General features: G+C 38.1%; 1 long non-coding RNA gene across 3 annotated transcripts; it reads right to left on the bottom strand.

Moving 5' to 3' along the window:
• Positions 1 to 86381: 86381 nt before the first annotated feature.
• Positions 86382 to 143975, bottom strand: LOC101904366 (uncharacterized). 3 transcript variants are annotated; one of them, XR_001495623.3, is made up of 3 exons: positions 112536 to 143975; positions 106819 to 106957; positions 86382 to 88124 (listed from the first exon to the last, which is right to left on the bottom strand). It is a non-coding gene; the product is annotated as an uncharacterized lncRNA (long non-coding RNA). The 3 variants fall into 3 exon arrangements; XR_009493578.1 differs by having other exon boundaries at positions 106819 to 112672; positions 113091 to 143975; XR_009493577.1 differs by having other exon boundaries at positions 106819 to 143975.
• Positions 143976 to 144179: the final 204 nt, after the last annotated feature.

The following is a 144179-nucleotide window of genomic DNA, read 5'->3' as shown; positions in this document are numbered from 1 at the left end:
TATTGCTACTCCTGCTTTCTTTTGGTCTCCATTTGCATGAAATATCTTTTTCCAGCCCTTCACTTTCAGTCTGTATGTGTCCCTTGTTTTGAGGTGGGTCTCTTGGAGACAATATATATAGGGGTCTTGTTTTTGTATCCATTCAGCCAGTCTTTGTCTTTTGGTTGGGGCATTCAACCCATTTACGTTTAAGGTAAATACTGATAAATATGATCCCATTGCTATTTACTTTATTGTTTTGGGTTTGAGTTTATGCATCCTTTCTCTGTTTCCGGTCTAGAGAAGATCCTTTAGCATTTTTTGGAGAGCTGATTTGGTGGTGCTGAATTCTCTCAGCTTTTGCTTGTCTGTAAAGCTTTTGATTTCTCCTTCATATGTGAATGAGATCCTTGCTGGGTACAGTAATCTGGGTTGTGGGTTATTTTCTTTCATCACCTTAAATATGTCCTGCCATTCCCTCCTGACCTGAGGAGTTTCTATTGAAAGATCAGCTGTTATCCTTATGGGAATCCCTTTGTGTGTTATTTGTTGTTTTTCTCTTGTTGCTTTTTTTTTTTTTCTCTTGTTGCTTTTAATATTTGTTCTTTGTGCTTGATCTTTGTTAATTTGATTAATATGTGTCTTGGGGTGTTTCATCTTGGGTTTATCCTGTTTGAGACTCTCTGAGTTTCTTGGACGTGGGTGATTATTTCCTTCCCCATTTTAGGGACTTTTTCAACTATTATCTCCTCAAGTATTTTCTCATGGTGTTTCTTTTTGTCTTCTTTTTCTGGGACACCTACAATTCGAATGTTGGGGTGTTTAACATTGTCCCAGAGGTCTGTGAGATTGTCCTCTTTTGTTTAAATTCGTTTTTCTTTTTTCCTCTCTGTTTCATTTATTTCTACATTCTATCTTCTACCTCACTTATCCTATCTTTTGCCTCTGTTATTCTACTACTGGTTCCCTCTAGAGTGTTTTTTATCTCATTTATTTCATTATTCATTATATATTGACTCTTTTTATTTCTTCTAGATCCTTGTTAAACCTTTCTTGCATCTTCTCAATCCTTATCTCTGGGCTATTTACCTGTAACTTCATTTTGTTTTCAAGATTTTGGATCATTTTCACTATCATTATTCAGAATTCTTTATCAGGTAGATTCCTTATCTCTTCCTCTTTCGTTTGGCTTGGTGTGCATTTATTCTGTTCCTTTACCTTCTGGGTATTTCTCTCCCTTTTCATCTTGTTTATATTGCTGTGTTTGGGGTGGCCTTTCCATATTCTGGCAGTGTGTGAAGTTTTCTTTATTGTGGAATTTCCTTGCTGTGGGTTGGTTTGGAAGGGTGGCTTGTCAAAGTTTCCTGGTTAGGGAAGCCTGTGTCTGTGTTTTGGTGGTTGGAGCTGGATTTCTTCTCTCTGGAGAGCAATGAAGTGTCTAGTAATGAGTTATGAGATGTCAGTGGGTTTGGTGTGACTTTGGGAAGCCTGTATATTAAAGCTCAGGGCTATGTTCCTGTGTTGCTGGAGAATTTGCATAGCATGTCTTGCTCTGGAACTTATTGGCCATTGGGTGGTGCTTGGTTTCACTGTAGGTATGGAGGCATTTGATGAGCTCCTATCAATTAATGTTCCTTGGAGTCAGGAGTTCTCTGGTGTTCTCACAATTTGGACTTAAGACTCTTGCCTGTGGTTTTCAGTCTTATTCTTACAGTAGCCTCAAGACTTCTCCATCTATACAGCACTGATGATAAAACATCTAGGTTAAAGATAAAAAGTTTCTCTACATTGAGGGACACCCACAGAGGTTCATAATTACATGGAGAAAAGAAGAGGGAGGAGGGAGATAGAGGCGACCAGGAGGAGAAGAGGTAGCATCAAAAGAGGAGAGAGCAAGCTAGCCAGTAATCACTTCCTTATGTGCTCTTCACAGTCTGAACCACTCAGAGATGTTCACGGATTTATACAGAGAAGAGAAGATGGAGGAAGGAGACAGTGGTGGCCAGGAGGGTAAAGGGCGTAATCAAAAGGAGAGAGACAGATCCAGCCAGTAATCAGTTCCCTAAGTGTTCTCCACAGTCCGGAACACACAAAGAGATTCACAGAGTTGGATAGAGAAGAGAAGGGGGAGGGAGTAGATAGAGGTGACCTGGTGGAGAAAAAGAAGAGTCCAAAAGGGGAGAGGGCAGTCAAGCCAGTAATCTTGCTCCCAAGTTAAAATGGGTACTGAAGATTGGGTTCTTAAAGGTACAAAATTGATAACAATACCAAAAAGCAAAGATTAAACATCTAGAGTAGAGGTTGGATTCTCAAAAATACAATATTAATGAAAAAAACAAAGTCACAAAAATTATAATATGTATATATATATATGAAGTTTGCTTTAAAAAATAGTGTCTTTGTTTTGCAAAGTAATAGTAAGTTATAAAAATGAAAATTAAAGGAGTAATAGAGGACTTAAAATAAAAAAAAATTTAAAAATGATAATAATAAAAATACATCTAGGACTTTCTCTGGTGTTGTTTGGGACAGTATGGGATCAGTTCATTTTCAGATAGTTCCTTTGTCCAGCTTGTATTTCTCAAGGTCTCTAGGCCCCTTCCTATGTAGTCGGTGCTAACTACAGGGTTTTAATCTATTGCACCTGTCACTTCCAAGCAGGGTCCCTCTGTTTGTTTTAGCGTCTTCTCTTTGTTTGTCTCTTCAGTGTCTAATTTCTGCCCTGACAGAAGGGGGCAGTGGTGGTCACTTTTTTAGGCCTACTTGTTCAGTCGTGCTGTGGGGAGGGAGGAACACTGCAAACAAATAACACTGGAGTGTGCTCGCATTGTCTCAGCCACACTGGATTTGCCCCCGGTCACGGCGTGTGTTCTTCCCCAGTCTACACTGCTCAGGCTCTAGGTTGCTCTGCTGGGAACTGTTTGAGGCCGGCCCTGGGTTGTATGCACTTCCCAGGTTTAAGCCACTCAAGTTCAGGTACTTGGATAGTCCACAAAGGCGCAGACTCGGTTGGGCCTGCGTTTTGTGCCCTTCCCAGATCCGAACAGCTCAGGTGACCAGGTGCTTGGTGAGCACGGTAGCCCCCAACTGAAGGCTGCGACTTATTCCCTCCCCTATCCCTGCTGCTGGGTTTTCTGGGTGTACAACTGGCGCACCTTCTCAGGTGTGCCGTGTGTCTCTTCTGGGGAGCTGATCTCTGGCTGCGACCCTCCCGGCAGATGTCGACTGTCCAGAATCCCAAGAAATCTTGGTTAGCAATGAAGTCTGCTTGCAGTTTGGTATTCGATGCCTCTCTGAGGCTGCAATTGTCCCCTTCCGGTTCTGGCTGCCTTCACCTGCCTGTCTCCAGTAGGGGATGGGCTGGTCCGCAGCCAGCTAGCTCTGCTCAGTCCTTTATTCTATGAGCGGGCCTGGTGGTGTCTTAGGTTAGGGCTTTTCATGGGATAGCTATCCCACAGTCTGGTTTGCTGTCTCAAGTTAATTCCCTCAGATTGCCTTGGGGCATTCAGGCCCGGTCCTTCCCCTAAGCAATGCAGCCCACGCCTCCCTGCCCAGCCCCCGCTTGCTAGTGATGGATGCGGGCCTCCGTGCTGCTTCTCAGCTGGGGGTTACCGTTGGGCACATAATCTGTGGGGTTTCATCATTTATTTATTTTTCCTCCTGGTTATGTTGCCCTTTGAGGTTCCAAGGCTCGCCACAGACTCACCAGTGAGAGTGTTTCCTGGTATTTGGAATCTTCTCTCTTTTTTAAGACTCCCTTCCCAGGATGGATCTCCATCCCTACCTCTGTTGTCTCTCTTTTTATCTTTTATATTTTTTCCTACCTCCTTTCTAAGACAATGGGTTGCTTTTCTGGGTGCCTGATATTCTCTGCCAGCATTCAGAAGTTGTTTTGTGGAATTTACTCAGCGTTCAAATGTTCTTTGATGAATTTGTTGGGGAGAAAGTGATCTCCCCATCTTATTCCTCTGCCATCTTAGATCCCCCCCCCTCCCCCAGCTCTAGGATTTTCATCTTTTGCACCTGCCACTTCTGGGGCAGTTCCTCCTTCTTTTCTTTGATTAGGTTGGTCTCTTCTGTTTGAAAGTCTCTCCAGTGTCTGATCTTTGCCCTGACATGAGGGCATGAAAGTGGCTACTTATTTGGGCTCACTTGCTCAGTTGTACTGTGTAGAATGAGGGACACTGCAAACAAATGCCACTGGCATATGTGGGGAGCACTCACAGTGGATTGACCACATAGTGGTTGACACAGCTCAAGGCGGTGTACACCTCCCAGGTCCAAGCTTCTCAGGCTCACTGGTGTGCCATGAGGGCACAGTCCCAGGTGTGTACCATGTGTCTCCTTAGGGGAGCTTGTTTCAGGCTATGACACTCCTGGCAATGAGCCATCCAGGATCCCAGGAATACATGGGTGGTGACTGGAGGACTGCTCATAGCCTGGCAGGTGATGTGGTCTCTGGGTCTAAAATTGCAGTGGTCCCTTTCCTTCCACCTCTGGCTATCACACACTTGCCTGTCTGCCTCTGTGGAGGGCTGCATATAACAGCCGGCTCACCCACCTTTGGTATTTGCTAGGATGTGATCATTTGTTCTGTGAACTCTCCAGGGTTCAGAGTGTGGCATTAGAGCCTTCCCATGGGATGGTCCTTTGTTTTTCTTTGTTTCTCTCGTGATCCCACGATTTAGGTTTTCCCCATTCTTTCTGAGCTATGTCAGTCACATTTGTTCCATCAGAGTGTCCTCAAGGAATTCAACTCAGGTCCCTTCCCTAAGGACTGATGACACAGCCCACACTTCAGCACACATTCCCCAGTCATGGCAGACAGATGTGAGCATGTTAACAACTTCTTGGCTGGTAATTGTGATTTGGCATGATTTCTGTGGTCTCTTTTATTTATTTATTTATTTTTTTCGGTTATGCTTCCCTCTGAGGTTCCTAAGCTCCCCACTGACACCTTCTGTGGGAGTGTTTCCTGTTGTGTGGAAATTTCTCCTCCTTCATGATGCCATCCCCAGGATGGGTCACTGTCCCCAAATACATTGTCTCTCTTTCTGTCTTTATCTTTCATCCTACCTCATTCCAAAGAGATTGCTTTGCCTTTCTGGGTATCTGGTGTCCTCTGCCAGTGTTCAGAAGTTGTTCTGTGGGAGTTGCTCCACATGCAGATGATCTTTTGATGTATTTGTGAAGGAAAAAATGGTCTCCCAGTCCTATTCCTTCACCATCTTGGACCACTCCTCCGGACTTGTTTTATTGTCTGTCTGTTGTAAGTATTTACACCCAGGTTTCTGTTTTTTTTTTTTTTTTTTGCATGGACTACCTCTTTGCTTACCCTCATTTTCAGTCTTTTTTTTTCTTTTTTTTGTCTTTATATCTAAACTGCATCTCTTGTAGGCAACACATATATGGGATTTAAAAGAATTGACTCAGATACTCTATGCTTTTTATTGAAACTTTTAGGTTGTTGCATCTATTAGGTTGTTGCAAAGTAATTGTGATTGCTGCAAAAGTAATTGTGGTTCCTGCAAAAGTAATGACAATTGTGGGATGCAAAAGTATTTAATAACTGAGGTTAAAAAGTCATTGTAGTTAGTGCAAAAGCAACTGAAGGTAAAAAGTAATTGTGTTTGGTGCAAAATTAAGTGTGTTTGGTGCAAAAGTAACAGTAATTGTGGGGTGCAAAAGTAATTCTGGTTGCTGTATAAGTAATTGAATTTTGAAAGAAATTGTGTATGCAAAGGTAATTACACTTGGTCCAAAAGTAATCATGGCTAATGCAAAAGTAATTGCAGTTGGTACAAAAGTAATTGAGGTTCAAAAGTAATAGTGGTAAGCTCTTTAGTTAAAAATAAATACATTTAATTATTAAAAATAAAATAGAGGTAAAATTACTTCTATAATTACTTCTTACTCATTACTTCTATAATGAGTTTAACTTTTAAAAATTTATACAATTTTAAAGGTTACTTTCAACTTACCATTACTACAAATATTGAATGCATTTCCTGTGTTATACAATACGTCCTTGAGCCTAGTACCTCCCGCTTCCTCTCTTTTATGTTGCCCCTCCCACTCCGCTGGTAACCACTAGTTTGTTCTCCATATCTGTGTTTCTGCTTCTTTTTGTTATATTCACTAGTTTTTTGTATTTTTTAGACTCCATATATGTGGTATCATAAAGTATTTGCCTTTCTCTGACTTACTTCACTTAGCATAATGCCCTCCAAGTCCACCCAAGTTCACTGAGTTTTTAACTGAGATTTTATTGAGATAAATATAGATTCACATGTAATTGTAAGAAATACTGCAGAGAGATCCCATGTACCCTTTCCCCAGTTTCCTCCAATGATAATATTTTTTAATACTACAGTTAATATCACAAACTGAATACTGATGTTGATAACATCCTTGGTTCTTATACAAATTTGCCCAGCTTTACTCATACTCATTTGTATGCATATACTTATGGACAGAGGAGCCTGGTAGGCTGCAGTCCATGGGGTCGCTCGAGTCGGACATGACTGAGCGAATTCACTTTCACTTTTCACTTTTATGCATTGGAGAAGGAAATGGCAACCCATTCCAGTGTTCTTGCCTGGAGAATCCCAGGGACGGGAAGCCTGGTGGGCTGCCGTCTATGGGTCGCACACAGTCGGACATGACTGAAGCAACTTAGCATACAATATTATCCCATGTGTAAATTGGTGTATCCACCACCACAGTCAAGATACTGAGCAGTTCTATCACCACAAAGATCCTTCAAGTTGCCCTTTTATAACTACACCTATCCATCCCCTCCATGCACACACAATATAATAAACTTTGGCAAATATATACAGTCATGTAATCATCTCTACCAGTAGTCAAATATAGTTGTGAGAAAAAAAAATAAATAAATACTTTCAAAGAAAAAAGTAACTGTGGTTTGCACAAATGTCAACCACAATTACTTTTGAATCTCAATTACTTTTGTACCAACTGCAATTACTATTACATTTGTATCAACCTAGTATGTTTAAATTAATTATTGATAATTTATCCTTATTTTCATTTTTTAAATTGCTTTGGAATTGCTTTTATAGTTTTATTTTGTTTCTTCTTTGGCTCTCTTCACTTGTGATTGAATGGCTATCTTCAATATTATGTTTGAATTCCTTTTTCTTCCTTTGTGTTTATCTATTACAGATTTTTGGTTTGAGGTTAACATGAGGTTTACATATAACATAAATATATGTGTGCATGTATGTATGTGTATATATACATATGTATAAGCCTGATCCAAGATGGTGAAGTAGAAGGACACACACTCATCTCCTCCTGAAAGAACACCAAAACCACAACTAGCTGCTGAACAACCATCGATAGAAAGATATTAGAACCTACCAAAAAGATACCCTACATCCAAGGACAAAGGAGAAGCTGCACCAAGACAGTAGGAGGGGTGAAATCACGTTAAAATCAAACCTCATACCTGAAAGAGACTCTTTGCGGGCACCAACAAAACCCTGTGCACACCGGGACCCAGGGGAAACAAGCAGTGACCCCACAAGAGACTGAGCCAGAGTTGCCTGTGAGTATTTGGGAGTCTCTGGAAGAGGTGTGGGTTGACAGTGAACTGCTGTGGGGACAGACACCCTGGCAGCAGCAATCCTATGAGGGGTGGCATGGGCCTAACTTCTCTTGGAGAAGGCCATCATTAGCCACACCATAGACACCAGGTGGGCAATCCACAAACTGGTAACAATTATAGCAAAGAAGTTCTAGAACTATTGCAAAGGTTCTAGGCCCCACAACAGACTTCCCAACCTGGGGATCTGGCAAAGGGACTGGGAATCCCAGGGGATTTGACTTTGAAGGTCAGTGGATTTGATTACAGAACTTCCACAGGACTAGGGAAACAGATGCTGGGAAAGGCTGAAGGCAGGAGGAGAAGGGGATTACAGAAGATGAGATGTTTGGATGGCATCACTGACTCAATGGACATGAGTTTGAGCAAACTCCGGGAGATGGTAAAGGGCAGGGAAGTCTGGTGTCCTGCAGTCCATGGGGTTGCAAAGAGTCAGACATGATTAAGCGACTTAACAACAAGGGAAACAGAGGCTCATTGAGGGCACAAACAAAACGTTATGTGCACCAGGATACAGAAATTAGCAGTGACCTCACAAGAGACTGAGCCAGATTTGTTTGTGAGTGTTTGGGAGTTCCTGGCTGAGGTGTGGATAGACAGTGGCCTGCCTCAGGGTCAGGTGCACTGGCAGCAGAAGTCTTAGGAGGACAGGTGTGTTGGCATAAGTACTCTTGGAGGAGGTTGCCATAGCCCTACCATAGAGACATCTCAGTCCAAAGTACAGGGAGGGAGCACAGACCCACCCATGAGCAGAAAATTGGATTAAAGATTTACTGAGCATGGTCCTATACACCAGAGCAAGACCCAGTTTTCCCCACAGCCAGTGCCTTCCATCAAGAAGCTTCCACAAACCACTTATCCTCATCCATCAGAAGGCAGACAGAATGAAAACCACAATCACAAAAAACTAACCAAACTGATCACAAGGATCATAGCCTTGTCTAACTCAATGAAACTATTGGCCCTGCTGTTCAGGGCCACCCAGATGGATGGGTCATGGTGGTGAGTTCTGACAAAATGTGGTCCACTGGAAAAGGGAATGGCAAACCACTTCAGCATTCTTTCCTTGATAACTCCATGAAGAGTATGAAAAGCAAAAAGATATGACACTTGAAGATAAACCCTGAGGTCAGTAGGTGTCCAAAATGCTACTGGGGCAATAGCTCCATAAAGAATAAAGAGGCTAGCCAAAGCAGAAATGACTCCCATTTGTGGATGTGTCTGGTGGTGAAAGTAAAGTCTGATGCTTTAAAGTACAATATTGCATAGGAACCTGGAATGGTAGGTCCATGAATCAAGGTAAGTTGGATGTGGTCACACAGAAGATGGCAAGAGTGAACGTTGACATTCTAGGAATCAGTGAACTAAAATGGATGGGAATGGGTGAATTTAATTCAGGTGACCATTGTATCTACTACTGTGGGCAAAAATTCCTTAAGAGAAACCAAAAAACCCTCATAGTCAACAAGAGTTTTAAATGCCGTACTTGGATGCAATCTCAAAAATGACAGAATGATCTCGGTTCATTTTCAAGGCAAACCATTCAACATCACACTAATCCAGGTCTATGCCCCAACCACTGATGCCAAAGAAGGTGAATATTTTTATGAAGCCCTACAAGACCTTTTAGAACTAACACCAAAAAATGATGTCCTTTCATCATAGGGGACAATAATGCAAAAATAGCAAGTCAAAAGATGCACAGAGTAACAGGCAAGTTTAGCCTTGTGGTACAAAATGAAGCAAGGCAAATGCTAGCACAGTTTTGCTAAGAGAATGAACTGGTTATAACAAAAACCTTCTTCAAACAACACAAGTTCAGTTCAGTTCAGTCACTCAGTCATGTCCGACTCTTTGTGACTCCATGAATTGCAGCACGCCAGGCCTCCCTGTCCATCACCACCTCTTAGAGTCCACCCAAACTCATGTCCATTGAGTCCGTGATACCATCCAACCATCTCAACCTCTGTCGTCCCCTTCTCCTCCTGCCCTCAATCTTTCCCAGCATCAGGGTTTTTTCAAATGCGTCAGCTCTTCGCATCAGGTGGCCAAAGTATTGGAGTTTCAGCTTTAGCATCAATCCTACCACTGAACACCCAGGACTGATCTCCTTTAGGATGAGCTGGTTGGATCTCCTTGCAATCCAAGGGAATCTTAAGAGTATTCTCCAACACCACAGTTCAAAAGAATCAATTCTTTGGCACTCAGCTTTCTTTATAGTCCAACTCTCACCTCCATACATAATCACTGGAAAAACCATAGCCTTGACTAGACAGACCTTTGTTGGCAAAGTAATGTCTCTGCTTTTCAATATGCTATCTAGGTTGGTCATAACTTTCCTTCCAAGGAGTAAGTGTCTTTTAATTTCATGCCTTCAATCACCATCTGAAGTGATTTTGGAGCCCAGAAAAATAAAGTCTGACACTGTTTCTTCTGTTTCCCCATCTATTTCCCATGAAGTGATGGGACCAGATGCCATGATCTTAGTTTTTTGAATGTTGAGCTTTAAACCAACTTTTTCACTCTCTAAACATGGACATCACCAGATGGTCAATACTGAAATCAGATTGATTGTATTCTTTGTAGCTGAAGATGGAGAAGCAGCCTACAGTCAGCAAAAACAATACCAAGAGCTAACTGTGCCTCAGATTGTAAAATACTTATTGAAAAATTCAGAATTAATTGAAAAAAGTAAGGAAAGCCACTAGGCCCTTCAGGTATGACCTAAATCAAGTCCCTTATGATTATACAGTGGAAGTGACAAATAGATTCAAGGGATAATATCTGATAGACAGAGTGACTGAAGAATTATGGATGGAGTTTCATAACAGTATACAGGAGGTGGTGACCAAAATCATCCCCAAGAAAAAGAAATGTATGAAAGCAAAGTGATTTTCTGAGGAGGCCTAACAAATAGCTGAGAAAACAATAGAAGTGAAAGGCAAACTAGAAAGGGAAAGATATATCCATCTGAATGTCCTGTTCCAAATAATAGCAAGGAGAGATAAGAAATCCTCCAGAAGTGAACAATGCAAAGAAATAGAGGAAAACTATAGAATGGGAAAGACTAGAGATTTCTTCAAGAAAATTAGAGATACCAAGGGAAATTGTCATGACAAGATGGGCACAATAAAGGACAGAAATGGTATGGACCTAACAGAAGCAGAAGATATTAAGACAAGGTGGTAAAAATACACAGAAGAGCTGTCCAAAAACGGTCCTAATAATCCAGATAACCATGATAGTGTGATCACTCACCTATAGCCAGACATCCTGGAGTGTGAATAAGTGAACATTAGGAAGCATCACTATGAACAAAGCTAGTGGAGGTGATGGCATTCTAGCTGAACTATTTCAAATCCTAAAAGATGATGCTGTTAAAGTGCTGGACTCAATATGTTAGCAAATTTGAAAAAGTAAGCAGTGGCCACAGGACTAGAAAAGTTCAGTTTTCATTCTAATCCCAAAGAAGAGCAATGCCAAAGACTGTTCAAACTACTGCAGAATTGTGCTAATTTCACATGCTAGCAAGCTAATGCTCAAAATCCTTCAGTCTAGGTTTCAAGAGTATGTGAAACAAGATCTTCCAGTTGTATAAGCTGGATTTAGAAAAGGTGGAGGAAGAAGAAATCAAATTGTTAACATCCAATGGATCATAGAAAAAGCAAGGGAATTCCAGACATCTATTTCTTCATCGACTATGCTAGAGAGTTTGACTGTGTGGATCACAACAAACTGTGGAAAATTCTTAGAGATGGAAGCACCAGACCACCTTACCTGCCTCATGAGAAACCTGTATGCAGGTCAAGAACCAACGGTTAAAATGACATGGAACAGTGGACTGGTTCAAAATTGGGTAAGGGTTATGACAAGGCTGTATATTGCCATCCTGCTTATTTAACTTACATGCAGAGTACATCATGTGAAATGCCAGGCTGGATGACTCACAATATGGATTAGAGATTGGGGGAATAAATATCAATAACCTCATATATGCAGATTATACCACTTCAATGGCAGAAAGCAAAGATGAACTGAAGAGCCTCTTGATGAAAGTTAAAGAGGAGAGTAAAAAAGCTGGCTTAAAACTCAACATACAAAGAACTAATATCATGCCATCCAGTTCTATCACTTCATGGAAAATAGAAGGGGAAAAAATTGAAACAGTGACAGATTTTATTTTCTTCCAAAATCACTGCAGACTATGACTGCAGCCATGAAATTAAAAGATGCTTGCTCCTTGGAAGAAAAGCTATGATAAACCTAGACTGCATGTTAAAAGCATAAACTTCCCTTTGTCAAAAAAGGTCAGTATAGTTAAAACCATGTTTTTTCCAGTAGTCATGTACAGAAGTGAGAGTTGGACCATAAAGAAGTCTGAGTGCCAAAAAATTGATGCTTTTGAACTGTGGTGCTGGAGATGCTTGTGAATCCCTTGGACAGCAAGGAGATGAAACCAGTCAATTGTAAAAGAAATCAACCCTGAATATTTGTTGGACTGATTTTTGCTGAAGCTGAAGCTCCAATCCTTTGGCCACCTGATGTGAAGAGCCAACTCATTGGAAAAGACACTGATGCTGGGAAAGATTGAGGGCAGGAGGAGAAGGAAGTGACAAAGGATGAAATATTTTGATGGTATAATCCAACATGAACATGAGTTTCAGCAAACTCTGGGAGATAGTGAAGGACAGAGAGGCCTGGAGTGGTACAATGAAATATTTTAATGGTATCATCCAACATGAATATGAGTTTCAGCAAAATCTGGGAGACAGTGAAGGACAGAGAGGCCTCGAGTGGTACAGACCTTGGGGTTGCAAAAAGTTAGACACGAGTGAGTGACTGAACAACAATATATATATACATATATTTGTATAGACATGCATAAATGTCTTTATATATATATAAATATATAAATATGTAGAAAGAGAGATAAAGGAAGAGAGATTATAGGTGATTTTAGTAATTTTTTCTCCTATACCTTAACTATATAAGTGGTTGATATTTGCTGTGTATTTGCATTTATCAATATTTCTAGTTATAATCTCTTCTCCGTTTATAGAAGCCCTTTTAAGATTTCTTATAAAGCTGTTTAGTTGTGCTGAACTCTTAAATTTGCTAGTCTGTAAAACTCTTTAACTCAGCTTCAAATCTGAATGATAGCCTTGTCAGATAGAATATTCTTGTTTATAGGCCCTTTCCTTTTATCACTTTAATATTTCATGCTCCTCCCTTCTGGCCTACAAAGTTTCTGCTGAAAAATCAGCTGATAGTCTTGTGGGAGTTTCTTATATGTAACTAGTTGCTTTTTTCTTGCTCCTTTTATAATTCGGTTTACCTTTTCTCACCTGACTTACTGTGTGTCTTACCTGTGATAGATTACATGTAGGGTGAATAGCACCACTGGATTTGTGGTCTCTGAAGGAGAAGATTTAACTCCGGGACCAAAGACAGTTTTTGTAGATTTTTATTTGAAGTGAAAGTGACAGACAAAGCTTCTGACATAGACATCAGAAGCTGGTAGGAGAGTACCCACCCTCACTAGTTTAAGCAGGGCCATATAAACTTTTCTGCTAGCTGCTGAGAATAGATAAAAGGAATACCTCAAGGTTGTAAGAGTTCCACCAGACCCTTTCCCAAGGCATACATCCCGAGATAACTTTGGCACAAGATTAGCCAGGGAGAATGGTTCGGGCAATGTCTCTGGGCAAGACATACTGTTTCTGTGTAATCAGGGATACAAGTCTGGAGAAACAGGCTCCTGGGAAAGATTTGTTACAACTATAACTATTAACATAGAGTCCAAGAAAAGCATTTCCATGAGTAAGACATTGTGCTATGTAGTCATTAGTTCCTGACCTAAAGAAATGCCAGTTCTCAGGCAAGATACAATGTTACCTAAGGCTTAAGGAAAGCATAACTGAGAATGTTCAGTTCAGTTCAGTCACTCAGTCATGTCTGCCTCTTTGCAACCCCATGAATCGCAGCACTCCAGGCCTCCCTGTCCATCACCATCTCAGGGAGTTCACTCAGACTCACATCCATCGAGTCAGTGATGCCATCCAGCCATCTCATCCTCTGTTGTCCCCTTCTCCTCCTGCCCCCAATCCCTCCCAGCATCAGAGTCTTTTCCAATGAGTCAACTCTTCGCATGAGGTGGCCAAAGTACTGGAGTTTCAGTTTAGCATCATTCCTTCCAAATAAATCCCAGGGCTGATCTCCTTCAGAATGGACTGGTTGGATCTCCTTGCAGTCCAAGGGACTCACCCACTCCTCAAAGGGCCTTGGACTGCCTGCCTAAGCTTTAACTCTTTCACCTGGATGTCTCATTCCGAGGTTGAAGAGGTTTTTAAATTTATATTTTCAAATAAGTTCTCTACCTTTTCCTCTTATTTTGGGGGACCTGTATAATATTATAGTATGCTTGTTGTAGAACCAGAGGTCTCTGAAACTATTCACATTATTTTTTTCTGTTTATTTTTTGTGATTTCCACTACTCTTTAAGTTCACTGACACTTTCCTCTGCATCATCTCAACTACTATCATTTTCTTCTATTGCATTTTTAATTTCAGTTGCATTTTTAATTGTAATTCTTAAGGCATTAGCAATATTGAATATCATACAAAAACCAGTAGACTATTCATATGACTGTCAAATGGTATGGATTACAAATATCTAATCAGTATTTTCACTTCCCAGTTGCTCAGCAGTAAAGAATCTGCCCACGATGCAGAAGATGGAGGAGACACTGTAGCTTCCATCCTTGAGTCAGGAAGGTCCCCTAGAGGAGGGTATGCCAATCCACTCCAATAGTCTTGCCTTGGAGAATCCCGTGGACAGAGGAGCCTGGTAGGTTACCGTCCATAGGGTAGCACAGAGTCAGATACGACTAAAGTGACTAAGCACACATGCACACAATCAGTATTTTACCATGAATTAAACAGAAGTAGAAAACTTTTTTGTGGTAAATTGTCTACCTGTGTGTGTGTGTGTGTGTGTGTGTGTTTTAACTTTCTAAGTTGGAGCAAATGGCCAAGTATGTTTATGATCATACTTGTTACAATGTGACTTTAAAAAGAGAGAAAGAAAGTTACTATGCATAGAGAATGGTGTCTATTTGTTAAAATGATATAGCAATTTAAAAGCATAGGCATCACCATCAGATCATTTAAATATATAGAAAAAATACTAATAGAACAGAAGGGAGAAAGAGATAGCAAAACAATAATAGCAAGGTGTTATAATATCCCAACTGCAACAATATGTTTATCATCCTGACAAAAAATCAATAGGAGTTAGCAGACATGAACAATACTATAAATGAAATTGACCTGACAGATATATACAGGACATTTCACGTACAGGAGCAGAATACACAATCTTTTCAAGGGTACACACAGCATTCTCCAGGAGAGATCATATATTAGGCTAAAAAGAAGTCTTAACATTTTAAGAAGACTGAAATTATAGCAAGTATTTTTACCCTCAAGGGTATGGAACTCGAAATCAATAATAGTAGGAAAATTGGAAAATTCAAAAATACATAGAAATTAAACAATGCAGTCCTAAGCAATCAATTGTTCAAAGAAAAAATAAAAAGTTGAAATTAAGCACATCCTGAAACAAATGAGAGCAGAACATACAAAAACTTATGGGATGCAGCAAAAGTAGTTTTAAGAAAGAAGTTTATAGAAATAAATGTTTACAAATTATGTAAAGTTTAAAAATAAAATAAAATTAGAAAAAAAAAATTCCAACATATGAAGGCTGAACAACACGCTGCTGAATAACCAACAAATCACAGAAGGAATCAAAAAAAGAAAACAAAATTTGCATAGAAACGAATGAAAATAAACTTCCAAACTCATTCTATGAGGCCACCATCACCCTAATACCAAAACCTGACAAAGATCCCACAAAAAAAGAAAACTACAGGCCAATATCACTGATGAACATAGATCCAAAAATCCTTAACAAAATTCTAGCAATCAGAATCCAACAACACATTAAAAAGATCATACACCATGACCAAGTGGGCTTTATCCCAGGGATGCAAGGATTCTTCAATATCCACAAATCAATCAATGTAACACACCACATTAAAAATTGAAAGATAAAAGCCGTATGATTATCTCAATAGATGCAGAGAAAGCCTTTGACAAAATTTAACATCCATTTATGATAAAAACTCTCCAGAAAGCAGGAATAGAAGGAACATACTTCAACATAATAAGAGCTATATATGACAAACCCACAGCAAACATTATCCTCAATGGTGAAAAATTGAAAGCATCTCCCCTAAAGTCAGGAACAAGACAAGGGTGTCCACTCTCACCGTTACTGTTCAATATGGTTTTGGAAGTTTGGGCCACAGCAATCAGAGCAGAAAAAAAATAAGAGGAATCCAAACTGGAAAAGAAGAAGTAAAACTCTCACTGTTTGCAGATGACATGATCCTCTACAGAGAAAACCCTGAAGACTCCACCAGAAAATTACTAGAACTAATCAATGAATATAGTAAAGTTGCAGGATACAAAATCAACACACAGAAATCCCTTGCATTCCTATACACTAATAATGAGAAAATAGAAATAAAGGAAGCAATTCCATTCACCATTGCAACAAAAAGAATACAATACTCAGGAATATATCTACCTAAAGAAACTGAAGACCTATATATAGAAAACTATAACACACTGGTGAAAGAAATCAAAGAGGACATTAATAGATGGAGAAATATACCATGTTCATGGATTGGAAGAATCAATATAGTGAAAATGAGGATACTACCCAAAGCAATTTATAGATTCAATGCAATCCCTATCAAGCTACCAACGGTATTCTTCACAGAGCTAGAACAAATAATTTCACAATTTGTATGGAAATACAAAAAACCTCGAATACTCAAAGCAATCGTGAGAAAGAAGAATGGAACTGGAGGAATCAACTTACCTGACTTCAGGCTTTACTACAAAGCCACAGTCATCAATACAGTATGGTACTGGCATAAAGACAGAAATATAGATCCATGAAACAAAATAGAAAGCCCAGAGATAAACCCATGCAACTATGGACACCTTACCTTTAACAAAGGAGGCAAGAATACACAATGGAGAAAAGACAATCTCCTTAGCAAGTGGTGCTGGGAAAACTGGTTAACCACTTGTAAAAGAATGAAACTAGAACACTTTCTAACACCATACACAAAAATAAACTCAAAATGGATTAAATATCTAAACGTAAGACCAGAAACTATAAAACTCCTAGAGGAGAACATAGGAAAAACATTCTCTGACATACATCACAGCAGGATCCTCTATGACCCACCTCCCAGAATATTGGGAAAAAAGCAAAAATAAACAAATGGGACCTAATTAAACTTAAAAGCTTCTGCACAACAAAGGAAACAATAAGCAAGGTGACAAGACAGCCTTCAGAATGGGAGAAAATAATAGCAAATGAAGCAACCAACAAACAGCTAATCTCAAAAATATACAAGCAACTCCTGCAGCTCAATTCCAGAAAAATAAACGACTCAATCAAAAAATGGATCAAAGAACTAAATAGACATTTCTCCAAAGAAGATATACAGATGGCTAACAAACCCATGAAAAGATGCTCAACATCACTCATTATCAGAGAAATGCAAATCAAAACCACAATGAGGTACCATTTCACGCCAGTCAGAATGGCTGCCATCCAAAAGTCTACAAGCATAAATGCTGGAGAGGATGTGGAGAAAAAGGAACCCCTCTTACACTGTTGGTAGCAGATGGCTAACAAACACATAAAAAGATGCTCAACATCACTCATTATCAGAGAAATGCAAATAGAAATCACAATGAGGTACCATCTCACGCCAGTCAGAATGGCTGCTATCCAAAAATCTACAAACAATAAATGCTGGAGACGGTGTGGAGAAAAGGGAACCCTCTTACACTGTTGGTGGGAATGCAAACTAGTACAGCCACTATGGAGAACAGTGTGGAGATTCCTTAAAAAACTGGAAATCAGATCAGATCAGATCAGTGGCTCAGTTGTGTCTGACTCTTTGCGACCCCATGAATCACAGCACGCCAGGCCTCCCTGCCCAACACCAACTCCCGGAGTTCACTGAGACTCACGTCCATCGAGTCAGTGATGCCATCCAGCCATCTCATCCTCTGTCGTCCCCTTCTCCTCCTGCCCCCAAGGCCTCCCAGCATCAGAGTCTTTTCCAATGAGTCAACTCTTCGCACGAGGTGGCCAAAGTACTGGAGTTTCAGCTTTAGCATCATTCCTTCCAAAGAAATCCCAGGGCTGATCTCCTTCAGAATGGACTGCTTGGATCTCCTTGCAGCCCAAGGGACTCTCAAGAGTCTTCTCCAACACCACAGTTCAAAAGCATCAATTCTTCGGCGCTCAGCCTTCTTCACAGTCCAACTCTCACATCCATACATGACCACAGGAAAAACCATAGCCTTGACTAGACGGACCTTTGTTGGCAAAGTAATGTCTCTGTTTTGAATATGCTGTCTAGGTTGGTCATAACTTTCCTTCCAAGGAGTAAGCGTCTTTTAATTTCATGGCTGCAGTCACCATCTGTAGTGATTTTGGAGCCCAGAAAAATAAAGTCTGACACTGTTTTCCCATCTATTTTCCATGAAGTGATGGGACCGGATGCCATGATCTTCGTTTTCTGAATTTTGAGTTTTAAGCCAACTTTTTCACTCTCCACTTTCACTTTCATCAAGAGGCTTTTGAGTTCCTTTTCACTTGCTTCCATATGGGTGGTGTCATCTGCATATCTGAGGTTGATATTTCTCCTGGAAATCTTTATTCCAGCTTGTGCTTCTTCCAGTCCAGCATTTCTCATGATGTACTCTGCATATAAGTTAAATAAACAGGGTGACAATATACAACCTTGATGAACTCCTTTTCCTATTTGGAACCAGTCTGTTGTTCCATTTCCAGTTCTAACTGTTGCTTCCTGACCTGCATCCAAATTTCTCAAGAGGCAGATCAGGTGGTCTGGTATGCCCATCTCTTTCAGAATTTTCCACAGTTTATTGTGATGCACACAGTTAAAGGCTTTGGAATAGTCAATAAAGCAGAAATAGATGCTTTTCTGGAACTCTCTTGCTTTTTCCATGATCCAGTGGATGTTGGCAATTTGATCTCTGGTTCCTCTGCCTTTTCTAAAACCAGCTTGAACATCAGGAAGTTCACGGTTCACATATTGCTAAAGCCTGGCTTGAAGAATTTTTAGAATTACTTTCCTAGCATGTGAGATGAGTGCAATTGTGTGGTAGTTTGAGCATTCTTTGGCATTGCCTTTCTTTGGGATTGGAATGAAAACTGACCTTTTCCAGTCCTGTGGCCACTGCTGAGTTTTCCAAATTTGCTGGCATATTGAGTGCAGCACTTTCACAGCATCAGCTTTCAGGATTTGGAATTGCTCAACTGGAATTCCATCACCTCCACTAGCTTTGTTCGTAGTGATGCTTTCTAAGGCCCACTTGACTTCACATTCCAGGATGTCTGGCTCTAGGTCAGTGATCACACCATCATGATTATCTGGGTCATGAAGATCTTTTTTGTACAGTTCTTCTGTGTATTCTTGCCATCTCTTCTTAATATCTTCTGCTTCTGTTAGGTCCATACCATTTCTGTCCTTTGTCGAGCCCATCTTTGCATGAAATGTTCCTTTGGATAGATAGAGTGTGTAATGAACTATGGAATGAGGTTCGTGACATTGTACAGGAGACAGGGATCAAGACCATCCCCATGGAAAAGAAATGCAAAAAAGCAAAATAGCTGTCTGGGGAGGCCTTACAAATAGCTGTGAAAAGAAGAGAAGCAAAAAGCAAAGGAGAAAAGGAAAGATATAAACATCTGAATGCAGAGTTCCAAAGAATAGCAAGAAGAGATAAGAAAGCCTTCAGCAATCAATGCAAAGAAATAGAGAAAAACAACAGAATGGGAAAGACTACGGATCTCTTCATGAAAATCAGAGATACCAAAGGAACATTTCATGCAAAAGTGGAAATAGAACTGTCTTATGACCCAGCAATCCCACTGCTGGGCATACACACTGAGGAAACCAGAATTGAAAGAGATACGTGTACCCCAATGTTCATCGCAGCACTGTTTATAATAGCCAGGACATGGAAGCAACCTAGATGTCCATCAGTAGATGAATGGATAAGAAAGCTGTGGTACATATACACGATGGAGTATTACTCACCCATTAAAAATAATACATTTGAATCAGTTCTAACGAGGTGGATGAAACTGGAGCCTATTATACAGAGTGAAGTAAGCCAGAAATAAAAACACCAATACAGTATACTAACACATATATATGGAATTTAGAAAGATTAAGGTAACAATAACTCTGTATACGAGACAACAAAAGAGACACTGATGTATAGAACAGTCTTTTGGACTCTGTGGGAGAGGGAGAGGGTGGGATGATTTTGGAGAATGGCATTGAAACATGAATAATATCATATATGAAACGAGTCGCCAGTCCAAGTTCGATGCACGATACTGGATTCTTTTGGCTGGTGCACGGGACGACCCAGAAGGATGGTACAGAGAGGGAGGAGGGAGAAGGGTTCAGGGTGGGAAACACGTGTATACTTGTGGCAGATTCATGTTGATATGTGGCAAAACCAATACAATATTGTAAAGTTAAAAAATAAAATAAAATAGAAACACACAGAAAAAGAAATAAATGTTTACAATCAGACAAAATAAATATTTCAATTGAACAGTCTAATTTATGCCTCAAGGAAACAGAAAAAGAAGAACAATTTAAGACCGATTTAGCATAAAGTAGGACATATAAATATTAGTAATACATAGAGTTCCAAAAGACCATGGAAAATATTAGCAAAATTGAGCTAGTTTTTTTGACAAATTAAAGGAAATTGCCATTAGCTAGACTAATTCAAAGGGCTTCGTAGGTGTCTCAGGGATAAAGAATCTGCCTACCAATGCCAGAGACCCTTGAGATGTGGGTTCAATCCCTGTGTCAGGAAGGTCCCCTGGAGGAGGGCATGGCAATCCACTCCAGTACTCTTGTCTGGAGAATCCCATGGACACAGGAGCCTGGGCTACAGTCCACAGGGTCGCAAAGAGTTAGACATGACTGAATAGACTTGGAACACACAAGCTAATGAAAAATAGAGACAGAAAAGACTCAAATTTAGAAATAAAAGAGGTGACATATACAGAAAAAATTATAAAAAGACTAATAACAATTGTACACCAATAAGTTGAATAACCTAGAAAAATTGATAAATTTCTAAATATAATCTACCCAAACAATTTCATGAGTAGAACATCTGAACCAACAAATAATGTGGTAGGAGATTGAATGAATAACCAAAAACCTCCCAACAAAGCAAAATTTAGGCTCATGGCTTCACTGGTGAGTTTTATGAAACATTTAAAGAAGAATTAGCACCAATCTTAAAAACTCTCCCAAGAAATTGAAGAGTAGGGAAAACTTCTACACTTCTTTTATGAGGCCAGTATTATCCTGATATCAAAGTTGGAGAAAAACATTATAAGAAGAAAATTATAGGCCAATATCCCAGATGAACATAGATAAAAATTTTCAATAAGTTACTAGCAATCTAAATTTAAAGCCACATTAAAAGGATCATACTTCATGATTAAGATTTATGGCAACATGAGAGAGACATAGGTCAGTGTTAGCCCAAGAGAGACTATATGACAATGTACATTTTCCCTTGGTATTCCAGGAAAAGACAATTGCCCGCCTACTTCCATCCTAGACTGCAAACCTGTGTCCTTTTTCCCCACATCTGCGTGGACCTTGAAACCCAGTTCCCAGGTCACCCCTACACCTTGCAACCTTCACTCTAAGAAATGTTGATACTTCCAAGCACAGTGACTCTGAGTTTATGTGGGATTTATATTTTTAAATAAGATTTATTTTTTAAAAAGCTTACAATCTAAGGAATTGAAAAATATCTCTCTCATGAGATATGCCACATTAACAGAATGAATAATCTCTACTGATGCAGAAAATGCACTTGAGAAACCTCAGTATCTTTCCATAATAAACATTTTGTTAAAATTAGGTATAAAAGAAATGTATTTCAACACTGTAAAGATCATTGATCACAAACACACAGCTAGCATCATTCTCAACTGTGGAAAGCTAAAAAGCCTTTCCACTAAGATAAGGAACAAGAAAAGGATGCTCACTTTCACCACTTCTATTCAACATAGTACTGAAAGTCCTATCCAGAGTGAATTTAGTCAAGAAAAGGAAAAAAAAAAAATGCCATGCTAATTTGAAAGGAATAAACTAATTTTTTTTTCTGTTTGCAAATGGTATACACTTATAGGAAAGTCTAAAGACTACATGAAAAATCTGTTAGAACTAATAAGTATAGTAAACTTGCAGGATACAAAAAGACAAGTGAGATTGCCTAAAACTACAAAGGTACTGCACAGCAAAGGAAATAGTCAACAGAGCAAACAGATAACTTATAGAATGGGGGGGGGGGGATGTGCAAAACCTGTATCTGCTAAGGCATTAATATCTAATCTACATAAGTAACTCATACAACTCAATAGGAAGAAAACAGTCTGATTTAAAAATAGGCTAAGGATAGAAAGGAGAAGATAGCGGAGGAGTAGGACGGGGAGAACACTTTCTCCCCCACAAATTCATCAAAAGAGCATTTAAACGTCGAGTAAATTCCACAAAACAACTTCTGAATGCCGGCAGAGGACATCAGGCACCCAGAAAAGCAACCCAACTCTTCGAAAGGAGGTAGGAAAAAATATAAAAGACAAAAAAAGAGACAAAAGAGGGAGGGATGGAGCTCCGTCCCGGGAAGGGAGTCTTAAAAAGAGAGAAGTTTCCAAACACCAGGAAACCTTCTCACTGCCGAATCTGTGCCGAGCTTTGGAAGCACAGAGGGCAACATAACAGGAAGAAAAAATAAATAAACAATTAAAACTCGAAGATTGCGAGTCCTACGGTAACTCCCCCAGCGGAGAAGCAGCGCAGATGCCTGCACGCGCCATTAGCAAGCGGGGGCTGGGCAGGGAGGCGCAGCGCAGGCTGCATCGCTTAGAGTAAGAATCTGGCCTGAATACCCTGAGCACTATCTGAGCGAAATAATTTGGGCTAGCAAACCAGACTGTGGGATATCTACCACGCGAAAAGCCAGCCCTAACCTAAGACTGCCAGGCCCGCGCACAGAACAAAGAATTGAACAGAGATAGCCGGCTGCAGACCTTCCCCCTCCGGTGACAGGCAGCCAGAGCCGGAAGGGGGCAATCGCAGCCCCAGAGACACATTATCTATAAAACTGTAAGCAGGCTTCTTTGCTAACTAAAACTTTTTGGGGGTCTGGACGGTTAACATCTGCCTGAGAAGGTGCGCCAGTTTTAAACCCAGATAACCGAGTGGCGGGGAGGCGATAAGTCACAGCATTGGCGCTCGCCAAACACCTCATCACTTGAGCTGCTCGGACCTGGGAAGAGCACAAAACTCAGGCCCAACTGAGTCTGCACCTCTGAGGACTACCCGAGTGCCTGAACCTGAGCGGCTTGGACCTGGGAGGTACATGCAACCCAGGGCCAGCCTCGGATTGTTCCCGGCGGAACAACCTAGAGCCCGAGCAGTGTGGGCAGGGAGGCTACACGCGCCGTGAGCGGGGGCAGACCCAGTGTGGCTGAGGCACTGCGAGCGCACGCCAGTGTTATTTGTTTGCAGCATCCCTCCCTCCCTCCCCACAGCACGACTGAACAAAGAGAAGAAATACAGCTTCACCCATCAGAACACCGACACAAGCTTCCCTAACCAGGAAACCTTGACAAGCCACCTGTACAAACCCACACACAGCAAGGAAAAGCCACAATAAAGAGAACTCCACAAACTGCCAGAATACAGAAAGGATACCCCAAACTCAGCAATTTAAACAAGATGAAGAGACAGAGGAATAGCTAGCAGATAAAGGAACAGGATAAATGCCCACCAAACCAAACAAAAGAGGAAGAGATAGGGAATCTACCTGATAAAGAATTCCAAATAATGATAGTGAAATTGATCCAAAATCTTGAAATTAAAATGGAATCACAGATAAATAGCTTGGAGACAAGGATTGAGAAGATGCAAGAAAGGTTTAACAAGGACCTAGAAGAAATAAAAAAGAGTCAATATATAATGAATAATGCAATAAATGAAATTAAAAACACTCTGGAGGCAACAAATAGTAGAATAACAGAGGCAGAAGATAGGATTAGTGAATTAGAAGATAGAATGGTAGAAATAAATGAATCAGAGAGAATAAAAGAAAAACGAATTAAAAGAAATGAGGACAATCTCAGAGACCTCCAGGACAATATTAAATGCTACAACATTCGAATCATAGGGGTTCCATAAGAAGAAGACAAAAAGAAAGACCATGAGAAAATACTTGAGGAGATAATAGTTGAAAACTTCGCTAAACTGGGGAAGGAAATAATCACCCAAGTCCAAGAAACCCAGAGAATCCCAAACAGGATAAACCCAAGGCGAAACACCCCAAGACACATATTAATCAAATTAACAAAGATCAAACACAAAGAACAAATATTAAAAGCAGCAAGGGAAAAACAACAAATAACACACAAGGGAATTCCCATAAGGATAACAGCTGATCTTTCAATAGAAACTCTTCAAGCCAGGAGGGAATGGCAAGACATACTTAAAATGATGAAAGAAAATAACCTACAGCCCAGATTATTGTACCCAGCAAGGATTTCATTCAAGTATGAAGGAGAAATCAAAAGCTTCTCAGACAAGCAAAAGCTGAGAGAATTCTGCACCACCAAACCAGCTCTCCAACAAATACTAAAGGATATTCTCTAGACAGGAAACACAAAAATGGTGTATAAATTTGAACCCCAAACAATAAAGTAAATGGCAACGGGATCATACTTATCAGTAATTACCTTAAACGTAAATGGGTTGAATGCCCCAACCAAAAGACAAAGACTGGCTGAATGGATACAAAAACAAGACCCTTACATATGTTGTCTACAGGAGACCCACCTCAAAACAGGGGACACATACAGACTGAAAGTGAAGGGCTGGAAAAAGATTTTCCATGCAAATAGGGACCAAAAGAAAGCAGGAGTAGCAATACTCATATCATATAAAATAGACTTTAAAACAAAGGCTGTGAAAAGAGACAAAGAAGGTCACTACATAATGATCAAAGGATCAATCCAAGAAGAAGATATAACAATTATAAATATATATGCACCCAACACGGGAGCACCGCAGTATGTAAGACAAATGCTAACAAGTATGAAAGGAGAAATTAACAATAACACAATAATAGTGGGAGACTTTAATACTCCACTCACACCTATGGATAGATCAACTAAACAGAAAATTAACAAGGAAACACAAACTTTAAACGATACAATAGAGCAGTTAGACCTAATTGATATCTATAGGACATTTCATCCCAAAACAATGAATTTCACCTTTTTCTCAAGCGCAAATGGAACCTTCTCCAGGATAGATCACATCCTGGGCCATAAAGCTAGCCTTGGTAAATTCAAAAAAATAGAAATCATTCCAAGCATCTTTTCTGACCACAATGCAGTAAGATTAAATCTCAATTACAGGAGAAAAACTATTAAAAATTCCAACATATGAAGGATGAACAGCACCCTGCTGAATAACCAACAAATCACAGAACAAATCAAAAAAGAAATCAAAATTTGCATAGAAACGAATGAAAATGAAAACACAACAACCCAAAACCTGTGGGACACGGTAAAAGCAGTCCTAAGGGGAAAGTTCATAGCAATACAGGCACACCTCAAGAAACAAGAAAAAAGTCAAATAAATAACCTAACTCTACACCTAAAGCAACTAGAAAAGGAAGAAATGAAGAACCCCAGGGTTAGTAGAAGGAAAGAAATCTTAAAAATTAGAGCAGAAATAAATGCAAAAGAAACAAAAGAGACCATAGCAAAAATCAACAAAACCAAAAGCTGGTTCTTTGAAAGGATAAATAAAATTGATAAACCATTAGCCAGACTCATCAAGAAACAAAGGGAGAAAAATCAAATCAATAAAATTAGAAACAAAAATGGAGAGATCACAACAGACAACACAGAAATACAAAGGATCATAAGAGACTATTATCAACAATTATATGCCAATAAAATGGACAACGAGGAAGAAATGGACAACTCCTTAGAAAAGTACAACTTTCCAAAACTCGACCAGGAAGAAATAGAAAACCTTAACAGAACCATCACAAGCACGGAAATTGAAACTGTAATCAAAAATCTTCCAGCAAACAAAAGCCCAGGTCCAGACGGCTTCACAGCTGAATTCTACCAAAAATTTAGAGAAGAGCTAACACCTATCCTGCTCAAACGCTTCGAGAAAATTGCAGAGGAAGGTAAACTTCCAAACTCATTCTATGAGGCCACCATCACCCTAATACCAAAACCTGACAAAGATCCCACAAAAAAAGAAAACTACAGGCCAATATCACTGATGAATATAGATGCAAAAATCCTAAACAAAATTCTAGCAATCAGAATCCAACAACACATTAAAAAGATCGTACACCATGACCAAGTGGGCTTTATCCCAGGGATGCAAGGATTCTTCAATATCCGCAAATCAATCAATGTAATACACCACATTAACAAATTGAAAAACAAAAACCATATGATTATCTCAATAGATGCAGAGAAAGCCTTTGACAAAATTCAACACCCATTTATGATAAAAACTCTCCAGAAAGCAGGAATAGAAGGAACATACCTCAACATAATAAAAGCTGTATATGACAAACCCACAGCAAACATTGTTCTCAATGGTGAAAAATTGAAAGCATTTCCTCTAAAGTCAGGAACAAGACAAGGGTGCCCACTTTCACCATTACTATTCAACATAGTTTTGGAAGTTTTGGCCACAGCAATCAGAGCAGAAAAAGAAATAAAAGGAATCCAAATTGGAAAAGAAGAAGTAAAACTCTCACTATTTGCAGATGACATGATCCTCTACATAGAAAACCCTAAAGACTCCACCAGAAAATTACTAGAACTAATCAATGATTATAGTAAAGTTGCAGGATATAAAATCAACACACAGAAATCCCTTGCATTCCTATACACTAATAATGAGAAAACAGAAAGAGAAATTAAGGAAACAATTCCATTCACCATTGCAACGAAAAGAATAAAATACTTAGGAATATATCTACCTAAAGAAACTAAAGACCTATATATAGAAAACTATAAAACACTGGTGAAAGAAATCAAAGAGGACACTAATAGATGGAGAAATATACCATGTTCATGGATTGGAAGAATCAATATAGTGAAAATGAGTATACTACCCAAAGCAATTTATAGATTCAATGCAATCCCTATCAAGCTACCAACAGTATTCTTCACAGAGCTAGAACAAATAATTTCACAATTTGTATGGAAATACAAAAAACGTCGAATAGCCAAAGCGATCTTGAGAAAGAAAAATGGAACTGCAGGAATAAACCTGCCTGACTTCAGGCTCTACTACAAAGCCACAGTTATCAAGACAGTATGGTACTGGCACAAAGACAGAAATATAGATCAATGGAACAAAATAGAAAGCCCAGAGATAAATCCACGCACATATGGACACCTTATCTTTGACAAAGGAGGCAAGAATATACAATGGATTAAAGACAATCTCTTTAACAAGTGGTGCTGGGAAATCTGGTCAACCACTTGTAAAAGAATGAAACTAGAACACTTTCTAACACCATATACAAAAATAAACTCAAAATGGATTAAAGATCTCAACGTAAGACCAGAAACTATAAAACTCATAGAGGAGAACATAGGCAAAACACTCTCTGACATACATCACAGCAGGATCCTCTATGACCCACCTCCCAGAATATTGGAAATAAAAGCAAAAATAAACAAATGGGACCTAATTAAACTTAAAAGCTTTTGCACATCAAAGGAAACTATTAGCAAGGTGAAAAGACAGCCTTCAGAATGGGAGAAAATAATAGCAAATGAAGCAACCGACAAACAACTAATCTCAAAAATATACAAGCAACTCCTACAGCTCAATTCCAGAAAAATAAATGACCCAATCAATAAATGGGCCAAAGATCTAAATAGACATTTCTCCAAAGAAGACATACAGATGGCTAACAAACACATGAAAAGATGCTCAACATCACTCATTATCAGAGAAATGCAAATCAAAACCACTATGAGATACCATTTCACACCAGTCAGAATGGCTGCGATCCAAAAGTCTACAAATAATAAATGCTGGAGAGGGTGTGGAGAAAAGGGAACCCTCTTACACTGTTGGTGGGAATGCAAACTAGTACAGCCACTATGGAGAACAGTGTGGAGATTCCTTAAAAAAATGGAAATAGAACTGCCTTATGATCCAGCAATCCCACTGCTGGGCATACACACTGAGGAAACCAGAAGGGAAAGAGACACGTGTACCCCAATGTTCATCGCAGCACTGTTTATAATAGCCAGGACATGGAAGCAACCTAGATGTCCATCAGCAGATGAATGGCTAAGAAAGCTGTGGTACATATACACGATGGAGTATTACTCACCCATTAAAAAGAATACATTTGAATCAGTTCTAATGAGGTGGATGAAACTGGAGCCTATTATACAGAGTGAAGTAAGCCAGAAAGAAAAACACCAATACAGTATACTAACACATATATATGGAATTTAGAAAGATGGTAATGATAACCCTGTATACGAGACAGCAAAAGAGACACTGATGTATAGAACAAGCTTATGGACTCTGTGGGAGAGGGAGAGGGTGGGAAGATTTGGGAGAATGGCATTGAAACATGTGAAATGTCATGTATGAAACGAGATGCCAGTCCAGGTTCAATGCACGATGCTGGATGCTTGGGGCTGGTGCACTGGGACGACCCAGAGGGATGGTACAGGGAGGGAGGAGGGAGGAGGGTTCAGGATGGGGAACACATGAGAAATAAAGGAATAAAAAATTAAAAAAAAAAAGTAAAAAGAATTAAGTTATACAAAACATGGAAAATGATGAAATCCCCTAAAAGATGATGCACTGTCTTTAAAAAATATATTATCCTGCAGTTTTCCTATCATAGTGCCCAAAGTACTGCTTTCATTTTCAAGAAGGAATAAAATAAGACTTGAAGGGACTATCTTTATGGTTTGCTTCAAGATTTCATACAAGTTGAGAATTTAGAATTTTTCATTTTCCATTCATAGTGGCAAATAAAAGGAAATTGATAGAGGAAGATGTTTCCAAGTTATTAGATGAATCAGAGGATAAATGGAAAGAGGCAGGTAGCAGCACTCTTAGACTCTGTTAATGATGGCAAAATTGGTCAGGTTATGAGCTTTCAGAGGAATATATTGTAGATGAATCTTCTCAAAACTCAATAATCGATAAATGACCTACATATTCTTAAGGACACAAAAGAAATGTGGTATTTTCATCCAGTTAGTCATTTGACAGGAAAAATGTCACTATGCAATGTTTTGTGACAAGAACTGGGACCATCTTGTTTTGCCAAAATGATGTATGATGATACTCTTTAATATTTTTTATTGTTTGTGTGTCAATGTTTGAGTTGAGGTTTACTATGTTAAAATTCTTGTGAACACTTCAAATAAAGTTTTTTTTCTTATTAAAAAAAATAAAAAAAATAAAAAATGGATTGACTAAAACTCAAAAAAAAAATAAAAATAAATAAAAATAGGCTAAGGAACTGAATAGACATTTTTTCCAATGAAAATTTCCAACAGGTACATAAAGAAATCCTCAATATCACTAATATTCAGAGAAGTGGAAATCAAAACCACAATGAGATTTCACCTCACACCTGTTAGAATAGCTATTATCAAAAACAGAAAAAATAACAAGTCTTCGTGAAGATGTGGAGAAAGGGGGACCCTTGTACAGTTTGTGGTAATGTAAATTTATATAACCCTTATGGAAAACAGTATGGTAGTAGCAGTGTTAGTCACTCAGTTGTGTCTGACTCCTTGCGATCCCATGTACTGTAGCCTGCCAGGCTCCTCTGTCCATGAGATTCTCCAAGCAAGAATACTGGAGTGGACTGCAATTCCCTTCTCCAGAGGATCTTCCTGACCTAGGGATCAAACCCGGGTCTCCTGCATTGCAGGCAGATTCTTAACCTTTTGAGCTACAGGGAAGACTCTAGGAGTTTCTAAAAAAAAGTAAAAAATAGAAATATCAGATGATTCAAGACAGGTACAGATGATAAGCAGGAACATAGAGTCAAATACTTCATGAGATCTCAAACGTGGAAGCCACAATATCCAACTTATAGAATCTCAGAGTAGAATAGTGGTAACCAGGAGGCTGGTAGGTGGGGGAACTGCAGTGATATTGGTCAATGAGTACAAATTTTTAGTCACACAGGATGAATTATTTCTGAAGATATTCTATATTGCATGGTGACTATAGTTAATTGTATTATATAGCCAGTATTTGTTTAAAAAGTAAACCTTGAATGTTAAATGTTCTTACCACAAAAAAAGGTAACTATATGAGTTGGTGAATGTGTTTATTAGCTTGATTGTGGTATACTCATTTCCTAATATACATGTACACTGAAACAAGTTGCAAATCTTAAATTTATACAAATTTTACTTGTCAGTTTTATCTTGATAAAGTTGGGAAATTGAAAAATAAACATAAAACACCAGAACATATACTGATGAAACATGAATGCAAAAAAATGGTTGTTTTTATTAAAGCTAATTCGAGAGTTTGGAATTGTTTTAAAATAACTAATAAAAGGAGGAGGAGTCAAGATGACTGAATAGGACACAGAATCTTCTGTTCTCACAAGTGTATCAAGAATACATTTACAAATAGAACAATTCTCACCGAATATCTGCTAAACATTAGCAGAAAATTTCAGATACCTAAAAGGACAAGAAAATTCCCCTCGCAACTGGGTAGGATGAAAGAAAGAAGAGAAAAGAGGAATCAAAAAAGAGACCAGCAATCCTTGAAGGAATCTAAAGTTAAGAAGAGGTTCCCACACTCAGAAAAATCCCTCACAGGCTAGTCATCTGGGACAGAAAGCAGCCTTTGGGGGATCAAAGGCGATTATAGCAGATGGTCAATGTAAGGCACGGCAAAGTAAGAACTGTGCACATGCTCCATGCTGCTGCCCTACTCACCCAAGCCTGAATCGTGTGTCTCCTGTTGCAAAGAGGATGCTGGGTGCTGGAAAGTGGGGTTTGGAGTGAGACCCAAAGAGGGGACTGTGAAAAGACTGTGAAAAAACAGCCTGAAGGAAAAGGAGTAAGAAGCTCCAAAATTGGGAAGGTTTGCAGAAAAAGCCTGGGACACTATAGAAGCAAGGCATCATTGATGAATGGTGCACAAGCAGCAGACCCATAGTTGTAATCCTCTTCCCCACCCTCTGACTTTGACCTCTGTGTGCACGGGTAAGGGCAATTTGCCCACTCCTGAAGCCAAGGCCTCCTCTGCCCATGTCAGCTCCAGTGTCCTGAGCACTGCCCATCACACATCCTCCTTGGGAATCAGCCCTGGGTATCCCTGTCTGAGACAGGAATCTGCCAGTGTTGGTGGGGACTGAGTGCTAAAGTGTGGGACTAAGAGAGCAGACCCAGCGAGAGGAACGCTGTTGGCTGTGTTGATACAACTTAGGGGATGGGAGTGTGGGCCCCCATGGCCTGGAATGCCACTAGAAGAAGCATGGTCTGCCTAAATAATGAGGTGCTACTGTTGAGTGGTATGTGAGGGGCAGGGCTGCCACTGCCCCCACATGCCAACCCCTGCCTCCTCAGGCACTGGGAAGGACTGCCAACAGGGCAAGTATGCCCCAGTCTATTGCAACTGCCTAACAGTTTCCACCACTGCAAGCACTCATCTCATCCCTGCAGTTGTGGCCACCATACCCCTCCCCATCCTGAATAAGTAAGTGTACCCAACTAGCCAATGTTTTCACTTCCTCTCTCTTTGGCAAGGAATAGATGCCTAAGGGTGACACACATACAGAGGTGGGACGAAAACCAAGCTGAGCCTCACGGGTGGTGCAACTAAGGAAAAGGAATGGAAATCTCCCCAGGCAGCTGTACAAGTTATGGATTAAATTCTTGTGATCAGCTTGGTAATGCCTGCATCTGTTGAACATCTGAATAGACAACAAGTGTTCCCACAACCAAGGTCTAGCTTTAGCAACAGTCAGCTTTGGAGGTAAGTATACATGGGAATTGGGCCATGTCAGAGTTTGAGCTGGCCCCACAGTGCCCACACGAGGTCCAGAGTCCTGTCAAGAGGTATTAGAGTACCTCCTGGGGAGGTGGAGGTTGACCATGGCTCACTGTGGGAGCAAGGACACTGAAAAGAAGGCTCCAGGAAAATATCCTTATCACTACTACACTTTTTTGTTTGTTTCATTTTGTTCAAATGTTAATGTTTTTATTACTTTAAAATATATATACATATATATTTTCTAGTTTGCTTTTTTTTTTTTTGCTTTTGTTCTTTTTTGACCATTTTATGTGTTTATGTTTGCTTTCTTTTGCTCTTTCCCTTAGTTTAGTCCTTATTGTTTTCATTTTTAAGCTCTTTTGTTCTTTTTTTTTCTCTTTTCTGTCTGCTTCTTCTTTTGTTTCTGTTTGATTCTGTTCCTGTACATTTGTTTTGGGTTTTGTCAGTTTGTTGTTTTTTGGTTTTTGTTTTTCCTTTTTTCTTTAGCCATGCTTTTTTGGGTTGTGGGCTTTGGGTTTTCTAGCCAGGGATCAGGCCTGGGCCTCTGGACAGGGAGCACTGAGTCCAGGATTCTGGACCACAGAGATTTTCCAGTCCCAGGGAAAATTAATTGCTGTGTACTTTCCTGAAAGTATCTATCTTGATACAAAGACCTGGCTCCACCAAAATGCCTGCAGATTACGTAGTGCTGAACATTTCATGCCAAACAACCAGCAAGAGAGGAACCCACCCATCAATAGACAGGTTGCATGAAGTCATACTAAACTCACAGATAAAACACAATAATTGAAATGAAAATACACTAGAAGGGATCAATAGCATAATAACTGAGGCAGAGAAATGGATATATGAGCTAAAAGGTAGAATGGTGGAAATAACTGCCATGGATCAGAATAAAGGGAAAAAAATGAAAAGAAATGAAGATAGTGTCAGAGACTTCTTTGAGAACAATAAACACACTGATATTCAAATTACAGGGGTCCTAGAAGAAGAGAAATAATCTGACAAAATATCTGAAAAAAATTATAGTTGAAAACTTCTCTAACATGAGAAAGGAAATCTTCACCCAAGTACAGGAAGCATAGCTAGCCCAGACAGGAGAAACCCAAGGAGAAACATGTTGAGACAGATATTGATCAAACTAATAAAAATTTAATACAAAGAAAAAAATATTAAAAGCAGCAAGGGGAAAGCAACAAATAATATACAAGAAAATCCCATTAAGGTTATTAGCTGATTTTTTCAGCAGAAGTCTTCATGACTGAATGGGGTGGCAGGATATATTTAAAGTGATGAAAAGAAAAATCCTATAACCAAAATTACTCTACCTAACAAGGATCTCATTCAGATTCAACAAGGAAATCAAAAGCTTTACAGACAACCAAAATAATTCAGCACTATGAAATCAACTTTACAACAAAAGGTAAAGTGATTTCTCTAGGCAGGACACACAAGAGAAGAAAACGACCTACAAAAATGATTAAGAAAAGGGTAATGGTAACATACATATTTATAATTACATTAAATGTAAATGGATTAAATGCTGCAACCAAAAAATGCAGACTAACTGAATGGATACAACAACAACCCCCACATATATATGCTGCTGACAGGAGACATGCTTCAGATCCAGGGACACATACAGACTGTAAGTGAGAGGATGGAAATAGATACTCCATGGAAATGAAAGTCGAAAGAAAGCTGGAATAGCAGTACTCATATTAGAGAAAACATACATTAAAATAAAAAACTGTTACAAGACAAAAGGAAGGACACTACATAATGATCAAGGAATCAAGTCAAGAAGAAGACATACCAATTACGAATATTTATACATCCAACATAAGGAAAATGCTAACAGCCATAAAAGGGGAAATTGACAGTAACACAATAATAGTGGGAGACTTTAACACCCCACTTACACCAATGGATAGATCATCTAGAAAGAAAATAAAGAAACACAAACCTTAAATGACAAAATAGACCAAATAGACAATTGATATCTATAAGACATTCCATCCAAAAGCAACAGAATTCATCCTTTTCCTGTGCACACAGTACATTCTCCATGATAGATCACATGCTGTGACACAAATCAGGCCTTAGTACATTGAAAAAAAAAATTGAAATGGTACCAAGCATCTTTTCCGAGCACAACACTATGAGTTTAAAAATCAATTAAAGAAAAAAAAAAAAACTGTAAAATATAGAACACATGAAAGCTAGTAAATATGCAACTAAATAATGAAGATATCACTGAAAAAATCAAAGAGGAAATTATAAAAATACTTTGAAACAAATGACAATGAAAACTCAATGATCCCAAATCTATGGGATCCAGTAAAAGCAGGTCTAAGAGGGAAGTTTCCAGCAATACAATCCTACCTCAAGAAACAAGGAAAACCTCAAATAAACAACCTAACTTTACACATAGAGCAATTAAAGAAAGATGGACAACAATGAAACCTCAAACTTAGTAGAAGGAAAGAAATCATAAAGATCAGAGAATAAATAAATGAAATAGAAATGAAAACATATAAATTATCAATGAAATTAAAAGCTGGTTCTTTTAGAGGATAAGCAAAATTGATAAACCTTTAGACAGTCCTAAGGAAAAAAAGGGAGAGAGTTCATATCGTAATACTAATAATGAAAAAAGAGAAGCTACAATAGACACCACAGAAATACAATGGGTAAAAGACTACTACAAGCAACTATATGACAATAAAGTGGGCGACCGAGAAGAAATTCTTAGAAAGGTACAACCTCCCAAGACTGAAACAAGAATAAATAGAAAATATGAGCAGACTAATCACAAGTAATGAAATTGAAGCTGTGATTAAGAATCTTCCAGGTAACAAAAGTCCATGACCAGATGGCTTCACATGAGAATTCTACTGAACATTTAAAGAAGAGCTAATGCTTATATTTCTCAAACTCTCAAAAATTTGCCAAGTAAGGAATACTCTCAAGATCATTCTATGAGGACAGCATCACTCTGAAACCAAAACCAAAGATATCACAAAGAAAGAAAATTACAGGTCAATACCACTGATGAACATAGACTCGAAAATCCTCTACAAAATACTGGCAAACTGAATCCAACAATACAGTAAAAGGATCATATATCACTATCAAGTGAGATTTATCCCAGTGATGTGAGGGTTGCTCCATACATTCAAATCAATCATTATGATACAACATGTTAACAAATTGAAGACTAAAAACCATATGATCATTTAACAGATGCAGAAAAAGCTTTTGTCAAAATTCAACACCCATGTATGATAAAAACTCTCCATAAAGTAGGAGTAGAATGAACCTATCTCAACATAAAAAAGCCCAAATATGACAAACCGAAAACAAACATCATTCTCAATGGTGAAAACCTGGAAGCATTTCCTACAAGATCAAGAATAATACAAGGGTATTGACTTTTGCCTCTATTACTCAACATAATTGTGTAAGTCCTAACCATTGTAATCGGAAAAGAAAAAGAAGTAAAACTAATCCAAATTGAAGAAGTAACACTGTTACTCTTTGCAAATGACATGTTGCTACACATAGAAAATCTATAGATGACACCAGAAAACTGTTAGATCCAATCAATGAATTTAGTAAAGTTTCAGTATACAAAATCAATACACAGAAATCTTTTGCAGTCCTATACACAATTCCTATTCCTATAGCAACAAATGATCAGAAGGAAAAGTTAAAGAAACAATCCCATTTACTACTGAAACAACAAACAAAATAACATACTAAGTAATAAATCTACATAAGTACATAAGGAGATGACTTCTGCAGAGAAAACTATAAGATACTGATGTTAACAAACCATTACCCAGATTCATCAAGAAAGAATGGGAGAAGCCTCAAATCAATAAAACTAGAAGTGAAAAATAAGTTACAACAGATAATTTAGAAATACAAAAGATCATAAAAGACTACTATGAGCAATTATATGCCAATAAAATTCCAGCCCTTCACTTTCAGTCTGTATGTGTCCCTAGGTTTGAGGTGGGACTCTTGTAGACAGCATATATAGGGGTCTTGTTTTTGTATCCATTCAGCTAGTCTTTGTCTTTTGGTTGGGGTATTCAACCCATTTACATTTAAGGTAATTACTGATAAGTATGATCCCATTGCCATTTACTTTGTTGTTTTGGGTTCAAGTTTATAAACCTTTTCTGTGTTTCCTGTGTAGAGAAGATCCTTTAGCATTTGTTGAAGAGCTGGTTTGGTGGTGCTGAATTCTCTCAGCTTTTGCTTGTCTGTAAAGCTTTTGATTTCTCCTTCATATTTGAATGAAATCCTTGCTGGGTACAGTAATATGGGTTGTAGGTTTTTTTCTTTCATCACTTTAAGTATGTTTTGCCATTCCATCCTGGCTTGAAGAGTTTCTATTGAAAGATCAGCTGTTATCCTTATGGGAATCCCCTTGTGTGTTATGTGTTGTTTTTGCCTTGCTGCTTTTAATATTTGTTCTTTGTGTTTGATCTTTGTTAATTTGATTGATATGTGTCTTGGGGTGTTTCGCCTTGGGTTTATCCTGTGTGGGACTCTCTGGGTTTCTTGGACTTGGGTGGCTATTTCCTTCCCCTAAATTTTAGGGAAGTCTTCAACTATTATGTCCTCAAGTATTTTCTCATGGCCTTTCTTTTTGTCTTCTTCTGGGACTCATACGATTCGAATGTTGGGGCATTTAACATTGTCTCAGAGGTCTCTGAGGTTGTCCTCATTTCTTTTAATTCTTTTTCCTCTCTGCTTCATTATTTCCACCATTCTATCTTCTACCTCACTTATCCTATTTTCTGCCTCATTTATTCTACTGTTGGTTCCGTCTAGAGTGTTTTTTATCTCATTTATTGCATTATTCATTATTGATTGACTCTTTTTTATTTCTTCTAGGTCCTTGCTAAACTTTACCTAATTGCTCTGAATAAGACTTGAATATGAGTGGTGACAATACACACTCTTGTTTCTCACCTTAGAAGAAAAAAATTTTACCCTTCCAAAATTAAGTATGTTAGCTATGGGTTTGTCATATGTGTCTTTATTATGGGCCTCCTAGGGGGTGCTAGTGGTATAGAACTTGCATGCCGATGCAGGTGACACAGGAGATGTAGGTTCAGTCCCTGGGTTCAGGAAGGTCCCCTGGAGGAGGGCATGGCAACCCATTCCAGTATTCTTGCTTGGAGAATCCCATGGAGAGAGGAGCCTGGCGGGTTATAGTCCCTAGGGTCACGAATTTACTTCTATAAGCTTTATATTGTGCACTTTTATCATGATAGAATGTATTTTTATAGGTACTTTCTTTGCATCTATTGAGGTAAGTTTTCATTTTTGAATGTGATGTACAATACTTATTGTTATGCATGCACTGAATCATCCTTACATTCAAAGGTGAATCTCATATGATCATAATGTATGACCCTTTGTATATGCTTTTGAATTCATTTTTTCCAGTATTCTGCAGAGAGGTTTTAATCTGTATTCATTAAGATATTGTTCTGTAGCTTTCTTTTCTTGTAGTATTTTTATCTGGGTTTTGTATCAGGATGATGCTGGACTCATAAAATGAGTTTCATAGAATTCTCTGTTCAATTTTTTGGAAGAGTTTGAGAAAGACTAGCATTCATTCTTTTTAATTGTCTGGTAGAATCCAGTAGGTAAACTGTCTTGTTGGCTCTTCATTGTTGGTAGCCTTTTAATAACTGATTTAATCTGTTGCTATTGCTTCCCTAGTGGTTCAGTTGTAAAGAATCTGAATTTAAGGCTGCAGATGCGAGTTTGATCCCTGGGTGGGGAAGACCCCTGGTGAAGGAAATGGCAGCCCACTCTCATATTTTCCACTGGGAAATCTCATGGATAGAATAGCCTGGAGGTCTACAGTCCTTGTGATCAGAAAGAATCAGACACAATTTAGTGACTAAAGCAACAAGTCTATTTTTTGAAACTGAGGAAATAATTTGTTTTTATTCTGGGTCCTGGAAGTGCCAACCTGAATCTGAAAAACAGATGTAACAGGAATGGCAGCCCCAGAGGCTCCTCTGGCTCTTGGGGCCAAGAGGACAGTGAGGAGAAGGCTTAGCCAGAGGCCCAGGGCAGGAGAAGTCAGGGCTGCATGAGAGCCCTGGCCCCTGCTTGAACCCAGGAAGTGGTGGAAGAGGACGACTGCAGAGTTGCTCAGATCCTTAGCAGCTGGGCCACAGGAAGGTGCAGGCTGTGGTTACTCTTCACCCTTCTCTGGGGTAGTGGGCTCCCAGGACCACTTGGCAGCCCCTAGGTGCTTAGTCTCACGGCTGAGCTTTGGATCCCCCAGGGGTCTCTCGCCCTCCAGGTCCAGTTCCTCAAAAGATGAGCTGCTGGCACCCAACTCACTGTAACTGTGCTTACTGCAAGTGTCACCATCGTCTCTGCTGTGGTTGCTCATCCTGGAGCACAGTGTGGCAGCTGAAGTCACCCAGCTGCCAAGACCCATCTCCAGGCTTACAGAACTCATGTCACTCATCGTGTCAGCACCTGGAGCATGTAGAGGGAGCACAGCTTAGCTAGGACCCCCAGCCCCTCTAGGGAGAGGACAGCAGCTTTCCAACCAGTCCAATGACAGCCTGCACAGTGTGCTCATGAATAATAAAGTTTCCCTAGGTTCAGGATGTTCATTCCCTCTGCCCTCTACCCTGACTGGGGGTGCACTGACAGGGAAGAGCTAGAGAACAGGGATGGGGAGTGGGGTGGGGGAGGAGGGCAGCCTTCTGTGTGCTCCTTTCCTTGCCCTCAGTTAGCCTCAGCTCCCTGAACTCCCACAGAGCCTGCTGCCCCCCAGGCCCCTAACAGTCCATTAATGACCTTTCAGCCCTGACCTGAGGAGCTGAGGGCAGAACAAAGACTCAAGTATGGGGAAGATCCCCTGGAGAAGGAAATGGAATCCCACGCCTGTATTTTTGTCTGGGAAATCTCATGGATAGAATAGCCTGGTGGTCTACAGTCCATGGTGTTGCAAAGACTCGGACACAATTTAGTGACTAAAACAACAAACAGGTCTTTTGATTACTGATTTAACCTTCCTACTCATTTCTCTGTTCACATCTTCTATTTCTCTAATCTTGGTAATTTGTGCTTTTAGGAACTTAACCATTTCTTCTAGTCCATCCATTTTCTGTTGTATAATTCTTGCTAATTGTCTTTTATGATCTTTGTATTTCTGAGGTAACATGTAATATCACCTCTTCCGTTTTGAAATTTATTTATTTACATGTATTTATATATTTGTGTTTTTTTTCCATAGTGTAGCTAAAGTTTTATAATTTTATCTTTAAAAAACCAGCTCTTTGCTGTCTTTTGTATTGTTTTTTTTTTCATCTCAGTTTATTTCTGCTCTCATATTTGTTATTTCATTCTTTTATGTTAAGTTTGGTGTTCCTTCTTTTTTGCAGTTCCTTGAGTGGTTAGTTTATTTGAGCCATTTTTTTCTTAATGTAGGTTTTTTTATGCTGTAAACCTTCATCTTATACTTGCTTTTGCTGCATCCCATATATTTTGGTATGTTTTGTTTCCATCGTCATTTGTTTTTAAGGTTATTTTTATTTCCATTTTATTTTCTTTTACTCATTGGTTGTTTAGGGGGTTATTTAATTTACATATACGTGTGAATTTTCTAGCTTTTCTCTTGTTATTGATTTCTAGTTTGATATTATTATGGTTGAAATGATATTTGGTATGATTTCAATCTTTTTGTATATCCCAAGATTTATTTGTGACCTATTATATTATATATTCTTGGAGAAGGCAATGGCAACCCACTCCAGTACTCTTCCCTGGAAAATCCCATGGACAGAGGAGCTTGGTAGGTTGCAGTCCATGAGGTCACTAAGAGTCGGACACGACTGAGCGACTTCACTTTCACTTTTCACTTTCATGCATTGGAGAAGGAAATGGCAACCCATTCCAGTGTTCTTGCCTGGAGAATCCCAGGGATGGGGGAGCCTGGTGGGCTGCTGTCTGTGGGGTCACACAGAGTCGGACACAACTGAAGCAACTTAGCAGCAGCAGCAGCAGCAACAGAGAATGTTTGGCATGTACTTGAGAAGATTATACTGCTTCCCTGGTGGCTCAGAAGGTAAAGAATCCACCTGAAATTCAGGAGACACAGGAGATGTGCATTCAGTCCTTGGGTCAGGAAGATGCCCTGGAGAACAGAATGGCTACCCACTCTGGTATTCATACCTGGAGAATTCCTTGGACAGAGGAGCCTGAAGGGCTACAGTCCATGGGGTCACAAAGAGTTAGATATGACTGAGCAATGAACGCTTTGAGAATAGTATGTATTTTGGTGCTATTGGATGGAATGATTGATCTATTTGGTCCAATGGTTCACCTCTGACATTCCTTGTTTGTTTGTTTTTTTTTTTTTTTTAATTTTATATATTGATTTACTTATGGTTGCACTGGGTCTTTGTTCCAGTGGGTGGGCTTTCTCTAGTTGGGGCAAGTGGGGGCTACTCTTCTTTGTGGCACATGGGTTTCAAATTGTGGTGACTTCTCTACTTATGGATCACAGGCTTTAGGCATGTGGGCTTCAGTGGTTGTGGCATGTGAGCTTAGTAACTGCAGCTCATGGGCTCTAGAGAGTGAGCTCAGTAGTTGTGGCATATGGACCTGTTGCTCCTCAGCATTTGAAATATTCCTGGACTAGGTATCAACCCTGCATCCCCTGTACTTACAAGTGGACATCTATCCTCTAGGCCATGATGGGAGTTCAGCATCAAAAATCCTTCCTCTGTTTTTCAAAGTTAGTATTCCTTATTTTGTCTTCATTTATTTTTAATTGGAGGAAAATTGCTTTGCAATGTTGTGTTTATTTCTGCTGTACAAAAATGCAAATCAGTCATAATTATATATATAATATATATATTATATTATTGTATGATCATTATATATATATATATATATCCCCACCATCTTGAGCCTCCCTCCCCTTCCCTCATCCCACCTCTCTAGGTTGTTGCAGTGCCAGGTTGGACTCCCTGTGTTATATAGCAGCTACCCACTAGCTATCTTTTCCACATGATAGTGTATATATGTAAATGCTACATTCTCAATTCATCTCAACCTCTCCTTCCTCCACTGTGTCTGCAAGGGCATTCCCTATATCTGTGTTTCTACTTCTTCCATGCAAATAGGTTCATCAGTTCTATTTTTCTGGATTCCATATATATGCATTAATATATATGATATTTGTTTCCCTTTCTGATTTACTTCAGTCTGTATTACAGAGTCTACATTTGTCCACCTCTCTACACCTGACTCAAATTCATTCCTCTCTATGCCCAAGTAATTTTCCATTCTGTATATGTGCCACATCTTGGTTATCCCATCATCTATTGATGAACATGTAGGTTAGTTCCATATTCTAGCTACTATAAATAGTGCAGCAATGAACATTAGGGTGTATACATGTGTTTTTCAATTATGGTTTTCTCAGAGTATATTCCCAGTGGTGGGATTGCTGGGTCAGATGGTAGTTTTATTGCTATTTTTAAAGGAGTATCCATACTTTTACCCATAGTAGCCATATCAGTTTATATTCCCACCAAAAGTGCAAGAGGGTTCCCTTTTCTCCACATCATCTCCAGCATTTATTGTTTGTAAATTTTTTGATGATGGCCATTCTGACTGGTGTGAGTTGATATATCACTGTTGTTTTGATTTGCATTTCTCTCATAATGAGTGATGTTGAGCATCTTTTCAAGTGTTTATTGGCCATTTGTATGTCCTCTTTGGAGAAATGTCTATTTAGGTCTTCAGGTCATTTTTGATTGTTTGTTTTCCTGATATTGAGCTGTATGAGGTGTTTATATATTTTCATGATAAATCCTTTATCAGTTGTTTCTTTTGCAGTTATTTTCTCCCATTCAGAAGGTTGCTTTTCATCCTACTTATTGGTTCCTTTGCTGTGAAAAAGCTTTTAAGTTTAATTAGGTCACACTTGTTTCTTTCAGTTTTATTTCCATTACTCTAAAGGTGGGGTCAAGAGGATCTTGCTGTGATTAGGGTTGAAGAGTGTATTGTCTCTGTTTTAATCTAAGAGCTTTATAGTTTCTGGCCTTACATTTAGATTTTTAACCCATTTAGAGTTCAGGAAGTGTTCTGATTTCAATCCTTTAATACATAGCAGTCCAGTATTCCCAGCACCACTTATTGAAGAAACTGTCCTCTCTTCATTGAATATTTTTGCATATTTGTCAAAGATAAGGTGCCATATGTACATGAGATTATCTCTGGGCTTTCTATTTTGTTCCATTGGTCTATATTTCTGTTTTTGTGCTAGTACCATGCAGTTTTGATGAATGTAGCTTTGTAGTCTGATGGCAGGAAAGTTGATTCCTCCATCTTCATTTTTTTTTTTTTTCAAGATGGCTTTTATTATTCAGGGTCTTTTTGTGTTTTGTTAAATTGTAAAATGTTTTCTTCTAGTTCTATAAAAAATGCCATTGGTAATTTGATAGTGATTGCATGGAACCTGTAGATTGTTTTGGGTACTGTACTCATTTTCAGAATATTGATTCTTCCTATCTAAGAACATGGTATGTTTCTCCATCTGTTTGTGTCACATTTGATTTCTTTCATCAGTGTCTTTTAATTTTATGCATTCATGTGTTTTTTCTCTTTGGGTAGGTTTATTCCCAGATATTTTATTCTTTTAGTTGCAATAATGAATGGGGTTGTTTCCTTAAATTCTCTTTCTGATTTTTCATTGTTAGTGTGTGGGAATACAAGGGACTTCATTGATTAGCTCTAGTAATTTTATGGTGGCATCTTTACGATTTTCTACATATAGTATTATGCCATTTGTAAACAGGGTCACTTTTACTTCTTCATTTCCTATTTGGATTCTTTATCTTCTCTGATTTCCCTGGCTAGCATTTCTAAAACGATGTTGAATAAATGTGGTGAGAATGAATGTCCTTGTCTTATTTCTGATTTCAGAGAATTCTTTCAGTTTTTCACCATTGAGAATAATGTTTTCTGTGGCATTATATATGGCCTTTATTATGTTGAGCTAGATTCCTTCTATGCCAATATGCTAGAGAGTTTTCATCATAAATGAGTGTTGAATTTTGTTGAAGGTTTTCCCTGTCCCTATTGTGATGATCATATTGTTTTTGCCATTAATTTGTTAATATTGTGTATCGTATTGATTGATTTACAGTAATGAAGAATTCTTGCACCCTTGGATCACTTAATCCTCACTTGTATGATCATTTTAATGTGTTTTGGAATTCTGTTTGCTACAATTTGCTGAGAATTTTTGCATCAATGTTCATCGGTGACATTGGCATACAGTGTACTTTTTTGTGATATCTTTGCCTGGTTTTGATATCACAGTGATTGTGGTCTTGTAGAATGAGTTTGTGAGTTTTCATTCCTTTGAAACTCTTTGAAAGAGTATTAGTAAGATACATGCTAGATCTTCTTTAAATGTTTGATAGAATTTGCCTGTGAAGCCATCTTGCTCTGGGTTTGTTGTTATTGTTGGAAAACTTTTTATTACACTTATGATTTCTGTGCTTGTGATTGGTCTGTTCATGTTTTCTTTTTCTTTCTGGTTCAGTCTTATAAGGTTGTATTTTTCTAAAAATTTGTCCATTGCTTTCAGGTTGTCCATTTTCTTCACATATGATTGCTCATAGTAGTCTCTTGTCTACTTGCAGTTAAATAGAACCTGTATGACCTGCAAGCCTAAAATATTTATTACTTTGCCCTTAAAGAAAAAGTCAGCAAGTCACCACTCTAGACTCATATCAATTTTAAAATCAAGATTTGAAAACATCAGAGTGATTTGTCAGCAAATCAACTATCTGCCAAAACAAAACTATCATCACATTCATGAAAAGCATTATAAAACAAAATATTGTGGGAAATTAAAAGAAGCAAGAAAATATGAGAATTTATCTTATATGCAGAGTACATCATGTGAAAGGCTGGGTGAAGCATGACATTGTACAGGAGGCAGTGATCAAGATGATACCCAAAGAAAAAAATGCAAAAAGGAGAGATGGTTATCTGAGCAGGTCTTACAAATAGCTGAGAAAAGAAGAGAAGCTAAAGGAAAAGGAGAAAAGGAAAGATATACCCATTTGAATGCAGAGTTCCAAAGAATAGCCAGGAGAGATAATAAAGCCTTCCTCTGTAATCAATCCAAAGAAATAGAGGAAAACAACAGAATGGAAAAACTAGAGATCTCTTCAAGAAAATGAGAGATACTAAGGGAACATTTAATGCAAAGAGGGGCACAATAAATGACAGAAATGGTATGGACCTAACAGAATCAGAACATATTAAGAAGAGGTGGCAAGAATACACAGAAGAATTATACAAAAAAAGACCTTCATGACCCAGATAACCACGATGGTGTGACCACTCATCTAGAGCCAGACATCCTGGAATGTGAAATCAAGTGGGCCTTAGGAAGCATCACTACGAACAAAGCTAGTGGAGGTGATGGAATTCCAGTTGAGCTATTTCAAATCCTCAAAGATGATGTTGTGAAAATGATGCACTCAATATGCCAGCAAATTTGGAAAATTCAGCAGTGAGCAGTGGCCACAGGACTGGAAAAGGTCAGTTTTCATTCCAATTCCAAAGAATGGCAGTGCCTAAGAATGTTCAAACTACTGCACAACTGCACTTATCTCATATGCTAACACAGTAATGCTCAAATTTTTCCCAACGAGACTTCAACAGTACGTGAGCTGAGAACTTCCAGATGTTCAAGCTGGACTTAGAAAAGGCAGAGGAACCAGAGACCAAGTTGCCAACATCCATTGGATAATTTAAAAAGCAAGAGAGTTCCAGAGAAGTATCTACTTCTGCTTTATTGACTATGCCAAAGCCTTTGACTGTGTAGATCACAATAAAATGTGGAAAATTCTTCAAGAGTTGGGGATGCCAGACAACCTTATCTGCCTCCTGAGAACTCTGTATGCAGGTCCAGAAGCAACAGTTAGATCCAGACATGGAACAACAGACTGGTTAGAAATGGGAAATGAGTACACCAAGGATGTATATTATCACCCTGCTTATTTAACTTATATGTAGAGTACATTATTTGAAATGCTGGGCTGGATGAAGCACAAGCTGGAATCAAGATTTCTGGGAGAAATATCAATAACCTCAGATACACAGATGACACCACCCTTATGGCAGAAAGTGAAGAACTAAGGAACCTCTTGATGAAAGTGAAAGAGGAGAGTCAAAAAGTTGGCTTAAACCCCAACATTTAAAAAAAACTAAGACCATGGCATCTGGTCCCATCACTTCATGGCAAGTAGATAGGGAAACAATGGAAACAGTGACAGACTTTATTTTCTTGGGCTCCAAAACCACTGCAGATGGGGATTGCAGCCATGAAATTAAAAGACGCTTGCTCCTTGGAAGAAAAGCTGTGACCAGCCTAGACAGCATGCTGAAAAGCATGTACATTACTTTGCCAACAAAAGTCTGTCTAGTCAAAGCTATGGTTTTTCCTGTAGTCATGTAATGGATGTGAGAGTTGGAATATAAAAAAAGCTGAGCGCCAAAGAATTGATGCTTTTGAACTGTGCCGTTGGAGAAGACTCTTTAGAGTCCCTTTGACAGCAAGGAGATCCAACAAGTCCATCCTAAAGGAAATCAGTCCTGAATATTCATTGGAAGGACTGATGCTGAAGCTGACACTCCAATCTTTTGGCCACCTGATGCGAATAACTGACTCATTTGAAAAAACCCTGGTGCTAGTGAAGATTAAAGGCAGGAAGAGAAGGGGATGACAGAGGATGAGATTGCTGGATAGCATCACCAACTCGATGGACATGAATTTGAGGAAAAAGGGAGTTGGTGATTGGCAGGAAAGCCTGGTGTACTGCAGTCCATAGGGTTGCATAGAATCGAACATGACTGAGCAACTGAACTGAACTGATAGCCTATTAACAATGTTTTGATAGTTTGAGGTGAGTGGTGAAGGTCTTAGCTATACATATACATGTATCCATTGTCCCCCAAACTCCCCTCCCATCTAAGCTGCCACATAGCATTAGACAGAGCTCCATGTGCTATACAATAGATCCTTCTTGGTTATCCATTTTGAATACAGCAATGTGTATATGTCCAACCCAAACTCCTCACCTATCCTTTTTCTCCATCCTTCTTCTCCAGTAACCAAGCATTTGTTTTCTAAGTCTGTGAGTCTCTTTTTGTCTTTAAGTAAGTTCACGTGTATCATTTCTTTTTGGATTCCACATATAAGGGATGTCATATGATATTTCTCCTTCTCTGTTTGACTTACTTCACTCAGCACGACAATCTATAGGTCCATCTATGTTGCTGCAAATGGCATTATTTTATTTTATAACGGCTAAGTAATATTCTGTTGTATGTATGTACTACTTCTTTATCCTTTCCTTTGTCAATGGACGTTTCAGTTGCTTCTATGTCTTGGTTATTGTAAACTGTGCTGCAATGGACATTGGGATGCATCTATCCTTTCAGATCTTGTTTTTCTCTGAATATATGCCCAGGGGTGGAATTGCAGGGTCATATACTAGTTCTACTTTTAGTTTTTTTAAGGAACTTCCATACCACTCTCATTAGTGCCTCTAAATTTGCATTCCAACCAACAGTGTACAAGGTCATATACTAGTTCTACTTTTAGTTTTTTTAACGAACTTCCATACCACTCTCATTAGTGCCTCTCAATTCGCATTCCAACCAACAGTGTACAAGGGACTACTCTCTTTTTGTTTCTGCTTCCATAGAAAATATTTTCCTATGTATTAACTGTGTCTTTAAAGCTAAAGTGTTTTATAGGTAGAATATATAGGTAGGTCTTCTGTTTTTACATTTTTACTCATTCAGCTACTTTGTCATTTGATTAGATATTTCAATCCATTTACATCTAAAGTAGTTACTGACAGATGAGTTCTTACTAATTTCATCATATTGTTTCTGGATGTTTTGTAGTTCACATATTTCTGTGTTTCTCTCTTCCTGCCTTCCTTTGCAAATCATGTTTCTCCATAGAGATAATTTTTGTTTTCTTCTCTCTATGTTTGTGAATCTATTGTGGGTTTTTGTTTTCTGGTTATCATGAGACTTGAATAAAAATCTTATTTATGTACATATGTGTCTATTTTGCACTGATAATTTATTCTTTGGCAGTTTCTTTCTTCTACTTTGTATACGTAATCCAATTCTCTCTGGCCTTTAAGGTCTCTAATGATAAATCGGTTGATAGCTTCATGGGACTTCCCTTCTAAGAGATCATTTCTTCTTGATTTTAAATAAGTTTTGCTATTATTTTATTTTAGACATTCTTATGCAAGAAGGAGAGTGGTTGTCTGAGGAGACTATAGAAATACCTGAGAAAAGAAGAGAAGTGAAAAGCAGGGGAGAAAGGGAAAAAATATACCAAACTGAATGCAGCATTCCAGAGAACAGCAAGGAGAAAAAAGAAGGCTTTCTTAAATGAACAATTCACAGAAGCAGAGGAAAACAACAGAATAGGAGAAACCAGTGATCTCTTCAAGAAAATTGGAGATATCAAAGGAAATATTCATGCAAAAATGGACATAATAAAGAAAAGAAACCGTAAGGACCTAATACAGGATGAATAGATTAAGAAGAGGTAGCAAGAATACACAGAACTATACATAAAAAAGGTCTTAATGATCAGGATGACCATGATGGTCATTCAATTTGTTAATGTGGTGTATTACATCGATTGATTTGCGGATATTGAAGAATCCTTGCATCCCTGGGATAAAGCCCACTTGGTCATGGTATATGATCTTTTTAATGTGTTGTTGGATTCTGACTGCTAGAATTTTGTTAAGGATTTTTGAATCTATGTTCATCAGTGATATTGGCCTATAGCTTTCTTTTTTTGTGGCATCTTTGTCTGGTTTTGGTATTAGGGTGATGGTGGCCTCATAGAATGAGTTTGAAAATTTACCTTCCTCTGTGATTTTCTGGAAGGGTTTGAGTAGGATAGGTGTTAGCTCTTCTCTAAATTTTTGGTAGAATTCAGCTGTGAAGCGTTCTGGACCTGGGCTTTTGTTTGCTGGAAGATTTTTGATTATAGTTTCATTTCTGTGCTTGTGATGAGTCTGTTAAAATTTTCTATTTCTTCCTGGTTCAGTTTTGGAAAGTTGTACTTTTCAGAGAATTTGCCCATTTCTTCCACGTTGTCCATTTTATTGGCATATAATTGCTGATAGTAGTCTTTTATGATCCTTCATATTTCTGTGTTGTCTTTTGTGATCTCTCTATTTTCATTTCTAATTTTATTGATTTGATTTTTCTCCCTTTGTTTTTTGATAAGTCTGACTAATGGTTTGTCAACTTTATTTATCCTGTAAAAGAATCAGCTTTTGGCTTTGTTGATTTTTGATATGGTCTCTTTTGTTGCCTTTTCATTTATTTCTGCCCTAATTTTTAATATTTCTTTCCTTCTAATAACGCTGAGGTTCTTCATTTCTTCCTTTTCTAGTTGCTTTAGGTGTAGGGTTAGGTTATTTGTTTGACTTTTTTCTTGTTTCGTGAGGTATGCCTGTATTGCTATGAACCTTCCCTTTAGCACTGTTTTTACAGTGTCCCACCAGTTTTGGGTTGTTGTGTTTTCATTTTCATTCATTTCTATGCATATTTTGATTTCGTTTTTGATTCCTTCTGTGATTTGTTGGTTATTCAGCAGCGTGTTGTTCAGCCTCCATATGTTGGCATTTTTAATAGTTTTTCTCCTGTAATTGAGATTTAATCTTACTGCATTGTGGTTAGAAAAGATGCTTGGAAAGATTTAAATTTTTTTTGAATTTACCAAGCCTAGATTTATGGCCCAGGATGTGATCTATCCTGGAGAAGTTTCTGTGTGCGCTTGAGAAAAAGGTGAAATTCATTGTTTTGGGGTGAAATGACCTATAGATGTCAATTAGGTCTAACTGGTTTATTCTATCATTTAAAGTTTGTGTTTCCTTGTTAATTTTCTGTTTAGTTGATCTATCCATAGATGTGAGTGGGGTATTAAAGTCTCCCACTATTATTGTGTTAATTTCCCCTTTCATACTTGTTAGCATTTGTCTTACATATCGTTGTGCTCCTATGTTGAGTGCATATATATTTATAATTGTTATATCTTCTTCTTGGATCGATCCTTTGATCATTATGTAATGTTCTTCTTTGTCTCTTTTCACAGCCTTTGTTTTAAAGTCTATTTTATTTGATATGAATATTGCTACCCCTGCTTTCTTTTGGTCTCTATTTGTGTGGAATAACTTTTGCCAGCCCTTCACTTTCAGTCTGTATGTGTCCCTTGTTTTGAGGTGGGTCTCTTGTAGACAATATATATAGGGGTCTTGTTTTTGTATCCATTCAGCCAGTCTTTGACTTTTGGTTGGGGCATTCAACCCAATTACATTTAAGGTAATTATTGATAAGTATGATCCTGTTGCCATTTACTTTATTGTTTTGGGTTTGAGTTTATACACCCTTGTTTTGTTTCCTGTCTAGAGAAGATCCTTTAGCATTTGTTGGAGAGCTGGTTTGGTGGTGCTGAATTCTCTTAGCTTTTGTTTGTCTGTAAAGCTTTTGATTTCTCCTTCATATTTGAATGAGATCCTTGCTGGGTACAGTAATCTGGGCTGTAGGATATTTTCTTTCATCACTTTAAGTATGTCTTGCCATTCCCTCCTGGCCTGAAGAATTTCTATTGAAAGATCAGCTGTTATCCTTATGGGAATCCCCTTGTGTGTTATTTGTTGTTTTTCTCTTGCTGCTTTTAATATTTGTTCTTTGTTTTTGATCTTTGTTAATTTGATTAATATGTGTCTTGGGGTGTTTTGCCTTGGGTTTATCCTCTGTGGGACTCTCTGTGTTTCTTGGACTTGGGTGACTATTTCCTTCCTCATTTTAGGGAAGTTTTCAACTATTATCTCCTCAAGGATTTTCTCATGGTCTTTCTTTTGGTCTTCTTCTTCTGAGACTCCTATGATTCGAATGTTGGGGTGTTTAACATTGTCCCAGAGGTATCTGAGGTTGTCCTCATTTCTTTTAGTTCTTTTTTTCTTTTTTCCTCTCTGATCCATTTATTTCTACCATTCTATCTTCTACCTCACTAATCTTATCTTCTGGCTTCCTTATTCTACTGTTGGTTCTCTCCAGAGTGTTTTTTAATCTCATTTATTGCATTATTCATTATATATTGACTATTTCTTCTAGGTCCTTGTTAAACCTTTCTTGCATCTTTTCAATCCTTGTCTCCAGGTTGTTTATCTGTGATTCCATTTTGTTTTCAAGATTTTGGATCATTTTCACTATCATTATTTGGAATTCTTTATCAGGTAGATTCCTTATCTCTTCCTCTTTTGTTTGGTTTAGTGGGCATTTATCCTGTTTCTTTACCTCCTGGGTATTTCTCTGCCTCTTCATCCAGTTTATATTGCTGTGTTTGGAGTAGCCTTTCTGTATTCTGGCAGTTTGTGGAGTTCTCTTTATTTTGGAGTTTCCTCACTGTGGGTGGGGTTGGACGGGTGGCTTGTCAAGGTTTTCTGATTAGGGAAGCTTGTGTCAGTGTTCTGGTTGGTGGAGCTGGTTTTCTTCTCTCTGGAGTTCAATGAAGTGTCCAGTAATGAGTTATGAGATATCAGTGGGTTTGGAGTGACTTTGGGCAGCCTGTGTATTGAAGCTCAGGGCTGTGTTCCTGTGTTGCTGGAGAATTTGCATGGTATGTCTTGCTCTGGAACTTGTTGGCCCTTGGGTGGTGCTTGGTTTCAGTGTAGGTATGGAGGCACTTGATGAGCTCCTGTCAATTAATGATCCCTGGAGTCCGGAGTTCTCTGATGTTCTCAGGATTTGGACTTAAGCCTCCTGCTTCTGGTTTTCAGTCTTATTTTTACAGTAGCCTCAGGGCTTCTCCATCTATACAATACCATTGATAAAACATCTAGGTTAAAGATGAAAAGTTTCTCCACGGTGAGGGACACCCAGAGAGTTCACAGAGCTACATGGAGAAGAGAAGAGGGGGGAGGGAGATAAGAGGTGACCAGGATGAGATGAGGTGGAATCAAAAGAGGAGAGAGCAAGTTAGCCAGTAATCACTTCCTTATGTGTGCTCCACAGTCTGGACCGCTCAGAGATGTTCATGGAGTTATAGAGAGAAGAGAAGAGGTAGGAAGGAGACAGAGGTGGCCAGGAGGATAAAGGGGGGAATCAAAAGGAGAGAGACAGATCCAACCAGTAATCAGTTCCCTAAGTGTTCTCTACCGTCTGGAAAACACAAAGAGATTCACAGAGTTGGGTATAGAAGAGAAGGGGGATGGAGGAGATAGAGGCGACCTCGTGGTGAAAAAGGAGAGTCCAAAGCCGGAGAAAGCAGTCAAGCCAGTAATCTCGCTACCAAGTAAAAATGGGTACTGAAGATTGGGTTCTTAAAGGTACAAAATTGATAACAAATACCAAAAAGCAAAGATTAAAAATCTAGAGTAGAGGTTGGATTTTCAAAAAATACAATATTATAGAAAAAAACAAAGTCACAAAAATTATAAAATATATATATGTGAAGTTTGCTTTAAAAAATAGGGTCTCTTATTTGCAAAGTAATAGTAGGTTATAAAAATGAAAATTAAAGGAGTAATAGAGGACTTAAAATTTAAAAATTAAAAATAAATTAAAGAATGATAGTAAAAATATTAAATATATATCTAGAACTTTCTCTGGTGTTGTTGTGGGCATTGTGGGGTCAGTTCATTTTCAGATAGTTCCTTGATCCGGCTTATATTTCTCAATATCTTTTGGCCCCTTCCTATGTAGTCGGTACTAACTACAGGATTTTAATCTATTGCACCTGTCACTTCCAAGGAGGGTCCCTCTGTTTGTTTTAGCGTCTTCTGTTTGCTTGTCTCTTCAGTGCCTAATTTCCGCCCTGACAGAAGGGGTCAGTGGTGGTCACTTTTTTAGGCCTACTTGTTCAGTCATGCTGTGGAGAGGGAGGAACACAGCAAACAAATAACACTGGAGTGTGCTCGCATTGTCTTAGCCACACTGGATTTGCCCCCAGTCATGGCGTGTGTTCTTCCCCAGTCTACACTGCTGAGGCTCTAGGTTGCTCTGCCAGGAACTGTCTGAGGCCAGCCCTGGGTTGTATGCACTTCCCAGGTCTAAGCCAATCAGGTTCAGGTACTCGGGTAGTCCTCAGAGGAGCAGACTCAGTTGGGCCTGCGTTTTGTGCTCTTCCCAGGTCCGAGCAGCTCAGGTGACCAGGTGTGTGGTGAGTGCGGCCGCTCCGACTTATCGCCTCCCCTGTCCCTGCCACTGGGTTTTCTGGATATACAACCGGTGCACCTTCTCAGGTGGATGTTGACCATCCATAATCCCAAGAAGTCTTGGTTAGCAATGAAGCCTGCTTGCAGTTTTGTAGATAATGCCTCTCTGGGGCTGCAATTGCCAGCGTCCAGCTCTGACTGCCTCGCCTGCCTGTCACTGGAGGGGAATGTGCTGGTCTGCAGCTGGCTAGCTCTGCTCAGTCCTAAGACATGGGCCTCACGGTGTCTTAGGCTAGGGCTTTTCGCATGGTAGCTATCCCAGAAGTCTGGTTTGCTAGCCCAAGTTAGTTCCCTCAGATTGCCCTTGGGGCATTCAGGCCCAGTCTTTACTGTAAGCAATGTAGCCCGCGCCTCCCTGCCCAGCCCCAGCTTAATAGTGGTGGATGCAGGTGTCTGCACTGCTTCTCCACTGGGGGAGTTACCACTGGGCACGTAATCTGTGGGTTTTAATTATTTATTTATTTTTCCTCCCAGTTATGTTGCCCTTTGTGGTTCCAAGGCTCGCCTCAGACTCGGCAGTGAGAGTGCTTCTTGGTGTTTGGAAACTTCTTTCTTTTTTAAGACTCCCTTCCCAGGACAGAGCTCCGTCCCTACCTCTTTTGTCTCTTTTTATCTTATATTGTTTCCTACCTCTTTTGTCTCTTTTTATCTTATATTGTTTCCTACCTCATTTTTAAGACAATGCACTGTTTTTCTGGGTTTCTGATATCCTCTGCCAGCATTCAGAAGTTGTCTTGTGGAATTTACTCAGCGTTCAAATGTTCTTTTGATGAATTTATGGGGGACAAAGTGGTCTCCCCGTCCTATTCCTCCACCATCTTAGGACCCAATTTTCCAGATTTTACTTTCTTGGGCTCCAAAATCACTGTGGATAGTGACTGCCACCAAGAAAAAACAAACAAACAAAAAAAAAGATGCTTGCTCCTTGGATGAAAAGCTGTGACAAACCTAGATAGCATATTAAAAAGCAGAGACATCACTTTGCCAACAGAGGTCCATATTGTCAAAGCTATGGTTATTCCAGTAGTTCTGCATAGATGTGAAAATTGGACTCTAAAGAAAGTTGAGTACCAAATAACTGATGCTTTTGAATTGCAATTTTGCAGAACACTCTTGAGAGTCCCTTGGACCACAAGATCAAACCAGTCAACCCTGAAGGAAATAAACCTTGAATATTCATTGGAAGGACTGATGCTGAAGCTGAAGTTCCAATACTTTGGCCACCAGATGTGAAGAACTGACTCATTGGAAAAGACCCTGATGCTGGGAAAGATTGAAGGCGGGAGGAGAAGGGGAGGACAGAGAATGGGATGGTTGCATGGCACCACTGACTCAATGGACATGAGTTTGAGCAAACTCCAGGAGATAGTAAAGGGCAGGTAAGCCTGGTGTGCTGTAGTCCATGAGGTAACAAAGAATTGGACATGACTTAGTGACTGAACTGCAACAACTCTTGCCACTGATCAATGCCAGCTTAGGAAATGGGATGTTGCAGGCAAAATGATCCCGTCTTCCTTCTTATGCAGTTATCTTCATGATTTTTGCTCCATAGTGTTTCTGAGATTTCTTAAGTGCAGTACAGGTTTCTCCTAGAGCTGTTTTTGTTCACTGATAACTGTCTAATTGTTGCCAATCATGGGAGGATGGAATCTAGGGTTTCCGACTTTGCTATTTCAGTGATGTCACTTCAAGAAATTTTATAAATTTTAACAGTAAGAGAAAAAGTAGGCTCTTACTAAAAGAGAACCCACATAAGACTACCAACATATTTTTCTGCAGAAACTTATTAGGCCTGAAGTGATGAGATATATTCAAAATGCTGGAAAAATCCAACCAAAAATAGTTTACCTGACAGTTATCATTCAGAATTGAAGGAGAGACAGGGTTTCAGACAAGTAAAAGTAAAGAAATTTATTACCATGAAACCACCCTTACAAAAATCTTAAAGAGACTTCATTAAGGTAAAGACAAACAGCATTGAGTGGTAGTAAGAAACATAAGAAACAATAAAGTTTACTGGTAAAGATAAATATATAGTAAAGTTAATGCATAAATAACATAAACTATTATAAAAGTTGAAACAGAAGTATTAAAAATAGCTACAGCTATAAATACTATTTAAGGAATAACACAAAATGAATATACAATGGATTAAAGACAATCTCTTTAACAAGTGGTGCTGGGAAATCTGGTCAACCACTTGTAAAAGAATGAAACTGGACCACTTTCTAACACCATACACAAAAATAAACTCAAAATGGATTAAAGATCTAAACGTAAGACCAGAAACTATAAAACTCCTAGAGGAGAACATAGGCAAAACACTCTCCGACATACATCACAGCAGGATCCTCTATGACCCACCTCCCAGAATATTGGAAATAAAAGCAAAAATAAACAAATGGGACCTAATTAACCTTAAAAGCTTCTGCACATCAAAGGAAACTATTAACAAAATGAAAAACTTTAAAAAGTGACATGAAGAATATAAAATGTGGGTATAAGCAGAGTAAAAATGTAGAACTTTAGAATTCATTCAAATTTAGGTTCTTATTAATTTACTATTGCTGTTGTTCAGTTGCCCAGTCATGTCCGAATCTGCAACCCTATGGATCACAGCACACCAGGCTTCCCTGTCCCTCACCATCTCTCAGAGTTTGCCCAAGTTCATGTTCATTGCATCAGTGATGCCATCCAGCCACTTCATCCTCTGACACCTTCTTCTTCTGCCCTCAATATCTTCCAGCATCAGGACTTTTCCAATGGGTCATCTGTTTACATCAGATGATGAAAATATGGGAGCTTCAGCTTCAGCCTCAGTCCTTCCAGTGAATATTCTGGGTTGATCTCCCTTAAGATTGACTGGTTTGATCTCCTTGCTGTACAATGGATTTTCAGGAGTCTTCTCCAGCACCACAGTTCAAAGGCATCAATTCTTTGGTGTTCTGTCTTCTTTATGATACAACTCTCACAACCATAGGTGACCACTGGGAAGACCATAGCCTTGACTATACGGATCTTTATCAGCAGAATAATGTCTCTGCTTTTCAACACACTGTCTGTTATTGCTTTCCTGCCAAGAAGCAATTGTCTTCTGATTTTATGGCTGAAGTCACCATCCGCAGTGATTTTGGAGCCCAAGAAGAGGAAATCTGCCACTACTTACACCTTTTCCCCTTCTATTTGCCATGCAGTCATGAGACCATGTAGTGGGAATTTCTAATATTGCACTTTCACAGCCTTGAGAAATTTCATAGAAATAGCACATGGAAAAATATCATATATCAAGAAACTGTGTTGATGATATACCAGCAATGATGAAAAACATTTTTCATGTTTTTCTTAGAATAATAGCCTTGTTATAGACCCCAAGGCCAGACCCAGAAGGGAGTATGACTGGGATCATGAAAGCATGGACCTTGGGACACCAGGTCAGTGTTATGAATGAACACTGCCTACCTGATTGCTGATTGTTCCCAAGACTATCCCAGAAGGGAACATCCTGGGATAAAAATAATGAGATCTGGACTATGTCAGTGTAGTGTCTTGGGAAAGATAGATCAAAGAAAGTTTTGTAGTCTGCAATCAGAAATAAAATCTGGACTCAGAGTGGACTCTGGTCCTCAGTCCAATAGAGGCTGCAGGTTCCCTGACCCATTGCATCAGATTTTGTGTTCTGTTTTCATTCTTCACTTGCTCCAGTATCTTTAGGGCAAGCGGGCTGGATGTCATGATCTTAGTTTTTTAAATATTTAGTCTTAAGCCAACTCTTTCACTCTCCTCCTTCACCTTCATCAAGGGGCTCTTTAGTTCTTCTTTGCTTTCTGCCATTAGAGTGGTATCATTCTCATATCTGAGGTTGTCGATGTTTCTCCTGCTTATTTTGATTCCAGCTTGTAACTCATCTAGCTCAGCATTTCTCATGATGTGCTCAGTGTATAGGTTAAACAAACAGGGTGACAGCAGACAGCCCTGTCGTACTCCTTTCTCAATCTTGAACCAATCAGTTGTTCCATACAGGGTTCTAACAGTTGCTTCTTGACCCAAATACAGGTTTCTAAGGAGACAGGTAAGATGGTCTGGTATTCCAATCTTTCTAAGAGCTTTCCAAGTTTGTCATGAACAACACAGTCAAAGGCTTCAGTATAGTCAGTGAAACAGAGAGAGGTGTTTTTCTGAAATTCACTTGCTTTCTCTATAATCCAGCATATGTTGGCAACTTGATCTACAGTTTCTCTTCCTTTTCTAAATCCAGCTTGGATATCTGAAAGTTCTTAATTTACTATAGATTATTATAAATATATGATGTTAAATGTAAGCCTCATGATAACCACAAAACAAAAACTTAAAGCAGATACACAAAAATAAAAAGGAATCTAAGCATTTCACTAAAGAAAATAAATGAATGACAGCAGGAGAAAAGGAAATAAACAGAGGAGAACTGCAAATAACCAGAAAACAATGGACAGAATGGCGATATGTACATACCTATCAATAATTACTTTAAATGTAACTGAACTAAATATGCCAATCAAAAGATGTGGAGTGGCTGAATGAAATAAAGAACAAAAATTGTCTGTTTGTAGGGAAAAGTGGACAGGTACATGCAAAATAATTAAACTGGACCACTGTCTTATGCCATCCATAGAAATCAGCTTAAAATAGACTCAAATGTAAAAGCTGAAGCCATACAATTCCTAGCAGAAAACATAAGTGGTAAGCTCCTTGACATCAGTCTGGGTGATATTTTTTTGGCCCTGACTTCATAAACAAAATATGTGGGATTACATCCAATAAAAATATTTCTTTGCAGCAAAGGAAATCCTCAACAAAATTAAAAGGCAACGCACAGAATGGGAGAAAATATTTGCAAATCATATATCTGATATGGGGTTAGTATCCAAATATATGAAGAAACCATAGAACTCACTAGTAAAACAAACAATCAAACAAACAAACAGAAACCCAATCTGATTAATAGATGGTCAGAAGTCTTGAATAGACATTTTTCCAAAGAAGACATCAGATCAGATCAGTCGCTCAGTTGTGTCCGACTCTTTGCGACCCCATGAATCGCAGCACGCCAGGCCTCCCTGTCCATCACCAACTCCTGGAGTTCACTCAAACTCATGTCCATCGAGTCAGTGATGCCATCCAGCCATCTCATCCTCTGTCGTCCCCTTCTACTCCTGCCTCCAATCCCTCCCAGCATTAGAGTCTTTTCCAGTGAGTCAACTCTTCACATGAGGTGGCCAAAGTACTGGAGTTTCAGCTTTAACATCATTCCTTCCAAAGAAATCCCAGGGCTGATCTCATTCAGAATGGACTGATTGGATCTCCTTGCAGTCCAAGGGACTCTCAAGAGTCTTCTCCAACACCACACTTCAAAAGCATCAATTCTTCAGCGCTCAGCCTTCTTCACAGTACAACTCTCACATCCATACATGACCACAGGAAAAACCATAGCCTTGACTAGATGGACCTTTGTTGGCAAAGTAATGTTTCTGCTTTTGAACATGCTATCTAGGTTGGTCATAACTTTCCTTCCAAGGAGTAAGCGTCTTTTAATTTCATGGCTGCAGTCAACATCTGCAGTGATTTTGGAGCCCAGAAAAATAAAGTCTGATACTGTTTCCACTGTTTCCCCATCTATTTCCCATGAAGTGATGGGACCGGATGCCATGATCTTCGTTTTCTGAATGTTGAGCTTTAAGCCAACTTTTTCGCTCTCCTCTTTCACTTTCATCAAGAGGCTTTTTAGTTCCTCTTCACTTTCTGCCATAAGGGTGGTGTCATCTGCATATCTGAAGTTATTGATATTTCTCCCGGCAATCTTGATTCCAGCTTGTGTTTCTTCCAGTCCAGTGTTTCTCATGATGTACTCTGCATAGAAGTTCAATAAACAGGGTGACAATATACAGCCTTGACGAACTCCTTTTCCTATTTGGAACCCGTCTGTTGTTCTATGTCCAGTTCTAACTGTTGCTTCCTGACCTGCATACAAATTTCTCAAGAGAATAGCAAGAAGAGATAAGAATAGCAAGAAGAGCAAGAAAAGATAAGAAAGCCTTCTTCAGCGATCAATCCAAAGAAACAGAGGAAAACAACAGAATGGGAAAGACTAGGGATCTCTTCAAGAAAATCAGAGATACCAAAGGAACATTTCATGCAAAGATGAGCTTGATAAAGGACAGAAATCGTATGGACCTAACAGAAGCAGAAGATATTAAGAAGAGATGGCAAGAATACACAGAAGAACTGTACAAAAAATATCTTCATGACCCAGATAATCATGATGGTGTGGTCACTCACCTAGAGCCAGACACCCTGGAATGTGAAGTCAAGTGGGCCTTAGAAAGCATCACTACGAAAAAGCTAGTGGAGGTGATGGAATTCCAGTTGAGCTATTTCAAATCCTGAAAGATGATGCTGTGAAAGTGCTCTACTCAATATGCCAGCAAATTTGGAAAACTCAGCAGTGGCCACAGGACTGGAAAAGGTCAGTTTTCATTCCAATCCCAAAGAAAGACAATGCCAAAGAATGCTCAAACTACTGCACAATTGCACTCATCTCACACGCTAGTGAAGTAATGCTCAAAATTCTCCAAGCCAGGCTTCAGCAATATGTGAACCGTGAACTTCCTGATGTTCAAGCTGGGTTTAGAAAAGGCAGAAGAACCAGAGATCAAATTGCCAACATCCGCTGGATCATAGAAAAAGCAAGAGAGTTCCAGAAAAACATCTATTTCTGCTTTATTGACTATGCCAAAGCCTTTGACTGTGTGGATCACACTAAACTGTGGAAAAGAAGACATACAGCTGGCCAATAGGCACATGAAAAGATGCTCAACATCACCAATCATTGGTTCAATGCAAATACGAATCACCTGATACCTTCGGACTGGCTATTATTAAAAGACAAGAAAAACAACTCTGGGAAAAATATAGAGAAAAGGGAACCCTTGTGTACTCTTGTTGGGAATGTACCTTGGCACAGCCACTTTATGGAGGTTTTTCAAAATTTTAAAAATAAAATTACCATATGATCCAGCAATACCACTTCCAGATATTTGTCTGAAGAAAGTGAAGACACTAACTTGAAAAGAGATGTACAATGGATCTTTATGGTAGTTCAGTGTCCATAGTGTCCATCAGTAGATTAATTAATAATGAAAAAGCGATATGCATACAATGGAATATTATTCAGACATAAAAAGAATAAAATTTGCCATTTTCTGCAACATGAATGGACTTTGAGAGCATTATATTCAGAGAAATAAGGCTAAGAAAGACAAATACCATATGCTCTCACTTATATGTGGAATTTTAAAGGAGAAAAAACTCATAGATAAACAGATTGATGGTGCCAGAGGCAGCAAATGGGAATGGGAAAAATGTGTGAAGAGAGTTAAATGATACAAATTTTAGTTATAAAATAAATCATGGGGAAATAATGTAAAGTGTTGAGACTCTAGTTAATAATCGTTGTTGTTCAGTGGTGAGTTGTGTCTGACACAGCAACCCCATGGACTGCAGCACACCAGGCCTCCTAAAGTTGTTGAGAGTAAAGTCCTTATCACAAGAAAAACAACTTTTTAGCTGTGAATGGTGATGGATGTTAATTAGATTTGTGACTATTTTGCAATATCTGCAAATATGCAGTCATTATGTCATACACCTGAAAATTACATTATATGTCAGTCATACCTCAGCTTTTTTAAAAAAGAAAAAAATTAAAAAAGAAATAAGCCAAATCTCTCTCTCTCTCTGTCTCATACACACACACACACACACACACACACACACACACACACACACACACAAATTACTGCCTAGGGGCAATTGCAGAAACATGCATTTCTAAGACAAAAATTATGGAATCACAAAATAATACAGGATATTGCAGCAGAAGCAAAATTAGGATTGTATTAAGGAAAAATTTGGAATTTGATGGCTTGTGTGAAATGCTTTTGCAATAAAATGCACAGCTAAATAAATCTCACAAGCCCTCACATTTAAAACCAAACAGCCAACTATTCAAAAACTGGTCGTTAGACATGTTACTATCTATAGACAGAATAAATTATGGTGTTGGAAGATTTTTAATATTATAAAAGTGAAATTTAGCAGTATAAGATTGAAACTGTTGAAAACTGAACAAATATAACTAATTTGACTAAAGGAAGTAAATTGTCTCCTATACCAATATGAATCAAATATGGTACATATGTGTCCATGATTCAAGGAGTTTTAACTGATTGTAATTCAGATGTTGCTATTGACATTGACAAATGTGAGAAATGGTTATTTTGATGAATTTACCTTCAAGATTTAGAACAAATTAAACACTATTTATTATAATTCATTAGTTCTATATTTACTGTCTAATGAGTTCCTTTTAATCAAGCTTTAATAATGAGTAGTGGAATGATGTATATACATATGTGTGTGTGTGTGTGTCTGTGTGTGTATCACTTATATATTTTTCTAAACTCATAGAACCTAAAACAGCAAAAGTGAATTATAATGTGAATTATAATTCACATATAGGGTTTGGGTGTGTTGACTGAAAAAAAAAAAAAAAAGGACCACATGAGAGTTGTGATGTAAGTTTTACTTGGTGCAAAATGAAAACAATAGCCAGGAGATAGCATTTCAGATAGCTCTAAGAAACTGCTTCAAAGAGGTAAAGGGGAGGTGAGTATATATGTAACTTTAGTAAAGTGGGGAGTACATGTACCCAGTTGTGGATGAGACTGGTGATGGAAGTAAAGTCCAATGCTGCAAAGAGTAATATTGCATAGGAACCTGGAATGTTAGGTTCATGAATCAAAGCAAATTTGAAGTGGTCAAACAGGAGATGGCAAGAGTGAACATTGACATTTTAGCAATCATAGCATATTCAAAAGCAGAGACATTACTTTGCCAACAAAGGTTTGTCTAGTCAAGGCTATGGTTTTTCCTGTGGTCATGTATGGATGTGAGAGTTGCACTGTAAAGAAGGCTGAGCGCTGAAGAATTGATGCTTTTGAACTGTGGTGTTGGAGAAGACTCTTGAGAGTCCCTTGGACTGCAAGGAGATCCAACCAGTCCATTCTGAAGGAGATCAGCCCTGGGATTTCTTTGGAAGGAATGATGCTAAAGCTGAAACTCCAGTACTTTGGCCACCTCATGCGAAGAGTTGACTCATTGGAAAAGACTCTGATGCTGGGAGGGATTGGAGGCAGGAGTAGAAGGGGACGACAGAGGATGAGATGGCTGGATGGCATCACTGACTCGATGGACGTGAGTCTGGGTGAACTCTGGGAGTTGGTGATGGACAGGGAGGCCTGGCATGCTGCAATTCATGGGGCTGCAAAGAGTTGGACATGACTGAGCAACTGGACTGAACTGAACTGAACTGAGCTAAAATGGACAGGAATGGGTGAATTTAACTCAGATGATCATTATATCTACTACTGTGGCCAAGAATCCCTTTGAAGAAATGAAGTAGCCCCCATAGTCAACAAAAGGCTCCAAAATGCAGTACTTAGGTGCAATCTCACACACACACACACACACACACACACACACACACACACACACACACACACAGAATGATCTCTGTTTGTTTCCAAGGCAAACCATTCAGTCTTACAGTAATCCAAGTCTATGCCCTGACTAAGAATGCAGAAGAAGCTGAAGCTGAATGGTTCTATGAAGATCTACAAGGCCTTCTAGAACTAACACCCAAAAAAGATGTGCTTTTCATTATAGGGGACAGCAATGCAAAAGTAATGAGTCAAGAAATACCTGGAGTAACAGGCAAATTTGGCCTTGGAATACAGAATGAAGCAAAGCAAAGGCTAATAGATTTTTGCCAAGAGAACACACTGGTCATAGCAAACACCTTCTTCCAACAACACAAGAGAAGACTCTACATATGCACATCAACAGATGGTCAATACCTCTCAGGGAATGTTTAACTTTAGGATTCCTGTATGTTGTTTTCTATCTCTCATGAACCCTCTGTTCCTTATCAGTTCCTGGTAGACAGGAACGAGTGGAGCGGCATGCTGTTCCCAGGACTGAGGTCATGGGACAGAAAACATGCATGGATTTCCTTCAGTAACCTATTATCCTAAGGAAAAACTGTTTAGTAACGACCCTCTTACTCAAATATGGATTGTCTTCTGGCCTTATGACGATTGTTATTTATTGTTGTTACCTTGGTGACGGTTGATATACGTTTGGTTATTGTTCTTTATTTTTTGCCTAAAGTTTCCTTGTATGACCAATATATATACTCACAAACATGATTAAAGTACCCTTGTTCCATCAGAACCTGAGTCCCCATGTCTTTCTTTCTCTCTCTCTCTGGCTAGTTCTCTGGAGTGCAGAAGCCTGTTGAGCTCACTTTCTTGCCCGGGCTTTCAAAACCTCTTTGAGAGGGTGCCCTGTGCCTTCGTAAGCAGCACAAGCCCTGTTCTAGGGCTTTATTTGATTTCTACATAACCCAGGGAATACTGGTTTCTTTCTTTCCCTCCCTATCCTTCTTCCTCATCGTCGACTCCGATCTGCCAGGTCCCGGCCCATTAAAGGACCTCCACAAATACTGAACACAGATTGATTATATTCTTTGCAGCCAAAGATAGAGAAGCTCTATACAGTGAGCAAAAACAAGACCAGGAGCTGACTGTGGTTCAGATCATGAACTAATTATTGCCAAATTCAGACATAAATTGAAAAAAGCAGGGAAAACCACTAGACCATTCAGGTATGACCTAAATCAAATCCCTTAAGATTATACAGTGTAAATTACAAATAGATGCAAGGGATTAGATCTGATAGAGAGAGTGCATGAAGAACTATGGTTGGAGGTTCGTGACATCGTACAGGAGGCAGTGATCAAGACCATCCCCAAGAAAAGGAAAGGCAAACAGGCAAAATGATTTGCTGAGGAAGTCTTAAAAATAGCTGTGAAAAAAGAGAAGCAAAAGGCAAAGGAGAAAAGGAAAGATATACCCATTTGAATGCAGACTCCCAAAGAATTGCAAGGAGAGTTAAGAAAGCCTTTCTCAGTGATCAGTGCAAAGAAATAGAGGAAAGGAATATAATGGGAAAGACTAGAGATGTCTTAAAGAAAATTAGAGATACCAGGGGAACTTTTCACGCAAAGAGGGGCACAATAAAGGACAAAAACGGTATGGACCTAACAGAAACAGAAGATATTAAGAAGAGATGGCAAGAATACACAGAACTATACAAAAAAGATCTTAATGACCCAGATAACCACGATGGTGTGATCACTCACCTAGAGCCTGACATCCTGGAATGGGAAGTAAAGTGGACCTTAGGAAGCATCACTATGAACAAAGCTAGTGGAGGTAATGGAATTACAGTTGAGCTATTTCAAATCCTCAAAGATGATTCTGTGAAAGTGGTAGATTCAATATGCCAGCAAATTGCAAAAATTCAGTAGTGGCCAAAGGATTGGAAAAATTCAGTTTTCATTCCAATCCCAAAGAAAGCCAATGCCAAAGAATGCTCTAGTTACTGCACAATTTCATTCATCTCACACGCTGGCAAAGTAACACTCAAAGTTCTCCAAGCCAGGCTTCAATTGTATGTGAACCGTGATCTTTCAGATGTTCAAGCTGGATGTAGAAAAGAAAGAAGAACGAGAGATCAAATTGCCAACATCCATTGAATCATCAAAAAAGCAATATAGTTCCAGAATAATACCTACTTTTGCTTTACTGACTCTGTCAAGGCCTTTAACTGTGTGGATCACAATAAACTGTGGAAAATTCTTCAAGAGATGGGAATACCAGACCACCTGACTTACTTCCTGAGAAATCTTTATCCAGGACAAGAAGCAACAGTTAGAACTGGACATGAAACAATAGACTGGTTCCAAACTGGGAAAGGAGTACACCATGGCTGTAGATTGTCACCCAGCTTATTTAACTTATATGCAGAGTACATTATGAGAAATGCTGGACTGGATGAAACACAAGCTGGAATCAAGATTCCTGGGAGAAATATCAATAACTTCAGATACGCAGATGACACCACACATATGGCAGAAAGCAAAGAAGAACCAAAGAGACTCTTGATGAAATTGAAACAGGAGAATGAAAAAGTTGGCTGAAAACTCAACATTCAGGAAACTAATATCATGGCTTCTGGTCCCATTACTTCATGACAAATATATGAGAAAAAGTGGAAACAGTGACAGACTTTATTCTGGGGGGCTCCAAAATCACTGCAGATGGTGACTGTAACCATGAAATTAAAAGACGCTTGCTCCTTGGAAGAAAAATTATGACCAACCTAGACAGCATATTAAAAAGCAGTGACATTACTTTGTCAACAAAGGTCCATCTAGTCAAAGCTTTGGGTTTTCTGATAGTCATGTATGGATGTGAGAGTTGGAGTATAAAGAAAGCTGAGTGTTGAAGTATTGATGCTTTTGAACTGCGGTGTTGGAGAAGACTCTTGAGAGTCCCTTGGACCAGTCCATTCTGAAGATCAGCCCTGGGATTTCTTTGGAAGGAATGATGGTAAGCTGAAACTCCAGTACTTTGGACACCTCATGTGAAGAGTTGACTCATTGGAAAAGACTCTGATGCTGGGAGGGATTGGGGGCAGGAGGAGAAGGGGACACAGAGGATGAGATGGCTGGATGGCATCACTGACTCGATGGACGTTGAGTCTGAGTGAACTGTGAGAGTTGGTAATGGACAGGGAGGCCTGGCATGCTGTGATTCATGGGGTCGCAAAGAGTCAGACATGACTGAGCGACTGAACTGAACTGAAATGAAAGGAAATCAGTCCTGAATATTCATTGGAAGGACTGATGCTGAAGCTGAAACAACAATACTTTGGGCACCTGATGTGAAGGAATGTCTCATTTGAAAAGACCCTAAAGCTGGGAAAGATTGAGGGCAGGAGGAGAAGGGGATGACAGAGGATGAGATGGTTGGATGGCATCATCAACTCAATGGACATGAGTTTGAGTGAGCTCTGGGAGTTTTTGATGGACAGTGATGCCTGGTGTGCTGCAGTCCATGGGGTCACAAAGAGTCGGACATGACTGAGCAACTGAACTGAACTGAAATGTAATCAAGCATACATATACTTTTTGCAGATGTTTTCTTCTAGGCAGATGTTTCCATGAAGGATTTTAATGCTTTTCTAGATTTGAAGAAATGCAAGAATTGGGCTCATAAATTTGCCTCCTGGAAATATCTAATTATCTGAAGACCTGTACTGTCAGTTTAATCCTAGAACACAGAGTGCTTCATTCCTGATCTCCACCATGAACTCCTTTAAGGGGATTGCTGAAGATCAGCAGCTGCAGCAGCTCATAGTTTTCTCTTTGTAGAGGCAGATGGCAAGTGCCAATTTATAGTTGATGGGCAATTATGATGTGTCATTGTAGGTTCATCAGTTGTAACAAATGCACCAGTCTGGTAAGGGATGTTAATAATGGGGGGAATTATGCATTTGGGGCAGGGAATATATGGGAGATATTTTACCTTCTTTTTAATTTTACTGTGAAATTAAAACTTCTCAAGAAAAATAAAGTCATTAATTAAAATATAATGGATAGTGTTACCCTGGTGGTTCAGTGGTAAATAATCTGCCTGCCAATGCAGGAGACAAGGGTTTGATATCTGGTCCCAGAAGATCTCATATACCATGGAGCAAATAAGCCCATGCCCCACAACTTCTGAGCCTGTGTTCTAGAGCCCATGAACCACAAGCACTGAGTCCACGTGCTGCAACTCCTGAAGCCTACATGTCCTAGGGCCTGTGCTCCACAAGACAGGCCACCACAATGAGAAGCCCACACACCACAGCAGAGTAGGCCCTAGTTCCCACAACTAGAGAAAACTGTCACACAACAATGAAGACCCAGCATGGCCATAAATAAAATAAATATTAAAAAAAATAATGGACTCAGTATGAGAAGGAGAGGGTAGGGTGATTTGAGAGAATAGCATTGAAACATATATATTACCATATGTAAAATAGATAGCTGTGGGAGTTTGATGCATGGTGCAGGGCATTCAAAAACTGGTGCTCTGTGTCAACTTGGAGGGGTGGAGTGGGGAGGGAGAGGGGAGGAAGTTTCAGGATAGAGGAGTTGTATGCCTATGGTCAATTCGTGTTGATGTATGGCAAAAACCATCAATATTGTAAAGTAATTATCCTCCAATTAAAATTTTTTAAAAAATAATGGATACTGGGCTTGGTGAACTCTTTAGTACATTGGTAACATGACTTGGAAATACGGAAATATTCTTATTGTCTGTGGTTTAAGGTAGGAATAAGTAATATATCTTACCTACCAAGCTTTACATGTTGATTATACATTAGGTTATCATTTGGGGAAAAAAAAGAGAAATAAAGCACAAGCTCTGTAATTTTAAACACTTAGAAAAACTGCTAAACCAAATCAACTTATTATATAAAGTTGTTATATGATGATGGATAAAAAGCAGAGACATTACTTTGTCAACAAAGGTCTGTCTAGTCATGGTTTTTCCAGTGGTCATGTATGGATGTGAGAGTTGGACTATAAAGAAAGCTAAGCACCGAAGAATTGATGCTTTTGAACTGTGGTGTTGGAGAAGACTCTTGAGAGTCCCTTGGACTGAAAGGAGATCCAACCAGTCTCCTAAAGGAGATCAGTCCTGGGTGTTCATTGGAAGGACTGATGTTGAAGCTGAAACTCCAATACTTTGGCCACCTGATGCAAAGAGCTGACTCATTTGAAATGACCCTGATTCTGGTAAAGATTGAAGGCAGGAGGAGAAGGGGATGACAGAGGATGCGATGGTTGGATGGCATCACCAACTCAATGGACATGGGTTTGGGTGGACTCCAGGAGTTTGGTGATGGACTGGGAGGCCTGGCATGCTGTAGTTCATGGGGTCACAAAGAATTGGACATGACTGAGTGACTGAACTGAACTGAACTGAACTGAATGTGTGCTGCTAATCAAAAGCCAGCTGTATACATCACTGCTGTGTTATCTTCAACTTTTAAATTCATCCTGTAATGATATTAATCATTGTTAGGTGAAAGTGAAAATGTTAATTGCTCAGTCATGTCTGACTCTTTTTGACCCCATGGAGTGTAGCCTGCCAGGCTTCTCTGTCCATGGAATTCTCCAGGCAAGGATACTGGAGTGGGTTGCCATTCCCTTCCCCAGGGATCTTCCTGACCCAGGGATTGAACCCAGGTCTCCTGCACTGCAGGCAGTCTCATTACCATCTGAGACACCAGGGAAGCATTTTGTTAGGTATGTTGATTTAATAAGAACTAAAGCAGGCCTGTAATGCAAATTATATAAAAACTATGATGCCAGATTTTATCAAAAGGGGGAATATTTGTGTTGAGTAAATTTAATGTTCTTGCTTCACTGTGAAAGAATTCAGAGATGAAATGCTAATAAGAAGTGGATTTATTTGGAGAGAAACACTCCAAAGACAAAATGTGGACCATCTCTAAAGGTAAGAGAGAGCTTGGGAGAAACACTACACAGAGTGTGGCCCATCTCAGAAGGCGAGAGAGAGAGAGTGAGCAAGAGAGAGAGAGAGCAAGAGAAAGCAAGGCTGCACTTCAAAATATGACATGGTTAGATTTTATGGACTGAGTAACTTCATAGGCTAATGGGTGAGAATTTTTCCAATTATTTGGGGGAATGGGGAGGAATTTCCAGGAACTGGGCCACCTCTCACTTTTTGGCCTTTTATTCTTGGCCTCAGGACTGTCCTGGCACTTTTGGGTATATCTTTTAGCATGTTAGCTTACTACAGTTAGCATATAATATATAATGAGGCTTAAGGTCTACTGTAAGTCAAATCTTCCACCAACTTTGACCCAGTGGTTCTAACCAGTCTTTGTCATGTCCTATGGCTATATCATTCTTTTAAAGGATGTTCCCTACCCCCTTTACTCCAGTTTTATTTGTGGGAAAAATAAACTTAACTGAAAAAATAAGAAAGAGAAATTAAGGAATCAATCTCATTCACCACTGCAGCAAAAATAATTAAATATCTAGGAATAAACTTACCTAAGGAGACAAAGAACTGTACACAGAAAATTATAAGATACTGATGAAAGAAATAAAAGATTATATAAACAGATGAAGAGATATTTCATATTCCTGAGTAGGAAGAATTAATATTGTGAAAATGAGTATAATACCAAATGCAATCTAGAGGTTCAATGTGATCCCTATCAAATGAGCAATGGCATTTTTCACAGAACTAGGAAAAAATGTCACAATTCATATGGAAACACAAAAGAACCTGAATAGCCAAAGCAGTCTTGAGAAAGAAGAATGGTGCTAGAGGAATCAACCTTCCTGACTTCAGATTATACTACAAAGCTACAGTCATCAAGACAGTATGGTACTGGCACAAAACAGAAATATAGACCAATGGAACAAGATAGGAAGCCCATAAATAAACCCATGAACCTATGGGTACCTTATTTTTGACAAAGAAGGCAAGAATATACAATGGGGCAAAAACAGCCTCTTCAATAAATGGTCCTGGGAAAACTGGACAACTACGTGTAAAAGAATGAAATTAGAATACTTCCTAACACTGTACACAAAGATAAACTCAAAATAGATTAGAGACCTAAATGTAAGACCAGAAACTAGAAAACTCTTAGAGGAAAACATAGGCAGAACACTCGATGACATACATCAAAGCAAGATCCTCTATGATCCACCTCCTAGAGTAACAGAAATAAAACACAAAAGTAAACAAGTGGGACCTGATTAAACTTAAAAGCTTTTGCACAGCAAAGGAAACTATAAGTAAGGTGAAAAGACAACCCTCAGAATAGGAGAAAATAACAGCAAATGAAACAACTGACAAAGGATTAATTCCAAAATATAAAAGCAGCTCATACAACTCAATGCCAGAAAAACAAACAACTCAATCAAAAAGTGGGAAAAAGACCTAAACTGACATTTCTCCAAGGAAAACATACAGATGGCTAACAAACACATGAAAAGATGCTGAACTTTGCTCATTATTCAGTCAGTTCAGTTCAGTTGCTCAGTTGTGTCCGACTCTTTGCGACCCCATGAATTGCAGCACGCCAGACTTCCCTGTTGATCACCAACTCCTGGAGTTCACCCAAACTCATGCTCATTATTAGAGAAATACAAATCAAAACCCCAATGATACATCACCTCACACCAGTCAGAATGGTCATCATCAAATATCTTCAAACAATAAATGCTGGAGAGGGTATGGAGAAAAGGGAACCCTCTTGCACTTTTGGTGGGAATGTAAATTGATACAGCCACTATGGAAGACAGTATGGAGATTCTTTAAAAATCTAGGAGTAAAAGCACCATATGACCCAGCAATCCCACTCCTAGGCATATAACCTGAGGAAAACAAAATTGAAAAAGACACATGTATCCCATTGTTCATTGCAAAACTATTTACAATAGATAGAACATGGAAGCAACCTGGATGTCTTTATCCATAAATGGATAAAGAAGTTGTGGTACATATACATAATGGAATATTACTCAGCTATAAAAAAGGAACATGTTTGAGTCCATTCTCATGAGGTGGATGAACTTAGAAAATATTATACAGAGTGAAATGAGTCAGAAAGACAAAGATAAATATCATATTCTAACACACATATACAGAATCTAGAAAAATGGTACTGAAGAATTTATTTACATAAATCGATGCTTTCAAACTGTAGTTTTAGAGAAGACTCTTGAAAGTCCCTTGGACTGCAAGGAGATTCAACAAGTCCATCCTAAAGGAAATCAGTCCTGCATATTCATTGGAAGGACTGATGCTGAAGCTGAAACTTCAATACTTTCACCACCTAATGTGAAGAATTAACTCATTGAAAAATACCCTGATTCTGGGAAAGACTGAAGGCAGGAGGAGAAGGGGATGACAAAGGATAAGATGTTTGGATGGCATCACTGACTCAATGGACATGAGTCTGAGTGAGCTCCGGGAGTTGGTGATGGACAGTGAAGCCTGATGTGCTGCAGTCCATGGGGTCACAAAGAATCGGACATGACTGAGTGACTGAACTGAACTAAACTGGTCTTTATGATTTCTTTCCTCCACCTAACTTTAGTTTTTTTTTGTTCCTCTTTTTCTAGGTGCTTTGGGTGTAAGTTTAGGTTGTTTGTTTTATCTCTCTGTCTCTCTCTCTCTCTCTCTTTTTTTTTTTTTTTTTTTGAGGTTGGCTTGTTTTGCTATGAAATTCACTCCTAGCATTACTTTTACTGCATTCCACAGGCTCTAACCTAAGGCACAGCCTGGCCTTCTCACAGAAAAAAAGGATTGAGCAAATACCAGGGGAGAGCTAGCCAGCCATGGGCTGGCCCATTCCCCTGACAGAGGCAGAGAGGCAGGCAGGCAACAGCAAGAGCCAGAAGGCAAGGGGCATTCTAAGCCCCAGAGAGGAGATTCTCTATCAAATTGTGAACAGGCTCCCAGTTGCTAACCAAGTCTTTCTGGGATCCTGGACAGTTGACATCTGCCAGGAGGGTTGTTGCCAGAGATCAGCTCCCCAGAGGAGACACAAGGCACACCTGAGACAGCGGTCTCACAGTGCACCCAGAAAACTAAGTAGCTGGGACCAGGGAGGTGATTAGAATGCACAGCCCACCTGAGATAGTGCACTCACCAAGCACCTGGCCAGCTGAGTTGCTCAGACCTGGGAAGGGCACAAAACGCAGGCCCAGTTGAGTTTGTGCCTTTGTGGAGTACCGAAGAACCTGAACCTGACCAGCTTAGAACTGGGAAGTGTACGAAACCCAGGGTCTGTTTTGGAAAGTTCCCTGCAGAGCAACCTGGAGCCAGAGCAGTGTAGACCAGGAAAGCACATGCACCATGAGCTGGGGAAAACTAGTGTGGTCCATACACTGTGAGTACTCCCCACACATGCCAGTGATATTTGTTTGCAGTGTTCCTCCCTTCCCACAACACAACTGAACAAGTGAGCCTAAATGAGTGACCACCTTCACACCCTTGGGTCAGGGCGGAAATTAGACACTGAAAAGACTTGCAAACTGAGAAGGCCAAAGTAAACAAAGAAGAGCGAACTGCTCTGGGAGTGACAGGTGCAACAAATTAAAACCCTGTAGTTAGCATTGACTAAGCATAGGATGAGGCCTATAGAACTTGAGAAGAAAATAAGCTGTAATAAGGAACTATCTGAAACTGAACTGACACCACACTGCCTTCAACAGCTCCAGAGAAATTCCTACATGTATTTTACTATTATAATTTTTAATTTTTTTTAAAATTTTAAGCTCTTTATTACTTAATTTTAATTTTTATAAACTACTATTACTTTTCAAAAAAGGCCCTATTTTTATTTTTTTATAAATTTATTAATTTTAATTGGAGGCTAATTACTTTACAATATTGTAGTGGTTTTGTCATACATTAACATGAATCAGCCACGGGTGTACATGTGTTCCCCATCCTGAACCCCCCTCCCACTATCCTCCCCATCTCATCCCTCTGAGTCATCCCAATGTACCAGCCCCAAGCACCCTGTCCCATGCATTGAACCTGGACTGGCAATCCATTTCACATATGATAATATAAATCATTCAATGCCATTCTCCCAAGTCATTCCACCCTTGCCTTCTCTCACAGAGTCCAACAGTCTGTTATAGTTCTATACATCTATGCCTCTTTTGCTGTCTCACATATAGGGTTATCGTTACTATCTTTCTAAATTCCATATATATGCATTCATATACTGTATTGAAGTTTTCCTTTCTGGCTTACTTCACTCTGTATAATAGGCTCCAGTTTCATCCACCTCATTAGAACTGATTCAAATGTATTCTTTTTAATGGATGAGTAATACTGCATTGTGTATAAGTACCACAGCTTTCTTATCCATTCGTCTGCTGATGGACATCTAGATTGCTTCCATGACCTGGCTATTATAAACAGTGCTGCGATGAACATTGCAGTACACATGTCTCTTTCAGTCCTTGTTTCCTTGGTGTGTATGCCCAACAGTGGGATTGCTGAGTCATATGGCAGTTCTATTTCCAGTTTTTTAAGGAATCTCCACACTGTTCTCCATAGTGGCTGTACTAGTTTGCATTCCCACCAACAGGGTAAGAGGGTTCCATTTTCTCCACACCCTCTCCAGCATTTATTATTTATAGACTTTTGGATTGCACCCATTCTGACTGGCGTGAAATGGTACCTCATTGTGGTTTTGATTTGCATTTCTCTGATAATGAGTGATGTTGAGCATCTTTTCATGTGTTTGTTAGCCATCTGTATGTCTTCTTTGGAGAAATGTCTGTTTAGTTCTTTGGCCCATTTTTTGATGGGGTTGTTTATTTTTCCGGAATTGAGCTTCAGGAGTTGCTTGTATATTTTTGAGATTAATTCTTTCTCAGTTGCTTCCTTTGCTATTATTTTCTCCCATTCTGAAGGCTGTCTTTTCACCTTTCTCATAGCTTCCTTCATCGTGCAAATGCTTTTAAGTTTAATTGGGTCCCATTTGCTTATTTTTGCTTTTATTTCCATTTCTCTGAGAGGTGGGTCATAGGGGATCCTGCTGTGATTTATGTCTAAGAGTGTTTTGTCTGTTTTCCTCTAAGAGTTTTATAATTTCTGGTCTTACATTTAGATCTTTAATCCATTTTGAATTTATTTTTGTGTATGGTGTTAGAAAGTGTTCTAGTTTCATTCTTTTACAAATGGTTGACCGGTTTTCCCAGCACCACTTGTTAAACAGATTGTCTTTTCTCCATTGTATATTCTTGCCTCCTTTGTCAAAGATAAGGTGTCCATAGGTGCGTGGACTTATCTCTTGGCTTTCTATTTTGTTCCATTGATCTATATTTCTGTCTTTGTGCCAGAGCCATACTGTCTTGATGACTGTAGCTTTGTAGTATAGCCTGCAGTCAGGCAGGTTGATTCCTCCAGTTCCATTCTTCTTTCTCAAGATTGCTTTAGCTATTAGAGGATTTTTTGTATTTCCTCGAATACAAAATTGTGAAATTATTTGTTCTAGTTCTGTGAAAAATACCATTGGTAGCTTCATAAGGATTGCATTGAATCTATAGATTGCTTTGGGTAGTATACTCATTTTCACTACATTGATTCTTCCAATCCATGAACATGCTATATTTCTCCATCTATTTGAGTCTTCTTCAATTTCTTTCATCAGTGTTTTATAATTTTCTATATATAGATATTTTGTTTCTTTAGGTAGATATATTCCTGAATATTGTATTCTTTTTGTTGCAATGGTGAATGGAATTGTTTCCTTAATTTTTCTTTCTGTTTTCTCATTGTTAGTGTATAAGAATGCAAGGGATTTCTGTGTATTAATTTTATATCCTACAACTTTACTGTAATCATTGATTAGCTCTAGTAATTTTCTGGTGGAGTCTTTAGGCTTATCTATGTAGAAGATCATGTCATCTGGAAACTGAGTTTTACTTGTTCTTTTCCAATCTGGATTCCATTTATTTCTTTTTCTTCTCTGATTGCTGTGGCGCAAACTTCCAAAACTATGTTGAATAGTAGTGGTGAGAGTTGAGCACCCTTGACTAAAGGGGTAATGCTTTAGTTTTCACCATTGAGGATACTGTTTGCTGTGTGTTTATCATATATGGCTTTTATTATGTTGAGGTATGTTCCTTCTATGCCTGCTTATCAATAATTACCTTAAATGTAAATGGGTTGAATGTCCCAAACAAAAGACAAAGACTGGCTGAATGCATACAAAAACAAGACCCCTATATATTCTGTCTACAAGAGACGCACGACAAATTAAGGGACACATACAGACTGAAAGTGAAGGGCTGGAAAGGGATATTTTACACAAATGGAGACCAAAAGAAAGCAGGAGTATCAAAGCTCATATCAGATAAAATAGACTTTGAAATAAAGGCCATGAAAAGAGACAAAGAAGGACACTACATAATGATCAAAGGATCAATCCAAGAAGAAGATATAACAATTATAAATACATAGGCACCCAACAAAGGAGCACCACAATATGTAAGGCAAATGCTAGCAAGAATGAAAGGGGAAATTAACAGTAGCACAATAATATTGGGAGACTTTAATACGCCACTCACACCTACAGATACATCAACTAAAAAGAAAATTAACAAGGAAACACAAACTTTAAATGATACAATGGTCCTGTTAGACATAATTGATATATATAGGACATTTCACCCCAAAACAATGAATTTCATCTTTTTCTCAAGTGCACACTGAACCTTCTCCAGGATAGATCACATCCTGGGGCATAAATCTAGCCTTGGTAAATTAAAACATACTGAAATCACTTCAAACATCTTTTCTGATCACAATGCAGTAAGATTAGATGTCAACTACAGGAAAAAACCATTAAAAATACAAACATATGGAGGCAAACACGCTTCTAAATAACCAACAAATCACTGAACAAAGCAAAACATAAATCAAAACATGCATGGGAACAAATGAAAATGAAAACACAACAACCCCAAACCTATGGGATTCAGTAAAAGCAGTGCTAAGGGGAAGGATCATAGCAATAAAAGCTTACCTGAAGAAACAAGAGAAAATCAAATAAGCAACCTAACTCGACATCTAAAGCAACTAGAAGAAGAAGAAATGAAGAACCCCAGTGTTAGTAGAGAGAAAGAAATCATAAAAATTAAGGCAGAAATAAATGAAAAAGAAACAAAAGAGACTACAGCAAATATCAACAAAACTAAAACCTGGTTCTTTGAGAAGATAAGTGAAATAGACAAACCATTAGCCAGACTCATCAAGAAAATAAAGGGGGAAGAATCAAATCAATAAAATTAGAAATGAAAATGGAGAAATCACAACAGATAACACAGAAATACAAAGGATCATAAGAGACTACTGTCAGCAACTATATGCCAATGAAATGCACAGCATAAAAGAAATGCACGAATTCTTATAAAAGTATAACCTTCCAAAACTGAATCAAGAATAAACAGAAAATATTAACAGAGACATCACAAACATGGAAATCAAAACTGTAATAAGAAATCTTCTAAAAAAAACAAAAGCCCAGGAGCAGATGGTTTGACAGGTGAATTCTGCCAAAAATTTAGAGAAGAGCTAACACCCATCCTACTCAAACTCTTCCAGAAAATTGCAGAGAAAGGTAAACTTCCAAACTCATTCTTAGAGGCCACCATCACCCTAATACCAAAACCAGGCAAAGATGCCACAAAAAAGAAAACTACAGGCCGATAACACTGATGAACATAGATGCAAAACTCCTCAACAAAATTCTAGCAAACAGAATCCACCAACATATTAAAAACATCATACATCATGACCAAGTGTGCTCTATCCCAGAGATGCAAGGATTCTTCAATATTCACAAATCAATTAATGTGAAACACCACATTAACAAATTGAAAGATAAAAGCCATATGATTATCACAGTAGATGCAGAGAAAGCCTTTGACCAAATTCAACATCCATTTATGATTAAAACTCTCTAGAAAGCAGGCATAGAAATATACCTCAACATAATAAAAGCTATATATGATAAACCCAAAGCAAACATTATCCTCAGTGGTGAAAACTTGAAAGCATTTACCCTAAAGTCAGGAACAAGACAAGGGTGTACACTCTGACCACTACTATTCAACATGGTTTTGGAAGTTTTGGCCACAGCAATCAGAGAAGGAAAAAAAAAAAAAAAAAGGAATCCAGATTGGAAAAGAAGTAAAACTCACTGTTTGCAGATGACATAATGCTCTACATAAAAACGTAAAAACACCACCAGAAAATTACTAAAGCTAATCAATGAATATAGTAAAGTTGCAGGATATAAAATTAACACAGAGAAATCCCTTTCATTCCTATACACTTAAAATGAGAAAACAGAAAAACAGAAAGAGAAATTCAGGAAACATTTCCATTCACCATTACAATGAAAAGAATAAAATACTCAGGAATAAATCTACCTAAAGAAACAAAAGATCTATATATAGAAAGCTATAAAACACTGATGAAGGAAATGAAAGATGATACAAATAGATGGAGAAATATAGAATGTTCATTGATTGGAAGAATCAATATAGTGTAAATAAGTATCCTAGCCAAAGTCAACTATAGATTCAATGCAAACCCTATCAAGCTACCAATGGTATTTTTCAGAAACCTATAAAACATAATTTCACAATTTGTATGGAAAAAAAAAAAAAAAAAAAACTCGGATAGCCAAAGCAATCTTGAGAAAGAAGAATGGAACTGGAGGAATCAACCTGCCTGACTTCAGGCTCTACTACAAAGCCACAGTCATCAAGACAGTATGGCACTGGCACAAAGACAGAAATATAGATCAGTGGAACAAAATAGAAAGCCCAGAGATAAATCCATGCACCTATGGACACCTTATCTTTGACAAAGGAGGCAAGAATATAAATTGGAGGAAAGACAATCCTTTTAACAAATGGTACTGGGAAAACTGGTCAACCACTTGCAAAACAATGAAACTAGAACAGTTTCTAACACTATACACAAAATTAAACTCAAAATGGATTAAAAATCTAAACATAAGACCAGAAACTATAAAACTCCTAGAGGAGAACATAGGCAAAACACTCTCTGACATAAACCACAGCAGGATCCTCTATGACCCACCTCCCAGAATAAGGAAAATAAAAGCAAAAATAAGCAAGTGGGACCTAATTAAACTTGAAAGCTTTTGCATAACGAAGGAAACTATAAGCAAGGTTTAAGGACAGCCTACATAATGGGAGAAAATAATATTAAAGGAAACAACTGATAAAGAATTAGTGTTCAAAATATACAGGCAACTCCCACAGCTCAATTCCAGAAAAATAAATGGCCCAATCAAAAAATGGGCCAGAGAACTAAACAGACATTTCTCCAAAGAAGACATACAGAAGGCTAACAAACACATGAAAAGATGCTCAACATCACTCATTATCAGAGAAATGCAAATCAAAACCACAATGAGGTACCATTTCATGCCAGTCAGAATGGTTGCATTCAAAAAGTCTATAAACAATAAATGCTGGAATGGGTGCAGAGAAAAGGGAACCCTCTTACACTGTTTGTGGGCATGCAAACTAGTAGAACCATTATGGAGAACAGTGTGGAGATTCCTTAAAATGCTGGAAATAGAACTGCCATATGACTCAGCAATCCCACTGTTGGGCATACACACCACAGAAAGCAGAATTAAAAGAGACAAGTGTACCCCAGTGTTCATCGCAGCCCTGTTTACATGTCTACCTGCAGAAGAATGGATAAGAAACTGTGGTACTTATACACAATGGGATATTTCTCAGCTACTAAAAAGAGTGCATTTTTATCAGGTCTAATGAGGTGGATGGAACTGGAGCCTATTATACTGAGTGAAGTAAGTCAGAGTGAAAAACACCAATACAGTACATTAACACATATATATGGAATTTAGAAAGATGGTAACGATGACCCTATACGCGAGACAGCAAAAGAGACACAGACATAAATAATAGACTTTTGTACTATGTGGGTGAAGGCGAGGGTGTGATGATTTGACAGAGTAGCAATGAAAGATGTATATTACCATATGTGAAATAGAACACTAATCCAGTCTCGATGCATGAGACAGGGTGCTCAGGGCCAGTGCCCTGGGTTGACCCCAGGGATGGGATGGGGAAGGAAGATGGGGGGGAGGTGGTTCAGGAAGGGGAACACAAGTACACCTATGACTGATTCATGTCAATGTATGGCATAAAGCACTACAGTATTGTAAAGTAAATAGTCTCAAATCAAAATAAATAAATTATTTTTTTTAAAGAGTCTTCTCCAAAACCACAATTCAAAAGCATCAATTATTCAGTGCTCAGCCTTCGTTACGGTCCAACTCTCACATCCATGTATGACTACTGGAAAACCATAGCTTTGACTAGACACACCTTTGTTGGCAAAGTAATGTCTCTGCTTTTTAATACTTTCTAGTTTTTCATAGTTTTCCTTCCAAAGAACAGGCATCTTTTAATTTCATGGCTGCAGTCACCATCTGAAGTGATTTTGAAGCCAAAGAAAATAAAGTCTATCGGTGTTTCCATTCTTTCTCCCATCTATTTGCCATGAAGTAATGGGACCTGAAGCCATGCTATCTCATGCTACGAGACTACATATCTCATGGCTTTACTTAAAAGCTTAGTTGCAAGCCAGGTTTTGCAATATAAACTTAGTAGTTTAAAAAGAGTTGGAATACAAAGTTGGAATTAAAGTTGCTTGCTCAGATGATTTAGACTTACCATCTGTAAGCTTTGGCTGAGGGAGCATTCCCAGCAGTTTGAATTTTAAAACTACCACTTTTATCCCCTTGGTTTCAAGTCTTGCCTGATTGAGGTAACTAGGTTCAGTGTCAGGTCCTTGTGGCCTGAATTTACATTTTGGGTTTTAGAGATTTGCAAGAGAAAGTCAATTACTTTTAGTTTCCCAAAAAACAGTTCTATTACCTAATACTAAATTAGTGACAAGATTTTAACTAAACTGAAATTTTACAAGTTCTATGTTCTGTAACTTTAATTTATCATACCATCAAATATTTGTTTAAAGCATTCAGCAAAGACCTGAGCTTACTGATTAAACCCAAAGCCAAATTACTTTTTTTTTTTTTTTTATTCTTCCAATTTTATTTTATTTTTAAACTTTACATAATTGTATTAGTTTTGCCAAATATCAAAAATCCGCCACAGGTATACATGTGTTCCCCATCCCGAACCCTCCTCCCTCCTCCCTCCCCATACCATCCCTCTGGGCCGTCCCAGTGCACCAGCCCCAAGCATCCAGCATCATGCATCGAACCTGGACTGGCAACTCGTTTCCTACATGATATTTTACATGTTTCACTGCCATTCTCCCACATCTTCCCACCCTCTCCCTCTCCCACAGAGTCCATAAGACTGTCCAAATTACTTTTTAAATTTTTATTAGTCCTTTCATATTAGTTCTCAGTTTTTGCTCCCTTGTATGGCTCATGCACTGAATATGCCAGCAAACTTGGAAAACCCAGCAGTGGCCACAGAACTGGAAAAGGTCAGTTTTCATTCCAATCCCAAAGAAAGGCAATGCCAAAGACTGCTCAAACTACCACAAAATTGCACTCATCTCACACACTAGCAAAGTAATGCTCAAAATTCTCCAAAACAGGCTTCAACAGTACATGACCTGAACTTCCAGATGTTCAAACTGGATTTAGAAAAGGCAGAGGAACCAGAGATCAAATTGCCAACATTCGTCGGATCATGAAAAAAGCAAGACAATTCCAGAAAAATATGTACTTCTGCTTTATTGACTATGCCAAAGTCTTTGACTGTGTGGATCACAACAAACTGTGAAAAATTCTTCAAGAGATAGGAATACCAGACCACCTTCCTGCCTCCTGAGAAATCTGTATGCAGGTCAAGAAGCAACTGTACATGGAACAACAGACTGGCTCCATATTGGGAAAAGAATACATCAAGCCTGTATATTGTCACCCTGCTTATTTAATTTATATGCAGAGTACATTATCCAAAATGCCAGGCTGAATGAAGCAGAAGCTGAAATTAAGATTTCCAGGAGAAATATCAATAACCTCAGATATGCAGATGATACCATCCTTACGGCAGAAAGTGAAGAAGAACTGAAGGATCTTCTTGATGAAAGTGAAAGAGGAGAGTGAAAAAACTGGGTTAAAACTCAACATTCAGAAAACTAACACCATGGCATCTAGTCCCATCACTTCATGCCAAATAGATGGGGAAACAGTGGAAAGAGTGAGAGACTTTATTTTGGGGGGCTTCAAAATCACTGCAGATGGTGACTGAAGCCATGAAATTAAAAGACACTCGCTCCTTGTCAGAAAAGCTATGACCAACCTAGGCAGCATTTTAAAAAGCAGAGACATTACTTTGCCAACAAAGGTCCATCTAGTCAAAGCTATGGTTTTTGCAGTAGTCATGTATGGATGTGAGAGTTGGCCTATAAAGAAAGCAGAGCACCGAATAATTGATGCTCTTGAACTGTGGTGTTGGAGAAGACTCTTGAGAGTCCCTTGGACTGCAAGAAGATCCAACCAGTCCATCCTAAACGAGATCAGTCCTGGGTGTTCATTGGAAGGACTGATGCTGAAGCTGAAACTCCAATATTTTGGCCACCTGATGTGAAGAACTAACTCTTTGGGCAATTCCCTGATGCTGGGAAAGATTGAAGGCAGGAAGAGAAGGGGATAACAGAGGATGAGACGGTTGGATGGCAGCATCAACTCTGTGGACATGAGTTTGAGCAAGCTATGGGAGTTGGTGAAGCCTGGCATGCTGCAGTCCATGGGGTTACAAAGAGTCTGACACAACTGTGCAACTGAACTGCACTGAACAGTGTAATAATATCAAATCTTGTTTTTAATCACATAGATATCCATTTTACTTATCCCATTTTGAATAAGCATTTATAGATTTCTTTATTCATTTAATATAATTTCTCTTAAAACGTTTTTTACCTTGTTGCAAATATTGCTAGACTTTCCTTACAAGTGTTTTATTAATGTTAATTATTCTAATGTTCTTACTGGCAACTGTAAAACTCATTGAGGAGAAGTAACGTCCACAATATAAGCTTCCCAAACAAGTTGTTCTTACTTGGTCTATTTAATATCAGATTTTTTTTTCACATTTAACTTGATTTTTTGTTTTATAGGTACCAATAAAACAGCTGTTTACATTGAGAGGGCACAAGGTTTACCAATTTTTAGTTTATCCGATTTTATTTATTTATTAAATTATTTTAGTTGGAGGCTAATTACTTTACAATATTGTAGTACTTTCTGCCAAACATTGACATAAATCAGCCATAGGTGTACATGTGTTCCCCATTCTGAACCCCCTCCCACCTCCCTCCCCATCTAATTCCTCAGGTTCATCCCGGTGCACCAGCCCTGAGCACCCTGTTTCATGTATGGAACCTGGACTGGCGATCTGTTTCACATATGATAATATGCATGTTTCAAGGCTGTGCTCTCAAATCATCCCACCCTCACCTTCTCCCACAGAGTCCAAAAGACTGTTCTTTACATCTGTGTCTCTTTTCCTGTCTCACCTATAGGGTCATCATTACCGTCCTTCTGAATTCTATATATATGCGTTAGTATACTGTATTGGTGTTTTTCTTTCTGACTTAACTTCACTCTGTATAATAGGCTCCAACTTCATCCACCTCATTAGAACTGATTCAAATGCATTCTTTTTAATGGCTGAATAATAGTACATTGTGTATATGTACCGTGGCTTTCTTATCCATTTATCTGCTGATAGATATCTAGGTTGCTTCCATGTCCTGGCTATTGTAAACAGTGCTGCGATGAACATTGGGGTACATGTATCTCTTTCAATTCTGGTTTCCTTGGTGTGTATGCCCAGCAGTGGAATTGCTGAGTCATATGGCAGTTCTATTTCTAGTTTTTAAAGGAATCTCCACACTGTTCTCCATAGTGGTTGTACTAGTTTGCATTCCCACCAACAGTGTAAGAGGGTTTCCTTTTCTCCTCACCGTCTCCAGCATTTATTGTTTTTAGACCTTTGGATAGCAGCCATTCTGACTGGCGTGAGATGGTACTTCATTGTGGTTTTGATTTGCATTTCTCTGATAATGTATTTCTCCAGTTTTAAAAGGGTCCATCATTTGGACACCAATAAAATATATGTCAATAGATATTCAAGTCATTAAGACTCAATAGACCACCCCCTAAGTCACTGGGGGAGGATGTTACCTAAATTTGGAGAGTTTATTCTAAAAAACAGTGTAGCAAAGGACAAGTTTTTAAAAACATGAACAAACAAAATGCACAAACACAGAGTGACCTAGGGAGATCAGGTAGAACTGTATTAACATGTAAAAGACATAGAAAAATGCAAATTTCCTCTTAGAAAGCCTTTATTTAAATCAGAATTCTGAAGATATTTTTATCAAGCCAGGTTGTTAACCTTTATTGAGTGCTTACCCAATAAAAGAGCCCCCTCATTTTAGGGCAAGATATCCTTGGTTAGATGGCATCACTGACTCAATGGACATGAGTTTGGGTACACCCCAGGAGTTAGTGATGGACAGGGAGGCCTGGCATGCTGTGGTTCATGTGGTCACAAAGAGTCGGACATGACTGAGCAACTGAACTGAACTGAACTGATACTTTAGTATAATTCCCCCAATTAACTAGGTATGAGTTCTGTACTCACTGTATGTGAATCTGGCTAGGGTGTTAATTGGAAGTTGACTTTCTGATGCCCCTTGTTTTTGAGAGATTTTATTTCCCACTTTAAGTTGAACTTGGCAGGAATAAATTTTACTAGTGAGATTTTTTGGTGGGCCTATATGGTGCTTGTGGGCTTAACTCCTCCAGGAGTCATCCCAGAGTCATTTCAGCTCATTTTACATGTCTTGAATTCTCCCTCCAGTGGTCTAAGACCATAGAGGATGCTCAGATCACTGAATTGCCAGTTCTTATTTGTGACCCCTGGATGAGCAAGTGTTTTCATTAATAAGTAAGTTTCCCTATGGGACCATTTCATGGTAAGAGGACTCAGCCTCCACCACCACTGTAAATTTCTCAGTCACCTGAGAAAACCATAACTAGCTGGGAGGAGTCTTGTCCCTTTACTTTAGAGCAAAGCTCTCATGCAGTATCTTCACTTTTTTTTTTTTGTCCAATAAATTCTGTGAAGGCAGCCGAATTGAGGAAAAGCATCAGATAAGATCAGCCTCTTACCTAACTACCCAGCACAGACCACACAGTCTCCTACAATGGAGCAACCTTGGTATCTTTCAACCAAGCCCCAGGTATTCCTCTGTATCTTTCAACTGAGCCCTCCCCACCTTTCCACTGAGTGGATATTCCCTGGTATCTTTCTCTTTTTTTTTTTCCTGGTATTTTTCAATCAACCTCCTCCCAATATCTTTCAACTGGGTGGATATTCCTGGTATCTTTTAACCAAGCCCCACCCAGTATCTAGACCTTGAGTGAGTATGCCCCAGTGTCTTTCAAGTGAGAGAGGGTAGGTACCTGCTATACTCCATCAAATAAAACTCAGGATCATCAACCAGTACAGAAGATCTGAGAACCAGGAGAGCCTCACTTAAATCTGTCTGGACTCCCAGAGGAGGCAGATGGGCAAAAGGGGCCACTGCTGGTATCAAGGCTCTAGATCCTTGTAGAGTTCAGGTGGAGGAAAAGAATCTGCTCTGCTGCCTTCATTGGTTGCCATAGCTGTTCACTTAAAAAATCGTGACATCCTAAAAGTTGAGAGTTATGTTTTATTTAGTGGAAATTTTAAGGTCTTAAGCCCAGGAGGCAGCATCTCAAGTAGCCCTCAGAGAATTGCTCTGAGGAGAAAGGGGCAGGGGGGAGTCAGGTTATATAGAAGTTTGCAACAAAGGACAGGTAGTTTTAACATCAAAAGTATCTTTGTGAATTAAAGAAAAACAAGTATCAAGGAATTTAGTGCTATTCCATGTATGGGAAGATGCATGAGTCTGGACTCACTGAAATCATTCCTTTCGTATGCATCTCAGCTATCTGGGGCCAGAATCTTGCATTTTTCACATCCTGAGCCCCTCAGTGCTCACCACAGGTAGTGCCTGCAACCTTATTACTTTCAGATAGCAGGTCTTTTTCTTCTTCCTGGGTGCCTCCAGGGCTCAGAAATTCACATTTGGAGGGTTGCTGATGGCTTTACCATCCTTGTTTACTGACATTGCAGAAATACTCCACTTCTCAATGCTAAAGGAAACCATCAGGCTTACCTGAACTCGCACAACATGAAGCTAATATCAAGGAGCTAATACTACCAATAATGGAGTTTTTCTTTGCCTCTAGGATAAATTGCACTGGGTTTAATTTGTGTATACAGAAAAAGGGACTTGGTCCAAACTTTTAAAGGCATTATAAATTGAACTCTGAAGTTCTCGTAGAATTCTTGATTTCTAGTTTAGTTGGAAATCTTCTTGAAGATATAAAGAGACAAATTAAAGAAAATGTAGCTATACAAATCAATCTTTTTATAGAATTTAGGTAGCAGAAATGTTCTTTGGGAAATTAAAAGCAACTATTTTTGTTTTACAAATCTCTACAAAGCAGAAATGTAAGTACAACCCACAAGGACTTGAGAAAGTCTAATTAACTCAATCAAGTAGATTCAAAACCAGAAGAAAAAGAAAGGGAAAAGTCTTTAAAAGTTAAGAGTTCTAGATATTATATGTAATTAAAAGTAATAAAATTAATAAGGGTCACATCTTTGTATGAAAGGGAGAAAGATACAAGGAATAGAAATGCAGTTTAAAGGGAAAAGAAAGTAATTTTTTCCTGGAAAGAAAACAAACAAACAAAAAAAAGGGTTAATAGGACAAAATTTGAAAGTAAAAAGGAAAATTGTAGAAGGTTTGCTGGAAAAGAAATCTGAAACAAGAGTTTTGTGCATGGTCAGGATTGGGTGATATTAAAAGAAAATTTAATTGAGTAAATAAATTTTAATACTAAAAGTAAGCTGTTACAGACCTAGAATTGGTTTTCTCTCCATGTTGTTTTCCCCTATAATATTCAGATGATATAATATAGTAACATTTTCCCTATTATATTCAGGTGATAAGACAGTATTATCAAAGAGATTACAGAATCTTCTTTGGTGGTATCAGTGATGCTCAAAGTTTAATGTATAGGTGTTGATAAAAGTTCTCAAGAAAAAACTTCACTTATACTGAAGGATGTAGCAAAACTTTTTTAGAGATTCTTGTTAATTCTTAACTAATATTCAGAATAGTATGAACTAATGACTGATTGATAATAGTTTATCTCCATCCAGTACTGTACATACAAGTACAAGAGCCAGTGGCAGGTTTCTGATTCAGCTCATTCTCCTTTATTTCTATATCTTACTACATAAGTAAAAATATCAAAGAGAATGCTTAAATATGATTTTTGCTTCTTTTTTAGTGCCTGAAAGAGGTAATTCAAACTTAAATCACTTCAGGAGTAGAACAGATAACAAATATTCAGAGCTCCTAATGAATGACAGTAGGGGTCTGTGAACTGTGACTAAAAGTATTTACATAAACACACACACACACACACACACACACACACGGGGTCTGTGAACTGTGACTAAAAGTATTTACATAAACACACACACACACACACACACACACACACACACACACACACACAGAAGTAAAAGCCTGAGCCAATGTATCTGGGAGATATTCCTGACCTCAAGTTATAAAAATCTCCTAAATGGGAGGATCATCCTCAGGATGAATATGACCTGCAGCTAATATAATCTCAACAGACCAAGACTTGACTGATGCCAAAAACACATCTTTGGTTTTTCAATTTGTTCAAAGCCATGAGTGATTAAATTGGGTCTCAAAATATAATAAGAAATAAAGCTGTACAAACATAATAATAAGAAGTAAAGAAACTACAGCTTCCCTCCAATAGCCAGCTTGGTCGTCGTTTCTTATAGTGCTCTCCCCATCACCTCAACTGACTTCATCTCCTATGTATATAAAAAAGCATGCTTCTCTTTGGTCCTTCTCCTCCTAGGGTGTTAATGTCAGTGGGAGGTTGAAACAGGGAGGTAGGTGGTAGGTATATCTCTCATAAGCATATTTCCATAAAAGCCCATAAAGGTAAGGAGAGCTAAATACAACTTATTATATAAATAGAAGAAATAAGCAATTTTACTGTCTGGGTTATATTGACCATATTATTTTTGATACATGGTATAATATAGTTTGATCCAAAACTTATTTAATCTATTAACTCTGAATTTTTTTTCAAATAATAAGACATTTTAATTTTGAATATTTATAAATCATAAAAGTGAAACCAATAATACTTTAAATGATTTAACTGACAACTGAAAACTAAGAATCAGACAAGCTCAAAATCGCACAGCTGATTGAAGACTCAAAAGTTTCCCAAATTCTTGGAAAATATATTCTCCCAAAAACCTTGCTGGCTTATCCAGAATGATCTCTCTCCATCTAGGTTTGCAGATTTAGCAAACAAAAGTACAGTCGTTTAAATTTGAATCTCATATAGATATCAACTAACATTTTTTTTTATTTTATTTTATTTTTAAACTTTACATAATTGTATTAGTTTTGCCAAATATCAAAATGAATCCATCACAGGTATACATGTGCTCCCCATCCTGAACCCTCCTCCCTCCCCATACCATATATATAGAATTTAGAAAGATGCTAACAATAACCCTGTGTACGAGACAGCAAAAGTGACGCTGATGTATGGAACAGTCAACTAACATTTTAGTTTAACTATGTTCCATGCAATATTTAGGACATACATGTGCAATATACATAATACATATTATGTGATACTAAACACTAAAATATACTAATTTAACAGACTAAAAACTGCAATACTTACAACATATTTATACTAAAAATATTTATTGTCTCTCTGAAACTCAAGTTGAACTGAGCACCCCGTATTTTATCTGGCAATCTATTTATCCCAATAGTGTTTTAGAAACCGCTTAGGCTGCAGTCCATGGGGTCGCAAAGAGTCGAACATGACTGAGTGACTTCACTTTCATTTTTCACTTTCACACATTGGAGAAGGAAATGGCAACCCACTCCAGTACTCTTGCCTGGAGAATCCTAGGGACAGGGGAGCCTGGTGGGCTGCCGTCTATGGGGTCACACAGTGTTGGACACGACTGAAGTGACTTAGCAGTAGCAGTTAAGTTTTATGTTCATTTTTTCTTTTTATGGCAATTCTAGTTCACTTTTTAGTCATCTACATTGTCTACAAAACAGATGTGTATAAAGCATAGCTTTAAGTTTATCTGATAAACTTAGGTCTTCATAAATATATAAAAACCAATCTTATTACTTTTTTGTCACTGTCTCATTCTCATTTCAAAACTTGTTCCTTGTTCTTTTTGGTATGTGTTCATGGTCATCTAAGTCCTTATAGAAGCTGTATAAGTTTGTCTTATAATTATAAATTTATTTGGACCTTATGATCTAAAGCTTATATATGAAAAATCCAGGTCAGGAAACACTATCGGTTAACTTGTAAGGCATATTAGCAAGTCCAAATTATCATTTTAATTTTGGAAATGGCTGTTTTCCTTGACCTCACTTCGATGTACCATTTTTTCTGCTAAACTCAAGTATAAAAAGCTTCAAATGGGTTCAGCCAGTTCATGAACTGAACCAGGTAGGTGTAGTTTGCTGCCAACAGCTTGCCCCCATATTCTTCTAGGATGCTTGTAATGCTGGTGTGTCATCATCCTTCAGTACTGAATGCTGCCTGCAATCAGAGGTCTTGGGAAAGAGCTCTTGGGAATTTGTTACCACATCAATTGACATAAACCTGAGAGTGTGGCTTGCATTGCTTCTAAGACTCTTCAAATAGTTTCTGAACTTCCTTTTATTCTGAAGGTTTAATTCAAGGACTCTTACAACAAATTGCTTTCTTGTATAAAATGAGAAATGTCTCCCTCTCAAGGAGAAGGAGCTGGGTAGGGAGTCATTAGTACGAAAGTTCACACAGCTGTTTTTAAAGAAGTTGTTTGTCTCGGCTTTTCCACAATATTTTTCATTTGTTGTCATTGTCAATGGAGCTTATAAAAAGTGAGGAGGAAAAATGAAAGCATTTTCACCCAGAACTGTTCTTCTTATTCAAGAAAAGATTAGTTCATTCATACTTTATCATAACAGTCATTCCTCAGCCTCAGCAATTGAGCAAATGCATTGTAAGTTGAGAAATTGCCTCCTATTGTATCTATTTGTTAGTACTCCATTTGTTTCAATTTCTCTAAAGGAATAGAAAAAAAAACGTATCAATATACATTATATAGAACATTATTTTATTTTTAAAAATTAATTAATGTTTTAATTGGAGGATAATTACAATATTGTGATGGTTTTTGCCATACATTGACATGAATCAGCCATAGGTGCACATGTGTCCCCCCATCCTGAACCCCCTTCCCACCTCCCCACCCCATCCCTCTGGATTGTCCCAGAGCACCTTAATATAAAATTCCTGTTTTATTATTTTTATGCCCCAATTCCATTGTTACAACACACAAAACTTTTTTGACATTTTAAATATTTAATCTTAATCAGATATCTGCATTGTAATGACACACTGAAGAAATGACTTGATTATGATCATTGTACTTATAGTACACATTTAAGAGTATAGGGCTCCATGTACACTGAGCTCACAAACATACAAATCACTCTTAAAAGACAAAATGACAAGAAATACACCCTGAGTGCCAAATATGTAAATGGTAACCTGAATTTTCTTACTTTGTTGAAAAGCATGAATCATTAAATTTACAGTTAAAAAATACATACAGAAAGTGCATAATTACATATAATATAACCAAGCTATAAAATACACTTACTTGCATATTATTCTAGAAAGCTATGTGTGTGTGTGTATATATATATATGTGTGTGTGTGTGTATGTTTGATGTAAACAGTCTACTAGGGACGAGATTATAGTATAGGGGAAAAACAAAACAAATTTTATTTCTTCACATGGCATACAAAGAGTGTGTGTGTGCTTAGTAGTTGAATCATGTCGGACTCTTTGAAACCCCATGAACTGTAGCCCACTAGGCTGCTTTGTCCATGGGGATACTCTGGGCAAGAATACTGGAGTGGGTTGCTATACCCTCCTTCAGGGGATCTTCCCAACCCAGGGATTGAAACCACGTCTCCCTCATTGCAGGCAGATGCTTTATTGTCTGAGCCAACAGGAAAGCCCATCCCTTCTCCAGGGAATCTTCTCTACCCAGGAATCGAATCAGAGTCTCTTGCACTGCAGGCAGATTCTTTACCAGGAATCGAATTAGAGTCTCTTGCACTGCAGGCAGATTCTTTACCAGGAATCGAATTAGAGTCTCTTCCACTGCAGGCAGATTCTTTACCAGCTGAGCTACAAGGGAAGCCACATGGTTATGTTTAAAATAGGAGCTTCTCAGGTGGCGCTAGTGGTAAAGAACCTGACTGTCAATGCAGGAGACTTAAGATACATGGGTCCAATCTCTGGGTTGAGAAGATCCCCTGGAGGAGGGCATGGCAACCCACTCCAGTATTCTTGCCTGGAGAAGCCAATGGACAGAGGAGCCTGGCAGGCTACAGTCCATGGGGTTGCAAAGTCGTACACAACTGAAGTGACTTAGCAGGCACATGTAAAGATTATTCATTTTTTCCACAAAGAAGGAAATTAATACAGGCAAGGTGTTAAGCTAACATTCAATATTTATATTACTACAACAGTATAAATATTGAGAACTGACTTATCAGTAAAACTGTGGTTACACTTCTTTATTAGAGACACAGCTTTCTTTCCCCACCCCACCCCTAGGATTAATCAGGTCTAATTTCTAATATTAACGTATTATTTGGTTGTTTAATTTGCTCCTGTGGCATATAAATATCCTATAGAAATTGCAAATACTTCAGAATTCTGCCATGTTTTCCTTGTTAGGCCATCCCAGCTTCAGTCTCTGTCCTCCACTTCCATTCACACTAATTGCCTACTTAGCTGCACAAATCTCATCTTGAATGTCTCCTCTCCTTCACCCCTTCTCCCTCTTCCATGGATCTATTGTTGTCTGAAACCCAAGACTTTCCATTTCTCAGTTTACTTCCTAATTTAATGGAGCATACCCTTTAATATTCCCAAGGTTCATGGGAATTATTCAGATTTTCATTACATGTCTGAGGATAACTTTATCTTCCCATTTGATAAAGGTGAGCTTTTGAGTTGAAATCACTCTTCCTCTGGATTATTAGGAGATCACTCTATCTTCTTCTAGCATTTAGAATTTCTACTGAGAATTTCAATACTATGCATATTGGAAATATTTTGTATGTGAAATGTTTTTCCCTCTGAAGACTTCTAAGCTTTTCATTTGCACTTATTTCATTAGAATTTCTATTAAGAATTAATAATCATACATGTGTAGAGAGTTTCTTCTTATCCATCATTAAGGGAATTTGATGATCTTTAAATATTGAAATTCAAGTTTTTCATCCTAGAATATTTTCTTGAAACATATTATTTAAATAACTAATTTATTTACAACATTGTGTTGCATTTTGCCATACATCAGCCACAGATATACATGTCCTCCAGTTCTTGAACCTCCCTCCCACATCCCACCTTGTCCCACTCCTATATGTTGTCACAGGGCTTTGGATTTGAGCTCCCTGCATCATACAGCAAATTACTACTAGCTATCTATTTTAAATACATAGTCAAAGCTATGGTTTTTCCAGTAGTCATGTATGGATGTCAGAGTTGGACTATAAAGAAAGCTGAGCACCAAAGAATTGATACTTTTGAACTGTGGTGTTGGAGAAGATTCTTGAGAGTCCCTTGGACTACAAGGAGATCCAACCAGTCCATCCTAAAGGAAATCAGTCCTGGGTATTCATTGGAAGGACTGATGCTGAAGCTGAAACTCCAATACTTTGGCCACCTGATGTGACAAACTGACTCATTTGAAAGACCCTGATGCTGGGAAAGATTGAAGGCAGGAAGAGAAGGGGAAGACAGAGGATGAGATGGTTGGATGGCATCACTGGCTCAATGGACTTGAGTTTCAATGAACTCTGGGAGTTGGCAATAGACAGGGAGGCCTGGCATGCTGCAGTCCACGGGGTCACAGAGAGTTGGACACAACTGTGTGACTGAACTGAACTGAATGTATGTTTCAATGCTACTTTCTCAATTCATCCAATCCTCTCCTTCCCCTACTGTGTCCACAAGTCTGTTCTCTCTGTCTGTGTCTCCATTCATTTCAGTTCAGTTCAGTCTCTGAGTCGTGTCCGACTCTTTACAACCCCATGAACTGCAGCACACCAGGCCTCCCTGTCTATCACCAACTCCCAGAGTTTACCCAAACCCATGTCCATTGACTTGGTGATGCCATCTAACCATCTCAACTTTTGTTGTGCCCTTCTCCTCCTGCCTTCAATCTTTCCCAACATCAGGGTCTTTTCAAATGAGTCAGTTTGTCACATCAGGTGCCCAAAATATTTGAGTTTCAGCTTCAACATCAGTCCTTCCAATCAACACCCAGGACTAATCTCCTTTAGGATGGACTGGTTGGATCTTCTTGCAGTCCAAGGGACTCTCAAGAGTCTTCTCCAACACCACAGTTCAAAAGCATCGATTCTTCTGTGGTCAGCTTTATTTATAGTCCAACTTTCACATCCACACATAACTATAGGAAAAACCATAGTCTTGACTAGATGGACCTTGTTGACAAAGTAGTCTTTGCTTTTTAATATGCTATCTAGGTGGGTCTCCATTGCTGCCCTACAAATAGGTTCTCCTTCCTGAAAACCTTCTGGCTAATCCTGTTATCTTAAAATGTAAATTATGGGAGTGGGTCTAGTAAGATCTTTACAATCTCCAGGCATTCTTTTGATTCATTGTAATAACTAATTAAAAAGTATATAACTCCCTTTCTAACACTAGCGAGGGGGCACTCTTTTTTCCCTTCTGATGTCTTTGTCAGAAGCTTTCTTTATCTCTTTTATACTTTAATAAAACTTTATTACACAAAAAGCTCTAAGTGATCAAGCCTTGTCTCTGGCTCTGGATTGAATTCTCCTCCAGAGGCCAAGAATCCCAGAGTCTTTCATGGTTCAGCAACAACCTTTCAATTGTTTGTAGAGATTTTGATTGTGTCAACTCTGACAGGTGTGAGGTGATACCTCATTGTAGTTTTGATTTGAATTTCTCTAATAATGAGGAAGTAAAGTTATGACCAACCTAGATATCATATTAAAAAGCATAGATACTAATTTGCCAATGAAGGTCCATCTAGTTAAGGCTATGGTTTTTCCAGTGGTCATGTATGGATGTGAGAGTTGGACTGTGAAGAAAGCTGAGCACCGAAGAATTGATGTTTCTGAACTGTGGTGTTGGAGAAGACTCCTGAGAGTCCCTTGGACTGCAAGGAGATCCACCCAGTCCAACCTAAAGGAGACCAGTCCTGGATGTTCATTGGAAGGACTGATGCTGAAGCTGAAACTCCAATACTTTGGCCACCTCATGTGAAGAGTTGACTCATTGGAAAAGACCCTGAGGCTGGGAGGGATTGGGGGCACGAGGTGAAGGGACGACAGAGGAGGAGATGGCTGGATGGCATCACCGACTTGATGCACATGAGTTTGGGTGAACTCTTTGAGTTGGTGATGGACAGGGAGGCCTGGCGTGCTGTGATTCAAAGAGGGGTCGCATAGAGTTGGACACGACTGAATGACTGAACTGAAACGAATTGAATAATGAGTGACGCTGATGCTTAGTACCTTTTCAAATGTTCATTAGCCATCTGTGTGTCTTCTTTGGAGAAATGTCTGTTTATGTCTTTTGTCCACTTTTGATTGGGTTGTTTGTTTTTCCACTATTGAGTTGAATGAGTTGCTTATATGTTTTGAAGATTAATCCTTTTTCAGTTGTTTCATTTGCTGTTATTTTCTCCCATTCTGAGGGTTGTCTTTTTACCTTGTTTATAGTTTCCTTTGTGGTGCAAAAGCTTTTAAGTTAAACTAGGTGCCATTTGTTTCCTTTTGTTTTTATTTCCATTACTCTAGGATATGCGTCATAGAGGACCTTGCTTTGATTTATTTCAAAAAGAGTTCTGCCTAAGTTTTCTTCTATGAATTTTATAGTTTCTGGTCTTACATTTAGGTCTTTAACCACACATTTTGAGTTTATCTTTCGGTATGGTATTAGGGAGGATTCTAATTTTAATTCTAGTTTTCCCAGCACCAGTTATTGAAAAGACTGTCTTTCTCCACTGTATATTCTTTCTTATTTTGTCACATATAAGGTGCCCACAGTTGTGTGGGTTTAACTCTGAGCTTTCTAGCTTGTTCCATTGGTCTGTATTTCTGTTTTTGTTTCAGCACTGTATTTGATGACTGTAGCTTTTTGTAGAGTCTGAAGTCAGGAAGGTCGATTCCTCCAGCTCCATTCTTCTTTCTCAAGACACTTTGAATATTCAGGGCCTTTTGTGTTTCCATACAAGCTGTGAAAGTTTTCATTCTAGTTCTGTGAAAAATACCATTTGTAGTTGGGTAAGTATTGCATTGAATCTGTAGATTGTTTTGGGTAGAATAGCCATTTTCACAATATTGAGCCTTCCAATCCTAGAACATGGTATACCTTTCCATTTGTTTGTGTTATCTTTGATTTCATTCATCAGTGTTTTAGTTTTTGCATACAGGTCTTTTGTCTCTTTTGGTAGATTTATTCTTCAGTATTTCCTTTTTTTATTGCAATGGTGAATGCTATTCTTTCCTTAATTTCTGATTCTTATTTTTCATTATTAAAATATAGGAATGCAAGAGACTTCTGTATGTTAATTTTATATCCTGCAACTTTGTTATATTCACTGATAAGTACTAGAAAATTTGCGGTGGCATTTTTAGGGTTTTTTATGTATACTATAATATCATCTACTGAGAGTTTTTTACTTCTTCTTTTCCAATCTTGATTACTTTTGTTTTTCTTTTCTTATTGCCATGGTTAGGACTTCCAAAACTATGTTGAATGCTAGTGGCAAGAGTGGTCACTTTTGTTTTGTTATTGATTTTAGAGGAAATGCTTTCAGCTTTTCACCATCAAGGATGATGTCTGCTATGGGTTTTTCATGTACTGTTCTGTGCTGTGCAAAGTTGCTTCAGTCATGTCCAATTCATTGTAATCCTATGGACTTTAGCCTGCCAGACGCCTCTGTTTGTAGGATCCTCCAAGCAAGAATACTGGAGTGGATTGCCATGCCCTCTTAAAGGAGATCTTCCTGACATGGGATCGAGCCCACATCTCTTATGTCTCCTGCATTGGCACTGGGTTCTTTACTTTAGTGCCACCTAGTATATGGTCTTTAGAAGCAAAAGATATTAAACAGAGGTGGCAAGAATACACAGAAGAAATATTTTTAAAAGATCTTATTGACCTAGATAACCACCATAGCGTGATCACTCACTTAGAACCAGACATCTTGGAGTATAAAGTGAAGTAGAACTTAGGAAGCATCACTATGAAAAAAACTAGTAAAGGTGATGGAATTCCAGTTGAACTATTTAAAATCCTAAAAGATGATGTTATCATAGTGCTGCATTCAATATCCTAGAAAATTTAGAAAACTCAGCCATGGCCACAAGACTGCAAAAGGTCAGTTTTCATTTCAATCCCAAAGAAAGGCAATGTCAAAGAATGTCCAAATCACTGCACAATTTCACTCATCTCATACATGGACATCGCCAGATGGTCAACACTGAAATAAGACTGATTATATTATTTGCAGCCAAAGATGGAAAAGCTCTGTACAGTCAGCAAAAACAAGATTGGAAGCTGACTGTGGCTCAGATCATGAACTTCTTATTGCCAAATTCAGACTGAAATTTAAGAAAGTAGAGAAAGCCACCAGACCATTCAGATATGACCTAAATCAAATCCCTTATGACTATACAGTGGAAGTGAGAAATAGATTTAAGCGACTAGATCTGATAGACAGAGTGCCTGATGAATTATGGATGGAGGTTCGTGACATTGTATAGGAGACAGGGATCAAGACCATCCCCAAGAAAAAGAAATGCACAAAAGCAAAATGGCTGTCTGAGGAAGCCATACATATAGCTGTGAAAAGAAGGGATGCAAAAAGGAAAGGAGAAAAGGAAAGATATACCCATTTGAATACAGAGTTCCAAAGAATAGCAAGGAGAGATAATAAAGCCTTCCTCAGGGATCAATACAAAGAAGTAGAGGAAAACAATAGAATGGGAAAGACTAGAGATTTCTTCAAGAAAATTAGAGATACCAAAGAAACATTTCACGCAAAGATGGGCTCAATAAAGGACATAAATGGTAGTTATCTAAGAGAAGCAGAAGATATTAAGAAGAGGTGGCAAGAATACACAGAATAACTGTACAAAAAAGATCTTCACGACCCAGATAATCGTGATGGTGTGATTACTCACGTAGAGCCAGACATCCTGGAGTGTGAAGTCAAATGGGCCTCAGGAAGCATCACTACGAATAAAGCTAGTGAAGGTGATGGAATTTCAAATCGTGAAAGATGATGCTGTGAAAGTGCTGCACTCAATATGCCAACAAATTTGGAAAACTCAGCAGTGGCCACAGGACTAGAAAAAAGTGAGTTTTCATTCCATTCCCAAAGAAAGGCAATTTAAAAGAATGCTGAAACTACTCCACAATTGCACTCATCTCACACGCTAGTAAAGTGATGCTTAAAATTCTCCAAGCCATGCTTCAGCAATACATGAATTTTGAACTTCTAGATGTTCAAGCTGGTTTTAGAAGTCAGAGGAACCAGAGATCAAATTGCCAACATCCAATGGCTCATTGAAAAAGCAAGAAAGTTTCAGAAAAACATCTATTTCTGCTTTATTGACTATGCCAAAGCATTTGACTGTGTGGATCACAATAAACTGTGGAAAATTCTGAAAGAGATGGGAATACCAGACCACCTGACCTGCCTCTTTAGAAACTTGTGTGCAAGTCAGGCAGCAACAGTTAGAACTGGACATGAAACAACAGACTGGTTCCAATAGGAAAAGGAGTACGTCAAGGCTGTATATTGTCACCCTGCTTATTTAACTTATATGCAGAGTACATCATGAGAAACACTGGGCTGGAGGAAGCACAGGCTGGAATCAAGATTGCTGAGAGAAATATCAGTAACTTCAGATATGCAGATGACACCACCCTTATGGCAGAAAGTGAAGAAGAACTAGAGCCTCTTGATGAAAATGAAAGATGAGAGTGAAAAAGTTGGTTTAAAGCTCAACACTCAGAAAACTAAGATCATGGCATCTGGTCCCATCACTTCACGGCAAATAGATGGGGAAACAGTGACTGATTTTATTTTTCTGGGCTCCAAAATCACTGTAGATGTTGATTGCAGCCATGAAATTAAAAGACGCTTGCTCCTTGGAAGGAAAGTTATGATCAACCTAGACTGCATATTGAAAAGCAGACATTACTTTGCCAACAAAGGTCCATCTAGTCAAGGCTATGGTTTTCCAGTGGTCATGTGTGGATGTGAGAGTTGGGCTATAAAGAAAGCTGAGCACTGAATAATTGATGCTTTTGAACTGTGTTGTTGGAGAAGACTCTTGAGAGTCCCTTGGACTGCAAGGAGATCCAACCAGTCCATCCTAAAGGAGATCAGTCCTGAATATTCATTGGAAGGATTGATGCTGAAGCTGAAACTCCAATACTCTGGCCACCTGGTGTGAAGAGCTGACTCATTTGAAAAGACTCTGATGCTGGGAAAGATTGAGGGTAGGAGGAGAAGGGGACAACAGAGGTTGAGACAGTTGGATGGCATCAGTGACTCAATAGACATGGCTTTGGGTGAACTCTGGGAGTTGGTGATGGAAAGGGAGGCCTGGTATGCTGTGGCTCATGGGGTCGCAAAGAGTAGGACATGACTGAGCGACTGAACTGAACTGAACGCATGCTAGTACAGTAATGCTCAAAATTCTACAAGCCAGGCTTCAACAGTACATGAACCAAGAACTTTCAGACGTTCAAGCTGGATTTAGAAAAGGCAGAGGAAACAGAGATCAAACTGCCTACATCTGGTGGATCATAGAAAATGAACAAGAATTCCAGGAAAACATCTACTTCTGCTTCATTCACTATACTAAAGCCTGGACTGTATGGATTATCAGAAACTGTGGAAAATTCTTCAAGAGATGGGAATACCAGACCACCTTACCTGCCTCCTGTGAAACCTGCATGCAGGTCAAGAAGAAGTAGCTAGAACTGGACATGGAAAAAAAATGACTGGTTCCAAATTGGGAAAATAGTACATCAAGGCTGTATATTGTCACCCTGCTAATTTAACTGATATACAGAGTACATCATGCAAAATGCCAGGCTGGATGAAGCAGAAGCTGGAATCAAGATTGCCAGAAGAAATGTCAATAACCTCAGATATGTAGATGACATTACCCTTATGGCAGAAAATGAAGAAGAACTACAGAGCCTCTTGATGAAGGTGCAACAGGAAAGTGAAAAAGCTGGCTTGAAACTCAATATTCAAAAAACTAAGAACATGGCATCCAGTTGCATCACTTCATGGCAAACAGATGGGGAAAGAATGGAAACAGTGACAGACTTTATTTTCTTGGGTTCCAAATTCACTGCAGATGGCAACTGCAGCCATGAAATTAAAAGACATATGCTTCTTGGAAGAAAAGCTATGACAAACCTAGACATTATTAAAAAGCAGAGACATTACTTTGCCAAAAAATGTCCATCTAATCAAAGCTCTGGTTTTTCCAGTATTCATATATGGATGTGAGTTGGACCATAAAGAAGGCTGAGCACTGAAGAATTGATTCTTTTTAACTGTGGTGTTGGAGAAGACTCTTGAGAGTCCCTTGGACAGCAAGGAGGTCCAACCAGTCCATCTTAAAGGAAATCAGTCCTGAATATTCATTGGAAGGACTGATGCTGAAGCTGAAACTCCAATACTTTGGCCACCTGGTGAGAAGAGCTGACTCATTAGAAAAGACCCTGATATTAGGAAATTAGAAGGCAGGAAAAGAAGAGGATGACAGAGGACAAGACAGTTGGATGGCATCACCAACTCAATGAACGTGAGTTTGAGCAAGCTCCAGGAGGTGGTGAAGGACAGGGAAGCCTGGTGTGCTGCAGTCCATGGGGTTGCAAAGAGTTGGATATGACTGAGCAACTGAACAACAGTGTTGAGGTACATTCCTTCTTCGGGGCTTCCCTGGTGGCTCACACATTAAAGTCTGCCTGCAATTTGGGAGACCTAGGTTCAATCCCAGGGTCTGGAAGATCTCCTGGAGAAGGAAATGGTAACCCACTCCAGTACTCTTGTTGGAAAATCCCATGGATGGAGGACGGAAATCCCATGGACAGAGGATATGGTGTATCACATTGATTGATTTGTCTATATTGAAAGATGCTTTCATCCCTGGAATAAAGCCCACTTCATCATGATGTATGGTCTTTTTAATGTGTTGTTTGCTAGACTTTTGCTGAGGATTTTTACATGTATGTTCATCAGTGATATTGGCCTGTAATTTTCTGTGTGTGTGGGGGGCATCTTTATTTGATTTTGATATCAGGGTAATGGTGACCTCATACAATGAGTTTTGGAATTTTCCTTCCTCTGAAATTTTCTGGAAGAGTTTGAGCAGGATAGGTATTAGCTCTTCTCTGAAATTTTGGTAGAATTTCCCTATGAAGCCATATGGCCCTGAGTATTTCTTTCTTTCTTTTTTTCCTTCTCATTACAGTTCCAGTTTCCCTGCTTGTGATCACCTGCTCAAATATTCTTTCTTCCTGGTTCAGTTTTGGATGGTTATACTTTTCTAAGAATTTGTCCATTTCTTTCAGGTTGTCCATTTTATCAGCATATAGTTGCTCACAGTAGTTAGTCTCTTATGGTCCTTATTTCTGTATTGTCTGTTGTAACTTATATTTTATTTCTAATTTTATTGATTTGAGTCTTCTTTCTTTTCTTGATGAGTCTGGCTAATGATTTGTCTTATGTGCTTATCTTCTAAAGGAACCAGCTTTTAGTTTTACTGATCTTTGATATAGTTCCCTTCATTTCTTTTTCATTTATTTCTGCTCTGATCTTTATGATGTCTTTCCTTCTACTAACTTTGGAGTTGTTTTGTTTTTCTTTTTCTAGTCGCTTTAGGTTTAAGCTTAGGTCATTTATTTGCTATTTCTCTTCTTTCTTGAGATAGGCTTATATTGTTACAAAATTCCCTCCTAGCACTGCTTTCAGTGCATCCCATAGGTCTTGAGTTGTGGTGTTTTCATTGTCATTTCCTTCTAGGTATTTTTTTTATCTCCTTTTTTATTTCATCAGTGACCTCTTGTTTATTCAGAAGTGTATTGTTTAACCTCCATGTATTTTTGTTTGTTTGTTTGTTTTCCCCCTGTAGTTGATATCTAATTTTACAGCACTGTGGTCAGGGAAGATGCTTGAGATGATTTCAATTTTTAAAAATTTACCAGTGCTTGATTTGTGACCCAAGATGTGAACTATCCTGGAGAGTGCTCCATGTGCACACACACACACACACACACGCAAAACCTACCGTTTTTGGATGAAATGCCGCATAGGTCCACTTAGTCCAATGTATCAGTTAAGCCCATGTCTCCTCATTTATTTTGTATCTGGATGATCTGTCCATTGGTGTGAGTGGAGTACTAAAGTCCCCAATAATATTGTGCTACTGTTGATTTCCCCTTTAATAGTTGTTAGCATTTGCCTTATGTATTGAGGTGCTCCTACACTGGGTGCATATATATTTATATTTTTTTTATATCTCCTTGGATTGATCCCTTGATCATTATGTAATATCCTTCATTGTCTCTTGTAACAGTCTCTATTTTAAACTCTATTTTATCTGACATGAATATAACTACTCCAGCTTTCTTTTGATTTCCATTTGAATGTAATATCTTTTTCCAGCTCCTAACTTTCAGTCTGTATGTGTCCCTAGGTCTGAGGTTGGTCTCTTTTAGACAGAATATATAGGGGTCTTGTTTTTGTGTCCATTCACACAACCTGTGTCTTTCTTTTGGTTGGAGCATTTAGTTCACTAATATTTTAAGGTAATTCTTTATATGTATGATCCTATTATCATTTATTTTATTTTTTTATTTGTTTTTGTAGGCCTTTTCTTTCTTTTATATGTCCTTTCTAGAGAAGTTCCTTTGCCATTTGTTTTAAAACTGGTTTGGCGGTGCTGAATTCTCTTAACTTTTGCTTACCTATAAAGTTTTTTATTTCTCCTTTGAATCTGGATAACGATGTTTACTGGATAGAGGAAAAAAAGAGAGAAATATAGAGACAGACTGGTAGTAAGAATGTCCTTGTGATTCCTTTCTTTTCCTCTTCACACAGTGTGCTCCAGTCAATCTGCCTACTCAGAACATCCTCCAGTATTTTTAGGAAGGTCTCTGGACCTGTTGTGGGCAGTGTGGGTTCAGCACAGACTCACATCTTGCCTGACACCAGTTTGTACTTTTTCCCAAAGTCCACAGTTGCACCTAAATTCCACAATCTCTCCTTTACTCATGCAGCCCCTGGTACTACACTTTGGCTTTCAGCTTGCCTTTGCTTGTCAGCCACTCTCTGTTGTCTATTCTCAGTGCAGACATGAGGGAGGGAATGTAGCAGCTTTTTGGGCTCACTTGATCAGTTGGGCTGGGGAGAGGGAAAGGTATGGCAGATACAGCTGGGATATATCGGGAGTGCCTGCTCCAGCTGAGACCTACAGTTAAGTTGCTACAGCCCAAGATGGTTCGTGTACCTTCCCCAGGGAGTTGGCTCCTGGTTGTAGGTCTCTTGGCAGAGCCAAGCTGATCTGACTCCCAGGAAGATGTGGGCAGTGGCCCATGCCCACTCATAGCTTGGTTGCTGCTGAGAGCCCTGAGGTCAAGACCATAGTGGCCTCTGGTCTTCTGCCTGTGGGACTGATGCCATGTTTCTTACATCTGGAGTTGCAGACCACAGGTGGCTCATCCCCCTACAGGCTTTGTGAATGCAGAGTCCTATGTTCTGTGGGCTTACTGTGTCAGAATATTCCTGTGGCAATGATCTTTTGCCTCTCTGACAGGCCCAGGCTTTTCCCTGGACTCCCTCAGATATGTCATACTAGCCCCCTCAGAGTATCATCACGGCAGTCAACCCCAGTCCTCTTCCTGATGTCTGACCCCCGAAGCATGAGCCTGAGCTCCAAGCCACCACTTGCTGCAAGTGTGCAAGTTGTTTCATGGCTGGGAAGTGCCATTCACAAATTATCTCTGTCATTAATTCTCTCGAGTTTGCCTTTAGAGCAACTGTCGCTATGCTCTCCTCTGAGATTCCCCTCTGAGCTCCCCTGATCCCATCTGTGAGCAGGTTTCCAAGTATGTGGAAACTTTTCCTGCTTCACGACCACCTTTTGGGGCTCAGGTCTCCTTCCTGAAATCTGTTGTCCTTTTTTTTTTTTTTTTAAATCTTTATCTTTTGCCCTACCTCATTCTGATGAGATTGGCTTGACTTCTTGGAAGTCTAGGGTCCTCTGCCATCATTCAGAAGGTGTTCTGTAGTTGTTCTACATGCAGATAAATTTTTGTTTTATGTTTGTGGGGCTGAAGGTGATCTTCCCATCTTACTCCTCTGCCAACTTGAAAGTCTCCAAAATTGTAATATACCATGTAAACCTCAACTGATACTAATGTTTACAAAATAGGTTCATTCTTTAGTTCTCTGTTAAATGAGTTAGGTGGATTTCCATATAAATTGAGTTTATGCATATCTAAGTTAGCTACCAACACAAATTCTTTTCCCAGGCAAGGCACTCACATGTATAGGATAAAATAGGCAGCCTTATTCATAAGAAGTGCAGTGACAGACTTATTTGACTTAGGTTCTCAGGGTCTTCCCTACCAAGACCCTGTCCTTAAAAAGAAAATAAAAATGGATACTCTGCTCACAAACTGCAGGAAACATAATCCCTTTTACACCATACCATGCACATCACACACATTAATGTCTCCAATAAAATAATACAATATATCCCATTGGAATTTTGTAAAACAGTGTCTTTTGACTTGAAATCCTGAAGTACTTCTTGTTTCAAAATAACAAAGTATCTCTGCAATGCTGCTGCTACAGTAATACTCTTTCTTATAGTACTACCTTGACCAGATACCTTGTATTGCTATATCTTGCAAATTTCATTGGGCACTGAGGCCTGATTCACCAATATCACTACCAGTCCTCCTGGAGAATGTTCTGTGGACTTTCTGCTGAATGTCCAAAGACTGCAGCTACTCATCTTCACCACAGTGTCTCACATGTGTATTTCTACTTAACCTTCCCTTAAGAGCAATTAGAAGTTTGTGTAACCTATAAGTTTGCTTACAGAGGAACCTACTCAAAATGATGAGTGAAGTGGACATAGGCAATCTGCCCAAAAAAGAATTCAGAATGGTGATCACAATGGTGAACAAAAAATTCAGGAGAAGAATGGATGCACAGAGAAAGTAGCTAAGTAGATTTTGACAATGAGTTAGAAAACATATAGAACAACCAAAGATGAACAATACAACAAATGCAAAGGAAAATACACTAGGAGGAAACCATAGTACTTTAAATAGTATAGAGGAACCAACCAGTGAGGTGGAATAGAATAGCAGAAAACACTGACGCTGAATAGAGATATTTTAAAAAATGAAAAGAAAGGTGGTGTTTTCAAGAGACCTCTGGGAAAACATCAAGGGCACAACCTCCCTAATATTTGCATTAGGGGGGTTTCAGAAGGAGAAGAGAGACACAAATGGGTTGAAAACATAACTGAAGACATACCTGAAAAATTCCCTAACATGGGAAAACAAAACAAAAACAAAAACAGATATAAGTCCAAGAAGCACTGAGAGTGACAAATAGGATTAACCTAAAAAGGAAATCAACAAGAATCCCTGTAGTTAAAATGGCAAAAACAAAAGATAAAGAATAAATATTAAAAGCAGCAAGAGAAAAGAAACACACGACATATGCAAATACTTTCATATGGCTTTCAGATGACTTTTCAACAGAAAATCTACAAGCCAAAAGTACGTGGCAAAATATATTTAAAGTAATGGAAGAAGAAAATGTACAAATAAGAACACTCTATGTGGCAAGGATCTCATTTGGATTTGTTGGAAAGGTAAAACGCCTCCCAGATAAACAAAAGCTGAAAGACATGAGCACCATCAAGTCATCATTAAAAGAAATGTTAAATGCACTGTTGTTGTTCAGTTACTCAGTCATGTCCAACTCTTTGCAACCCCGTGGACTACAGCACGCCAGGCTTCCCTGTCTTTCACCAACTCCCAGAACTTGTGCAAACTCATGCCAATGGAATTGGTGATGCCATCCAACCATCTCATCCTCTGTCATCCCCTTCTCCTCCTGCATTCAATCTTTCCCAGCATCAGGGTCTTTTCTAATGAATCCAGCTCTTCTCACCAAGTGGCCAAAGTATTGGAGCTTCAGCTTCAGCATCAGTCCTTCCAATGAATATTCAGGATTGATTTCCTTTAGGATGGACTGTTTGGATCTCCTTGCTGTCAAGGGACTCTCAAGAGTCTTCTCCAATACCACAGTTCAAAAACATCAAATCTTTGGCACTCAACTGTCATTATGGTTCAAATCTCACATTTATACATGACTAATGGAAAAACCATAGCTTTGACTAGACGGACCTTTGTTGGCAAAGTAATGTCTCTGCTTTTTAATATGCTGTCTAGTTTGGTCATAGCTTTTATTCCAGGGAGCAAGCATCTTTTAATTTCATGGCTGCAGTCACCATCTGCAGTGATGGTGACTGCAGGAAAATAAAGCTTTTCCTTGGAGCCCAGGAAAATAAAGTCTGTCACTGTTTACATTGTTTCCCCATCTACTTGCCATGAAGTGATGGCATCGGATGCTGTGATCTTAGTTTTTGAATGTTGAGTTTTAAGCCAAGTTTTTCAACCTCTTCGTTCATCTTCATCACTAGTCTCTTTAGTTCCTCTTCACTTTCTGCCATAAGGGTGATGTCATCTGCATATCTGAGTTAATTGATATTTTCCCCAGCAATCTTGATTCCAACTTGTGCTTCATCCACTCTGGCATTTTGCATGAGGTACTCTGCATATAAATTAAATAAGCAGGGTGACAATATACAGCCTTGATGTACTCCTTTCCCAATTTGGAACCAGTCCCTTGTTCCATATCTGGTTCTAGGTGTCACTTCTTGACCTGCATACAGGTTTCACAGGAGGCAGGTAAGGTGGTATTCCCATCTCTTGAAGAATTATCCACAGTTTGATGTGATCCACACCGTCAAAGGCTTTAGAGTAGTCAATGAAGTAGATGTTTTTCTGGAATTCTCTTGCTTTTTCTATGATCCGCCAGATGTAGGCAGTTTGATCTCTGGTCCCTCTGCCTTTTCTAAATCCAGCTTGACCATTTGGAAGTTCTTGGTTCACATACTGTTGAAGGCTAGTGTGGAGAACTTTGAGCATTACTTTCTAGTATGTGAAATGAGTGTAATTATGTGTTACTTTTAACATTCTTTGGCATCGGCTTTCTTTGGGATTGGTATGAAAACTGACCTTTTCCAGTCCTGTAGACAATGTTGGGTTTTCCCAATTTGCTGGCATATTGACCATAGCATTTTAACAAAATCACTGTAGCAGCAGCATTGGAGAGATCCTTTGTTATTTTGAAACAAGAAGTACAGATTTCAAATTACAAATGGCATTTTTCACAGAACTAGAACAAAAATATCTCATAATTCACATGAAAATGGAAAAGACCCTGAATAGCCAACGCAACCTTGAGAAAGAAGAATGGAACCAGAAGAATCCACTTTCCTGATTTTTGACTATACTACAAAGCTACAGTCATCAAGACAGTATGGTACTGGCATAAAACAGAAATAGAGACAAACGGAACAAGATAGAAAGCCCAGAGATAAACCCATGCACCTATGGGCACCTTAATTTTGACAAAGGAGGGAAGAATATACAATGGGGCAAAGATAGTCTCTTCAATAATTGGTGCTGGGAAAACTGGACAGATACATGTTAAAAGAATGAAATTAGAACACTTCTTAACACCATACACAAAGATAAACTCAAAATGGATTGAAGACCTAAATGTAAGATGAGATACTATAAAACTCTTAGAAGAAAACTCTTAGCAGAACAGTCTATGACATAAATCACACCAGGATCCTCTATCTACCTCCTAGAGTAATGGAAATAAAAGCAAAAGTAAACAAGTTGGACCTAATTAAACTTAAAAGTTTTTGCACAGCAAAGGAAACTATAAACAAGGTGAAAGGACAGCCCTCTGAATGGGAGAAAATAATAGCAATTGAAACAACTGACAAAAGATTTATTTCCAAAATACACAAATAGCCCATATAACTCAATACCAGAAATACAAACAACTCAATCAAAAAGTGGGCAAAAGCCCTAAATAGACATTTCTCCCAAGAAGGCATATAGATGGCTAATAAACAAATGAAAAGAAGCTGAACAACTCTAAATGCTGGCAGAATTCACCTGTGAAGCCATCTCCTCCTGTACTTCTGTTTTGGGGGCATTTTTATAATTGCTGATTTGATTTCATTACTAGCCATTGTTATGTTCATATTTTCTATTGCTCACTGGCCCATTCTTTAGAGACTGTACTTATCTGTGAGTACAACATTTAGAGAAGAGATAAAACCTATTTTTCTCAAATGATTAAAAAAAATACAGAGGAAACAATGCCTCCAAAGTCTTTCTATGAGGCCAGCATTACCCTGATATTGATAGCTTATGTGTATAGTGAATAGTGTTGCCAGATTAGTGGTCTCTGAATGAGAAGATTTAACTCCAGAACCAAAGACAGTCTCAGTCAGAGATTTGTGTAGATTTTTATTTAAAGTGAAAGTGACAGAAAAAGCTTCTGATATAGACATCAGAAGGGAGCAAGAGAGTATCCACATTGCTAATTTGGGTAGGGCAGTATATACTCTTCTGCTAGCTGCTGAAAACAGATAAAAAGAATATATCAAGGTTGTAAGAGTTACACTAGACCCTTTCCCAAGGCATACATCCTGAGATAACTTTGACACAAGATTAGCCTGGGAGAATGTGTTCTAGGCAATGTCTCTGGGCAAGATATACTGTTGCTATGTAATCAGGGGTACAAGTCTTGAGAAACAGGTTTCAAGGCAAGATTTGTTACAATTAAAATTATTAACATGAATCTAAGAAAAGCATTTTCATGAGTAAGACCTTGTGCTGGGTGATCATTAGCTCCTAAAGAAAAGTCAGTTCTCAAGCAAGATACATTGTTGCACAAGATTTAAGGAAAGCATGAGTGAGAATATTCACCTACTCCTTAAAGGGCCTTAATTTTTAACTCTTTCAATATCAAAACCAAAGACATAACAAAAGCAGAAAGAAAATCACAGGCAAATATCACTTATTAACATATATGCAACAGTCCTCAAGAAATATTAGTAATCCAAATCCAAAAATATATCAAATCAATTGTTTACCCAAATCAACTGGTGTTTATTCCAGGGATGTATACCTTTTTCAATATTGACAAATCAATGGGATATACCATATTAACACACTGAATAATAAAAACCTTGTGATTGTTTCAGTATGTGTTTAGTCACTCTGTCGTGTTTGACTTTGTGTGACCCCATGGACTGTAGTCCACTAGGGTCCTCTGTCCATGGAGCTTTCCAGGCAAGAATACTGGAGTAGGTTGCCATTTCCTACTGCAGGGGATCTTTCTGACCCAGGGATTGAACCCAGTCTTCTTCATCACCTGCATTGGCAGAAAGGTTCTTCTGACAAAATTTAACACCCTTCCACTTACATTAAAAATTCCAGAAAGTGAACATAGATAGAACATACCTGAATGCAGTAATGGCCATATACGACAATGCTGCAGCTAATATCATACTCAGTATTAAACAATCAGCCTTCCCATTAAATTCAGGAACATAACAGGGATGCCTATTCTTGCCACTTATATTCAACATAGTATTGGAACCTGATGAGAAAAGGAAACAAAAGTTATATAAACTGGAAAAGAAGAAGCAAAATTGCCACTATTTGCAGGTGACATAATACTCTATATAAATACCCCTAAAGCTGTCACACAAAAACTGTGAGATCTAATATGTGAATTCAGCAGGGTAACAGGATACAAGGTTAATATACAGAAGTCTCTTGGATTTCATCAGAAAGAGAAAATGAAGAAAAAATTTCCATTTAAAATGGCATCAAAAATAATAAAATATCTAGAAATAAACTTAATCAAAGAGATGAAAGACCCATCTGCTGAAAACTATAAAACACTGATAAAGGAAACTGAAGATGATTCAATGAAATAAAAAGGTATGCATTGTTTCTGGATCTGAAAAATTAATATTGTTAAAATGGACAAACTACTCAAATAAATCTACAGTTTTAATGCTATCCTCTATCAGAATTCCAATGACCTTTTTCACAGAGCTAAAATGAATAGTTCTAAAATTTATATGGAACTACAAAGACGCAGAATTGCTAAAGCAATCCTGAGGAAAAGGGCCAAAGCTGGGGGCATAATCTTTCCAGACTTCAGACTATAACAGAAAGCTACAGTAAAAGTAACGTGAAACTGGCACAAAAACATTCATGTAGATAATTGGAACAGAACAGAGAGACCAGTAATAAATTCACTCACAGATGATCAATTAATCTATAATAAAAGAGGCTATAATATACATAGAGAAAAGCCAGTCTGTTCAAAAAGTGGTATGTGAAAACTGTACTTATACATCAACAAAAAGGTAACACTTTCTCATGCCATTATACAAAATAAAATCAAAATGGTTTAAAAACATGAAACCAGAAGGGAAAGAGACACGTGTACCCCAATGTTCATCGCAGCACTGTTTATAATAGCCAGGACATGGAAGCAACCTAGATGTCCATCAGCAGATGAATGGATAAGAAAGCTATGGTACATATACACAATGGAGTATTACTCAGCCATTAAAAAGAATACATTTGAATCAGTTCTAATGAGGTGGATGAAACTGGAGCCTATTATACAGAGTGAAGTAAGCCAGAAGGAAAAACATAAATACAGTATACTAACGCATATATATGGAATTTAGAAAGATGGTAACAATAACCTGGTGTACGAGATAGCAAAAGAGACACTGATGTATAGAACAGTCTTATGGACTCTGTGGGAGAGGGAGAGGGTGGGAAGATTTGGGAGAGTGACATTGAAACATGTAGAATATCATGTAAGAAACGAGTTGCCAGTCCAGGTTCGATGCGCGATACTGGATGCTTGGGGCTGGTGCACTGGGACGACCCAGAGGGATGGTGTGGGGAGGGAGGAGGGAGGAGGGTTCAGGATGGGGAACACATGTATGCCTGTGGCGGATTCATTTTGATATTTGGCAAAACTAATAAAATTATGTAAAGTTTAAAAATAAAATAAAATTTAAAAGAAAAAAAAAATGTAGGACATGACACCATAAAATTCCTAAAAGGGAATATAGACAAAACATTCTCTGACATTCTTCATAGCAATAATTTCTTTTTTTTATTTTTTATTTTATTTTATTTTTTAACTTTACTCTTAGATCAGTCTCCAAAGGCAAAAGGAATTAAAGCAAAAAATAACAAATGGGGCATAATCAAACTTAAAAACTTTTGTACAGCTAAGGAAACCATGAACAAAATAAAAAGATAACAGAGAAAATGAGAAGCATTTGCAAATGATGCAATACACAAGTGGTTAATATGCAAAATATACAGAGAACTCTTTTTATCACTCAATACCAAAATAACATACATCCCAATTTAAAAAAAATGAATAGAACCTAAATAGACATTTTTCCAAAGAATATGTACAGATGTGCTATAAGCCCATGGAAAGATGTTCAATTTCACTACCTCTTAGAGAAATGCAAATCAAAAACCATAATATCAGCTCAAAACAGTCAGAATGGCTATGATCAAAATATCTACAGATAAATGTTGGAAAGGGTGTGGAGAAAATGGATGGAAACCTCCCAACTACTGGTGGGAATGCAATATAAATTGATGCAGCCACTGTGGAAGGAACTACTGAAGTTCCTCATAAAATTAAAAATAGAGCTACCATATCATCCAGCAATCCAACCACTGGGCATATATCTGGAAAAGACAAAGCCTTAATTCAAAAAGATATATGCACCCTAATGTTCCTAGCATCACTACTTACAGGAGCCAGGAAATGTAAACAACTCAGGTGCTCTTCAAAAGATGATTGCTTAAGATGTGGAATATATATAATGGAATATTATAAAATAATATAATAGTGCCATTTGCAGAAACATAAATGAAGCCAGAGAATATTACACTTAGTGAAGTATGTCATACAGAAAGACAAATACTATTTCACTTACATGTGGAATCTAAAAACAATATAAATGAATCTATATACAAAAGAGCAAGAAGGTCTTAGATAGAAAAAATACTTTGGTTACCAAAGGGGTGAAGGAGGGAGAGGAATAAATTAGGAGTAAGAGATTAACACAAATTACTATATATTCAATATATAAGCAATAAGAATTTACTGAATAGTTTATGATAACATATAGTGGTATATAATTGGGAAAAAGTCACTGAATCATTCTGATGTGTACCTAACACAATATTGCAAATCAACTATAAATAAATAGTAAATAAAAAGCAAAAATAAATGGGACATAATTAACATAAAAACTTTTGCACAGCAAAGAAAAACATTGACAAAACAAAACAAAACAAAAAAACAACCTACTGAATGGAAGAAAATTTTGCAAATGACATGTCCAATAAGAAGTTAATACCCAAAATATATAAGTGGTTCATACAATTCAACTTCCAAAAAAAAAAAGTGCTGAATAAACAATGAGCAGAAGTCCTTTCTAAAGAAGATGTCAAAGATGACCAACAGGCACATGAAAAGATGCTGAATATTATTAATTATAAGAGAAATGAAAATTAAAACCACAATGGGATATCACCTCAAAACTGTCAGAATGGTTATCAACAACAATAACAAAATACAAATGAGAAATGTTGGTGAGGATGTGGAGAAAAGGGAGCTGTTGGTAGGAATGTGAATCGGTGCAGCCACTACAGAAAACAAAATGGAAGTTCCTAATAAAACTCAAATTAGTGCTACTGTATGACTCAGCAATTGGACTTCTGGGAATATATCTGAAAAAAAAAAAAAACAAAACACTAATTCAAAAAGATACATGCATTCCAATGTTCACAGCAGCCTTATTTACAATTGCCAAGATATGGAAGCAACCTAAGAGTCCATCAACAGATGAATGGAAAAGGAGATTTGGTATATATATATAGGATGTGAGAGTTGGACTGTGAAGAAAGCTGAGTGCTGAAGAATTGATGCTTTTGAACTATGGTGTTGGAGAAGACTCTTGAGAGTCCCTTGGACTGCAAGGAGATCCAACCAGTCCATTCTAAAGGAGATCAGCCCTGGGATTTCTTTGGAAGGAATGATGCTAAAGCTGAAATTCCAGTACTTTGGCCACCTCATGCGAAGAGTTGACTCATTGGAAAAGACTCTGATGCTGGGAGAGATTGGGGGCAAGAGGAGAAGGGGACGACAGAGGATGAGATGGCTGGATGGCATCACTGACTTGATGGACATGAGTCTGAGTGAACTCCGGGAGTTGGTGATGGACAGGGAGGCCTGGCGTGCTGTGATTCATGGGGTCACAAAGAGTTGGACATGACTGAGCGACTGATCTGATATATATATTATATATATATATATATATACACACAATGCAATGCAATTCTGAAAGAATGAAATTTTACTATTTGTACAACATGGATTAACATTGAGGGTATAATGTTAAATAAGTCAGACAGTGAGAGACAATTACAGTATGATATCACTTATGTGTGGAATATAAAAAATAAACTTGTGAGTATAACAACAACAAAAATAGGGGGATTTTTTGCTTATCCAGTGGTTAAGAATCTGCCTTCCAATGCAGGGGACATGGATTTGATCTCTGGGTCAGGGAACTCTGACCGCACATGCCATGGGGCAATTAAGCCCAAGCATCGCAATAAGAGAAGCCCCCATTCTGCAACAAAGATTGAGTGCAGCCAAGATTTAAAAAAAAAAGAAATTAAAAAAAAAAAGAAAGAAATAGACTCACAGATATGGAGAACAAAGAATGGAGGAGAGGCAAGATAGAGGTAGGGAGTTCAGGGGTTCAAACTACTATGTATGAAATAAATAAGTTACAAGGATCAATTGTGCAAAACAGGGAATATACCCAATATTTTACAATAACCATAATGGAATATAATCTTTTAAAATTGTGAATCAGTATGTTGCACACCTGAAACTCATATAATATTGTAAATCAACTATACCTCAACATAAAAAGAACAAGATGAAAGCAAAAATGAAAAAAAGCAATCCTTTGTAGACAGTAATATTATTATCCTAATTTACATGAAATACATTGAGATACAAAGAAGTTATAATTAGCCCAAGGTCACATAGATGGTAAATGGTCCAGCTAAGACTCCACTCCAGATAATTTGGCTCCATGGCCACTGGTTGTGTGACGTGTGGTCAGGCATTGTTGTGGAGAAAACTTGGGCCCATTCTGTTGACCAGTGCTCACTGCAAGTGTTGCATTTTCAGTACATCTCATTGATTTTTCTCAGCATACTTCTCAGATGGAATAGTTTCACTGGGATTTGGAAAGCTATAGTGGATCAGACCAGTAGCAGACAACCAAACAGTGACCATGACCCTTTATTTTGGTGCAAATCTGGCTTTGGGAAATTATTTTGAGCTTATTCTCTGTCCAACTACTGAGCTGGTAATTGCTGGTTATTGCATAAAATCAACATTTCATCACATGTCACAATCTGATTGGGAAAGAGTTCATTGTTGTTGCATAGAATAACAGAATATGACACTTCAAAATGATTTTTTTTTTTTAATTTTTAGTCAGTTCATGAGGTACTCACTTATCGAGCTTTTTCACCTTTCCAATTTGCTTCAAATGCCAAATGACCACAGAATGGTTGGTGTTGAGATCTTTGGCAACTTCTCGTGTAGTTGTAAGAGGATCAGCTTTGATGATGCTCTCAGCTGGTCGTTGTCAACTACCAATGACTGGACACTACCTCCTTTGTAAAACTTCTTGAACCACCACTGCACTGTATGTTCATTAGCAGTTTCTGGGGCAAATGCGTTTTGATATTGTGAATCGTCTCACTTGCTTTACAACCCATTTTGAACTCTAGTAAGAAAATTGCTTGAATATATTTTTTGTCTAACATCATTTCAATAGTCTAAAATCCATATAAAATAAACAGCAATATTAACAACAAAAAAACCCATAAAGCAAGAAATGTTCATTAAAATGATGTATCACATAACCACATTTATTTAAAAATGTATTCCAATATCAAATGGCAAACTTCAACAATGAAAAACTGAAATTATTTTTGCACGAAACTAAGTAGAGTAAAATAAAGAATGAAACAAAATGAGGACAGTCTTAGAGATTATCTGGAATAAAATTATATGCACCAACCTTAGAATTATAAGGGTCCCAGAAGAAGAGAAAAAGAAAGGACATGAGAAAATATCTGAGGTGATTACAGTTGAAAACTTCCATAATATGTTAAAGGAAATAGCAACCCAAGTCCAGGAAGCTCAGATAATTGCATACTGGAAAAACACAAAGAGAAACATACCAAGACACATATTAATCAAATTAACAAAAATTAAACACAAAGAACAAATATTAAAAACATCAAGAGAAAAGCAATAAGTAACAAATATGGGGATTCCCATAAGAGTAACAGCTGATGTTTCAACAGAAACATGGCAGCCCAGAAGGGAGTGGTAGGATATATTTAAAGTGATGAAAGGAAAAGAAACTTACAGCCAAGATTAGTCTACTCAGCAACAGTCTCATTCATATCCATCCAAGAAATCAAAAGCTTTACAGATAAGCAAAAGAAAATTCACCTTCAAGCCAGCTTTACAACAAGTGCTGAAGGAACTTCTCTATACAGGAAACACAAAAAAAGAAAAGACCAACAAAAACAAGCCCCAAACAATAAAGTAAATAGCAGAATCTTACTGTGATTTATGTCAGAGAGTGTACTGTCTATGTTTTCTTCTAAGAACTTTACACAGGAGTAAACTTTTATGATCTTGGCTTTGTAAGGGGCTAAAAATCAAAAGTAACAAGAAAAAATTGATAAATTGGATTTCATAAAACTTAAAAGCTTTTGTACATCAAAGGATATTTCAAGAGAATGAAAAGACAACAGAATGGCAGTAAGCAGTTTCAAACCATATATATATATGGTCTACTATATATATATATAGGTCTACTATCCAAAATATATATTTAAAATTACTTGAAACTCAACAATTAAACCAGAAAAAGTCCAACAAAAAAATGGACACAGGACTTGAATAGATACTTGTCCAAAGAGGTTATACAAATGGCCAGTAATCACACAAAAAATGATAAATGCCATTTATCATTCAAGAAATATAAATCTAAGTCACAGTGAGATAACATTTTATACACAGTTGGATAGCTATCATTTTAAAAATTGAAAAATGTTGGCAAGATGCAGAGAAAATGACACACTCTTACATTGCTGGTGAAAATGTAAAAGGGGGGAAAATTTTGGTGGTTCTTAAAGTTAAAAATAGAATTGTATAATCCAGCAATTTCACTTCTAGGTATACACACAAAATAACTGAAAACAAGTATTCAAATATTTTACATGAATATTCATAGCAGTATTATTCACAATGGCCCAAAAGTTAAAACAATCAAATTTTCCACCAATGGATGAGTGAAAAAACAAAGTGTTATACTGATGTATCTATAGAATGGAAAGTTATTCAGCTATAAAATGAAATACTGATACATGCTACAACATGGATAAATGTTGAAAACATTATGCCGAAAGAATCCAGACACAAAAGGCCACATTATAAATGATTCCATTTATGTGAAATATCCAAAGTAAGCAATTCTTCAGAGACAGAAAGTAGATTTATGGTTTCCAGTGGCTGGGGACACAGAGGAAGGGAGAGTGGCTGCTTAATGATTATGGTGTTTCTCTTTGGGGTTATGAAAAATGTCTGGAACTAGATAGTGGTGCTAGTTGCACAACATTGTGATTGTACTTAATGTTACTGATTAAGATGGTTAGAATGGGAAATTTTATGTCATATGTATTTTACTATAAAAAATTAAGTACAATAGAACACTTCCTTTTTCTGCAATTCATAGTCATATCTCCCTTACTCTTTTCTTCTTAGGAGTCAGAATGCTAGGGCTCACTCAAACTTTCTAAGTTTCTAGCCTCTAGTCTGTACTTGCATAGTTTGCCCAACTCACAGAAATTAATCTGCTTTTAATCTCCTGTGTAAATCCTGAACAAAGGTATATAATTTTTTTCTGGTACAGCGACTCTTTGCTTCCTACAATTTCAGGAATCCTGATTGCTTTTCCTAGATCTTACTATACCTTTTTTTCCTATCATCATTTTTTTGGACATCATAGTATTTGCATGGTTTTTCTGTTATCCAATCCCCTGCTAGTCCCTTTTACTGCTGTTCATTGAGCTTGTGAGACTGTTCTCCCAGTTTAACTGTCTGGCTGTTTACCCACTTATGACAGGTATTTTAGACTATATTAAACCTTATATGGGGGCTCCCCAGGTGGCTCAGTGGTAAATAATCCACCTGCCAATGCAGGAAACACAGGAGATGTGGGTTCAATTCCTGGAATGAGAAGATCCCCTACAGAAGGAAATGGCAATCCACTCTAGTATTCTTGCCTGAAAAATCCCATGGACAGAGGAGCCTTGTGGGCTACAGTACATGGGGTTGCAAATAGTCAGACATGACTGAGATGCATGCATACAAGCCCTATCTGATGAATGTCCAATAAATAATAGGCCCCAAAGCTAACTGAGAATCACACACACCAGAGAAGCAGTGACAGAAATCAACACTGGAGACCAGAAGGAGATACCCTAGAGGAGTGATTAAGCTCTTGGGCTCCAGAATCAGACTCCCTAAATTTGAATCTGGATTCTGGACTTACCTGCTGTATGACATACACAGGCAAATTTCTTAACCTTTCTGTGCTGTGGCTTTCTTGAGTATAAAATGTGGATGAGAACAACAAGTAGTATCCACTTTCAAAAACAGTTGGAAGATTAATACATTGGAGTACATGGTAAATGTTAGCTATTTCTTTTGTTTGATTTTCTGTTTCTCTCTTCCTCAAGGCAACTGGGGCTTCCCCAGTGACTCAGCTGTAAAGAATCTGTTGTAACACAAGAGACACGGGAGATGTGGGTTGGATCCCTGGGTCAAGAAGATTCCCCTGGAGGAAGGCATGGCAACCCACTCCAGGATTCTTGCCTGGAGAATCTCATGGACAGAGGAGGCTGGCAGGCTATGGTGTATAGTGTCACAAAGAGTCAGACACGACTGAAGTGACTGAGCACAGCACAGCAAGGCAAGTGAGTCTCAACTTTGGTTGTACATTAGAATAATATGAAGTAATTAAAAAAATCATGACACACCTCAGACAAAAAAAAAATCTGAATCTTGGGGTTGTACCTAGTCATCAAAATTTTTAAATTAAGAGATTAGGTAGGGATTAAGAAAGTAAAGAAATTAGGTGAGGGTAAAGGAAAGACAGAAAAAAAATACTTTATATGTGTTCCAAGTATTTCATATGGCAAGCAATGAAACAATGAATATGACTATCCCTATGTTTCCTGCAAGGAAATTCAGACTAGACCAATCAACTTGACATATAGACACATAGTCAATGGAAGTGGGGCTGAATTTAACAGTAACATGTATGAATTATACTTAGGGGTTTACTTGATTAAATTTAATGTAAATCAATAGTGTAATTTTGCTACCAAAAAGTTAATGTGATCTTGAGTAACTTCAATAAAACTAGTGGAAGTTTCACCCTGCTTGTCAACCACACCTAGAATATTGTGTTCTGTTCTTTAAGATGTCACACTAAGGAAAAACAGAGTAGCAGAAATAGGATAGAAATACATTTGAAACCACAGCATTAGGAGCAACAGTGAAAGGAACTGTATTCTGCCAAGACTGCAAAGCAGAAATTTTAGTATGTACATAATTACTGACTTCAAAAATTAGGAAGTCTGCCAGACAAAGGGAAAGAAATGAGATGTACTTTATACTACCTAAATAGCATAACTTGAATATACAGTAGAAAACTACAAAACCTACCTAAGTTTGACCCAAGGAAGATTTTCCCAATAATTAAAGCTGTTTTAAAACATAACAAATTCCAGGAGGTTATATTACCAAAAATGCCAGAGCAATACAACACCAATTAATAAAGTGGGGAAAAAAAAAAAACAACAACTGTTAGAATCAACTTTTCCAGGACTCTGGGATCTAGCCAAAAACTTACGACCTTAAGTTTTCAAAAGCTTAATGAAGATAAAAGTGTTTGCATTGTGGTAACAAAGTCCTACAACTTCAGATTTGTGGTGTCTATGGAGTTAGTAGACTGCACTCATGGTGCAAGTTGCTAGTGCCAAAGGAAGTAATAAAGACATTTTCTCAAAGAATTGTGTTTGTTTTGGCCTGTCTGGTGGAAACCTGAAAAAAACAGTAAAAGGGTTTGCCTTGTTTCATCTCACTCTGAGCATTCCCAAGACTGAGGCACCTTCCCTAGCAGCATGTGTTCAAAACATTTAAAGGGAAAACCATTGGCCAAGCAAACTGAGACTACGGCTAACAGTCAGAAGAAGCAATGAAACTACGAAGGATCTAGAAGGGAAGAGGTTTGGGAAGGAAATATACGGTGAAATAAAGGTTTTGAAAAGCTCCTCTGTTATACTGAGGAATCATGAAGCTATGCACATGACCACAGCTGGATGCATGTTCAGAAAAGGCCTGAGAAATCCCCATTTTTCATCTCTGGTTAACCTTAATGCTCTAGGCATGCAGGAAGTAAAGCCTAAGGCAGAGTTGTAAATGGACAGGGTAAATGTTGAAGGAGTATCCCCAAAACAAATATCCAATCTACAAAGACTGAGAGAGTATTTCCCCCTTTTTCTTTATCTTTTTTTATTTTCTTGTTTTGGCTTCAGCTATTTAAGGAAATTCTGTCAAAATACTAACTGACAACTAAGGCAATAAAATATAGACTTCAGTGATCACATATGACTGAGAATATAACCTATATAGGAGAATTCAGAAAAAATTAAGAAAGCTAAGGACATGTCTAGGCAAGAGGAACACTGAGAAAAGTACTGAGAATGACTTAATCTTTCACCCCATGCAGATTCTTGGGCTCAGGGCAAGCTTAGCTAGACAGTGAAGGACCATCCAAGCAGAGTCAGTCTGCAAAAATTTGAAAAAAAAAAAAAAAAGATTGTTTTATCTTTTACATTTTTGGTATTTTTTAAAACTTGGTTATGTGTTCCAGCTCCTGGGAAATCTGAAAATCTCTCAAAAGATTAACTGTCTTAAAGGAAGTGCTACTTCATTGAGCACACAGTAAAAGGAATAATCTTATAAGAGTGTTTGAAAAAGTCTCAAAACAAACTATTGTAGCCTTCAACAATCAAACAATAAATAGAAAATCATGGAAAGGAGGAGAATATGATTTCTAAAGTTACCACATTATGAGTATTAAATATCCAACTTCCACAAAATAACAAGGGTACAAAAAAAAAAAAAAAAAAACAGGAGAAGATGGCTCATTCAAAGGAAAAGAACAGCAAACATCCCTAAGGAAGGCTAGCTATCGGACTTACTAGATAAAAACTTTAAAATATATTTCTTAAAGAGCTCAAAGAGCCACGAGAAAGAACTAAACAGATCAGAAAATTGACATATAGAAAAAGTAGAACTAGCAACAAAGTGATGCAAATGATAAAAAAAAAAACAAACAGCAGTTGTCAAGTTGAAAAGTACAATAACTGAAATAAAAATTTTACTAGAGAGGTTCAAGAGCAGATTTGAGCAGGCAGAAGAAAGAATCAATGAATCAGTAGACAAGTCAATTAAATTTATCAAGTCTGAAGAGGAGAAAGAAAAAAAGGATGAAGAAAAGTGAACACAGCCAGTGGACTATGTGGGACAACAAGAAAAATGGAAATATAACATTCAGTATGGGAATCTCAAAAAGGAGAAGAGAAAGAGAAAAGAGTAGAAAAATTATTTCAAGAAATGTTGGCTGAAAATACCCCAAATTTCATGAAATATATGACTATATAAATCCAAGGAGCTAAATTATTAGGTTGGTGCCAAAGTAATTTCAGTTCCGCATTGTTGAAATTTACCATTTGATATTGGAATACATTTTAAATACATGTGGTTATGTTATACATCATTTTAATGTCCATTTATTGCTTAATTTTTTTCCTAATGAATTGTTACTTGCTGTTTATTTTATATGTATTTTATTTTATTTTATTTTGAGACCAAATTCAAATGATACAGGTAAGAGAGTTCAGAGTAAGATCTAAATAATAAAACATTTGACATAACATTCACAATTCTAGAATCCTTGGATGGCTAAATGGTAAGAATCTGCCTGCAATGCAGGATACCCAGGTTCAATCCCTGGGCTGGGAAGATCCCCTGGAGAAGGGAATGGCAACCCACTCCAGTATTCTTGCTTGGAAAGTTCCATGAACAGAGGAGCCTGGTAGACTACAAAGAGCCGAACATGACTGAGATACTAACAAACACTTTCACTTTCTCAATTCTAGCAGATGTAATAGTTACAAAGTATGAGGACATTCTTATTTGCTTATTTCAGAGTAAGTGCAATTAACAATCTGGTTCTTCTCATTACATTGCTACTTTCAAAGATCAAATTCTTCAAAGACCAAGCTATAGTTCCATTAGTTCCATTAGTACTAAAGCCTAACAGGCTTTAGTAAAGCCTGTTAGATGATAGACTCAGAAACAAACAATCTCTATGACTCTTGCTGCTGCTGCTGCTAAGTAAGTCGCTTCAGTCATGTCCGACTTTGTGCGACCCCATAGACGGCGGCCCACCAGGCTTCTCCATCCCTGGGATTCTCTAGGCAAGAACACTGGAGTAGGTTGCCATTTCCTTCTCCAATGCATGAAAGTGAAAAGTGAAAGTGAAGTCGCTCAGTCGTGTCTGACCCTCAGCGATCCCATGGACTGCAGCCTTCCAGGCTCCTCCATCCATGGGATTTTCCAGGCAAGAGTACTGGAGTGGGGTTAGGGAAAGTTTTATGTGCTTCAGTAGGTCAAAAATAGTTGACACATGTTTAACATTACATTAGTTCTGAAAGGTTGTTGTTGAATCACACGAATACACCGGGATTTTTGGCCCCCGGAGGAGAAGAATTCAATCCGGGGCCAGAGACAAGGCTTGATCGCTTGGAGCTTTTGTGTAATAAAGTTTTATTAAAGTATAAAGGAGATAGAGAAAGCTTCTGACATAGGCATCAGAAGGGGGTAGAAAGAGTACCCCTATGTATTTTAGACTATGGAAATGACGTTAGACAAAAACAAATTCAAGCAATTTTCTTACTAGAGTTCAAATGGGTCATAAATCACCAGAGAAAATTCACAAACATCAACAAAATATTTGGCCCAGAAACTGTTAACAGACATACAGTACAGTGGTGGTTCAAGAAGTTTTGCAAAGGAGATGAGAGCCTTGAAGATGAATGGTGTAGTGGCTGGCCATTGGACGTTGACAATGACGAACCGGGAGTATCATTGAAGCTAATCCTCTTACAACTACATGAGAAGTTTCTGAAGAACTCAATGTCAACCATTTTATGGTTGTTTGGCATTTGAAGCAAATTGGAAAGGTGAAAAAGCTGGATACATGGATGTCTCACGAACTAACCAAAAATCAAAAGAAATCATCATTTTGAAGTGTTGTCTTCTCTTATTCTATGTAATAATAATGAAACATTTCTCAATTGGATTGTGACAAAAACTGGATTTTATACAACAACCAGCTCAGTGGTTGGATGGAGAAGAAGCTCCAAAGCACTTCCCAAAGCCAAACTTGCACCAAAAAAAAAGGGCCATGGTCACTGTTTGGTGGTCTGTTGACAGTATGATCCACTACAGCTCTCTGAATCCTGGTAATCCATTAAACCTGTGAAGTATGCTCAGAAAATCAATAAAATGCACTGAAAACTACAATGTCTTCATCCAGCATTGGTCAACAGAAAGGGTCAAATTCTCCACAACGATGCCTGACTGCATGTTACACAAATAATATTTCAAAAGTTGAGTGATTTGGGCTATGAAATGTTGCCTCATATTCCACATTCACCTGACCTCTCCCCAACCAACTACCACTTCTTCAATCATCTCAAAAACTTTTTGCAGGGAAAATGCTTTCACAACCAGCAAGACACAGAAAATGTTTTCCAAGAGTTCATCAAATCCCAAAGCATGGATTTTTTTTTTGCTACAGGAATAAACTTATTTCTCATTGGCAAAAATGGGTTGATTGTAATGGTTCTTATTTTTATTAATAAAAATGTGCTTGAGTCTAGTTATAATGATTTAAAATTCAGGGTCCAATACTTCTATTACTTTTGCACCAACCTAATAACTCCAAATAAGATAAAACCAAAGAGACAAACATTGAACCATTAAAATCTAATTACTGAAAGACAAAGAAACAATTTGGAAAGCAGTAAGAAAAAAAGCAAATGTCATATACAAGTGTTCCTCCTGCACTGCTGGTGGAAATGTAAATTGATACAGCCACTATGGAGAACAATATGGAGTTTCCTTGAAAAAGTAGGAATAAAATTACCATATGACACAACAATCCCAATACTGAGCATATACCCTGAGAAAACCACAATTCAAACAGACATATGTACCCCAATGTTCACTGAAGCACTATTTACAATAGCCATGACATGGAAGCAACCTAGATGTCTATTGACTTATGAATGGATAAAGAAGATGTCATATGTATGTACAATGGAATATTATTCAGCCATAAGAAGAATGAATTTAAGTCATTTATAGTGAGGTGGATGATCCCACAGCCTGTTACACAGAGTGAAGTAAATCAGAAAGAAAAACAAAACAAATATCATACATTAATGCATATATATGGAATCTAGAAAAATAGTGCTGATGAACCTATTTTCAGGGATACAATGGAGACATAGATCTAGAGAATGAACTTGTGGACACAGTGGGGGAAGGAGAGGGTAAGATGAATGGAGAAAGTAGCATTGTCATATATACACTACCATATGTAAAACAGCTAGTGGAAATCTGCTATATAATACAGGGAGCCTAGCCTGGTGCTCTGTGATGACCTAGATTGGTGAGATTGCTCTCAAGGGGAGAACAGTGAGCAGTCCTGAAGAGAAATTTTAGTTTCCTGTCCAGGAATTAAACCTGGGTAGCCTGGATGCAAAGCAAGAGTCATAGCCACCGGTTCACCAGGAGCTAGAGGCTAGAAGCAAAGTGATCTTGGCTCTTGCCCTTGTTTGAAAGCAAGAATGTTTCAAAGAGGTAAAAACTGTAAAAGCAGGTACAAAGTTTATTATTAGAGACATAGCACAGCTTTGGGGAGAGCACACAAAAAAGTTTTTTTTAGCTCAGAAGCAGGGCAGAGATACACACCCAGAAAGAAAGGGTATAGGCATTCTCTCTAATGAGGAGGAGAGCAGTAGGTCAGAAACTAGGCAAAAATATACACCCAGAGAGGAGTGTAGGGGTTGTGGAAGAGGATGAGCACAGTACATCAGAAACCAGGCAGAGACACACACCCGGAGAGGAGTGCAGGTGTCCTGAGTGAAGAGGAACATGGTATGGAGGTGACATAAATCACTAATATAGGACAGTCCTCCTGGGTCTTTGTTTACCTTTGGTGAATTATCTTGTTTCTTTCTTCACACTTGACTGGTCCATGGATCCTCCCCAAGATGCATGTGCAATATTTTGCTACGATGGATCTCACTGTGTAGAGGTCTATGGGTGCATGTTCATGCTTATTATGGGGTGGGGCCCCCTCCCTTTTCGATCCTCAAAAAACCTTGTGCATGTGGAGACAAGGAAGTTTCCTTGATCTCAGGAGTGGACACCTTATCTCCTTGCTTTAGCAGAGCTCAGTTTTTACCATTAGTTTTGTCCTTGGAGTATCTGGGTGACAAAAAGCCTCAGTTTAAAAAAAAAACGGCTCAGTTTTATTCCATTTGACAACCAACAGGAATCTGGCTCAGAGGCCCACTGTTTCCTACCTCAGGAAGGGAATGAGGAGGGAGGCTCAAGAGGGAGGGGATACACACACACACACACACACACACACACACACACACACACACAATATAATTATGGCTAATTCACATTGTTGTATGGCAAAAAACAACCAACATTATAAAGCAATTATCCTCCAAGTAAAAAATAAAATTAAGTAAATGAATAAAAAGGTACATAAGTTGAAAGTGAAAAGATTGAAAAATATAGTCCATGCAAATAGTAACCACAGGGGAGTTGTGATGGCTATATTAATATTAGACAAAAATATTAACTCAAAAACTGTCTCAAAAGTCTAAGTAGTACATAATATATTGATAATTGGATCAATGTACCAGAAAATAAAAAAAATATATATATGTGCACTAAATATCAGAAATCCAAATCATGAGGCAAACACTAATTGAACTGAAAAGAAAAATAGAGAGGTATAAAATAATAGTTGGAGACTTCAATATTCCATTTATAATAATGGATAAGACAACTATGAAGACATTTCTTAAGGAAATAAAGGACTTGAACAACACCAGAAACCAAAAAGAGAGAAGACTCAAATTACTAAACATTAGATAAAGACTAGAGATCTCTTCCAGAAAAGGCAATGGCACCCCACTCCAGTACTCTTGCCTGGAAAATCCCATGGATGGAGGAGCCTGGAAAACTGCAGTCCATGGGGTCACTGAGGGTCAGACACGACTGAGCAACTTCACTTTCACTTTTCACTTTCATGCATTGGAGAAGGAAATGGCAACCCACTCCAGTATTCTTGCCTGGAGAATCACAGGGACAGGGGAGCCTGGTGGGCTGCCGTCTATGGGGTCACACAGAGTCGGACACGACGAAGTGACTCAGCAGCAGAGATCTCTTCAAGAAAATTAGAGATACAAAGGGAACATTTCATGCAAAGATGGGCTCAAGAAAGGACAAAAATGGTATGGACTTAACAGAAGAAGAAGATATTAAGAAGAAATGGCAAAAATACACAGAAGAACTATGCAAGAGAGATCTTCATGACCCAGATAACCATGATGGTGTGATCACTCACCTAGAGCCAGACATCCTGGAATGTGAAGTCAAGTGGGCCTTAGAAAGCATCACTATGAACAGAGCTAGCGGAGGTGATGGAATGCCAGTCAGCTATTTCAAATCCTAAAACATGATGCTGTGAAAATGCTACACTCAATATGCCAATAAATTTGGAAAACTCAGCAGTGGCCACAGGACTGGAAAAGGTGAGTTTTCATTCCATTCCCAAAGAAAGGCAATTCCAAAGAATGCTCAAACTACCACACAGTTGCACTTATCTCACACGCTAGCAAAGTAATGCTCAAATTTCTCCAAGCTAGGCTTCAACAGTATGTGAACCGTGAACTTTCAGATGCTCAAGCTGGATTTAAAAATGCAGAGGAACCAGAGACCAAACTTTCAACATTTACTGGATTATCAAAAAAGCAAGAGAGTTCCAGAAAAACATATGTTTCTGCTTTACTGACTATGCCAAAGCCTTTGACTGTGTGGATCACAGTAAACTGTGCAAAATTCTGAAAGAGATGGGAATACCAAACAACCTGACCTGCCTCTTGATACATCTGTATGCAGTCCAAGAAGCAACAGTTAGAACTGGACATGGAACAAAAGACTAGCTCCAAGCAGGGAAAGGAGTACGTCAAGGCTGTATATTGTCACTGTGCTTATTTAACTTATATGCAGAGTACCTCATGTGGAATGCTGGGCTGGATGAAGCACAAGTTGGAATCAAGACTGCCGAGAGAAATATCAATAACCTCAGATATGCAGATGATGCCACACTTATGGCATAAAATGAAGAACTACAGAGCCTCTTGATGAAGGTGAAAGAGGAGAGTGAAAAAGTTGGCTTAAAACTCAACATTCAGAAAACAAAGATCATGGCATCCGGTCCCATCACTTCATGGGAAATAGATGGGGAAACAGTGTCAGACTTTATTTTTCTGGGAGCCAAAATCACTGCAGATGGTGACTGCAGCCATGAAATTAAAAGACGCTTACTCCTTGGAAGGAAAGTTATGACCAACCTAGACAGCATATTGAAAAGCAGAGACATTACTTTGCCAACAAAGGTCCGTCTAGTCAAGACTATGGTTTTTCCAGTGGTCATGTTGGACTGTGAAGAAAGCTGAGTGCCGAAGAATTGATGCTTTTGAACTGTGGTGTTGGAGAAGACTCTTGAGAGTCCCTTGGACTGCAAGGAGATCCAGCCAGTCCATTCTGAAGGAGATCAGCCCTGGGATTTCCTTGGAAAGAATGATGCTGAAGCTGAAACTCTAGTACTTTGGACACCTTATGTGAAGAGTTGACTCATTGGAAAAAACTCTGATGCTGGGAGGGATTTGAGGTAGGAGGAGAAGGGGACGACAGAGGATGAGGTGGTTGGATAGCATCACTGACTCGATGGACATGAGTTTGAGTAAGTTCTAATAGTTGGTGATGGACAGGGAAGCCTAGCATACTACAGTCCATGGGGTCATAAAGAGTCAGACACAACCGAGCAACTGAACATAACGGGGGCATTACTGTAAATATTATATATATATATTTTTAAAAGCTTATGAAAATACAATGAAAAAATTGTATACAAATATTTTAAATAACATAGATGATCGAATAATTTTCTTAAAACACAGAAACTACCACAATTGACTCAAGAAAAAATAGTCAATGTAAATAAGCCTATAACAGGAAATTGAGTCATTAGTCAAAAACCCACCAACAAAAAAAACTGGGCACCACAGGTCTTCACATGTGAAGTCTACCAAAATTTTAAAGAAAATTAACATCAATTCTTCTCAAATTCTTTCAAAAAAATTGAATAGGAAGGAACACTTCCTAACTCATTCTATGAAGCCAGTATTCCTCTGATAACAAAGTCAGATAAACACATCAGAAGAAAATAAAAACTATAAACTAATATACCTTATGAATATTAATAGAAGAATCCTAAACCAAATACTTGCAAAGCAAATTTAACAGCATATCAAAGAAACTGCAGATGAAGACCAAGTGGAGTTTCTCTTCAGAACACAATATTGATTCAAATACAAAACAAGTAAAAATGATCTTATATGCAAGACAGCAAAAGAGACACAGATGTAAAGAAGAGACTTTTGGACTATGTGGGAGAAGGTGAGGGTGGAATGATTTGAGAGAATAGCATTGAAACATGTATACTGCTAAATGTAAATAGATGACAATGATCCTCCAATTAAAATAAATAAATTAATTTTTAAAAATACAAAATTAGACAGTAATATGCTAAGAAAATGGGGAGGTCTATGTGAAACAAACACAATCATCTCACTTGTTTCAGAAAAAAATATTTGACAAAATTTAACACTCTATCATAATAAAAGTATGTGACAAATGATGAATAGAAGGAAACTTATTTAACATGATAAAGAAATTATATAAAAACCTGCAAGTAACCTCATAGTCAAAAACAAGATAAGAATTACTAATTCTTCACTTCCATTAAACACAGTATTGAAGTTCTAGCTCGATCAATTAGGCAATAAAAGAAATAAAAGATATCCAAATTGGACAGGAAGAAGTAAAACTATATGCACTTAAGACAATGATCTTGCAAAGAGAAAATAACAAAGATTTCATTAAAAGATTAGTAGTGCTAATAAGTGAATTCAGAAAATGACACAGGATGTATACAGTAACAATGAAGAATCCAAAAATAAAATTAAGATACAAGTCCTTTTAGAAACACAGAGAAAATAATAAAATACTTGGGAATAAACTTAACCAAGGAAGTGAAAGACTTGTGCACCAAAACATACAAAACATTGCTGAAAGAAATTAAAGAAAACCTATATAAATAGGAAACACTCCATTCTTATGGATTAGAAGGTTTAATATTGTTAAGATGTCAATTCTACCCCAAGCTATCTGTAGATTAAAAGTAATTCCTATAAAATTCCTAATGATGCCATCTTTGTGTGTGTGTTTATATATATATATATATATATAAACACACATCCTAAAATTTATATGGAATCTCAAAGGATCCCAAATAGTCAAAACAATTTTTTAGAAAAGCTGGAGATGTCAACACTTCTTAATTTTAAAATTTACTACAAAGCTACAGTAATCAAAACAGTGTGGTACTGGCACCAATCATTGGAGAAGAGAATGGTGAACCACTTCAGTATTCTTGCCTTGGGAACCCCATGAGCACAATGAAAAGGCAAAAAGATGACAAGTGAAAGACAGGTAAGCCTGGCGTACTGCAGTTTATGGGGTTGCGAAGATTTGGACACGACTAAGAGACTGAACAGAAACAACAACAACAACTGGCACCAAAGACTCCTAAATAGACCAATAGACTACAGTAAAGTGACCACTGTTGGTGGGAATGCAAACTAGTACAGCCACTATGGAGAACAGTGTGGAGATTCCTTAAAAAACTGGAAATAGAATTGCCATATGACCCAGCAATCCCACTGCTGGGCATAAACACCAAGGAAACCAGAATTGAAAGAGACACGTGTACCCCAATGTTCATTGCAGTGCTGTTTACAATAGCTAGGACATGGAAGCAACCTAGATGTCCATCTGAAGAAAAATGGATAAGAAAGCTGTGGTACATCTACACAATGGAATATTACTCAGCTATTAAAACGAATGCATTTGAATCAGTTCTAATGAGGTGGATGAAACTGGAGCCTATTATATAGAGTGAAGTAAGTCAGAAAGAAAACACCAATATAGTATATTAATGCATATATATGGAATTTAGAAAGATGGTAATGATGACCCTATATGTGAGACAGCAAAAGAGACACAGATGTAAAGAAGAGACTTTTGGACTCTGTGAGAGAAGGCGAGGGTGGGATGATTTGAAAGACTAGCATTGAAACATGTATATTACCATATGTGAAATAGATCACCAGTTCAGGTTTGATGCATGAGACAGGGTGCTCAGGGCCAGAGCACTGGGATGACCCTGAGGAATGGGACTGGGAACACACGTACACCCATGGCTGATTCATGTCAATGTATGGCAAAAACCACTACAATACTGTAAAGTAATTAGCCTCCAATTAAAATAAATACATTAATTTAACAAAGGAGACCAAAATTAAATCTCACACACTAGTCAAATAATTTCAACATAAGTATCAAGACCATTTAATAGAGCAAGAATAGTCTTTTCAACAAATTGTCCAGGGAAAGCTAGATAATCAAATTCAAGAAAAAATAAAGAAAAATGAAGTTGGAACTTCACCTGACATCATATTAATATATATTTGGCAAAACTAATACAATATTGTAAAGTTTAAAAATAAAATAAAATTTAAAAAAATAAAATAAATCAATGCTTACTTATTTCAAAAAAAAAAAAAAAAAAAAGACCTCAAATCAGGTCAGGTCAATGACCTAAACATAGGAGCTAAAAGTAAAACTCTTGGAGGAAAACATAGGAGAAAACTTCATGACAATAGATTTGGCAATAATTTCTTGTACATAACAACAAAAACACAGACAAGAGAAGAAAAATATAGATAAATTGGAGCTCACTAAAATTAAAAACAACAACAACAACAACTTTCAGGCTCTATCAACAGAGTGAAAAGGTAGCCTATACAATGGGAGAAAATATCTTCAAATCATATCTGATAAGATTAATATCTAGACTATATAAAGAACATCTACAACTAAAGCAACAACAAAAGCAATGTGATTTAAAAAAACCAGACAATACAAAGTGGACACATAGGAGTATTCATTTACAAATAAAAAGGAACATCTCTGTCAACAGTAAAAAATAAATTATTTACTCAAAGTCCCACAAAAAAGGAAACAAAAAATTTATTGCAAAGCTACAGTAATCAAAACCGTGTGATACTGACATAAAGACAGACATATGAACCAAAGGAAAAGAACTGATTTTTGACAAAAGTGTCAAGGTTATTCAATCAGGGAAGAATTATCTCTTAAATTAATAATGCTGACATAACAGTAAGTTTACATTATTGTTGTTGTTATTCAGTTACTATGTCATATCTCACTCTTTCATGACCCCATGGACTATAGCCCACCAGGCTCCTCTGTCCATGGAATTTCCAAGGCAAGAATACTGACGTGGGTTCCCATTTCCTTCTCTAGGGGATCTTCCTGATCCAGGGATTGAACCTATGTCTCCTTCATTGGAAGGCGGATTCTTTACCACTGGGCAACCAAGGAAGTCCATGGGCCTTTATAGTCATGATTGACTTAAATTGAGGCCTTTAAAGTATGTCCTAATCCAATATAGCTAGTGTCCTTATAAAAGGAGACCAGGACACATAAAAAGAACCAACAAGAATGTGAGCATACAAGGAAGTATACGGTGAGGATACAGTGAGGAGGTAGCCATCTGTAAGCCGATGAAAGAGGCCTTAAGAAATCAAACATCCTGACATCTTGATCTCAGACTTCAAGCCTCCAGAACTGTGAAAAAATAAATTTTTGTTCTTTAAACTACCTAGTCTGTAGTATTGTTTTATTATGGCAGCACTAGCAAACTAATACAATCAAATGTCTAACAATGGTCTCATATTCAGTGAATATACAAAGAACTCTTACAACTCAAAAACAAAAGAGACAATCAAATTTAAAAATAGGCAAAGGACATCAATAGATGTTTCTGTGAAGAGGATATTGCTGTTGTTGTTCAGTTGCTCAGTTGTGTCTGACTCTTTGGGACTCCATGGACTGCAGCACGCCAGGCTTCCCTGTCCTTCACCATCTCTCAGAGCTTGCTCAAACTCATGTCCATTGCGTTGGTGATGCCATCCAACCATCTCATCCTCTGTCATTGCCTTCTTCTGCCTTCAGTCTTTCCCAGCATCAGGGTCTTTTCCAATGAATTTTCTCTTCGCATCAGGTGGCCAAAGTATTGGAGCTTCAGCTTCAGTCCTTCTAATGAAAATTCATGATTGATTTCCTCTAGGATTGACTGGGTTGATCTTCTTGTAGTCCAAGGGACTCTCAAGAGTCTTCTCCAACACCACAGTTCCAAAGCACTCAGCACTCAGCCTTCTTTATGGTCCAACTCTCACATCCATACATGACTACTGGAAAAACCATAGTTTTGAATATATGGACCTCTGTTGGCAAAGTAATGTCTGATTTTTAATACACTGTCTAGTTTTGCCAAAACACACATGAAAAAATGTTCAATATCATTAGTCATTAAGGAAATGCAAATCACACCTACAATTAGATACCTTTCATATCCCTTAGGATTGTCAAAAAACAGAAACCATGAAAAATAGCAAATATTGGCAAGGATTTGGAGGGATTTGAACCCTTGACATTGCTATTGGGGAGGTAAATGGATGCAGGAACTGTTGAATATTCTGGTAGCTTCCCAACAAGTTGAGCTAAGAATTCCACTCTTAGTTATATACCTAAGAGAATTTAAAGCAAGTGTTCAAATAAAAATGTGCACACAAATGTTCATAGCAGCACTATTCACAATAGCTAAAAGGTTGAAACCATCCAAATTCCCATCATTACACTGATTCATATACAAAGAAAGTATTATACATCAAATGATGATATATTTAGCTATAAAAAGGAATTCTTGCTACAGTATGAATGAACCTTGAAACATTAAGTGAAAAGAAGCCAAACATAAAAAGTCACATTTTATATGATTCCACTGATATGAAGAACTTCCCTGGTGGCTCAGTGGTAAAGAATCCACCTCCTACTGCAGGAGACTCAGGTTTGATCCCTGAGTCAGGAAGATCCCCTGGAGGACGAAATGACAACTCACTCCAGAATTCTTCGCTGGGAAATCACATGGACAGGGGAGTCTGGCAAGCTACAGTCAATGGGGTCACGAAAGAGTCAGACATGACTTAGCAACTAACCAAAAGTTGATATAAAACATCCAAAATAAGCAAATCCATAGAGTCTGGATACAGACCAATAGCTGCCAGAAGTAGGAGGGGAGTGGGGAAGGGGGAGATACGGGTTAATGGATAGAGAATTTCCTTTTGGAGTGACAAGAATATTTTGGAATGAGATAGATAAGATGGTTACATAATATTGAACACACTAAATATCACTGACACACATGGCACTTTAAAATGGTCAGTTTTATGTTATGTGATTTTCATCTCAATAAAAGTAAATGCAGCCAATTTCAACGACATGGATGATCTCACAAACATAATGGTTATTATACAAAGCTTGACACAAAAATAAACAGTTGATTATTCCTTTTATATAAAGTTCAAAAACAGGCAAAACTTCGGTTAGAGATCAAAATAGAGCTAACACAGGAGACAATGACTGGAAGGGGCATGAGAGGCTTCTGGGTAGGTAGTAATGTTTGCTTCTTTATCTGTGGGCTCATTTATGTGGATTTGTTCTTTGGAAGGAATGATGGTAAAGCTGAAACTCCAGTACTTTGGCCACCTCATGCGAAGAGTTGACTCATTGGAAAAGACTCTGATGCTGGGGGGGATTGGGGGCAGGAGGAGAAGGGGACAACAGAGGATGAGATGGCTGGATGGCATCACTGACTCGATGGACGTGAGTCTGAGTGAACTCCGGGAATTGGTGATGGACAGGGAGGCCTGGCATGCTGCACTTCACGGGGTCACAAAGAGTCGGACGCGACTGAGCGACTGAACTGAACTGAACTGTTCATTTTTAAAAAATTCATTGGTGCAAGGCCTGCCATTGCTATCTTGATTTGCAGTGCCATGCACAGTGCTTCAGCACACACCCAAACTGCATGGGTCAGCCTCGGCCCTTCACACTCGTGGTCTGAGCACAAGGTGGAGGTCACTGCATGCAGCACCCTATGAGCAAGTGAAACTACAAGAAGCACAAAGGAAAAGTTGGAAAAAAACAAAGGAAAACTGGATAAGAAAAGAGGTTTTGCTAATAAACCCAGGTCATCTTGTTGAAGATCCCCTGAATTTCAATCTCAGAAGATACAGAACAGTCAAACCTCAGACATCACAGAACTAAACTCTTCTTGAGAAATCAAGCCCTGAGCCTTTGGAGTGGGACCACTGACTCCAAGACCCGAGATTACCAGAGAACCAACCCTAGGGGGTATCAAATAGTGAAAACTCACACAAAGGAAATCACTAGAATACAAGACCCAGCAACACCCAACCACCAGTAGCGCCCTGTGCAGGATGCCTCATCTAAGCAATAAACAAAACAAAAATACAAACACAATCATCAGGAGAAAGGATTAGCACCTCAAAAAAGCCTTGTCCATCAAAGGAAAAACAAACAAAAAAAACTCAGCACAAATCTCACCCTATAGGAAGCTTAATAAAAACCACTGGACCAAACTTAGGAGGGAAGAAACCAAAAGGAAGAAAGAATTCAGTCTTGAAGCCTGGGAAATGGAGATCTCAAACACTACAAGTTAAAAAAAATAATAATGAAAATGCAGAGAAATACTACACAAATGAAGGAACAAACCAGAAACACAGAAGTCTGAATAAGTGAAGAGGAAATAGGCAAATTACCTGAAAAAGAATTCAGAATAATAATAGTAAAGATGATCCAAAACCTTGAAAACAAAATAGGGAAAATTCAAGAATCAATTAACAAAGACCTAGAAGAATTAAAGAATAAACATGCAGAGAAAAACAACACAACTCCTGAAATTAAAAACACTCTAGAAGGAATCAATAGCAGAATATCTGAAGCAGAAGAATGAATCAGTGATCTGGAAGATAAAATGGTGGAAATAACTTTTGAAGAGCAGAATAAAGTAAAAAGAATGAAAAGAACTGAGGACAGTCTCTGAGACATCTGGGACAATATCAAATGCACCAACATTCGAATTATAGGGGTCCCAGAAGCAGAAGAGAAAAAGAAAGTGTATGAGAAAATTTTTGACGAGATTATAGTTGAAAATTTCCCCAACATGGAAAAGGAAATAGTCAATCAAGCCCAAGAGGCACAAGGAGTCCCATAAAGGACAAACCCAAGGAGAAACACCCCAAGGTACATACTAATCAAACTAACAAAGACTAAGCACAAAAAAAGAACATTAAAAACAGCAAAGGAGAAACAAGTAACAAACAAGGGAAACCCCATACATTTAACAGCTGATCTTTCAGAAGAAACTCTGTAGGCCAGAAGAAAATGGCAGGATATATTTAAAGTATGGAAAGGGAAAAATCTACAACCAAGATTACTATACCCAGCAAAGGTCTCATTCAAAATTGATGGAGAAATAAAAAGCTTTTCAGACAAGCAAAAGTTAAGAGGATTCAGTACCACCAAACCAGCTTTACAAATGTTAAATGGGCTTATATAACCAAGCAATACAAGAGAAGAAAAAAGATCTACAAAATCAACCTGAAACAATTAAGAAAATAGCAATTAGAGCATATATATCAATAATTATTTTAAATGTAAATGGATTAAATGCTCCAACCAAATGACAGGGACTGGCTGAATGAATACAAAAACAAGACCCATACATATGCTGTCTACAGGAAACCCACTTCAGACCAAAAGACACATACTGACTGAAAGTGAGAGGATGGAAAATATAGTCCATGCACAAATGGGAAGCAAAAGAAAGCTGGAGTAGCAATCCTCATGTCAGACAAAAAGACCTTAAAATAAAGATTACAAGAGATAAGAAAGGACACTACATAATGATCAAGGGATCAATCCAAGAGCAAGACATAACAATTGTAAATATCTATGCACCCAACATAGGAGCACCTCAATACATAAGACAAACACTAACAGACATAAAAGGAGAAACTGACAGTAACACAATAATAGTAGGAGACTTTAACACCCCACTCACACCAATGGACAGATCATCAAAACAGAAAATTAATAAGGAAACACAAGTCCTAAATGATGCATTAGATGAGATGGATCTCATGGATATCTTCAGGAAATTCCACCTGAATGCAGAAGAATACACCTTCTTCTCAAGTGCACATGGAACTTTCTCCAGGATAGACCACATCTTGGGTCACATACCAAACCTCAGTAAATTTAAGAAAACTGAAATAGTATCAATCATCTTCTCTGACAACAATGCTATAAGACTAGATATCAATTACAAGAAAAAAAAATGTAAGAAACATAAACATATGGAGATTAAGCAACATGTTCTAAATAACCAACAGGTTATTTAAGAAATCAAAGGGGAAATCAAAAAATTTCTACAAACGACAATGAAAACACGACAACTCAAAACCTATAGGATGCAGCAAAAGCAGTACTAAGAGGGAAGTCTATAGCAATACAATGCTACCTCAGGAAACAAGAAAAACATAGAAGAGACAACCTAACTTTTCACCTAAAACAACTGGAAAAAGAAGAAGAACAAAACAACAACAAAAAATTAGTAGAAGGAAAGAAATCATAAAGATCTGAGCAGAAATAAATGAAAGAAACAATAGTAAAGATTAATAAAACTAAAAGCTGGTTCTTTGAGAAGATAAACAAAATTGACAAAGTTTTAGCCAGACTCATCAAGGAAAAAAGAGAGAAGAATCAAATCAACAAAATTAGAAATGAAAAAGGAAAAAAAAGAAAAAGGAGAGGTTACAACAGACAATGCAGAAATACAAAGGATTATGAGACTACTATGAACAACTATATGGCAATAAAATGGATAACCTGGAAGAAATCAACAGATTCTTAGGAAAGTTCAATCTTCCAAGACTGAACCAGGAAAAAAATGTAAATTATGAACAACCCAATTACAAGCACTGAAATCGAAGCTGTGATCAAAAATCTCCCAGAAAACAAAAGCCCAGGACCAGATGGTTTCACAGGAGAATTCTACCAAACATTTAGAGAAGAGCTAATGTCTATCCTTCTAAAATTCTTTCCAAAAATTGCAGAGGAAGGAACACTTGCAAACTCATTCTATGAGGCCACCATCACCCTGATACCAAAACCAGACAATGACAACACAAAAAACAAACCTGGAGGCCAATATGACTGATGAACACAGATGGAAATATCATCAACAAAATTTTAGCAAACATAATTCAGCAACACATCAAAAAGCTCATACACCATGATCAACTTGGGTTTATTACAGGAATGCAAAGATTCTTCAATATATGCAAATAATGTGATACACCATATTAACAAATTGAAAGATAAAAATCATGTGATCATCTCAATAGATGCAGAAAAAGCCTTTGACAAAATTCAGCACCCATTTGTTATTAAAACTCTTCAGAAAATGGGCATAGAAAGAACCTACCTAAACATAGTAAAGGCCATATATGATAGTTTAGTTCAGTACAGTCACTTAGTCATGTCCGACTCTTTGTGACCTCATGAACCACAGCACACCAGGCATACCTGTCCAATACCAACTCCCAGAGTTTACCCAAACTCATGTCCATTGAGTCAGTGATGCCATCTAAACATCTCATCCTCTGTTCTCCTTTTTTCCTCCTGCCTTCAGTTTTCCCCAACATCAGGATATTTTCAAATGACTCAGCTCTTCTCATCAGGTGGCCAAAATATTGGAGTTTCAGCTTCAACATCAGTCCTTCCAATGAACACCCAGGACTGATCTCCTTTAGGATGGACTGGTTTGATCTTCTTGCAGTCCAAGGGACTCTCAAGAGTCTTCTCTAACACCACAGTTCAAAAGCATCAATTCTTCAGCACTCAGCTTTCTTTACAGTCCAACTCTCACATCCATACATGACTACTGGAAAAACCATAGACTTGACTAGATGGACCTTTGTTGACAAAGTAATGTCTCTGCTTTTTAATATGCTGTCTAGGTTGGTCATAACTTTCCTTCCAAGGAGTAAGCGTCTTTTAATTTCATGGCTGCAATCACCATCTACAGTGATTTTGGAGCCCAAAAAATAAAGTCAGACACTGTTTCCCCATCTATTTCCCATGAAGTGATGGGACTGGATGCCATGATCTTAGTTTTATGAATGTTGAGCTTTAAGTCAACATTCTCTCCTCTTTCACTTTCATCAAGTGGCTATTTAGTTCTTCTTCACTTTCTGCCATAAGGGTGGTGTCATCTGCATATCTGAGGTTATTGATATTTCTCCCAGCAATCTTGATTCCAGCTTGTGCTTCATCCAGCCCAGCATTTCTCATGATGTACTCTGCATATAAGTTAAATAAGCACAGTGACAATATACAGCCTTGATGTACTCCTTTTCATATTTGGAACCAGTCTGTTTTTCCATGTCCAGTTCTAACTGTTGCTTCCTGACCTGCATACAGGATTCTCAAGAGGCAGCCTACAGTAAACATACAGGATTCTCAAGAGGCAGCCTACAGTAAACATTAGCCTACTGTAAACATGGTGAAAAACTGAAAACATTCCCCCTAAGATCAGGAATAAGACAAGGGTGTTCACTTTCACCACTATTATTCAACATAGTTCTGGAAGTCCTAGCTACAGCAATCAGAAAAGAAAAAGAAATAAAAGGAATCCAGATCGGAAAAGAAGTAAAGCTCTCACTGTTTGCAGATGACATGATACTGTATATAGAAAACCCTAAAGATAGCATCAGAAAATTACTAGAGTTAATCAGTGAATTTAGAAATGTTGCAGGATACAAAATCAATACACAGAAATCACTTTCTAGAAAGTAATTATACAGAAAATGCATTTCTATATACTACCAATGAAAAATCAGACAGAGAAATTAAGAAATCAATCCCATTCACGATTGCAACATAAAGAATTAAATACCTAGGAATAAACTTACCTCAGGAGATAAAAGAACTGTACACAGAGAATTATAAGACACTGATGAAAGAAATCAAAGATAACATAAACAGATGGAGAGGTGTTCCATATTCCTGGGTAGGAAGAATCAATATTGTGAAAATGACTATACTACCAAATGCAATTTACAGATTCAATGCAATCTCTATCAAATTACCAATGTCATTTTTCACAGAACTAGAACAAAAAATTTCACAATTCATATGGAAACACAAAAGAGCCTGAATAGCCAAAACAGTCTTTAGAAAGAAGAATAGAGCTGGAGGAATCAACCTTCTTGACTTCAGATTATACTACAAAGTTATAGTCATTAAGACAGTATGGTATTGGCAAAAAAAAAAAAAAAAAACAAAAACAGAAATATAGGCCAATGGAACAAGAGAGGAAGACTAGAAATAAACCCATGCAACTATGGGTACCTTATCTTTGACAAAGGAGGCAAGAATATACAATGGGGCAAGGACAGCCTCTTCAAAAAATGGTGCTGGGAAAACTGGACAGCTACATGTAAAAGAATGAAATTAGAACACTTTGTAACACCATTCACAAACTCAAAAAGGATTAAAGACCTAAATGTAAGATCAGACACTATAAAACTCTTAGAGGAAAACATAGGCAGAACACTCGATGACATAAATCAAAGCAAGATCCTCTATGACCCACCTCTTAGAGTAACAGAAATAAAAACAAAAGTAAACAAGTGGGACCTGATTAAATTAAAAGCTTTTGCATGGAAAACTATAAGCAAGGTTAAAAGACAACCCTCAGAATGGGAGAAAATAATAGTAAATGAAATGACTGACAAATAATTAATTTCCAAATTATACAAGCAGCTCATACAACTCAATGCCAGAACCACAAACAACCCAATCAAAAAGTGGGAAAAAGACCTAAACAGACATTTCTCCAAAGAAGACATACAGATGGCTAACAAACAGATGAAAAGATGCTCAACATCACTCATTATTAGAGAAATGCAAATCAAAACCACAATGAGATATCTAACACTGGTCAGAATGGCCATCATCAAAAAGTCTTCAAACAATAAAATTCTGGAGAGGGTGTGGAGAAAAGGAAATCCTTTTGCATTGTTGGTGGGAATGTAAATTGATACAGCCACTATGGAAGACAGTATGGAGATTCTTTAAAAAACTAGGAATAAAAGCACCATATGTCCTAGCAATCCCACTACTGGGCATATATCCTGAGGAAACAAAAATTGAAAAAGAAACATGTATCCCATAGCTCACTGCAGAACTATTTACAATAGCTAGAACATGGAATCAACCTAGATGTCCATCAACAGATGAATGGATAAAGAAGTTGTGGTACATATACACAATGGAATATTACTCAGCCACAAAAAGGAACACATTTGAGTCAGTTCTGATGAGACAGATGAACCTAGAACCTATTATACAGAGTGAGGTGAATCAGAAAGAGAAAGATAAACATCATTCTAAAGCACATCTACAGAATCTAGAAAAATGGTACTGAAGAATTTATTTATAGAGCAGCAATAGAAAAACATGGAGAATAGATTTATGGACATTGGGAGAGGGAAGGAGAGGATGAGATGTATGGAAAGAGTAGCATGGAAACTTTTATTACCATATGTAAAATAGACAGCCAACAGGAATTTGCTGCATGACTCAGGAAACTCAAACAGGGGCTCTGTATCAACCTAGAAGTGTGGTATGGGGAGGGCAATGGGAGGGAGTTTCAAAAGGGAGGGAATAAATGTATACTTATGGCTGATTAATGTTGAGGCTTGACAGAAAACAACAAAATTCTGTAAAGCAATTAGCCTTCAGTAAAAAAAATAATAAAAATTAAAAAATCCATTGAGCTGTAGAGTCATGACATGTGTATTTTTCTGTATGTATGTTTATACCTCAATTTAAATTGTGCCTAAACAAAGATTGTGAGTTACATGAAACTGGAGGTTTTTTTAAGTTCTGAGTACATCATGCAAGATGCCAGGGTGGAAGAAACTCAAGCAGGAATCAAGATTTCTGGGAGAAATATTACCCACCTCAGATATGAAGATGGCAACACCCTAATGGCAGAAAGTGAAGAGGAACTAAAGAGCCTCTGGATAAAGGTGAAAGAGAAGAATGACAAAAGCTGGCTTAAAACTCAACATTCAAAAAACAAAGATCATGCAATTCAGTCCCATTGCTTCATGGCAAATAGATGGGGAAAAAATGGAAACAGTGACAGACTTCATTTTCTTGGGCTCCAAAATCACTGCAAACTGACTGCAGCCATGAAATTAAATATGCTTGCTCCTTGGAAGAAAAGCTATGACAAACCAAGACAGCATATTAAAAAGCAGACACATTACTTTGCCAATAAAGGTCTGTATAGTCAAAGCTATGGTTTTTCCAGTAGTAATGTATGTATATGAGAATTGGGCCACAATGAAGGCTGAGAACTGAAGAACTGATGCTTTTGAACTGTGGAGCTGGAGAATACTCTTGACAGTCCTGTGGACAGCAAGGAGATCAAATCAGTCAGTCCTAAAGGAAACCAGTCCTGAATATTCATTGGAAGGACTGATGCTGAAGCTCAAGCTCCAGTACTTTGGCCACCTGATGGGAAGGGTCGACTCACTGGAAAAGAACCTGATGCTGGGAAAGACTGGTGCCAGAAGGAGAAGGGGACAGCAGAGGATGAAATGGTTGGATGGCATCACCAATTCAATGGATATGAGTTTGAGCAAACTCTGGAAGATAGTGAAGGACAGGGAAGCCTGGCGTGCTACAGTCCATGGAGTCACAAAGAGCCGGACATGACTGAGTGACTGAACAACAAAAAAAATTGAAGCATCAGGTGGGTGTTTTGAGAATATGATCTTTCATAGCCTAAGGAATCTGACTGTGAATTGTTTCAAGTCACTGACATAGAACTATGACAGTTTGAAAATTTAGAGTGAGGTCTGCATGTCTTGGGGGCTTCCCAGGTGGTGCTAGTGGTAAAGACCCTGCCTACCAATGCGGGAGGCATGAGAGACACGGTTTGATCCTTGGGTCAGGAAGAGCCCCTGGAGTATGGTTGGCAACCCACTCCAGTATTCTTACCTGGAGAATCCCATGGAGAGAGGAGCCTGGCAGGCTACAGTCCATAGGGTCACATAGAGTCGGACACAACTGAATCAACTTAGCACACATACTGCATGTCTTTAGGAAAGAAAGGATAGTCAGCCTATTCCACAAGGCTTCCCAGACTGACTCTGTTTAGGTGAACTCACTGAGATTAAGAGTCTCTCTTCTCCATGTATATCTGAATATTTGATTGAATGAGTTAGTGCTTTAGGTTTCATGGTCCTCAAAAGTCTATCAAGCTGAGAGAAATAAGAGGATAGTGATATATTTACACTAGTACCCCAGTTTTCAAATTTACCACATGAAATATAGCTCACTGGCGGGCATCCTTATTAAGCCTACCCACTCAGTTAACTTTTTCTTAGTCTAAAAGATTCTTGGGGAGTATGAATTCAGAAGTATGGGAGTGAATTATATGATTTTAACATCTAACATCATTGGGATCTAATAGCATTAAATGCCAAAACAGAGATTTACAGGTAAAAGCATTTTATTTGCCAATGGGCACCATCTCTTACCTCAGTTAATCTATCTTTAATGTTTATTTGATTCACCAAAGCATCTGAGTGACATGTTATACATTCACTTTATAGACATGTTAAAGACTTCAGTTAATCGAAGCCTTGGAATCCATCCAATCTCACCTATTGTGTTTTGTTATTATAGCTTTATCTCTCAGGCTATTTCCCAACCAGGGAATTACCCAGGTACTCTATGAACAGAGTTGAGATCTTAGTGGCCAAAGTTGAGTAACATGAACTATCCAACATGACCAGGAGTGTAATGAGTCAAGACCAAGGGAACACTACAAGCCAAACTGGGAATGCTAATTTCCTTCCTCAATAAAAAGAGGTTTTACAGGAAGGGGGGTGAACAACAAATTAACTCCTCAGTTTCTACTGGAAAACAATATATAAGAATCCAAAAGAGAAAGGAAAATTACATCTACTGAACTGTAGAAGGTAATAAATGAAGACAATACTAAAACATCCCACTGATTCCCCTAAATGAGATGAGGGAGAGATAGAAGATTGAGTGAGCTTACAGAACAGAGAACACTAAATTTGATGTCTGACAATATCTCCCCTATGCTCTCCCTCAGCCCCAGCAATGTTCTTTAAGAAAAGCTGAGATAGAGTGTGGACCAGAGATTAGAAGAGAAAACATTTTACTAAGCAGGGACGTGTTTCCATCCTAGAACTAGCCTAAGAATAAGAGGGACAAAGACAAAAATGTCATGACATGGGTGACATCATTAAAACATCACATGTAGATCAGTGACAGTGAAAGTGTCAGTCACTCATGTCCAATTATTTGTGACCCCATGGATTGTAGCCTGCCAGGCTCCTCTATCCATGGGATTCTTCAGGCAAGAATACTGGAGTGGTTTGCCATGTCCTTCTCCAGGAGGTTGTCCCATCCCAGGGATAGAACCCATGTCTCATTTGTCTCCTGCATTGCCAGATGGGTTTTTTACTATTAGTGCCACCTGGGAAGCCAGACTGGAGTGGTTAGCCATTCCCTTCTCCAGGGGAACTTCCCAACCCAGGGATCAAACCTGGGTCTTCCACATTGCAGGCAAATTCTTTACCATCTGAGCCACCAGGAAAGCTCCATGTACATCAGTAGATCATGGTATACCCAAATTGGTCTCAATTATTTAAGTGAGGTTTGTTGCCTGATACTTCTCCCTAGACCATTTGGCTGCATTTCAAGGAAGAAGAGAAGAGGATCCTGAATACTGACTTTCACAATTTCTGAGTTTTCCATAAGAGTTGTATACTAATTATTCTGGATGTATGAATATAAGTAACTGACAAAAATTGATATTTGAGGAGAATTAAAAATTAAGCAAATAATTCTAAGTGAAATATTAGTGAATCAAATCGAGGAGCATACTTCAAAAATACACCATAGTGAAGTAGAGTTTAGGCCAAAAGCATAAGGATGAGTCAGCATACCAATAATGTAATTCAATACATTTAGTATGTAAAAATATGCCATATGATTATTCTTAGATCCCCAAAATAAACAATATTCAACTTTTATCCCTGACTTGAGAAAAATTCTGAAATTAAAAAGACAAATTTCTTAACTTGATAAATAGTATTTTAAGAAGTCATCTGAAAGTATATTTAAAGATGATACATCAAATCCATTTCTAGTAAAGTCAGGAAAAAGACCAGGCTGTCTCCTATTCCCACTATTATTCAACATTGTTTTGAAAGTTCAAACCCTAACAGTAAAAGTACAATAAATATATAAAGAGCATTATAAAACTTAACTGAGGTACACAAAGAAGGCAAATGGAGAAACTTACCACATTCCTGGGGTGAAAACCCAGTCCTGCAAAAATGTCAATTCTCCTGATATTAATCTACATATTTAATATAATTCAAGAAAAAATGCAGAATTGTCCAGGAAGATTTAGCAGATGAGCTGCTGAGAGGGCACTTCCCTTACCATATGTTAAAGCTAGTATCAAAATAATTACAACAGTCTTCATCTGGGAAAAAGTTCATTGCAGCACTGTTTATAATAGCCAGGACATGGAAGCAACCTAGATGTCCATCAGCAGATGAATGGATAAGAAAGCTATGGTACATATACACAATGGAGTATTACTCAGCCATTAAAAAGAATACATTTGAATCAGTTCTAATGAGGTGGATGAAACTGGAGCCTATTATACAGAGTGAAGTAAGCCAGAAGGAAAAATACCAATACAGTATACCAATGCATATATATGGAATTTAGAAAGAGGGTAACAATAACCCTGTGTACGAGACAGCAAAAGAGACACTGATGTATAGAATAGTCTTATGGACTCTGTGGGAGAGGGAGAGGGTGGGAAGATTTGGGAGAATGGCATTGAAACATGTAAAATATCATGTATGAAAAAAAAAAAAGAAACATGTATATTATCATATGTGAAACAGATCGCCAGTCCAGGTTCGATGCATGAGACAGGGTGCTCAGGGCTGGTGCACTGGGATGACCCTGAGGGATGGGGTGGGGAGGGAGGTTGGAGAGAGGTTCAGGATGGGGAACACATGTACACCCATGGCTGATTCATGTCAATGTATGGCAAAAACCACTACAATATTGTAAAGTAATTAGCCTCCAATTAAAATTTTAAAAATAAAAAAAAATTATATTTGCTAAATGAAAAAAAAAAAACTGCAGAAACAGATACACATATATAGGAATTCAATACAAGATGAATATGAGATTTCAAATGAGTGGGGAAAGGATAGGTTGTCCAATAAATGATGTTAATAAAACTGACTATATATTTAAAAGAAATATTAAATCCCTACCTCTTACTGTACAAAAAAAGAAAATATAGAATAAATAAAAATTTAAACATTAAAAAGCCTAAACTAAAACTATTTCTACAATTGGTAGTGTGAAGTGTTTAAAAATTGAAGCAACAACAACAAAAAGAAAGAACTAATATACTTAATTTATGAAGATCTCTTTTTATCAGTGCAAAAAAAATCCCTTAATAGACAAACGGGCTGAGTATGAACAGCTTATTCATATAAACAGTAATACAAATGGTCATTAAACACATAGAAAATTCTTAATCTTACACATTATCAAAAACATGGAAAGTGAAATGCCAAAGATGTATTTGTTTACATATAAAATGATCACTGATGAAAGCAGAAAAAATCTGGAGAAAGAAATTCTACGTTTTTGGTAGGGGTCTAAGTGTATACTGTCTTTCTGAAGGGCAATATGGTATTGTCTGTGTATCTTTTAAATGTATGAACATTTTTTACCCAGTCATTCCACATCTAGGAATTTATCCTACAAAAGTAACTGGAGAGGCAAACAAAATTAAATGCATGATAACCAGAGCAAGCCTTATTCAGAAAAATCGAGACCATCCTAAAGGTCCATTAACAAGAAATTAATTATGATGAAAAAGGAAGTAAAATTCTATTTTCTGACTTGGAAAATTTTATATTTTTATATTCATATCATTTTATCAATGTGAAAAAATAATATCCTAATAGGAAAATGGAATGTAAATATGGCATATATATATATATATATATATCATACATATCACATATATTAACTAAAATGTTAACATGTTTCCCCATATTCTTGTTGTCCTTGACCAACAAAGGTCCATATAGTCAAAACTATGGTTTTCCCAGTAGTCATGTAAAGATTCAAGAGTTGGACCATGAAGATGAATGAGTATCAAAGAACTGATGTTTTCAAAATGTGGTGCTGGAGAAGACTCTTGAGAGTCCCTTGGACTATATGACAAACCAGTCAATCCTAAAGCAAATCAACCCTAAATATTCATTCAAAGGATGTTGCTGAAGCTATAGCTCCAGTACTTTGGCCACCTCATGGGAAGAGCCGACTCATTGGAAGAGACTCTGCTGCTGGAAAAGATTGAAGGCAAAAGGAGAAAGGGGGCAGCAGAGGATGAGATGGTTAGATAGCATCACTGACTTAATGGTCATGAATTTGAGCAAACTCCAGGCAATAGTGGAGGACAGAGGAGCCTGGCCTGCTACAGTCCATGAGGTTGCAAAGAGTAGGACACGACTTAGTGACCGAACAACAACAAAGGATAGGATTTTCTCATTTATTCAATTCTGAAACTGCTTTTGTTTTCATAAGAAATATAAGGCACTTTTTAAATTTAAAACTGAAAATCTGGGAATGAAAGAAAAATGTTTCTTTTTTTTTTTTATTTTACTTTACAATATTGTATTGGTTTTGCCATACATCAACATGCATCTGCCACGGGTGTACACATGTTCCCCATCCTGAACCCCCCCTCCCACCTCCCTCCCCATACCATCCCTCTGGGTCATCAAGCTAAATTTAATATTTAAAAATTGTATTTATAGTATATAAAAAATTTTCCTTCATTATATTTTAACTTTTAGATTTATTTTAAAATGAGTATATATTTCTTTCATAAAAAAGTAATTATTTTTTAAAGATTAAAAAGTAAGTGTGAATTTGGAAAATGGGAGATAAGATG

Source organism: Bos taurus, chromosome X (assembly GCF_002263795.3).
Source record: "Bos taurus isolate L1 Dominette 01449 registration number 42190680 breed Hereford chromosome X, ARS-UCD2.0, whole genome shotgun sequence".
Classification (NCBI taxonomy): domain Eukaryota; kingdom Metazoa; phylum Chordata; class Mammalia; order Artiodactyla; family Bovidae; genus Bos; species Bos taurus.
Note: the sequence above shows the minus strand (reverse complement) of the source record. Positions and strands in the feature narration are given on the sequence as shown.